This window comes from Coffea arabica, chromosome 1c (genome assembly GCF_036785885.1).
Source record: "Coffea arabica cultivar ET-39 chromosome 1c, Coffea Arabica ET-39 HiFi, whole genome shotgun sequence".
In the NCBI taxonomy this organism is placed as follows: domain Eukaryota; kingdom Viridiplantae; phylum Streptophyta; class Magnoliopsida; order Gentianales; family Rubiaceae; genus Coffea; species Coffea arabica.
Window position 1 is genome coordinate 57,155,223 of NC_092310.1, and position 124,572 is coordinate 57,279,794.

A 124,572-nucleotide genomic window follows, 5' to 3' on the forward strand; every position below is an offset into this window, starting at 1 on the left:
CTAAATCATTCTTTTTTTCCAAAGGCATTAATTACTTAATCCTAAATGAATTTATTTAACTTGTGTGAAGTTAAAATTATTATATTTGAATAAATAATATATTATGTTATTTTTTACTTTTATGCTGTTTTAATTTATTTTATATTTGGTTTGGGATAAAACACTTTTATGGTGTTTAATTTATTTTAGATTTGGTTTGAAATTATTTATTTAAATTTTTATTACTTGATGATGTAATTAATTTTGTGAAAAATTGATTTTATTAGAAATTACAGTGATAAATTAATAAATTAAAATTAAGTTTCGGGTCATTTCGGGTCGACTCGCCAACCCGAAATTTTCGGGTTCGTGTCCGGTACTCTTACCCGTTTCGAGTTGGTGGGTCGGGTTCGGATCAGCAGGTTCTTTGTTATACTTAAGCCTCAACCCGACCCGCCAACCCGAACCCGACCCGATTGCCACCCCTATTTCTGATCCACTAGCCAAGGGGTGATGTAATTAGTAATTACTATTGGAAGGGAAGGACTAGTAGAATTTTAAAACCCTATACCCGAATTCCTTTTCTTGGCCTTTCCAAATCTCATTTATTATGCGCTAGAAGTTTAATTTGTACGTAGATTTCTGGATTGATTTTATACTAGTACTTGAAGGGCCGGATAACTTTTTACGGTAAACAATTCGATATAGGAATTGGCATTTAAATGTCAAATGAGTCAAGTTAACTAAACATTGAAATTTAGATCACTCGATTTGTCAAAAATATACAGATGAAGGATATATATAATCCCAGGTACTGTCACGAGTCATATCCCACACTTCTTGAGAGTGCAGGTGGAATTTAATCCGAAACCTTGAAAAAGCTAGAGATCGAATTACACAACGCCAAGAAAGGTAAAGGGAAACGCCCCAAAATGCAAAGTTGCACTCGATAGATATAGCTTGGTGAAACGGGGAAGCTGCCCTGCATCTTTTATTGAGGTTACTTTTGCTGGGATCTGCCTTCAAGTGCAAGAGAAGGTCAGATTATCTACCTCTAATGCAATTGCGATCAAATAATTATACTAATATACATATCATCTCAAGGTACTTTGACTTGGAGATCTAGAAAAAGAATGGCAATTGGGAAGTGCTTCCGTTTTGGGGCTTACATATATCGGATCTGGTCATCAGGGGCGAACTATTCTGGCTGGACAGCCGAAATTTTTTTTTTTTTTTTTTTTTTTGTCCATACGATAGCTGCTTACATTATGGAAAGTGGGAGGACCTAAAGAGGTTTTAGGATAACTCGGAAGAGACTGAACTACCACCGAACCAAACAAGTGCACCATACACCCGCCTGAATTTTTTTAAACAATGTCACATTTAATTGTGGCAATTGGTGGGAGGAAAAGTTTGAACCCTTGTCACCCACCCCACCAAGTCTTAATGCATTGGTGGTGGTCATCAGCCCAAAGGCTGGTGGTTGGAAAGCCAAAATACAACCAGGCGGGCCCAAGAAATAACGATGTTCATTAGCCAACAACCATTTGGTCAGTTAGTCATCATCAAAACTTTAAGTTTTTATTGTCGATGGAAAATCAAGAGTTCAACTTTGTCTTCCACTAGCCACTATTTGTGGCTTCTTTCTCCCCTTTCTCTAGATTAAAATAGAGTAGTTTATACAAATGATATCGTTGCTAAAAAAAAATAACGATATTCGCTAGAGCAACTTTTACATGTATCCCGCTGGGTGTTTTCTTGTTCATTTGTGCAACTTTTACATATACTCCGGCCAGGTGATATGTGAGGCTCATTTGGATTGCAAATTTTTTAAGAGTTTTTATTCAAAAAAAAAAATGGTATACTGTGGTTATACAGTAAGAAGGTAATTGAGAGATATATGAAGGAAATTTTTTCACGAAAGCATGTGATCCAGACAAGGCCTAAGTCACTATTTCATCTTCAACCAACCACCAGTCGATGTTTTCTTGTATCATATGGCAATTGCGTAGCATAAAAAACAGGTACAATAGCTCATTGCAATGCGGAAAAAGAAGGAAAACAAAATGGAAACATAAAATTTCTTAACCAGCTGATATCACATTGTAATTTGAAAATAATACTAATTAGGGTAACAAAACCTGAAGAACGAAAAACTTCCTTACAGGGCATTTGAAGTTGATATTACAACTTACGGGGCTAAACTAAACACTACTATCATTGATGGGAATTTTTTGATAAGCATGGGCTGTTCGTCACTAGCTGCAATGCATGGCTTGAAGTTCTGTTGAAGATGAGTTTGATTTGGTTGCACGTAAAGTTTGGAGTGGTGGTGCTTATCGGAGCGAAGTTAGCTTGATATTATAATGATATCCTACGTTAGAAAATGTCACGTCATAATAATTAATGTTTCGTAAGTTTTAAAAAAAAAGGTAATTTTAAGTTTTGGAAAAACTTGAATTAAGGAAAATTTTTAGTTTCATTAAGTTTTCTTATATATGCACTTGTGAAAAGTTTTCTCATTAATTTTTCCCTTCACATCTATTCCTTCAATCCACTCTACTAATTTACATTCTTTTATCAATTTTAGTGGGCTTCATTGACAACTTCAATTTTATTTTGCTAAAACAAAAAAAAAAACTTCAATTATATTTTGTAAATTCTGGCATATTTAATGAAAATTAGCGAGTCCAACAATTGACAATATTATATGGAGTACTAACTTGCATGCATTATAATTTTTTTTTAGATAGTTTTTTCGTGTTTGCTTAAACAGACCATTTGAATCCCACGAGTTTTAAACACAATAACTCAACTGAATCAAATTAAATTCATATGTTAATGTATCACATGAGTCTTGAACACAATAACCCAACTGAATCAGAATCCATGTGATGTGTGCCCTGCTAGCGCGTCTTTGTTTTCCTGGCATAAGTTTTGTTTTAATGCAATTTAGACCCACAGGCACCTGGCCGGCGACAAAAAATACTAGGGTTAATGTCCCTGTCATCTTCTACTCCTATCAGTAGTACTGTTAATCGAGCCGAGTATCTGAACGTCGAGTTCGACTCGTGAGGAATTCGAGCTAGGCTCGAGCTCGCTCGATCGTGCGGACGAGCCATGATATACACTTGAACTCGACTTGAAAAATGAAAATGTAGCTCGAACTCGAACTTGAGCTCGACTCGTTTATTACAAATGAGCCAGGCTCGGACGAGTTTGAGCTCGAACTCGAAATATCTGTCCGAACTCGATGCTTGATTTTGAGGCTCAATTTCGCTATATTTGTCCAGCAACTAGTTATTTCGAAGTCCTGCTCCAGCATAGTTCCATTTAATAGATCCAAAAATTTGTCCAGAGTTAGGCTATCCAAAATCAACAAAAATTACTATGATTGGCAACTAATGCCATTCTCATTCAAGAATACATAAACTCTAACCACATTTCATCGGAGACAACATATAAGACCATAACATCCATACAACACAAACTCTAAGAATAAAAGTCAACAAATTCACAAACTACAACCTAATTCCATACGAGACAACATCCATAAGAGCCAATATATCATAACAGGTTTTGTCCAACCAAATAAACACACAAACTACAGCCAAATAACTATGTAAAACACTGCTACATAGCTAAAAAATTGTCCAACTTCAGAAATCACAAGAAAAAGTATAGCAACCCCTTCAGAAATCACAAGAAAAAGTACATTTCACAAGTCCAGCTTTACAAATGACAAGAAACAGCATCACATATTCTAGAAAACAGCTTCAAATGTTTGGAAGATCAATTTCTTTAATTGTAGATGATTCGGGAACATCGAGTGGTTCCTACAAAACGAAAACAAGAAAGTTACAACTCCTAACAAGATAAAATGAGCTGCCAAAATAAACAACTAGTAAAAGATATATTTTACTTACACGAGACTTGTTTTTTAACCCATGAAGATTGCGGATCCAATCATTCCCACAAAGTAGCATTTGCACCGTTTCAACAGACATAGAAGCACGCCTATCATCGATTATTCTACCACCAGCACTGAAAGTAGATTCGGACGCCACAGTTGTAACTAGAATAGCGAGTACATCACTTGCCAATCTTGACAATATAGGAAACCTCCACTTTTCTCCTTTCCACCAACTCAGGACAAATTGAAATTAACGAGTCGAGCTCGAGCCTTAACAAGTTTTCGAACTACTCGTTTGGCTTAACAGCTTTACTTATCAGGCTTTGATTTTTGGCACTACATTTTCCATGGCTTTGATTTTCTCCCTTATTGCCAATATGCTCCACAAATTATCCTGTGGAGGCTGTTAAGAATAAATATGGGGTAATTGAAGTTTCATTCAACCAACGTTTGCCCGATGTAAGAATTGCCACATCATTTTTCTACAAGGATGGGAAAGGAAACTGATCACCACATCATCTGATACGGGGTTGATACGTAACCAATATTCCATAGGCAATATGGTTTCAGATCCATTGACGAAAAAGTGAAATGAGGATTATGCCTCAATAATCGTCAAACTCAAACGATTACTGATGAACATTTCAAATTAACTTTCATTTACACCACCAATGTATAGATTTTTGAAATATTTTCCAAAGCGGAGGAATGGAAAGGACGCCACAAACTATCTTTAGATCGACGTGCACTTGATTTCATATCATGCATGAGATAATATTGAAGATACGACTATTAACTTGTACTTATTCACCCCTCTCTATTCTTGCACTAAAGAAAGCGTCGTCAATCGATGAGAATTTTGCAGCAGAAGTCATTTTATTTCCCTCACCAACTCGAGTTACGTCACCACAACCATCGTGTTGAGAATTGAATGAAGGTAGAAAATGAATAACTAGAAGTTGCACTTCCTCACTTCCTTCTTGAAGAAGCGTGAAATGATCCAATCCCCAGTGGGCATAATAGTTTGGGATAAAGGTGGCATCAGATGCAATTGCATGCGGAAACAGATGATGGTATAGGTGCTGAGACAGAATAAGGCCAATAGTTTGGGATAATGTAACACAGGTACTTTGCCGTGACAGTCTTTTAAACAATGGATCTGTGATGTTGTTTGACCTATTTTTCCTGCGAGGTTGTTGACGAAGAAAAAGGAAAATGAAAATTCAAAGGCACTAATGCAAATTCTCTCCCTCTCTCTCTCTCTCTCTCTGTTTTTTTTTTTTTTTTGGGCCGGGGGAGCAAGAGAGTGTACTGCAGCTGTATTGCAATTTGCAGCAGCATTCCACTGTCCCTTCGTCGATAAGGTGGATCTGTGATGGTGGAGCATGGATGTTTCCACCACAGCCAATTGGCAATTTTGAAGGAAAGCAGGACAGTACCAGCCGTTGGATTCATATCCAGAAGAGGACAAACCAAATTACAAGTGTAAGCGTCGTGGACCGTCAGATCCATCCCTATCCAAATTCGCCACCACTTCATTTAATTCCATATTGTTTTCCTTCCCCGCGCGTCACAATCGACCATCAATTCCCTCCGTAATCCAAATCCCAGTCAAATATAGTTTATTCTTTTCCACCACGTCCCCAATTCTCGCCCTCCGGACCAGCCACGTCACAAAATAAAACTCGGCAAGCAGCCCTCCAGCGAATTACAAAACTACCCTTCTTCAAGGGTACAAAAGCCCGGGGGGGGGGCGGTTCGCTTCCTAGTTGCGCCTTACTTCCACCGGTTCTTTTGCATTTTCGGACTCGTTTTTATTTTTGCCCTAGATAGAACCAAGCTGCGAGAATGTCTGCACCGGGAAGCGGCGCTGGCGGCGCTGGAGATGAAGATAAGAAGCCGACGGACCAAGTTGCTCACATTAATCTCAAGGTCAAGGGTCAGGTAACCGTATTAATTTGACTCTTACCTTTTTTTATGGTCGTATTCCTGATTTTCCCTCATAATTCCTGTATCCTTTTTATCTTTTTTATAGTGCATTTACCCTGATGTCATGCTTCTTCTTTTCCGCCTCTGTCCGTAGATATGTCTGTTTGTTCCTTTTCTTTTCTTTGAGAATGCGTTTTCCTGAATTTCAAGTCTCAGAATCTGTGCATGATCTGTCGGTGAACGAAATACAGTAATTTGTTCATTAGCTTTATTTTTGGTGCCTTTTGCTCTTAAAAGTATATCTTCATTGATCAGGAAACGTTTGGTTTGATCGCATGTAAAATCATTGGGCAATAATATTGGTTTTATTGCCTTTTTGTTCCCCTTCCTTTTGGGTGTTGGTAATCTTTGGGGTGTACATGAAATTGTTAGCGTCGGGAATGTGATCAACCTGCATGGGTTGTGAAAGGAATTTCCATTGTGAAGCCTTGTGTTGTCTGCATACTTTCTTCTCGGGTGTTGTGGTTGAAGAGGATGACCTTTTATTGACTCATATATTCTACTTATCAAAAAAAAAAAAGAGATCGAGTTCCAAATTGTTTCTTAAACTAGCAGGTGGATCCAATAAAAAGCTTTCTTTAAAAAGTTGGGTAAACTAACTGTAATTTGATTAATTTATCTAAGTATTTCAGTTCTTACCATCTTTGCCCTGGTATCTAAGTTGTATAAACTAACTGTAATTTGGTAAATTTATCTAAGTATTTCAGTTCTTACCATCTTTGGCCTGGTGTCTAATTTGCTGCTCTGATTAGGCTTGAATGAGTAATCTTGAAAATTAATTTGAGAGATTAGTTTGCCTCACTCAGGCTGGTGCTGAAAGGCCTTTATTGGAGGGTTGTAATTATTCTTCTCTGTAGCTATCCTTTTATTTTTAATTTTTTTAGTGCATTAGTTCCTACCAGTTTGTGTCTCTGACTTGTCGGTGAACTCTCTTTTCGATCTGTTTTATTGCTTGCTCATAGACATTGTTTCTTTGCTGGCATTGTTTGTTTGCTAGGATGGTAACGAAGTTTTCTTTCGGATCAAGCGCAGCACTCAGTTACGCAAGCTTATGACTGCTTACTGTGATAGACAGTCAGTTGATCTGAACTCGATTGCATTCTTATTTGATGGTCGCAGGCTTCGGGGAGAGCAAACCCCAGATGAGGTAAATTACTTGTGTGATTATCCAATACTTTTCTATGGTATTAATACTCTTCGTCTTATCTTTTAATCTGGAAATTTCTGCTTCTCTTTGCATTTTGGAATAGCTGGAAATGGAGGATGGTGATGAGATAGATGCCATGCTACATCAAACTGGAGGAGCATAAGCATGATTGTAATTAGTAATATATGGTTTCCTGGATATACTTGTACCTGCGGTGAAAGGAAACCTTTAGTTATTGCTGTTTGCTCTAGTTGGAAGTATCATAAAGTGAATTAGGAATTATGGCCTTAACTTTGCTATCATTAGCATCCTGTTATTTATTTTTTAGGTGACTCCTCTCTGTAATTCTAGTGGCATTGATCAGTATGAAGCCTTTTTCCTGCTGGTTAGTATGAAACCTTGTTTGATCAGACTCCCGGCTTTTGATTATTGTCTATAATTCCCATTTGACATGAAAGCACTGAGCCAAGAAAAAAAGGGCCAAGCATGAACTAGTGCTGTCTGCTGGTTTCTTCATCTATTTCCAACATACTCCCTCCGTTCCTTATTAGATGACCTGAATAACTAATTCTCTTAGATTAAGAAAGTTGGTTATTTTCTAAAAATCAACAAAAGTTTTACTTTACTTCTCAAAATTACCCTTTATCTCTCTTCATCTCTTCAACTACTTCTATTGTTAATACTACAAATACTACATTTAATTATTTAGAGTTCCAATCCAAGAAAGTTGAAAGGGTAAGCAAGGGTAAATTTGAAAAAAAGTTCATAAATGCTTTCTTGATAATCATAAAATGACTGATAAAAAGAAACAATGGATTAGGACATATAAGGAACGGAGGGAGTAGATTATTAGATTGGAACACGAGATGACTAGTTTGCATTGTGGTTTTGGTTACGGTCATTTTGGCTACTTTCATTTCAGTGAATCGTACATCGCCTCAATTGTTGTTTGGAATGGGCGCCTCCTTTCACGGGACTTCACTCATTGAGTGTTGTAAAGATGCCAGGCAAGAATTTGCAATCTTGTAGCGAGTGGCTAGAAGTTGAATGTCTTGTTAATCATCAGGCCGTGATTTCATTACGATTTAGGCAGTTGTGATGTTAGTCTGCGTCCTGTAGGATTGCTTTTGCAGTTTCAAACCTGCGTGGTTACTGTAGTACTTGGATTCGCACGGACGGTATGGAACGAATTGATAATGATGGTATTCAAACATATTTTTGAGCTCCTTGCAGACTTTCCGGGTGTTTTCCCGGATAAAAGCCAAATACAAGCGTTGGTGTATGATTATCGTTGTCCGTGTCCGAATATATATCTCAGGCAGCCGTGGGTGTAAGCGAATTTGCCAAAATAATTTCAGTTCTTAACATTTAAAATCAGCTAGACTAGTTCCTAGCATACAAACTATGTGTCAGTTTGCTCTTGCTTATTTTTGCAATTAAAAATTGCATTCCTCCCTGGGGGCATAATCTCAAGGGTCAGTTTGGTCTTGCTTATTTTTCCAACTAAAAATTGCATTTCTCTCCTTCAGGCGTAATTTTAAGGGCAAAATTAAAAATGCGTTTCATTTTTAATTGAGTTTTTTTCACATTTCTTAAATCAAATCTTAATTGCCTTATATCAAAATCAAAATCACAATCGAAGAAGAAAAAACTCAGTTGTGGCTACATGCGATTTTTAGTTAGAAAAATGAGCAAAGATGAGCATTTGAACCAAATTGACATATAATTTGTATGTTAGTGCCATTGCGGCTGATTTTATATGTTAGGAACTAAAAATATTTTTTTGAAAATGTGAGGGACTAATTTGGCAAATTTTCCTATATATTATCCGTATCGTCGATAATCAAATAAAGGGTCATTGTCTAATTGTGCAAGTTCTAATTCCCCTGTTTTCATGATAAAATGTATGTGCCTGAATGAACCGCAAGTCGATGAAGAACTTTTGCAAATTCAGTTAATCTCTAGACTTATTGGTTAAGTGATGGACAATAATGGGACTCAAGGATGCGAGCCCCATTTTTTTTTTATTTCTTTCTTGGAAAAAAAATATCATTAATCACCGCCAAAGTTGAGTATAATTGCAATTGGATTATATTTATAACTAGGTTAACGGGTGTCTATTCAGCAACTGAATATTACATTTGGATTATATTACACAAAACATTAAGGGTACGTTTGGTTCTCCATAAAATTGGAGTGTAGAATTGGAATTGGAGCTTCAATTTCAATTCTTGTATTTGGGTACGATCTTTCCTGTAGAATTAGAATCGAATTACAATTCCAAATCGATCGAATTCCATGGTTCCAATTCTTTGGCTGGACCAAAGAATTCCAATCCCAATTCCACAACTAAACGGGTCCACACGCGGATCTAGTATGGGTCAAAAATTAAAATCAGGTCAAAGGATATTAGCACCCCTTTCTTCCTGTCTAACTCACCATTTTCCTCAGCCGCTAGGGCTGTTCTCTCCACCATCACTTCCACCTGCAATCCTAATGTCTTACCTTTCCCACCACCGTCTCCCCCCTGCCTTCCATTTCTCTGGCCACTTCCTCCATCCTTCGCCACTCTTGCCACTCGTCCACCCCAAATATCAGACACATTTAGGGCTTGTGAGACACCCAGGAAGGATAATGCGAACGCAACACAGCAGAGGAACACCTTTTGGTCTTTGAGATTTTGCCGCTACTATTGTCCCGAATCGAAATGGCCTGTGCGGAACTTTGAGCCTAAAGATGTACTAACACATGGCAACCTCGAATAGGGTACCGGTGGTTCGCGCTAAACACCCATCATATTAGAGAAATTACAAGCCAAGTTGGTAAGAGTTGTTTCTTAATTTTTCCAACATCAAAATAATCTACTATCAGAATAATCTCTTAATCTTTCCAGCATCTTTCTAGCACATAATTATTTTTTGCTTCAAAAAAAAAAGAAAATTATGATTAATTTTTTCAATTAATCATTGGTTATGCACTTTATTACATAGCTTTTTTTTCATTGGATACATTGCAATGGTTTGTTTTGTTTTGTGAAGGTAAATTTGTCTAAATTTTTGCCAATCAAACAGCAAATTTTTTTTTTTTTTGTATTTTCTGATATTTTGCTCTAGTATTTTTGGCTTCTAGATTTATGCTGTTAATAAGGATTAAAAAAAAAGCACAAGTTGATCGTTTGTTTCCTTTTTCTTATTTTGGGTTTGAGTTCAATTAGTTAAATCGAGTCCAAGTTTTAGCTTGTTGGAATATATAATGTTAGTTTAAAATCATATTGGTGATGAAGATTAAAGGGGTAATCTCGTATGTCTTCCTTAAAATGGTTTTTTTGAGATCTATTAGAAGCTTTTGCATTGTGGAACCACAAATTGATACTGCATTTGGATTTTACACTGAAAGATGAGATATTTAGCTTTGTTGTGGTTCATGTCTGCTTCATATCCTGTATTTTGTGCAAGCAGTGTTCTAGTAAATTATCAATATTCTGCAATGTATATTATTTCTCCATTATCTAGATAAGATTAATGTCTCATATGATTTACGGAAACTTGTTCTTGTTTAATTCTTCTTGGTTTGAAGTACACTAAATTCTTGTGTTATGTAGAATTTCAGCTGATTATCCATCGATAATTTTAAGGATGCAACTCCATTAGAGCTTCCCTCTAAATGAGACTCTACTAAATCTTTCCTTTTGATGAGACTCATAGAAGGCTTTAGAAGGATTCTGATGTTTCTCGTAGCCAATTAGTCTTGTTTCTAGAAAGAAAGCTTTGTCGGGACTTTTCTGTTTCTTTCTTTTGTTGCAGTGTGCTGGAAAATCCTTACCAGTAGAAGCTTTAAGTCACCAGAATAAGTTTAGGACATCTCCAAACTATTTTGTGCACATAAGTGATGATCTTAGCAACATCTCCAAATTGCTCTTGCAAAAAGGTTCCGTCCAAATAAGTCATCATAAGTTCTTCATTTAACATATGTATGGATATTTCTGGTGCATATTTGCCTCTCACTTTTAGTTCTATAATGCAGTGGCTGTTGAATCTATTCTTAATAACATGACATTGTGATGTTTTTCTGGTGCATATTTGCCTTAGATATGGCATCTGAAGCAACATCTCAGTCAAAAGGGAAAGGCAAAGGGTATTTTACTTGGACTCCTGAAATGAATCGTGTAATAAACACCTGTTTTATTGACCAAATGAACCAATGAAACAAATTGGATGGTAAATGTGCATGAAAAACAGTAGCCTACGCCGCAGTAATGAATGCTTTATTCGATAAACTCAATATATCTGTGACAAAGGCTAATATTATATCTCGTTTCAAGACATGGGAGAAACACTATGACATCTTATACCCACTGCCCCAGTCCTGTAACTCTGGGTCTACGATAATATGGGACTACTCTAGAGGTAGAATTGATGTTCGTGATGAGGATGTATGGAATGCTTGAGTAAGTGAGAATCCAAAAATTCTTCCTTTAGAAAAAAAAAATTGTGATTGAAAATTGGGAGGATATTTGTACACTGTTTTTACAAGATCGTGCAAATGGAGAGGATGCCCAAACTGTTTTTGAGGCTAATGTTGAAACTGAAGTTGAAGAGTCTGCTAATGTAGAGGAATCATTTGAGACTGATTCGCGATCTTTAGAAGATGAAGTTATGAATGCACTGCTAGCTCGACAATGGTCAAAGTCAAAAGCTTCATCTTAAACAAATGATCGTGGCACAAAGAGAAAACTAACGAGCTCTCAAGTACTTTACAAAGTGTTGGGACAAATGGCAGATTCACTAGATAAGTACTTAAATTCAGAATGCTCAAAAGTTACAACAAAAATGGTGGAAGACGAGTTATCTAAAATTGAATTGGATAGATTTCAATTGTTGAAGGGTATTGACTTACTTATGAATGACAGGACAAAGTATGACACTTTTTCTGGTCTCGGAGATGACTTAAAAAAGGATTGGCTATTGATGCACATTGGTAATTGATATTTTTTTGGGTAATCTCCAGTTGAAGTTGTTTTTGTAGAAGAAGTTGAGTTGATTGCTGGAAGCCCAAGTAGAGCAAGTAGAAGTTGTTACTACTCCATCGTGTATCCATGACTTTTTAAATTCTGATCAGTTCTTTGTTTTTTATGTAATGGATCAAAACAAGATTATAGAAAGATTCGAGGGAGTATTTTAGCTATTTTCTATCTGTTTTTGAGATGATAAGAATGGAACATTGGATCTTTTGTCTAATGAAATAGCATTTTAGATATTGAGATTAACATAGCTGCCTGTGTTGATGCCCTGACTTGTCCTTTAGCTGCATGAACCTTTGCATTCTTTCTCAAATAGTACGTTTGTAAAACAATTGACAAAGTGGATGTTTGAACTTTGAATGAGTATATGTGGATGTGGCATGCCTCCAAATGCTGCACTGCCCTACATGAAGAGGAGGTGTAGTGCAATGCTGGACTGCAGAAATAGCAGCAGTAGCAAGTATGCATATGAGTATCAACACGTATTAAAAGGGTGATAAAATAAGCTTTGGCAGTGCTTCGTCTTTTTCATGCAGTCAGTGGCTCCTTTACTAGCCATTGGATCCTTATTTTTTTTGAATTACTGCTTGCAGTCCGCAATAAAAAAAATAGTGTCCAGTATAACTCAGGCATGTTGGATTTTTCTTTTCTTTTTGGTCCTTCCACCTTTCTCCACACCCTTTTCCACCATCAACTGTTAGATTCAGAATTCGAATAGTAAACTGAATTTATTTGTTGAGAATGTTAATTAAATTGTTTTACAAACGTACTATTTGAGTTAATTAATGACTAATTTACTGTCTAGTATTCTACCATGTTTTAAGAAATATGCTAGTGTCATTAGGGATTTACTTTTAAGGGGGTGAGGTTCAGTTTTGGTTGGATGCCAATATCTATATCATACTTGAACAAAAGAAGGCAGTCAATATGACACGTCTCGTTAATGCTATGCTTAGCACAACCTAAGTCTGGAAATGTTCACCAAAGAAATTGATATGAGAGTGGGAAAAAATAAATTATTAAAGGCACAAATTGGTTCTTTCTTTTAAATCTTTAGTAAAAATTAGCTAAATGTAAGAAAAAAAAGAAATTATTATATAGAAAAAAGAAACAAAGAAAAATTTTATGTAAGCATTTTCTTGAAAACAATTCTAATTCCTAATGAATTTTTCTCTCATACAAACAAAGAATTTGGAATTCCAAATAAATTCCGTATCAATTCTATGTATTTCCCAAACGAAAGAATTGAAATGACTTGGAATTCCAATTCATAGAATTCCAATTCTATAGAATTTCGATTCTAATTCTATAGAAGCAAACGCACCCTAAGGGTGCGTTTGGTTTAACAGAATTGGAATTGAATTGGAATTGAAATTCTATAGAATTAGAATTCTATGAATTGAAATTCCAAAACATTGGAATTCTTTTGTTTGGGAAATACATAGAATTGATAAAGAATTCATTTGGAATTCCAAATTCTTCGTTTGGATGGGAGAAGAATTCATTAAGAATTAGAATTGTTTCCAACTAACATTTCCTTACATAAAAAATTTCTTCTTTTTTACTATATAATAATTTTTTAACATTTAGCTAATTGCTACTAAAGCTTTAAGGAAAAAGCCAATTAGTGCCTTTAATAATTTATTTTTTTTCTTGCATTTAACTAATTGTTACTAATGCTTTAGAGAAAAAAAAAACAAATTAGTTCCTTTTCTACAAAAAAAAAAAAATTGATCAGAAAGCCAGCAAATCAGCAATAAACAGCCAATCTAGCACTAATCAATATTCAGAGTGCCAATTTCTTATCGCACAGGTACAAATATACCAATATGATTGTGCTGGTAGTAAGATTTCCATAATAACCAAAAAGGACTGGGCAAGTACATGATCCAAACAACAGGCATCATTTGGTTTAGGTAGCTTTATACCTTGTGAAAGTGAAAACCATAAACTGAGCCAATTCCAGTATGGAGAGTGAACGTCAATGAGCAATACAAAGAGACCTCCTAATTCCTTTCCCACCTAATATGCTTCCAAACCCAAACACAACCCCCCCCCAAACAACAACAACAAAAAAACCCACACCACTTCCCACCCAATGCACAGCATCCATCTGACCTTGTTTGGCCATGCTGAGATGCATAAAGAACAGTAGAATTTTAAAACTTCCACCCCCGTGCATGCTAATCAAAAGGCCCCTCTAATACCATCCAGGCTCTCTACTAAAGATACTCTGCCAAAAAAAGAAACAAACTTCTGATAAACAGCAGCAACATTGCTATGAATAGACAAAATATCCAATGTTCCATTCTTATAATCTCAAAAATCAGATAGAAAATAGCTGAAATACTCCCTAGAATCTTTCTATAATCTTGTTTTGATCCATTACATAAAAAACAAAGAACTCATCAGAATTTAAAAAGTCATGGATACACGATGGAGTAGTAACAACTTCTACTTTCTCTACTTGGGCGTCCAGCAATCAGCTCAACTTCTTCTACAAAAACAACTTCAACTGAAGATTACCAAAAAAAAAAAAATCAATTACCAATGTGGATCAGTAGCCAATCCTTTTTTAAGTCATCTCGGAGACCAGAAAAAGTGTCATACTTTGTCCTGTCATTCATAAGTAAATCAATACCCTTCAACAATTGAAATCTATCCAATTCAATTTTAGATAACTCGTATCCTCATTGAGAATGAGGATACAACACAAATCTCACAGGTTCTTAATATCTTCACAACTCATAGCACTTCTCCTATTCAGTTATGAAAATGCATATCATAGAATCACATGAAGGAATTCAGTGGTGGAGGCCATCGGAATGCAAGTTCATTTATGTTAGCCTCTACCGAGTTTAAGAAGTGGAAGGTTCATGGTGATGCCTTGACCAATGCGGCAATTTAGAATATTTTGTGCATGTCATGTAGATGGTGTAAGATGCTCTAATCATTGTTTGGTCTCCTTACACAAGTCCTAACTCTAACCCCAACTCTGTATGGAGGAGCTTTGACCAGCAACAGTAATGTTGAAAATCTACTACTAGTCTAACCTTGGATCAGTAAGAGCATAATCATTTATATCCATTTACAATGAAACCAATTGTAAAAAGCACTTATTGAATTAACTCTGCTAACTTGGTAGTGATTATAACCAATTACCAATCCAAAACTAGTAGCCGTAAAATACAAAATAATGTTATTAAACTAACAGGAACAGAGAGTGATTAAACTAGTAGTTCCAATAATGTTTGATTAGATAGAAACAGATGATTCTCTAATCATGCCAAAAATATGAAAAGCTATCTGACAGTTGAATTAAACGAGGAACAGAACCACAAGTACCTTACGTAGTTTGCAACTAAGACAGGATCAAGGTCACAGCGGGCATCCTTTACATCAGGTGACCATTTTTCCGTCAACACCCCAGTGACAATCACATCATCTGAAATCAAACTTACGCAGATCATTTACATAATCACACCACAAATGTGCACTTAATGTACATATGACAGCATAATCACAACACAGATGTGCACTTACGCAGATCATTTACATAACCACAACACAAATGTGCACATAGTGTACATATGACAGCATAACCAGGAAATAAAAAGATGTCAAATTCTCATATTCCTGTGACATATTTCTCTGGTATTAAAACTGCGTAGTCATCATATACTTGTAAGGAAAAAGCTCTAAGTGAAGATCAAAATATTTATGCTACTGATTTATTTTTCTTTCTTCCCTTTTGGCCTGACTTCTCTTATGAACCTTGTGGTCAACCAAATACTCGGTTGGAGAAGGCAATCATCATTACCACATGGAAAGAAGCACAAATTGATTTTTTACTCCTATTTAAAACTTCAGAAAGTTCCCAAGTGGTGGATATGATATTACTGGATTTGCCCATTAGCATGGATGGTTTATAGACTAATTGCATACCAATATGGTGACGTAGAAGACACCATTGAAGTCCCTGGGATGTCCTCTCACCCAATGATTAAAGACTACATCAAAAAGCATTTTGGATATGATTCAGAATTATGGCTTTGTAGCTATAGTAGTGGTGGCTTTTGCGGTCTTATTTGCTTTCATGTACTGCTACTGCACCAAGAGATTAAACTTCCAAACTAGGTAGAACAAAAATCCGAGATGCACATAGACAAGCATGAAGATTCCAAATACAGACCTATGTAACAAATGTGAATCTCTAAATGCATAGTCAAATCTAAATTACAGAACTTGAACTTACTTTTCTGGAAGTTTTGCCTTCATTTACTCCTATTTTTCTGGATTTTGAGATGGCACATTGAAACAGAACAAACCGTGGCAATGTGTCAAATGAAACAAAGTTTTGTAACAAAGCCCATAACCAATGATTAATTAAAAAATTTCAAAGATGAAGTTACCTTTCACAAGCCCTAAGTATTTCTGAAATTTGGGGAAAGCAAAAGAGCTGAAGGAGAGAACCCAGAAAGTAAGGATAAGAGGAATAAAGGTGACTGCAACAGAAATGGAGGAGCGGCAGAGGTAAGTGTGGAGACGGAGCGAAAAAAATTGGACAGGGTAGGTGTTGCGATTGGCGAGCTGATGGGTGAAAGGGTGGCGGGAGTGGAGAAGGATGGAGGGAGTGGCCGGAGGATTGGAAGGCGGAGAGGGAGACGGTGGTAGGAGACGTAAAATGTTATAGTGGAGGTGGAAGCGATGATGGAGGAGGGGCACCTGTGAGGCTGTGCAAGCGATCGGGACAAAGAGACGTCTTTGTTTCTTGCAACTTTATGTTTGACCCGGTTATAATTTTTACCCACATTTGATCCGCGTGTAAACCCGTTTCTTACGATTTTGTGTGGAATTGGAATTAGAATTCTTTTGATCCCATAAAGAATTCAAATCATGGAATTGGACCCTCATAGAATTCAGATTCAATTCTAATTCTTTGAGTGGAGCAGAATCCAAACAATAGAATTGGAATTGGGGCCTCAATTCCAATTCTAAACCCCAATTCCATGGGGAACCAAACATACCCTAAGAGAACTTAATGGGCGTAAGGAAGTATCAATGGTTAATTATGTATGATAACAAGTGCTCGTTGAGTATATGGTAGAAAAATTTTATATTTTACTTTTTTTAAAAAAAATTCCTTTCATATAATTGAAATGTATACAAAAGATTTTTTTTTTGACATTATTAATTGTATAAGAGTAAACGAGTTTAGTCTTTAATTTTAGAGGAGGAATGAGTTGGGTGATAATAGAGAAAGAGTGTAAATGAGAGGTTTCGAATATGAGATTTTTTTTTTACACAAAAAAAAAATTTTTTGATCTTAATTTTAACTAATTTTTCGCCCAAGAATGTGCTAAAACCACATTGATAGGTAAGTCATTGATGTGGCAATTAAGAAAAAAAGATGGGACTTCATCAATTTAAGAGCGTGTTTGATAGAATTGAAATTTAAGTCCGTTAAATTGCTGATTGATAAATATTAAATCTAACACAATTAAGGGTATTAAAACTAAATAGGCCGTCTCAAAGTAGACCCAATTAAAAAATACAAATAATAAAAAATGGGGAGTTGGAGAGAGAAACAACTATATACCACAAATGCCCTAATTATCTTACATTAGTGATTTTATCTATATGATTAATACTAATTTGCCTATAAACACCTTACACGGGGTGATCTATGAGGTACAATCACTTTACAAACATGTACGTTATATTAGATGTTAGTTAATTGCATGTTTCTATATTGGTTAAAGGATCCTAATTTATCGTCAATTACATTAATTGTGTTTATAACTAACTTCACCAAATTTGTCCTGATAATAATATTAGCTAACTTGTGAGGGTATTTAAGCCTTTTTGACCATGATGACGTAAGAAATGGGATCTAATATTATGATACGGGAGGTTTGTGATATTTTTGAAATCACATGGGAGAGGGAGGAGAGCGAGACTGTCAGAAACCTCAGTTGAGGTATCTGAAATTATCCCTTAAATCTATCATGGAAGGGATTTTGTATTGGGCCGACGCCCTGTCGTCTCTATACTAATCGGATAAAAACAAAACAACGGAAGAGTGGGGGTCGAACGGGGTCTCGTTTTCTCTGAACAGTTATTTGGATTAGCCGGCAAAATCTAATGACGCGCGAAACTAGCGAATGTGCGCGAAACTAGCGTGATACGTGACGAAATAATGATGATGATGTTTTGGTAGTATAAATCACATTTATCTGCACACTTTGCAACTAAATGATTCTACCTTTTCTGTTACTGCTCTTCTTCTTCACGTGTAATACGATTGAAAACCAACAAGTTTTTCTTTCCTTTTTTTTGTGTGTGTGGGAAAAGTAGGTTATGGCAATTAAGTGGTACGGGTTGACAGCCCGTTTTCCCAAATTAGTGAAAGATAATCGCACGAGTAACGGGAGTTGGAGTTGCAGTCTCAGCAGTCGTGGTTGCTTCGGTGCCCGGTCCGGTTTAAATATAACCCATATAAATACCTGTCTTTTTTAGTACAACAAATATCCACGGGGGAAAAAAAGGCCCATAGGCAAAAGAGAGTCGCCACTTCCCATCTTCCTCCGCCTCCGCCTCCGCACACATCTCAAGCATTCCCTTTCTAAGTTAGTGAGATTTTGATAGTTCAATGGATTATGATATTGAAAACAAGTGAGTCCCCAAATTCTTCAGTAGTCAATTGCAGCAACTTCTTTTTCCTCGGATTGCAATGCTGCGGTTGATTTTTTGTATGGGTTTGCTTCGGTTTTAGTAGCAAAGGAAGATTTAAGAATTTTGATGGCTTTTAATTTGCTTAAGTTTGATAGCTGGTCTTCTTCTTCTTCCTTTTTTTATTCCCTGGATTTTCGCGGAATGTTTCTGCAGATGCACTAAATACGTTTATCCATGGGGAGAGAGAACTAAATAAGAGCAGTTGATATTCATGCTCTATATGATTTCTGCGTTCCTTTGTTTCTAGGGCATTTAAACTGTTGGGGAACTTATTTGCTATACTTGCTATTTAGTCAGTTCACTATGATTACTACCTATTTGCTTGGGATTGGTTGCGGTTCTTTTGTGGATAATGTTTTTGTCTTGTCATTTGATTGGTCTTATTTGACAATGCATCCGAATTTTGATAATGCTTGTACTTGGAGCATTTGTCTTCTATCTTTTGGGCTGACTTATACTCTGAATGCTACGAAACTGATTTTCTTTCCATTTGAACTTGTGATCGAATGTACGTTTTTTTGTGGAATGATACAGTGAAATGTGGGACTGGCAAGGCACAAATATTTGCCTTCAAGAGACTATTGGTTAGTAATCTGTGGCTTCAATCTTGAATTAGCAATACAATTGTGCTAGAATCAACTTTCTTTCCCTGAAACATAAATCTGCGTACTACTTTTTTGAGCAAGTCCTACACTTGCCCTGTGTTAACAGAAACCATACGTATTATGCCTGCCATTCTCTATCATGGCGGGTGTGATTCGCTTGGTTTTTGGGCACATATGTAGCGTTATAATTTAGTATTACAAGATTATAAGGAAATTTCATGTTTCCTGGGATTAATTTGTGTTTTCGCTTGATAAATAAGGCACTGAATAGTCATAAACTTGATGCTTTGGATGTGCCTTTTAGAATCAGCAGGCATGTCTAAATGCCTGTGGAGTGATATGAAGCAGAATCAAGATGTTTCCTACATATTCGACAATGAAATTACTCCAGTTAAAGACTGTGGAGACTTGGTTTACTACGTCAACAACTATGGTAAACCCTCAATCACCTGAATTTGCAGTTTTGCTTACTGTAACCCTCAATCAGTGCTAATGGGGGGACACTCCTGTCTGATGTGAATCTCTGTGATTCAGAAGAGATGAGTGAGAAATTAGAGAAACTTGAGGAGCCTTCTTCGCAAGTAAAGAGGCGTCGAATGCTGCAGTTTGACTCTGAAGGTCTGAATACCCCATTTTGCAATGAAGATGCATCATCTTCATACCTAAGATCAAAGGTTCTAACAATTTTCTCTTGAACTTCTTGATAGAACAATTTGTTTACAATCAATCATTCTTTCATGCACCCAAGGTTTATTTGCTCTAGCTCTGGCAATAACTTATACCTGTGGCCTTTTCCATCCCTGGACTTATCATCTTATATTATTTGCTATTCATTTGAGTGGTATACTTATTTATGGAAGAGTTCCTCATCTTGATATGATGTGTCAGAGTTTATGCTTATCTCTCTGATGATCCCTTTTCATTTTCTGTAAAATGTCCTTAGCTCTCATTGCTAATTTGCTGTTCAGCATGTGGTTGGTTACTCTGGCACAGTTCAAGTTCAGTAATCTTTAATAGTCCATCTAGATTTCCATTTTCTAGACGTTGGTTAATTTATGTCAAATTAAAGGCTTGTATTTCCTACAATGAAAGTAAACTGATGCAGATGAGAGTCAATCTTTGCTTGAATCTATGCTCTAGATAATACAAGTACAATCATCTTTGGTTGCAGGATAAAGAGAATTCTGCTGAAGAGGCTGTGTCAGAAAAGTCACATTTGGTTTCTGGATATGCAGGTTTACCTTGTGTATAGCATTGTGCTTAATCAATGTATGGCATTTGACTTATCTTGCTCAATCATGACAATGATACTCAATATTCTCCAGATGATACATCTGAATCCGCTTTTGAGGCCTTAGATCAATCATCTGAAGGATGGCTAGCTAGTTGCTTTACTGATGCAGACAGCCCTGGTGATCTGTATGTTGCTGTAGACATTATTATTGTTGAATTTTTTTTTTAATGTAGTACTTTTGTAATTGCATAATCTGATTCTCGGTATTGTGCGCAGCATTTCTGATGTTCAAATTGATATAGAAGGTATATGAGTATGGCTTTGACAGTTTAAGCTTCAGTTTGTGTTTAGCTTCACCATTTCCTCCCTTCTTTTTGCACTCAATGTCAGTTTTCTATCACTTGTAGAACTTCTCAACAGCGAACCAGAACCTGCAGTAAGCACAAATCAATTTCGTCCTGTTCGGACTCAAAGAAATGTCTTCAGAGGTGCTAATCCTTGCTCTCTCTCTTTATAGTACTTTATTCTTACAAGTAAAGATTTTCAGCTTTTGTGAAATTTGGACCATGTCAACTGTTACTGTAAGCCTTCGACATTCCTATAGCACAACAAGCACTGTGTCCTAGTAAAAATGGACACTGTTCGCTAACTTGTCTCTAGTTTTACTTGGAATGAAACAAGAGTCACCACTGAACTTCTTGGTTTATACCTGAAGGAAAATCAAGTGACTTCCATTTGTCTACCCTCAGGTAGGAAATCTTACATCCAGACTCCTGCAAATTCGGCTTCAACTGTTGCCTACCCCTTTGCCTTCATCAAACCATGTGCTGTTCGTGGAGATGTCACTCTGAAGGACATTAACCAGAGAATACACGCTCCACCACCATCAAAATTAAAGCAGAGTTATGACGACCCTGCTGCTTATCCAACTTCGGCATTTTCTGGGAAACTGGTGATTGGCAGCACAAAAATCCACACCGAAGGAGGAAAAGGCAGCATTACAATTATGAGAACTAAAGGTTGATGCCGTGAGGCGCTGGGATCTCTCTGTTTTCGAGTGTTACATAAACTTAACAGGCCAACCATTGTAGAGTTAATTTGAGGTTGTGCTAAACAGTGAGCCAGTGGACCAATATTTGCGATTGGAATGGGAAAGAAATCGTATCCTCTATATTCATTACCATGTATACCGGATAGCACTATAAAATCACGTTAATTATGGTATACATCATTCTTGGTTTGCTTGTTCCATTCTCTTTTCCGGTTTTCCCTCCTCGCTTTTGTAGTTTGTCCTATCATACGAGCAGTAGTAGTACTTTTATCTGGGCCATCATTCCTTGTAACCGCGAGAGATTGGGACATTCATTCGGGCACATGGAATCTCCACTGGTGGAACGAATGGGCTTAGCGTACCATATTGATTGGCAAGCCGCATATGGAATGGCAAGTCCGCATAAAGGCCCAGTAGTCGGTTCTCCTCACATTTTAGCGAGACTGGAAAATGGAGGCGAAAATGCCGCGACACCACCATTATTAATCGTGGATTGTGGATGTAGTTGAAGCACTAATAGCTAGTTTGGGGGTTTAGAGTAGGAAAGAAAAGAAGGGAAAGGGTAAGTTAGAAAAGAAGAGAAAGGATGGGAAAGGATCCAAGTTTCTATCTAAGTTGTTTGGGAGTTTTAACAAAGAAAAGAAAGTAAGTAGTTTTCTTTTGTTTGGAAGTTGAATACAAATGAAAAGAAAAGATATCTAAAATATTACTTTACAAATATGCCCTTTTTATAAAGTGAAATGAGGTGTTTTGATGAGGGTTTTACAGTGGGGGAACTCATCGAAAATTAAAAATTTTTGTATTGAAATTTTAAGGGTAGTTTTTCCATATTTAAAAATTTACTTAAGACTTCCTCACTTTCCTTCCCTTTCTGACCCGCCAGTTTTCCTTTACATGGAGGGAGATGAAATCTTTCCAAATCTTTTCTATTCCTTCACGCTTTTGATCCCAAACAATAGAAAAACTTTATTATCCTTTCAAAACTTTTTTTTTCTTTTCATATCCTTCCTCCCAAACTAGCCATAAAACTGGACTTTTGACCCAAAAAAAAAAAACACTAAAACGGGACAATACTCATCATCACAATTTTGGAGTGATTATGGAGTGAATTGAATCAAGTGGTCGGCCACATCATGGCCTGGCTTTGATTATTGTCAACAAAACAGCTCTCACTAAAGCCACGGAAACATGCCAAACCAACAGAAATGGCGACCCCAACCCAAACAAGATGTGATTAGGACCGCTGTTAAAACTCAAACCACTCATCTGGTGTTACACTGGCCTGAGTTGATAGGATCCATCCTGGCCATTCCTTGGTTTGAGAAGGACCACGGTACATTACATTACGAATCCCACCCATTATTTCATTTCACTTTAAAATAAAACAGTAGCATACACTGGTATACTATTCCCTGTTTGAGCTTTTGAGTCCTTTGGCATCTGTCACCGACCGAAATTTTGTAATTGTACAAAGCCAGGCTATTAATATTAGGTTTTGCATTTAATTGCTTCATCAAATTATTAGTTGTAAGACTCCCTAGACGATCGCTCTGCGTCCCCTGTGCGTATATTATTTGACCAACAGACTAAAACAGAATGCAAAAATTAGGCGAATGCCAACTCATTAAACTTGATTGCGTCTAAACTCAAGCAATAATAGCTGGATTGAAGAAGTAGTCAACAATTGAATCGATGGAGTATGATTGATGAAAAGATGTTTTTGTATGCACATGGAACTCCAATTGAATTAATAGCCCCCCTCGGGGAATCAATAATATGTTTATAAATCCGGACCAGAAAGTGAACCGGAAGAGATTTTTGTTTGCGGTTCAATTGATTCAACTCTGATTCAAAGGTACTAATCTTCTTTTTTTTTTTTTTTTTAATATTAAGAATTTTGGATAAAGCTGAAACTCTTGTTGTAAAAAAATAAAAATTTAGTGGAACCTCTTGATTTTTATTAATTCTTAGCCAGATTTGATGAAATTTTAACCGAATTAAGGGTATGACCAATTTTGCAGTTCGATCGATTGAACCGACCGATTGATCCAGCTCAATTTTCAAAACATTGACAGCCATTACATATGATCCTGAAGGAGCTCTTACTCATATTATTGGAGATTAACCCACAAAAAAAAACTTTTGTTGAAGCATGAAGTTCAATTCACCAGCAAATTATACAAGGTTCAATTCCTCGAGATTTTGCATGGTAGCTCAGTGCACAAGTTGAAGCATGAACAGAGACGAAAATTTTGATTCGGAGTTTTAAAATGTTCTGCGTTGAGAAGAAAATGATAAAAAATAAAAGACAGAGAGACGTCGGAAATGTAAATGTTGCCTGGGCGAAGACATGCCAAATAATTTGTTTCTTCTTCACATACGCACAAAATTGAACGTGGACGAGGCTTTGGACCGAACGGTGTGTAACAATAATGATTGAAATTGAATTGATGGCAGTACAGACGTCCAAAATGCTACTATAATGTCTATACTAAGTACAACAATGTACAGAGCTGGCATTCAATTCAATGGCCTACCACCACCACCACCACCACCTAAGCGCCTACCACCACCACCACCACCACCACCACCTAATGGAGTAGAAGCAAAGCGTTTAATAAAAGCAATTAAGAAACATGATGAACACTTGAATTGAGTTATTTTCACCAACCCGCAGCACCCCGCTCTGAAAATTCAAAAAATAAAAATAAAAATAAAGGGATAAATAGAAACTTATAAAAGTGAAAAAGAAAAAGCACTGCAGTAGTAGTAGTAGCAGACTAGCAGCAATGGCAAGACATTCAATAGAGAGGGAGGGACATGCATCTGGTGGGTGGTAACACTTGGAATGCAGGAGGAGGAGCCGCCGGGATTGATTGGTGGAAAATGATCAGAAAATATCAAGAATTTCCAAGATGAAGTTGTTGCAGAGCGGGCAGTTCCCTCGTTGCACCCAAAGCTCCCTTGAACACAACCTGCAAAACGTGTGACCGCACGGGATAAACGCAGCGCCTTTATGCCTAACCATGCACACGCAGCAATTGTTATACCCCCCGCCACCCGCGCCGCCTTCCTCCTCCTCCTCCTCCTCCTCCTCATCCGCGTCCTCGTCGTCGTCCATCGTAAAACCCGATCCATCCAGCCCCATTTGCCTATCCGTCTCCGCCAACAACGCCATCAGCGACATCCTCACCGGCTGCTCCTCTCCACCTCCGGTTCCGCCACCTCCTCCCTCCTCCTCCTCCGTCGTCTCCCCCTCCGTCTCTTCTCCCTCCTCCGCCCCCATTTCATCGTCAATTCCGCGTGCATTATCATACCTTCCGCGGATAGCCCGGCTCTCGTTCCGCTGCAGCATCGACGATCTACTCCGGGGAACTCCCGAGCTCAAATCCGCGTCCGGCTGACTCGTCTGGTCGGGTGTGGGCGTGTTTAACCGGGTGGAGTCTCGCCGGGACATCATCATTCTCCGGCTGCTGCTGCTGCCGCCCATGGGGTGCTGAATGGGAACGTCGGAGGCCGGAACCGGAACAGAAGAAGTCCAGGAGGAGCCGGAACCTTGCCGGCGTAGGCGAAGCTTCTCTCTAAAGTGCCTCCAGCTCTTCCTGGTATCCTTACTGTAGCCGCCGCCGTTGGGGTCTTCCCTGATTATATCCATAAGGGTCCGGTTTGATGGGGTCCGCATTGGACCTCCGCTTCTGTCCTCAGTTTTTAACACAGCGCTTAACGTTAGATTGGACATGTTTGGTCGGAAATTATTGTTGTTATCGAGGTTTTCGTCTTGCCTAATTCTGAGGTAGTCTCGGAGATTCGGAGACTCGTGTTTTTCGTCCGAAATCAAATGCCGTCCGGGAATAGTAATCCCACCACCAGCTTCCATCCACCCCAAGAAAACGAGCGAGTTTACTCTATTTGCAGTGAACGTGGAAATACTACTACTCTGATATTTTTAGATACGAGAATGGGACAAAGAGGTAGGAGAAGAACGCGAGAATTTCTCAAGAACTTAAGGATCGGAAACTTGGTGTCTCGAAAAGCGAGATGAAGAAGGGTTGAGCATTCCGAAGCCAAATCGGATGACGAGCAGGATAAAAAAGAAACATGCGAAAATTAAAAGCTACACAGGAAAAATGGAAAAAGAGAATTGAGAAGGAACGAAGGAAGGAGGAGGTAAGATCTTCCGTGTGGGGAATATACTCGAAGCGGATATGAAATATTTTATTGATTAGCTCAAATTTGCAGAAATTCTGGTGGATAAAATGAGAGGTGGAATCCGTACAGTAAAAAGGGCATCGGATACCTTCCGTGTGAGACCCATTGAATGAGAGGAACAGATCTGAATCATCTGTCTATCTATCTGAGCAGTTGATACCAGTCTACTACAACTTTTGATGGATGAATCATGAATGTTTGTGGGATGTGGAAAAAGCGTTTGTTCTTGGTGGTGGTGTTGTTTGTCCAGGCCTCTCTCTCTCTCTCTCTCTATTGGCAAAAGTTGGAGAAGGGGAAATATGGCAAAGAAAGAAAGAGGGGATAATGAAGAAAACTGACTACTGTCTCCCGCGACCTTTTCTTTTTTGTGTGGTCTGAACTCTAATAATGTCTAAACAAAGCCACAACGAACAAAAGTACGTCGTTATGTTACGCTGCTACTACAACTTTGTCTCTCTCTCTCTCTCTCTCTCGCTCTATGCTTCCTTTTCTTCGGCTTTGATGATTTTGATGAAGTCTATTTTGCTTTTGCCGCTTTTTGTCTTGTTACTTTGGTTTGGTGGGTGATATCTGTAGCTAATCTCTCCTCCTGTGTCTCAGATGGTTCTGTTGAGACAGAGAGAAGCGTTGACAAGGAGAGGAGAGGAGAGGAGAGAGGGAGAAAAGGGTAGTTTGGGCAGTAGAACCGGAAAAGATGACCGAGTCTTGTGTGGAGCTCAATTTGTACGGTAGCCCTTGGCCTTGATTGGAGGAATCTCTGGACGGACCTCTGCCTTTCCTCAAATCCCCTCAATATTGTAGTATCCGGTCAAAACTAGTGATCGGGTAAAATTCGGTACTCTTTTTTTTTTTTTTCCCTCTCCCTCTCGAGACGGCAAAAACTCATGCACATAGTTAGATTAACACTCAGAGAGTCATCAAAAAATGGTTCAAAAAACAACGACAAGAACTCACGCACACAGTTAAATTAATACTCAGAGAGTCATCGATTAACACTCAGAAAGTTATCAAAAAACGGTCCAAAAGATAACAACAAGAACTCACGCACACAGTTAGATTAACACTCAGAGAGTCATCAAAAAACGGTCCGAAAGACAATCTAAGAGGGACCATAAAGCAATCATGTTCAGCCAATTCGGTACTTGCCCGCGAGAATTCATTCAATATGATGTTTGATTCGATAAAAATAAAAAAAAAAGAAGAAGAAGACGGACTAATGGATGGATTATGTGTTAGGATTTAGTGATAAAAGGAGACAAAAAATCTGATACAATTGGATCCTAAAAATCATCTTATACTCGATATATATAAAAGAAAAAATGCGGAAGCAAAAGTCTAAATCTTCTTTTAGATAGCCAAATTTAATTAAAATATCTCAAACAGAGACAATTATGATTAAAAATGAAAGAGTGTTGCGTGCCAATAATAAAAAATAAATAAATATTATACACTTAAACTGGACCCCAGCAACTTTGACATTTGACCAATGAAAATAAAAAAAAAAAACATTCGAATGATTTACACAACAATGAATAAATAATCCACATGTCGTTGTACAGACATGAAAGGCAATAAATATTTGCAATTATACTTTTCACTCTTTTTTTTTTCTTTCTTTCTTTTTTCGGATTTGGTTGAAGCCACGAGCTCTATGATTGGCATCAAACCATCAGTATTAAATGTTAACAATAATTCAATCAAAGACGACGCGGCTTTCTTTCCCTTGTTTTTTAAGCGGTAATTTTAGCGTAAATCCGATTTTGACTTGAGTAGGAGTATTAAATATTAATGACTCGGATTAAAAAAAATAAAACCCCCAAGCATGGTAACTTAATAATGGCTTGCATCTCCGTGTTATTACACTGTAAATATATACATATAAATTCATTTCAAGAAACGAGAAAAAGTTTATTTTGCAGTAATTGTTTTCGGTTAAATATGACAAATACATTTTTTAAAAAAAAGGAAAAAAAATTCAGCAACTGGAGTGCTTTATTTCATTTCGTCGTCTTGAAAAAGAACTGAACGCCAAACATATTAGGGGACAATATCCCGCGAAATGGGAAGGAAGTTTTACTGAAAAACAAAATTAAAAACGTAAGGATTAAAACAAAATCTTTTTATATGCTGCTGGCTGTCAGTGCATAAAAGATTTACATAAAATATAAAGAGGCAAATACAAGAGATGACCATTTAAATCCAAGGCATTAATTTGAGGTTCTTTTAATTAATGCTGATGCCTGATGGTTTGGATTGTGGTTTATTCGTCAAAATATATTTGCTTATATAATCATTACAATTTCCGACACCTTTTTATCTTTTCAATTATTTTTTTTATCTCACATGCATCACATCACAAAAAGTGCTACAGTAAAAATATCTCTAATAATTCACAGTCCAAACAAACAGGTCCAATACAGCATGTAATCATGAAATTTGGACATGTAGGTGAATAATTGTTAAAACCCGAGCAAGCCAGAAATAAAAAAGCAACAAACTGCAGAGCACGGGAAATGACAATGGCCAACTTTCCATGGCTTCTGTCCGTTTCTCTCCTCTTGTTCATAAGCTGTTCCGTGTCAATCCTTCAAGTTTCACTCGTAAGTTAAAACGAGTTTTGCATCTCCCAATTGAAACTCGGAATGAATGCAAGAGGGGATTTTTCTGGAGAAATGTTTATGATCAGTAATGCTTTTCCTGGTTTCAAACACCCAATAAAGAAACCCCACCGCCTTCCTCTCCTCTCTCTCCCACCCCCCCCCCCCCCAAAACACACACCAAAAAAAAAAAAAAGGATATCGTACCTAAGAATATCTAATTATTGAGAAGTTTGATTTAAAGTTTTGTTAAGTAGTTCAATAGTTTTTTTTTTTTTTTTTTGGTTTGATTAATTTCTTGCTCTTTTTCACGGTCGAGACAACACAGGCTGACGAACCAGGACCATCGCAACAAGGCCGTTTACGCCCCAACTTTGCCTTTCCTGCAGACACTCCCCCCGGGTCAACACTTGCCCTGTGTCTCGAGATAGTAAGTTGTACATATATATATATACATATATATATATATATCTACTTATTGGAATTTTACTGCATACGACTATTAATTAATGGATGGCTACAGGATGTGGAGGCGAATGCGATCGACGTTGCTCAGCAACGTCACACAGAAACGATTGCTTGTGGTTCTGCAACTCGTGCTGCAAAAAATGTCTCTGTGTTCCGCCGAGTACCTTCGGGAACAAGCAATGCTGTGCCTGCTACGGCAACCGGAAGACCAAGAAGGGCACCCCCAAGTGCCCTTAATTATGCATTACCCCTGCGTACCTTCAATTTCATACCATCATCTATGTTAACTACTTTATAGTACAATATCATATAAATCCTTCTCTGAAAGGTTTTCTTTCTTTCCGATCAAGTAACGATGTAAACCGCTAATAAGTTCGATAATAAAAAAAAAAAAAAGTAAACTTATATATACTGACGCTCTATACGCTATCACGGTTGGATACATGACACATATGTAAAACCTGAGTTTCAAATTCAAATTCAGATTATGTGTAATGCATCTAATAGTGAAAGTGTACACACTGTCGATATATAGAAGATTAATTCTAAAAAAAGGTTTTTACAATCAGGTAAAGTTATTTCAACTGTATCATGAATTCGTCCTTCAACCAATCATCTCCAATTCTGGCTTTATCTTTGATTGATCTGGAGGAATAGTAGTCTACCTGCTGCTGCATCCCAGTATCAAATTCAATTAGTATTATTTTGGCGGTTGTCCGTTTGGATGAGCAGCAGGCAGTTGAACCGACTTCATTCTTACGTTGGTTGCTCGTATAAAAATACTTGAAGTTGTTCACTATAACTCCATCCCTCCCCCAGCATTGTATTTCTTCTCTGAAACACCCAAAGTATTTTATTCAAGTCTAAGGAGTAGTACTCTATTAATCAAAGCAAAATCGATATTAGTGATCTATTTGCCCCAGCATTATTATTATTTTTTAATATAGAGAAACGTGGCAGTTGCTTTCTGGGGCCAGCTTCTCTATGGAAGTTCAGATTAGTTAGCCTAATCTCGACGTTATAGTTTAATCACTCTCTGAGTAATCTTTGTTGTTGGTGCTAAGTGGAGCGCACCTGACGCCACAGATGTGGCCCAAAATTAGTTCGACTTAATGTTCATGGGTCATGCCTTGCCAGGATGGACCAACCTATTGGTTAGGCATAGGCGTGCAATTATAAAATTCTACGATGTGTTTTTTACATGAATGATGTATTTCTTTCTATAAAAGTTAATAAATTTGTCAATATAACAATTAGATTTACATGAAGCAAAGTTACCATGTATGGATAAAAAACTGATTCGAATTTATTAAAAGAGATAGAAATTGTTAGAAGAGAGAAAAATTATAAGTAAATTGATTGGACGAGAATTGGTCGCACAAAATGGAATGGATTGATTCGCTAATTCTCTTTAATTAGATATATCACCTAGGTGAGAATTGAAATAAAATTTTTGGCCTTTCGAGGGTGGTCCCACTTAGGGCTTGACTCGAACTCGGTCAAATCGAGTTCGAGCAACTCGATAAGGCTATCGAGTAGAGTTCAAGCATCCAGAAGCGATACTCGAAAGCTCGACGAGCCTTATCGAGCATTTTAATTTTAATTATTTAATATATTATTATTATAAAATTACCCTTATACTCAAAAGAATTGTCGAATTTACGAAATGTTTCAAGTCATATAAAAATTTTAAAAGGGCAATAATGTCTTTTGGCTAAAAAATTATCAAGAAAATAAATTTTAATAAATCGAACTCGACAAGGCTCGCATGGACTCGAGTCCATGCGAGTCGAGCTCGAGTACTGCGAGCAAGTTTCGAGCTCGAGTTCCAATAATACTACTCGCTCGAACTCGAGCTCGAGCACCTTATCTGTATGTCGAGTCGAGCTCAAGTATGGCGATACTCGAACTCGACTCGACTCGATTACAACCCTAGTCCCGCTCCTCAAATGCCCTCTCAATCTCCAATCTGCCAGCCACGGCTCCAACTGTAAGGCCTGATGCAACCCAATGAGTACAAACAATATCACAATGATTCACAAAGATATATCAAATTTAAGCACAATAAAGAAAACTTAATTAAAGAGAAAAGATAAGAAATGCAAACCAAATATGAATCCAATAGTTTCTTCAATAGATGGCGATGCTAACCAAGATGTACAAGTGAAGGCTCACTCCTTCCTCACCCAAAACACACTTTGGTTGAGCCAAGGAGTTTTACAACAATTCTAGTTAACCCTCAACAACCTACACTTGAAAGATCACTCACCCAATTAAGAACTATTTTATACAAATGAGGCAACCTTCACCAAGGTTTTACCACTTCAAGTGATAGGTTCACCTTCACCAAGGTTTTACTCCTCCTAGAGAATAACCTTCACTTGAGCAACCTCACAACTCAACTTTCCCAACCCCTTATACAACCAACAAAGAATCTTTCTACTCAAAAATCTCACTTGTAAGCTTGTATTTTGTGTTGGCAAAAGTCTCTTGTCTTCTTGTGCTTTGGGGTCTTTATAGAAGGTGAGAAATGGCTCCAAAAGGCTCTCCAACGGTCAAATATTAAATGCTGTCAAAACTAGCCGTTGGCCTGTCGGACGTCCGAACCCTGCGTCCGAACGTCGTCAGAGAGTCATCAAATCTTTGCGAAATTTCTCGGACGTCCGATGCGATCGATGTGCGTCCGAGGCGTGCGTCCGATCCTTCCGGACGTCCGATGCTTCCTCACGAGCGTCCGACAGAGTTTCCTTCTTGATGTTCTTCATCCTTTAGGACGTCCGATAGCATCCTTTAGGACGTCCGATAGCATCCTTTCGGACGTCCCACATGAGTGCCCTGTTTTTGCTTCTTCTTTTGTGCCACAAGAATTTGTTCTAACAAATTGCTCACATAAAAACATTAGCCCAAATTTACATTTTGGTTTGTTAATCATCAAAATCAAGGATTGATCGACCAAGGTCAACACCAACCAATTGAAACGATAGTCCTGTTCCCTTTCCTTAATTGCCGCCCATATTTGAACCAAGGGTGGGAATACATATGATTTAATTTGGACCGGGCTGGAGCAGAAAAATGAGGGCTTGTGGTTGGGTTGAACTTGAGCTGGACTCAGGCAGGCAAGCCCAATTGACAAGCTAGACAACCAATCAAAGAAGCCCATGTTTGAAGTGCTCCAATATGTAGAAATTAAGCTGCGAACGTGGTTGAATTTCCAAAGGCCAAACTTATCTGTTACATAAAATTTGAAATGAAAAAATAGACCTCTTCCTTCAGTGAGGGGTTCCTCCAACCTGTTGTGGAGAGGCGTTTCACAGCCAATAATTTGATAAAAAAATTTGTTTATTTATTTATTTTTGTAACAAGATCAACATTGAATTACTGTCCAAACTTTTATTTGATAAGTGGGTTTTGGCTGAATAGTCTATATCTCGTCAAAATATCCAAAGTTTTAGATTATTTTCTAATATAAGTTAGTTAAGCATATTTAATACGTAATTAACAATATAAAAGATATTAATTATATGCTATTAATACGCCTTTAAGGTCACATATTTGTTTGTAAGCATAAATTATAGCTTATAACATTATTGACTAATACATTAATATGTAATATGATATATTAGTACGCATGAAATATATAAAATATTTTTATTAATCTATGAAATTCAGTAATTCGATCCATAATCGAGAATTCAAGAATTGAATTTCAATATTCATTTCCAAACCGTTATACGAAAATTTAAAATGGAATTTTATTCAATTTTCCCAAATTCCATTTTACCGATTTCCAATTCAATCTAAATTGTATTGGCTGGTTATTCGGTTTTCCCAAGTGTGAACACCCCTATTGCATGCCTACACTACATTCAATTTTAATATTTTATACTTCGAGAAAAAAGAAAAAATGGAAAATGGATAGCTTTTTATAACTTTTTTAGGGTAAAACCTTCTACTTTTTATATATATTTTTTGTTGATACGATAGTTTCCTATAGAGAGGAGGAGGGTCTGAAGAGATCCTGAAATAATTGGAAGAGTACTGAATCACCACTGGACCAGACAGGTGTACCACGCATCCGTCTGAATTTTTTAAGTAAGACCACATTTAATTATGACAAATTAACCTTCTACATTAACCCCACGGTCCTGGGGTAAAACCTTCTACGTTAACCGCCAAAACGGTCTTTTTATAACTTTTTTATGGTAAAACCTTCTACATTAACCGCAACCTGAGGCCCTGTTTGGAACCTTGGTTTTTAGCCAAGTTTGTTTCCTATTAGTTTTTTAACAATTTTTGCTACAGGAATTTCAAAAACTTCCAAAAACTCACGGCTCCCTTGTTACACTTAAAGAGGACGACGTCGTTTTTCACTTTCCCTTTCAGTACCAAACCCACACTTGCACTTCGGTAAAACAGACTCTTCACTGTGCATTTTGAAATCACAGAAACCTTGCCCTGTACAATAAATTGCACCCCAAACTCAGCTGAGCAATTTGACGAAATGTGGAGCCGATCGGAGCAATTGGACGAGGCGGCAAACAACTGGAGCTGGTGTTAACCCATTCATTGTTCTGTGTGTGGTCCAAGCTGAAGGTACCGACGGACTTGGAAGGAGCAACCAGCTGAGGAAAGTGCGACTTGCTGTGTCTGTCTCTCCACCACGCTCGGCCTCTAACATCATGGCTGGAACGAAGAGTGTTTAAGGAAGCCTGCTGTGCTTCCATTTAGGTTGATTTCCTAAATCCTGTAGCTTTGAATGGAGGTTGACTTGTGATTGAATTTTTTTTTTCGCCCGTAAATTCCAGTCAACACAGCATTTTATATTGGTTGATTACCTCCTACAATATGGCGTACTAGTCTCTTGGATTAATTTGAATTTTGGTATTAAATATGTTAATTTCTTGAGGGGGGAGAGGCAGAGGGGGGCGGGGGGAGGGGGAAGGCAGGGCAGAGGGGGGCGGCGGGAGGTGGAGTTGCTGCTGGGGGTGGCGGAGGTAACGGGGAAGAAGAAGAAGAAGAAAAAAAAAAGAGAGGAAAGAAAAGAAAAAGGAAAGAAAGAAAAAGAAAAAGAAAGGGAAAGAGAAAAAAAAAGGAAAAAAAAAAAATTTCACCTTACAAAAGCTTCTACAAAATTTTTTACCTTACAAAACTTCTACAAAATTTTTTCAAAAACTTCTACAATATACTACAGTAAAATTTTAGATAAATTCTCAAAAAACTCAGGTTTCAAACAGGCTCCCTAGGATGGGCAACGTTCGCAGCTTCTGGAAGCTTCCATGACACAACTGCTTCTTATAAACTCCACATCCTAAGTTGGTTGCTTGGTGGGATACATCTATAGTTGTCCCGTCTCTGCATTGAACGTCAGCCCTTTTTCTGTGATTCTTCCTTCCTTCCTTTCTGTCTATCTTTCCTGGGTGGCTTCTTCTTCAACTCAATCTTCTCTCTCAGGTACTTAATTGTCCCTTTGTTCTTCTTTGGTGGCAATCTTTTTCAATTTTCTACGCTCGGATGGACGGTGAACGCTCACTAATTAATTGGTTGCTTTTTCGGAAATTTGTTTTTGCCAATTGTGGATTTCAAGCCAATTGCATAGAGCTAATTTCTTGTTAGATATTTGCGGTTCAGCAAAGAATCGAGAATGGCTCATATCCTTCCGATATGTTTCTCTTCTATGATTTTAATCTTTTCTTCAAATAGAACTTTTTTTTTTGATATTTCTTGAGTAAATTTAGGTAATATTTTTCTAACATTGGGTCAATCCCTTCTATTATGTTACAAGTTAAAGGATTGGGCAAGTTCCTGTTTGATGTGCTCCTTGACATTTGTAGCTAACGCGGTAACCAGAGAGAGCGAGATCCCGAAAGAGCTCAAGCCAGGGCTGCCCACAAGGCTAAGCAGCCCAAAAATGATGGCCTGACCCCCGAACAAAGACGAGAGAGGTGGGTTCAATTCAATCACCAATGCCTTTGTTTCCCGACTTTCTTTCGAAAAGGATTCAATTCAGATGCCGTCGTTATATTAGCCTTGAACTTTCCGGTGCATTGGCATTTTTTTGGGCAGGGATGCGAAAGCACTTCAGGAAAAGTTAGCTAGGAAAACAGCTGGGAACCACGATAACTCTGTTGGTAACAAAGCCGGTATCAAGAAGAAATAGCAGCAGATTAGTGTTTAAATGTAGGTGATGAATGTTGTAATAGATGATGGATCAGATTTGGGTTCCGGGGGCTTTATTCAAGTCGCATGTTTCATGTCATTTTGATGGTTGAAGATTGTCCTCCAATAGGAGTAGGATCAAATCTGACACAGCCATTTGAAGTATTCCCGAACTATCAAAAAAAGTATTCATATTTACTTCAGATGATCCTCCTCTGAGTACTCGTCGGCAATTCTGTAATCCGTGCGTGCAATCATGTCTCTCCATTAAGGTCACATATAGGACCATGATCAAAGCTTATTCACTTGGTGGAATGTCTAGCCATGCCAAAGAAATCCAGAATGTTCTTGCATCATTAGAGAAGATTTCATAGATATGAAGAAGCCGGAACTTCTAGACTACTTGGGAATGTGCTGTTTTGAGCAGCATGAATTTTTTTCTTTCTGATTGAGCATGGCAATTGTATAGATTTGGTTTATGTGATCCATGCTGCTCTCTGACTATCGTGCTCGGCAGTCCTTGTGTAAAGTATGTTTCTTGACTACCTAATGTAAACTTGTTTATTTAGCAATTATAGCTAGTTGGAGTGTATAAACTAGTGGTCAATTGATATCGTGCTATTAGTTTGCTTCATTTCCTTCTCATTGTCTGGTCTTTTTTGAACAACTACTTACCAGCTCGGACAGCCCCACTAACGGGGGAAAAAAAGTGGTTTTTTTCTTGTTACAATTACGTGGAGAGGATAATTCCCTAAAAGGACTATAGACGACTCTTGTATGGCATAAATCAAGAACTAAGTCAATGCACAGATGACAAATAAACCATTTCTTGATCATAGAAAAATTATGAAAATAGGTTTCAGAAACATTTCAATGTTCTTCCAACTTGTAAATTTAGTTGAATCAGTTACTAACTTCACATGATTCTTATAAGTTGATTGCTGAATTTTATGCTAACCCTAGTAATGCAAGGATAATCAGTTGTGTGCCAACAATTTTTTTTTTTGTTTGAAAGTATATTCTAACATACTTTAAATCAAAACTACTAAGATACGGTGAAAGAAATGAAAACTAGTAACCTTAAAATATGGGAAAAAAAAGGTAAGATAGTAATCTAAGAAATTGTTTTTGAAAAAAGGGAACTACATGAACTTGTGGGGAATTATATATATATATATATATATATATATATATATATATATAATTCTTTTTTACTTCATAGTACAAATTTTCAATTCCTTGGTGTTATACCATCTTTTATTTTTAAATTTTTTGTGTCATGTGATTTCGTTTTTTTTCTAATAAGATGTTTCATATTCCGATCAAAAGTATAACATTATTTTAGAATCATTATGTATGGGAATTAATGTTATTTTGTCAAAATTTTGGATGAAAAAACCATCATAATGTTTGACTAGTCAATGCAGGGGGTAAAGTATATATATTTAAAGTTTAGGGAGCAAAGTGTTACAAAGGTCAAGTTCAGGGGGGTAAGTGTAATTAACCCAAAAAAAACAAGGGTAAGAAAGAAAATGACAGACGTATAAGGATTGGGCAAAAGGCCCAAATGGACTAAAATAGCAGAAGGCCTCCCTTCCCTTCGTCGTCTGCATGTCCAGCCCACTACTCCGCAGAGGACGAATAGTTTACAATCTTAGAGAGAGAAACTATTTACATTTTAGAGAGAGAAACTTAGGCAACGAAGGAGCACGAAGACGAACGTACAATTTTTTTTTTTTTTAAAAATGTCTGGAAAATCACACACACTCACGCACTGACATATACATGTTTATGTTTGCATAAGCTTCTCTATTTCTGTATCGATATATAATCATATACACACTCTTGGGAATGGAATTTTATTGCTTCCATTTCTAGGGCAAAATTGAGGTACCTACAAAACCCTAGAATCCGGAGGGAGTGTCCAGGAGGATCAATTTTCTACCCTACCTTGCAATTCTCGGGACCTATACACAATCCAGGTATTGTTTATCTATTCTTAGCTTCTGAAAGCCTAGAATTTGGACTCTGTTTGTCTTTCGAGGAAACCCTAGAATGGTTATATGTGTTTCGGAATCAATTTTTAGGGCTTTTTGGGGGGGGGGGAATGAATGTGGAATTGTGAATTTGGGAGTTCTGTTGCTGCATTTTGGTTGAATTGTTCATTCTTTTAGCATTTTGAGGGTAATCATTGATGAAGCTTGTATAATTAGCTGTTGGCTATTTTTTTTTTTGGTATGTTAATGTGTATCTATTCTTTTGCTTCAAGCTTAGTAGTTTGGGATATTGACGATCCTTTTAGTTGATCTGTTGAAGTTGCTCTGGGTTGAGATGGGAATGCTTATTGCTGCTAATATGCAGGGTGCTGGTTTATCTCAGCAAAGTGTTGTAGGGTCTGGATATTTGGATACTTAGTCCTGCCATGCACCTATGGATGTTAAGCATTGGTTCAAGGCTGGAAAAAGTTTAGCACGGATACCATTTTGACTCAGATCAATTTTAGTCAATGGATGTAGAATGTAGTTCGTGTTTAACAAAATTCATGACTCCGTATTAGCAAATACTATCAATGCAACCGCGCATGTGAACCAATTAAGTAAATCACTTATTGTGACTTCTTCTAATATTCATATTTATCTTCCTTTTGGCACGTTCATCTTTTTCCCTTGTGGCTGAAACTCTGTTAAAGCTTTCACATATTGAGTTCTTGGGTTGGTGCATGCATGTCTCTCCCCCTGCCTTCCGTCTTAGCAGCATGAGAATGATGTTGTGGTTTTATTCCTTTATATGTCATATTAATGATTCTACTTATTCCTTTTCTTCTGTTTTATTGTTTTTCCTTTTGGAGGGTTAAGTCATTTGACATTCCCAACCTTTGACAGTATCGGGAATTTTTGCCTTAATAGATGTTGATCACTCATCTTTCTATCGATGTGGTTAATGTTCTGGATCATTATTATGCTGGCCATGTAATAACACTAATTGCTTGTTCAAAATGTAGTTTTTACGTCTATTGACATGTAACAAGCACTTTTGTGTCAACTAGACATTTGTAATAGCTGAAATACCAAGCTTAAATGAGCGTATTAGCATATAGACTGCATTTGGGGTTTGAACAGTGGGCAGGGATACTTGCTTGTGCCTTTTCTACTCAGAACAGCTATATCAGCTATATTTATTTTTCTGTTTTCTAACAACTGTTTTCTTTGTAAAAGGGGAAACAAGTTGCTTATTATATGAATTGAGTTCTTTAAGTTGTTAGAGGAATAGCAGCAATCATCTGAAAGGGTTTTGGAATGGTTTTAGTCTTGTTTTTTGGCCTAGGGAAGTGGAGGATGGAGGGTCTGTCATTACTATCAGGAATTTATTGATGTTTTCATGATTTTTCCTTCGTAGCATGCTAATAACGTTGGTCTAAAATGTTATGCGATTCTAATGTATACGCTTCTGATATTCTTTATGTGAAAAATATTTATCCTTTTCATATCATTTTTATGTGCCCTGTTCTTGTCTAAATAACGGTGTTACCTTTGCTGTGTATAACGTCCTACATTCTCTGTTTATGTTCAGTTTATGCACCTCAGATTTCCTTTAATTTTTTTGCTTTTAGGGGGTGTTATTCATGTGTTGAATATATGGAAGAGGGATACCTGTAGCTATTTAGATAGGAATGCATGGATGCAGTTCGGCATCTGCTTTAATAGTCCATGCTGAGGTTGATTCGATGGGAGGCGTTGTTGAAGGCGGAGTTGATGTTGGTGTTGGGACCAAGACTTCTCCGCGACGTATAGCCATTGAGAAGGTTCAAGCGGAGCTCAGGTAACATCAGTGGCCGCTTGCTAATGATGATATATAGGCCTGACCAATAATGATTGTTGCATTTCCACAATTATTGTATCCTTTCATGATCAATTGATTGTTAATAACAGGCAGGAGTATGATGTTCGAGAGGAAAGGAGGAGGGAGTTGGAATTTCTTGAGAAAGTATGGCAACTGGATTTTTCTTCTTTGCTTCTATGAGTTTTCAGTATGGTTATTTTAAATGATTATTGACCATTATATGCAGGGCGGCAATCCTTTAGATTTCAACTGTGGTAAAGCAGCTTCAGTTAGTGTCCAGTCCACTTCTCAGACCGATCAACAGCCTGAACTCTTTGTGACCAGGTATCTTTGCTGGTTGTTTACTGTGTATGAATTGGCCTAACTGTTGTAGTTTAATAGTGATTAATTCGTTGTGGTTTTCAGCGAAGCCAAAGGCAGTTTTGCATTTACTGCTTCGCCTCATGGAGATTCAGTTGAAAGCAGTGGGAGGCCCAGAGCTCATTCCACTTGTGAACCCAATAGTGCTGATAATCTCATGTTATTTGACGGTGAAAATGATTTTATTGAAGGTGATAGGGTCGCTGCACAGCCCAATAGGACTAATGTTGTCTCAACGGAGCATTTGTCCCAGCGAGATGGAAATTCAAATGCAAAAGAATTAGGGGATTCTGCTGCTTTTAGTCTCCCAAGGAAAGCATATAAACGTCGAACTCGGCCAAGCCGTGATGGTGCTCGATCAAGTTCTACTGATGCAGTTCTTGCTCGTGGCTCTCATGGATCTTCTCTGCCTTTACGCCATGGTTTGAGAGAGACCAAAGTATTGGTATCTGATTCAGAAAACCAGAAGGAAGAAAAGGTTTCTGCAAACAGTGATTCAAAGCCTACTAGTTCAAATGGTGTTAAGGTTTGCAAGAGTGCACCCTCTGAAGGTCAGGTGGATATGGAGTTGGACTGTGTAAAGGCAGTAGAATCAGTTACCAACCTGATTAAGGGTGACGCACTGGATGCTGTTGTCAGTTCTAATGCTTCGGAAAACATTCAGAATGACCAAGTTAATCAACAATCAGTCTTGGATGCTCAAAAATCAGTTTCAAAAGTTGCTTTTGAGGAAACTGGATCTTTCAAGGGAAAAGAAGAGGCAGTTGATATGGGGCTTGAATGTCAGCCTCATGTGCCGGTAATGCAACCTGAGAATCAATCTAGTTCTGGTCAAGTGAATGGATTCAGCAGCATCAAGGGAGATGACAAAAGAAATGATGATCACAACAACAGTGCTTCATTGGGTACAAAAGTTTTAGATTCAGAGTCATCTTGCACCCAAACTAGCCTTAGTTTAGATGGGAATAATGATACTGAAATGTGTACTAATGTAACGATTATTGATTCTAATGGCATTGTTAAAGAGCAAACATCTGTGGTGGAAGGGAAACCAATAATAGACGGCGGTCAACTGGTAGAAGAAAAGACAGAGATTAAAGCAGATGATAGTTTTACTTTCGTAAATGATGAATGTAATTCTGCTCAGCAATGCCACAAGGAGAATGGATATATAGAGAAAGCACAGGAAGAAATAACTGAAGGTATATCTGATTTACAAAATGAGGAGAAAAATCGAAGTGGAAATGAAGTTAGGGATCATATAGTTGAGAGCACAGAAGCAGATGGCTGTACTGGTTTGGGTTCAGGAACAGAGAAGAGAATAATTGTTCTGTTTGGTGTTAACTCAGATCCCAAGAATGAAAATGGTTGCTCTGTAATACCTCAGGGTTCTGCTGATTCCTCCATACCAAAAGTACCTGAGGCTGCTTCACCAGGTAGGGTTTCAATTGCTGCTTCAGAGGGACATACATCTTCTGATGTCAATTTCACGGCAACCAAGGCTGATGAAGACTCAATCTTGGAAGAGGCTAGGATTATAGAGGTTATTTTGGTTATTTATACTCTTACTTATGCCAGCATTGTGTTCAGCTGCAATAATACTCTTGTACTTCTGACTGCATTACTTGGCCATAAAAAGCTAACAAAATCTTGTAAACAGGCTAAGCGTAATAGGATTTCTGAGTTATCTATGACAAACTTGCCAATGGAGAATCGTAGAAAAACTCAGTGGGATTTTGTATTGGAGGAAATGTCATGGTTGGCCAATGATTTTGCTCAGGTTTGATTTGCTTTTATTGTTGCCTTTCTTCCCCCCAGCACCATGTTCTTTAGGAGAATAATATAGAATATGCATGGGAGTCAGTTTCCTTGTGTACTTAATTGCCCTGTCATTTTCAGCTGGTGGATCAATATGTATTGACATATATACCTTTTCAATATAGGAGCGCATTTGGAAGAAAGCTGCTGCTGCGCAATTATGTCACCAAGTTGCGTATATGTCCCGGTTAAGATTTCATGAACAGAATAATAGTTGGGAGCTTAAGAAAGTAGCCCACATCTTAGCAAGAGCTGTCACAGAGTTCTGGCAATCTGTACAGGTAGATCAGATTTTCTTTTTGATGTTTGGGGGTTGGGCATTGTCTGGAAGTAATCGCTGTGGTAGAAATAAGATTTTGGAGATGAGTTGACTATAAACAGTATCAGAGATTTTGGGCTTATCTAAATACCTTGTTAGTAATTATCTGATTGAGCTTTTCAGATATACTTTAACTTTTAATGTTGGTTAAATTATGTGTGGCATATTTTTGATGCATGTTTATTTCATCAATTAATGAGTTTGTGGCTATGATCCCTGCCTTTCTCTTATTTTCTTACTAAACCACTGTGATTATATTGTGGTCTTCCTGTTTAGCGATTTAGTTATTCATTAGCTTTTCAATAGTCTTTATCTGGATTGTGATTTGTGACTTAGTTGAGGACTAGGTTGTGAACATTTTTAAGTGTACTAGTAGTCAGATAAGGTGCACAGTGTAGTCATGGTGCTTATGTAGTAGCTTTTATTTTATCGTCCAGAGCAGTAGCTCTCTGAGAGTTTGATTGTTTTACTCTTCATCTTCTGAAAAGAAAGGAAAAGAAAAGCTACCCAAGGAATAGGAGAAATAGGAGTAGATTGCTGGGGAAATGTTGATTAGAGACAGGCTCACAGGGCTCATATACTACTTTCTTGACTCTCACTAGATTAATTCTGGTGTTACCGGATTCATGTTTGTTAATATTTCTCATTGGAAGGAAGTTGGCTGACTCAGACTTGCATGTAAATTTTGGGTCTATTATTTGGTTTAGATATCCAAACATGTTTCCTGCTCAATCATTTTCCTTTACCTCGTTTATGCACAAATGAACTTGGCCAATAGAGGTATTACTATCAGTTGGAATACTATGTTGGAGAGTTCCTCTATCTCATAATTTTATTTAAGTGGATAGAGCAAGTTAAGGTATGAGAGGTAAAAGATAAAATTGTAACAATACTTTAGGCAATTTGCTGTTACTTTGCAATTTCAAATAAACTAAGGGCATTGGAAAGGCTATACATTCTTATGTGGCTATGTTGATAAAAACTGACATCTGTTGTGTTGACGTCGAAGCTGTCTGCAATTTTTTGTCTAAATAGATGCATGTTGGGGTGCTTGAGTGTATTGACATGCCCAGTATCAGTATACCTCCTTTACTGGTTAACCAAATTCCTCTTTCTTTCCTGGATCATAAATGCGATGAAACAGGAAAATCTGGATTTTCTTGGGTGCTTATTTTGCTTTTTGGGTGCTTATTTTGCTTTGTGTGTGGTGGTGGTTCAGGAGGAAAAGAAAGTGCAGGAGCTGCAATGTTCAAGAAAAGATTGTTCACTTGCTCTACAGGAATATGCAGTGAGATTTCTGAAATATACCAGTTCTGATGTTCCTCATAGTCAAGCTGAAGCTCCCATGACTCCAGATAGGATTTCGGATGTAGGAATCACAGACATTTCGTGGGAGGACCATTTGACAGAAGTAAGGAATGACAATTTAACTTGAATAATCTGTATTCTGTTTCTTGTTAATTTTTGGATTTTACTGTCTTTATAAACTTACGTTTGTGCTGAATGGAATATATTCATATTTTCGTGATTGGCATCATGATGTAGTTGCATAGCATCTAAGATGTTGTGAACTGACCTATCTAGCGATGAGGTTACTTTGAAATGAATAGGCCATGTTGCCTTCTTTTTGGTAGTAAGCATGAAATATATTATCATTTTTTTGCTTTTAGTTGTGGATTTGCTGCCACGTTTGAATTTTTACGGCTTTGCTCTCCACTGCAGGAGAATTTATTCTATACAGTTCTACCTGGGGCTACAGAAACATATATAAGATCCATTGCATCCCATGTAGTAAAATATGAGGTAAACCTTGTTCTCACAGTATAATACTCAATGATTGACTAGCTTATTCTATTTGGCTTCGTTAAAGTGTTGACTTTTAAGGTGAACTGCTTCTCTTGTCATGCTTCAACTTTAGTGAGCTTTTGTATCTCCATCTAGTTTTCATAGTTTCATTTTTTGAGTGTATGTAATTTTTAGAATATAGTAATCTTGATGTTGTCACCTCTGTTATATTTGATCTGTTGACTTATTAGTAGTTAATAATTTGGAACTGAAAAAGATCTCAAATAGGGATGGCAAAAGGGTGGGATTGGCCCCGCCCCCAACTTCAAACAACTCACCCCACACCTTCCCCCACCTCGTCTTCATTTGCACACATTGGGCTAAAATTTTGATGAGTAGAAATTAGTGATGTCTTTGATGGTTGGGGGGAACAATCATCACCCTGACTAATCAGCGGAATGTGACTTTTGGGCCATAAGCCCCTTTGGGAGAACATCACTTACTTCTTTTGGGAGATTCGTCATGTTAGCAGCTACATGTGGTGATTGTAGGAAATGAATTCTGAGTAATTAACAAGTGTTTTGGTTCCTTAAAGATTTCTTGATTAATAATACAAGCTTCTGTGGTTGGATAGATGATATGGATCTTCTTGCTATTTGTTCTGGAATCTCTGATTTTAGGGTTAGAATATAATAATGTATTTGAAAGGTAAGGGAGACGAGAGATCATATTTTCTTGATGTGATTGTGTTAAGAGTTTGTCTGTCCTTTGAACAATTTAGTGAGGTTGTGAGTAGCAGCAGAATGAGGGAGTGATTGGGATGGGGATGGAAGAGGTGCTGATGGTGGAAAGGGGGGATGGTGGTGGTAGTAATTGGAGAAACGGGGGCTAGACAGTCCTTTTTTATTTTTGGGGGAAGAAAATTATGTCAAGTTGTAATATTCAGAGCAGTAAAATTTGACTGGGCAGACCTGGAAAATATGTTAAATTGAAAGAAAAGATGATAGATTTTTCTAAAGCCAGAGATAGAAGTAGAGGGAAAGTCAGATATTTTCCTTTTCTATCATAGTCCACTAATTATATATCAATTAACAGAATGCATGACATTCTTTAGTTTAATTTTCAGTAAGTGACAGGCTGACTGTATTGCCTACAATTTGCAGAAAACTGGCAGTAGCATACAAGAAGAAGTGGAGACATCAGCATATGATGCCATGGCAGGTACAATGAGGATGCCTCAAATTTCCTGCTTGCCTTCTGATGGATCACAATTTTTTTACAAGGTTTGTTTCCAGATGCAGACTTTGGATCTCAGGATAATGCATATGAAGAGGATGAAGGAGAAACAAGCACATATGATACATCAGCAGCCTTTGAAGGTAGCAAAGCATTAAGATTTGCTCAGAAGAAGTGGAAAAGCTCGAACAAGGCATACAATTCAAGAGCATTTGAAGTTGTAGCAGATTCACCATTTATGCAGTGCATGGAAAATAAAGCTGTGAATCAACAACCCGTGCTAATGGGAAAACGTCCTGCTGGCAGCCTTAATGTGTCATTCCCGACAAAACGTGTGCGGACTAATAACAGGCAGAGAGTTTTGAGTCCCTTTAGTGCTGGAACATCAGGATGTGTTCAGATGACAACTAAGACGGATGGATCAAGTGGTGATACCAACTCATTCCAGGATGATCAGAGTACTCTGCATGGTGGATCCCATTTGCAGAATAATATGGAGGTTGAGTCAGTGGGGGACTTTGAAAAGCAATTACCATTTGACTCCACAGAAATATCCACTAAAAATAAAAAGAAGAAGAAACCAAAGCATCTGGTAACATATTTACATTTTGTAGTGATAAAAATTAGACTGAATTTCTAGTTGGACAGATGCCTGACTTTTGTTTTAGCATTCATTATGCATTCTTAAATTAGCCCTACTCTTCCAGGGATCTGCATATGAACATAGATGGCCTCTTGACTCCAATTTTCAGAATGAGCAGGTAATTTCCTTCGGTGAATTTCTAGTCTCCCTAATGCTTTAGCTGTTGCACCAGAAATTCTCTGATGCACATTTTACCTAATGTCCATCAAAGTTAAAAACATGCTGTACAAATGTAGTTCTGCATGTTTGCTTATCAAACTTGATTAATGATGGTCATTCCTGAAGAAGTCATCAGCTAATCTAGTTTGTGCAATTCATGGTTTTTGATATATCCTGTACTATTTCAGAGAGAGCATTCCAAGAAGAGATCAGAGAGTCTTCAGCTTGAATCAAATGGTAGCAGTGGTAAATCTTGCTTTTAATCTTTTTGCTTCAGATTTAATCTTTTTTTTGGGGGGGCTTCATGTTGCTGTCTTTTTGGAAGGTTTGTTTGGACAACACATAGTGAAGAAACCAAAGATGATGAGGCCATCACTTGATAATTCTTTTGACAGTGGTGCCCCAATTGGTGGGTCTGCTCCTTCTCCAGTTGCCTCTCAAATCAGTAACCAAAATAAGTTGATGAAGATGTTTAGTAACCGGGATCGGGGTAGGAAAAACAAATGTTTGAAGGTCTGTATATCACTTAGTCTACATTGTGCTTTAAGCTTGTTATCTTGTGCTAGTTCTGGTTGAGGACAGCTATAAAGTGAATTTGTGAATTTTATGTATCATACAGACGCCTGCTAGCCAGTCTGGGTCTGGAAGTCAGTGGAGTCTATTTGAAGAACAGGTATTTCTAGATGGGCTCATGCTACACCTATATTTATTGCTTTTACTTATTAGTACTGCTTATAGGTCAATGACACGATAACAACACTATTAATTTGTTTTTAGGCCCTTGTTGTCCTCGTACATGATTTGGGTCCTAATTGGGAGCTTGTAAGTGATGCCATAAACAGTACTTTGCAATTTAAGGTATGTACTTTCTGTTTATTCATCTTGCTCGATGGAAGTCTTTAAAAAGTTACAAGCTGTTGGATGTTTAAAAACATCTCACGTTTCGATTACTTTCTTGGTTCTTCTCTTGTTGCTGTAAATTGATACTTTTTCCCTTAAATAAACACAGTGCATATTCCGCAATCCTAAAGAATGCAAGGAGCGTCATAAGATGTTAATGGACAGGACTGGGGATGGGGCTGACAGCGCAGAGGATTCAGGGTCTTCTCAACCTTATAATTCCACACTGCCTGGCATTCCTAAAGTAAAGGGCAATTATTTGCTTATTTTATTTTTTATTTTTTGAAGAAGTTGTTCTTTCTACACTCTAAGACTGTTTATTGATTGTATGTGGTACATTCTACCAACTTATCAATTGGGTTACTGCAGAATTTTGTTGACCATTGTAATCTCATTTCATTCAGGGAAGTGCCAGACAATTATTTCAGCGTTTGCAGGGGCCAATGGAAGAGGATACCCTCAGATGTCATTTTGAAAAGATCATAATGATTGGGCAGAAGCTCCATCCTCGGAGGAAGCAGGTATACTTCATGCAGGCTTTGAACTGATTGTTTCTTTGTATCCTGGATTTTTGGTTGCTGAATATGATTAATTATGGCTCACTAGACCACCTCTTTATACATTTTGCTCTGTTTTGACTTCCAGTGGCTTCCTCAGATGGATTACACTATGGTCTTGGTTTTTGTTTTTGTTTTTATTTTTCAGAGAATTTTCATATAAAGGTCTTTTTCCCATCTAATTGACTGAAAAACATTTTCAAGTTCCTCAGCTACAAATTATCAGTTTCTTCAATTCTTGTTGCCATATTTTTTTAGTTTGCAAGGCAAATTTTGTTTTATCAATGTTTTCTGATCCAGTCATTTGCTCCATGAATCTTGGAGCATTTATGTTGTGATTCTATATAATTATTGCAGGGTGGATTAGTGATGTATTAAAGTCCTTTCTGCATGCTTGCATATCCATACGATGTTCTGGTTTTCTTCCAGATGATTTTTATGGTAGAGGTCTTTTACTTGCTTTGTTGCAATTTATTTTGATATTCTGAAACCAGAGGATGGAAAGTTTTACTTCATAAGCATAGTATTGTACTGTGTTTATTGATATTATGAAGAATCTCTGCAATACATAAATTTCTGTAATCTCTGTTTGCTTTACTCTGTTTGATTCCATTATTTCTGTGATATATTCTTTAACTTGGTTTTTTTACCTTTACTTGATCTTCAATTGAAAGAATGATATCCAGGATCCGAAGCAACTGCAGCCACCTCACGGCTCTCATATACTTGCTCTTTCCCAGTTTTGTCCAAATTATCCGAGTGGAGAATCTATTCCCACGTAAGAATTTTATTTTAATTTGTAAAATTTCCTTTGGTTTATTAACCGTTTGGCGCCAATACTTCTATATTTACCCCTTGAATTCTTCTGTTTTGTTACTGTTCCTGCAACTCCTGTTTTTGTGGTGAAGACCTCTCGATCTTTGTGATGCAACAACACCAAACTCTGATATTGTTCCTCTTGGGTACCAAGGCCCACACACCACCGGATTAGCTATGGCAAATCAGGGCTCCATGGCCCCAATGCTTAACACTTGTGCTGCTAATTCATCGGGGCCAGGGTCCTCCAATATGATTATTGGCAATAACTTTTCGTCCTCGCCAGGTCCAATCAATGCTTCTGTTAGGTATCATCCTGTCTTTTGCTTGAATGGTCTTTTCCCACTATGGTTATCCTATATAATTGGGTGCTCAATGGTAGGGATGCAAGATATGCTGTTCCTAGGTCAGCATCTTTGTCAGCTGAGGAACAGCAGAGAATGCAACAGTATAATCAGATGTTTTCTGGTAGAAACATTCCGCAGCCAAATTTGTCATCTCCCGGAGCTCTTCCTGGAAATGATCGTGGAGTTCGCATGCTACCTGGTGGCAATGCTGTAGGCATTAATGCTGGTATTAACCGAGGCATGCCAATTGCGAGGCCTGGATTTCAAGGAATTGCATCATCATCTATGCTTAACTCTGGTAATATGATCCCCTCTGGCATGGTGGCGATGCCCTGTCCTGTTAACATGCACACTGGAGTTGGTTCTGCGCAAGGGAGCTCAACAAGACCTCGCGATGCTGTACATATGATGAGGGTGAGTCATCTAAGGATTTTTCTATTTCTGCTCAGTGATCTCCTTGTCTTGGAATTTTTGGTTTGTTGGTAGTCATAATTGGGCACTGAAAATTTTGTTCTAAGAATTGTTGCAATGAATCTGCTGAACCATTTGACGGGGTCTGTCTTTTAGCATCTCATGATTATGTAGTTCTCTTGTGACCTTTTCCATTTAAGTTGCTGTCTGAACTTCTATATGATGAAAACCCTTTGAACAGTTTTTAGAGATTTCTTAAGAGTTTTTGAAAAGCTAAAGCAGAAAGAGATCAGGTCAGTTATGAGGTTCTCTTGGTCACCACAGAGTATCTATAGGACTAGATGCTATGCATTGCGTTGTAGTCATCACAGAGATGATGCCTTTGGAAGTTGTGATTATGTATTAGGTGGAAGAAGGAAAATCTAGGGAAACAGACTTGTTTACAATGTTTTTCTAAAAGTCTGGTTCAAAGTGAAATGCTCTGACAGGGAGGATATGTAGTGGCTTCCCAAGGTTGAAAATTCTGATGTTTCGGCCATTTGTCTTTGATGGTTGGTTGAAGTGAGCTTTTACTTGTTCCGGATGGCACAACGTGGTCAATCTACTATGTGGTTTTAGAATGCTTTTGGACATAGTAGCTCATGCATCTTGAATTTCTGTTCAAGTCAGATAATGCGTGGTTCTTTGCTTTATAGCCTAACCAGAATCAGGACTCTCAACGGCAAATGATGGGGCCCGAGTTTCAGATGCAAGTGTCACAAGGAAATAACCAGGGAATTCCAACGTTTGGTGCATTGAGTCCCTCTTTTCCAAACCAGACAGCCTCTCCACCTGTCTCATCGTACACAGTCCATCATCAGCAGCCACATGGGATGTCTCCTCAACAGCCACATGTTATTAATCCTCATCATCCCCATCTTCCAGGAACCAATCATGCCAGCAGTCCGCAGCAACAAGCCTATGCCATGCGCTTGGCTAAAGAAAGACATCTACAGCAGCAGCGTATTATGCAGCAGCAGCAGCAACAGTTTGCATCATCTAACTCTATGATGCCTCATGTACAGCCACAGACCCAACTTCCCATCTCATCTCCACCACCAAATAATTCCCAAATTCAATCACAGACACCTTCTCCACCAGTATCACTCTCTCCCGTGACACCAGCCTCTCCCATGACGTCCTTGCCACAGCACCAGCAGAAGCATCAGCTGCTGCCTCATGCTTCAGCCCGGAATGCTCAAGCTGCAGGCAGTGGTCATACAAATCAGGTCAGCAAGCAAAGGCAGCGCCAGCCGCAGCAGCAACAGTTTCAGCAAACTGGCAGGCATCATCCTCAGCAGCGACAACAAACTCAGTCTCAACAGCAAGCCAAAGTTTCAAAAGGAGGGAGAGGGAACATGATGATGCATCAGAATATTGCGATTGAGCCACCACTACTAAATGGCATTTCTACAAATCCTGCAAACCAATCTGTTGAGAAAGGGGAACAGGCGATGCATTTATCACAAGGTCAGGCATTATATTCTGCGTCTGCAATAAACCCTGTTCAATCAAGCAAACCGTTAAATCTTTCCTCAAACCAGTCCCACCCTCAACAAAAGTTGTATCCTGGCCAATCATCTACTCTGGCAAAGCATCTCCAGCAGATACCATGTCATTCTGATACTATTAATCAAGGTCATGTTTCCCCTGTTGCTTCTGGTCCTTTGTCCACAGGTCATCAGTCAGTTCCACCACATGTCATGTCTTCTTCCAATCACCAACGATCACAGGTACAGACAAATCAAAAGTTGGTGAATCAGAATCAACCATCTGCTCAGAGAGTATTGCAACAGAATCGCCATGTAAATTCTGACCCGTCAACTAAGCTGCAGGGAAGGGAAGCTCAACCTGACCAGCTCTCTACAGCCAACTCATCTCATATGGGTGTTGCCACAAAAATGCCTCTGACATCCACTGATGCAGCTAATATAACTCAGGTTTTCTCTCCTCCCAGTACTCCTCAGTGGAGAGCTTCAGAGCCACTGTATGATACTGGTACATCAAGTCCAGCAATAAATTTGGGTTCCATTGGGACCCCACCAACGAATTCTGCTGGTAATGAGACTTCATCTCAAGTTGGTCAACCAGGATTAGGCCTGAGGCAATCTTCCGGTAACATGCCTCTGATCGGACAGGATGTTAGTTCACAGTGGCAGCAGCAGGGATCGCAGCTGCAAGAACCTCCCTCACCTATATCCAAGCAACAGCAACATCAACATCAACTGCAATCCCAACAGCAGCTGCCACACCTGCATCACTCTCAGCAACAGACACAGCTTGTGGGGAATAGCAATAGCTTATATGTTAGGCCCACCGACTCCAGACTGGAATGAATCAAATTGTGGTAAGCAATTTTCGTGGTGGGCTGGTCCTGTCCATGTTTGGTCGGCATGCCCCAAACAATTTAGTGTACAGGTAATTTGTGTTTCCTTTTCCTTCAAGTACCTGGAGTGGTTAATTGATTAGCATGTACTGTAAATCTCTACATTTGATGATCCCATTGACTATCCTCTCCATAACCTCAGATTTAAATAACTGAAAATTACGTGAGAAACTTGAACCTAATTGTCCTTATGGGAGTTTGGTACTCGATATGCTTCTTCATGAGACGTCTCTTTATGGTTTTAGCTTTTAGGTGTAGGACTCTTGATGGGCATCAAAGTCAAGTTTGACTTTTTCATGGGCTGCAAATGACTAATTATTGCTTGTTTTTATGTTCAGCTGAAGCTCAAGGTTCTGTACGGCATCACAAGATGACATGCGCTGGAGACTATTATTTTGGTGTCTGAAGGGTACTGGCAGGGGCTAATTTTGGGTGTTTTGTATATTACTATTTACCCAAAGAGCATTGGGAACATAGAGACAGAGAGGTATATGTACAGGGATCTCATCTCTCCTTTTGCTGCCTTTATTTTTTGTCCATTTCTTTTTCCCCTTTAATTGGTTCCCCTGCTCAAGATTGGAGGGGCTTATTTGTTTCTGCTCCCATAGGTCAGCCCTTGTATTTTTGCCCTTTCGTATTAGGGGGTAGGTATCATTGTTATGGCCAAAGGCTGTGGGAAATTTTTGTGAATACTGGTCCTTTATATTTTCTTCAAACGGTCATCATGTATCACACTGCCTTAGGAGCCTGTGCTATTCTGTAAATTGTTAGCTTGCATTTAACACTACGAAAAAGATACTTAATGTGATGTTTACCTGTATACTGTCTCGTTTATATCGTTTTGGAGAAATCTAACCTTAGGCAGTAGTTAGTCGACGTGTTGGGCCAGATAGCTGATTTGCAGGTTGAAAAAAAAAAAGACATTTTTTTTTTTATCAACTCGTCTGTAAAAGAATTGAAAAACATGGGGGAGCCCCCAGCCCAAAAAAAAAAAAAGGAGGACAACAATGTGTGGAATGGAAAATGGAAAGTTGGAACATCCGGGGATGCAGTCCACGGTCGAGAGTTGAAGAAACCCTTTGAATTTTGACTTAGTTAGATTTGGACCAAATACGCAGAGTCGGTTGTCGATCAGGGCAACTGCACCATAAATGGTATGCATTGTAGTTCTTAATGGCAATTGCACAATGAAGTACATATCCCTGAACAATAAATATAGACACTCAAATAGTAATAAATATGGACACTAAAATAATAATGGTACAAAATCATACCTCTAAGCGCAAGACACTCATATAGTAATTGCATGTTGATATAGTAAATTGTCACATTTGCGCGTGATAATTATGGTTATGGTTATAGAGAATCCTAAATCGCGGAAAATCTGAATGATTAGAAACCAGTCCCCCATGATTTGCACGTGAAAGACGATTCTCTAATCATCGAAAACCAAAATGCTCTTTTTTTTTTTTTTCCTTCGTTTTCTTGCCAACGTCTTATATATTCGTTCTTCCTTCTGCAACTGCGATCAGACGAAGATATGGTGGGCGTTGTTGCGTCTTTTAGTCTCAACAAATTCTACAGGACGTTAGACCCTCTGAGGTACCATGCTCCTTCCACATTGCACGTATTACGTCTTATTTACCTGAGTATCCCTTCCCTTTTAAGGTTTTACCATCGATCCAAAAATGGTCGAAGGCTGGACCTAAAAGATGTAACTTTTTGCACGTCCGTCCAAACAGCTTGGTCAGGTACAACGCTTGGTAACTCATTGAGGGAGCTTTGTTACCAATCATGATGATAGTACTAGTGTGTTTTAATAGCAGAGAAACTCTTTTCCAGACTTGGGATGTCAAAATTGTCTAATCCCAGGAGTCAAAAAGCAACCAGCTTTTATGCTATGAATTTACAACATAAAAATCCAAAGGGCAAGACAAATAAGTCTGTTTAGACAAGGAGGAATGAGGATTTGTAGCAAGCTATCGCGCCACATACTTGTATGCATTCAAGATTGAGTACTGGACAAGCCCCTATTTCACTGCCATTTCTGTGATGAGAATCAGCTCAAATTCTCTTGGCTTTAAGGCCAGTCACTCTTAACCTTTAAAATCTGTAATTGGTGATCTGTCATCATTTATTATTCATTTTATAACAAGCTTTTGCAAACTGATCCTTACGCGACCGGGAGAATCTGAAAGAGCAGCAACCTTGCAACAGGAGATGATCAATATTCTGCAACAAAATGATCCTAACATACCTATGCAATCAGTTACTTGCCCAAAAAATCATAACATGCCAACCTGCGCATGCCTATAAAGAGTGTACAAACCATGATTTTTAAGGCTGATTCCTGCAAATAACAACAAATTACGACGTAGTGCACCAAGTTTACAGATTGCAAGAATTCTTCATGCTTTTATGGACTGCACCAAGTTTAGTTCGGCATGCGTTCTCATTACCTGTACAACCAGACGTGCTAGTGGTGAATATGTCATGTCTGATGGTTCATTATGATGCTATATGCGGCTGCTGGTGATTGTTCAATAGAATGCGTGCAAGACCATCTAGTACACGAGAGAATTGACATACTACAAAGATACAAGAAAACAATGATGTCAACAACGTTTAATTCTCCGTATGATCCAACAGTGTCAAATCCTTTAGGTACGAGGAAGCAAAGAAAAACACGGGAAGACAGGAAGCTAATCTTAGCCTTGGTTATACAAGAAATGCAACTGTTGTAAATTAAACCTTCTGGAATCACTTTCTGCACCTAGGGAACAGAAACCATAGAAAACCAAACTATCATGCGAACATTCCAAAACAATCCCGCGGCTAATTGGAAAAATGCTTGGACGAGTATCCACCTAATCCAATCTCAAAATCTCTCATCAAATGCAAAGAATGAGCACAGATATGTCAACTATTCCAATAGAATGGAGACAAAAAACCAAAAGAGTGGGCTGTTCTTTTTTTAAAACTATGAAATTGTTATTTCTGGGTAATTAAATCCTGGACTCAAACTCAACTGTTTTCAATTCAAAATAAACCTGCACTTGCCCTTACAGCTATAAGCAGAAGCAAAAGCTCATCTGCAAGTGAACTAATCCATTCATCTATAATAACGTATCATCGTTTTTTTACAGATGATCTGCATTTGAAATGCTTTTTTTTTTTTTCAAAATTTTCATTTGACAGCAAACATTTTGCAGAGGTATAAAATTGTTTCGATTGGCATTCTTGAACCTACTAAATTATGATTCAGAACTATTACTTCCAACCTAGTCTGTACACAAACTGATAAGATTCTAAGGCACATCATCAGGATGAAAAGAAGGGGAATAAAAAAACAATACTATTTAATACCACAGAGAATTTAAAAAAAAAAAAGAGAAAAAGATAAAAAAAAAATTCAGGTCTAAGGAAGGAAACCCCAGTAGTCAGCACATGCCCTTCAATTTTCATGAGCCATCTTCACTTTCTTATCAGCTCCAAAAGCCCTCCCAATTGTGTCCACAACCTTCCTCTGAGCTTCAAGAATCATATCCATTCTCTTCTTCTCCATCTCCATCCTATATCTCTCAGTCTCTCTCATCATCTCAATCTTCTTATTCTCCATTCTCATAAACCTCTCAGCAAAACCCCTTATTTCTGATGCCAGTTCCCTCCCCACAACCACTTCTTTGTCCTCTTCCAGCCCTTCCTCCTCATCCCTCTCCTCCTCATCTTCCTCATCGCTTTCGTCATTCTGAAAGTACCCTTTCCGCTTCTGATTCATGGGAGTTCTCAGTCCTCTTAAAACTCTCGCACTCTCACCAACACCACCGAAATTCCTATTCATTCCCATTCTATTCACATTTCTATTGCTACTACTACTACCACTCACACCAATTTCGCCTCCTCTAACTATGTTATTTATGCTCTTCAACTTATTTTTCTTAACCTCAAGGCCACCATAATGACCTCCGCCCTCCTCACTATCACTCTCGTCATAATTACCACCACCGCCAACAGAATTCGCGTTCTTTTTATACTTAACAGCGGCAACGGGGCGCGCGGCTGAAATGGGCAAAGGCCCACGCTCCATACGGTCCATGAGCTCAAAATACTGCCAAGAATTGGGGTAAGGCTTAAGACGCTCGGCCCGGTATCTTTTTCGGAGTTTTTCAATCTTATGACGGCATTGGGTGGCGGATTTGGAGGGGACATCATAGCCGCAGCGGGCGGCAACGGTGATGGAAACTTCCTCCCACTGGCTGGCTTTGAGCTGGCCTTTTTTGAGAGAGTACCATTTTTCTTGGTAGGCTTGGATAAGGCAGATGGTTTCCTGGTGGGTCCAGGGGAGAGGTTGGGTTTTCTTGGGGGGTGATGTTGGGGTGTGACTGTTGGAATTGGAATTAGGATTAGGGTTAAATGCGTGGATTAATTCGAGCTTGGGTTTGATATCCGGGGAAGGAAGGTTTGAGGTGGTAATGGCGGTGGCGGTGGCGGTGGGCTGGGTTAGATTTGATGGGGGAAGGAGTAGTGGTGAGGATGGGTTGTCCATGGATTTGCTGTTGATGGAGGGGTGGTTCTGGGGAAGGGGGAAGTGGTTTTGTTGATGGGGTAGGTGGTGGATTGGTGGCGGTGGAGGTGGTTGGCAGTTGGTGAGGGGTGGGATAAGGCTGAGGGAGTCCTTGGTGCGCTGGTGGGCGCGGGCGCAATTGCATCCTGGTGGACCCGGCACGGTCTTCTCCAAGTTCCGGTTCGGGTTCTGGGTCTACCCGAAACCATATGTAATAGTATATTATAGGGAAAATTTAAGTGTTGAAAAATTTATAAATGGACGTGGCTCACCGTTACAAATTAAAATAATTAGAAAACTTTATCACTAAATGACTAAATTATTCTCACAACTTCCTGTATCTATTGAATAGAAATATAAGTCTCAACAAATAAGAATGCGTATCTTGATGAATATATATACGTATGCTTGAATCAATACATGTATACGTGTATATATATATATATATATATATTTGAATATGCGCATATAATGTATGTGCATATACAAGTGCTAGTATATGCAAAAAAAAAATTATACATTCGTAGTTTTACTTGCAACAAAAAATTTTTTTATAAGACGCCAATATATCCCATTTACAAACTTTATAAAGCTGACACTCTACTTATAACTTTTTAAATTTCATGTTCTCTTTTTTCAATTATAAATCTTTTTTTTTTTAACTTTCACATTTCATATTACTTATTTTATTGGTTAAAATTCGATGCTACCCCTGTTTACACTATATTACCATTTGTTCTTGTTTGCAAACATTTGAGGCTTGGAGGCAATACTTTGGGAGAACGGTCGTTCTACTTCCTACTTGCCAAGTAGCAATGCATGATTTCATGAGTCCAACAGCAATCAATTTCACAATGTTCTGCCCAAACAATCTCTCCACATTTGCAAGATGGGATTTGGACTCCCACTTACATTTAAAAAAAAAAACTACCCACGTTCCTAACCCCTAATCCAATTCAAGTCTACAGAAAGGTGTGTACCTTTTGTTATCCAGCGCCGTAAACTGATTGAAAAACACTTCATTTCTTTTTTTTTTTTTTTGCGCTTCATTTCTTGCTTAAGCATCCACTAGTTTCTTGTCAATTTGTGGAAAGCCATAGGCGTTGGCTTGTCAATTGATGTGGGCAACGTGACCATTCTTGTTTTATTATTTGGTTGGAAGGGAGAGAGAGGGTTGTAAATGGTCTGACGATGCTTGCGCAGGTGAGAAGATAATGAAAATTCAGCAGAATCCTTCACATAGAGCATTCAGCATTCGTGTACGGAATCAGCAGCGCATTTGAAGTTCAGACGGCGTGAAAGAATTCTACCGTCCCAAGGAAACAACATATAACACAACCTAACACTAACAGGGATAACCAAGTCACTCTCATTTCATTAGCTGCAAAATTGTCCCAACAAAATACATTATTCACAAAAATCTGTAAAGATGCAACCAGCATTTCTCTATTGGATTTTATTATCCGCTTCCTGTACTGCAAGTGTGTTATTAACTCAAAATGTATAACGCATGTATTATACTGTATACAAGATTAGAGGAATATTTAGCTGTCACATTAGACTCACACCTCCAAAGAAAAACGAGGCAGAGTTCAGTACCAGTTGGCGAGGTCCTCCAACTATTTATCCAACAACCTAAAGAAAGAAGAAAGAAATGATCTGTGGGATAGGAGGAGGAGGAGGAGGAGGAGGAGGGGGGGGGCGGTTTGGTTCAAGAAACCATGCCTTGCAACATGCAAGTCGTAATCTTTGTTTTTGGCTGGAAAAAATGGCCATGATCTTTGTACTACTAACAGAACAGAATAGGTACCTTAAGAGTGCCATCCGCTGAGTTTCTGCACCACAAAGGATATTGTTCAATGTACTTGCAGCAAAAAATTTTGTGCGTCTCAACTGATAGAGGCACAATTGAAGAAACTTTAAACTCAAAAAAGTTTTTTCTAAGTCAGCGGTGTAGTGGTTCCCCGAGATAAAGACTTGCTGCTCCGAAGCCAACAACTGCTTGTTGCCTGTTATGAGCAAATAGGCCATATCATCGACATGGGCGTAAACGGGTCAAAAATACAAAGTTGATCTACACAACATTGTGAAGTAAATAAAATAGTTATCTTTTTTAGCTTATTACTAAAAGCCAGACAACTGACCAAGAAGATACGTGTTACCGTCAATGCTTAAGAATGTGGAAAACTGATTTCCTTCAAAAATTTTGGTAGCCTGGGTGTTTCTGGACATTCCTTAATTCTAGAGGGAATGAGAACTTACTCTTATGCTGCTCTCTCTCAACGATTCAAGGGATTCAGCAAGCTCGACTTGTTTTGATGCTGTTGCCAGCAATGCCTGCAATGCAAGAATTTCCCTGATCAACAATCAGTTCTAATACAAGAGTCAGTTCTATCAAACTACAAGTTTCATAGTTGGAACAGCTCATGTTTCCAGTACTGAGACTAAAGCTGCAATCTTACTTTCTTCGTCTTTTGCAAGTCATACTCTATGGACTTGATGCGATTCATGGACTCAAGTAGTATATCTTCCTTGTCTGGAGGAATTTTTGTAGGTTTATTCAACAGCTCATTCACCACAGATTCTAGATGCTGCAACCTCTGCCAGCATGGATCAAGGTCATCATTTTTCACCTGCAAAAGTCGTTCTCCTTGAGACATTTGAATTCCCAGCTCCGGTCTGTGCTGGTTCTCCAATGAGTTCTCCCCATTATTCATCTTGAATAATCTACTCAAAGCAGGAATTAACATATATATCCATGCAAGTAACTTGAACATGATATCCATCACCACATCTACAAAAGATTTCTGATGCAGTCTTCTTTCCACAGTAACATTAGTTGAATTTCCTGAAAGAGCCAGAAAGAACAACAAAAAAGGAACAATCAACTAAAAAGACACAACTTGTCCCTGAGAGTAAAGAAAATAACTGAAGAAGTAGCAATTCCTGAAAAAGCCCAGTTAATCTAATGAAGTTCCCATGACCAAAAGTTTGTGCAGGTCCTTGATTTGAAGGCAGCATACAGGTCTTGCGTTCAAACTTCTTGTATAGTGTTACACTCCAAGCACCCACCCAAAGACAAGTTGAAAGACCCACGAAACTTCCATATCATAGAAAACTAAACCAACTGAATGTTAAGCAAGGCCAATTCATATCCAATTATGAGAAAAAGATAACTCTACTCATATGGTGAAAGACAAGAGAAAATCATCAATGGGGGAGTAGCATTACGGCTACTTACGTGAATGAATATAATTTTCAGCTCTAGAGTCACAGCCATCTTGTTCAACCATGCTGCAGACAGGAGCAAGTCTCTTTGTTGTCTTCTGTAATCAATACACCCAACAAGCATGAAATCAAAGATCAGAGAGACACTAGTCACTGTTTGAACACAAGAATAAACCACATGGAAGTACATTAACCATTCAGTTGGCAATAAGAAAGCACTCCTATCAAGTAACTTCATATGAATATTCAAACATGTGGGAATTCAATTTGAAGATTAGTTATACTAAATAGTAGGTTTTATTTAGGACTTATGTTCACCCCCCCCCCCTAAAAAAATGAGAGAGAGAGAGAAGTCACGCTTGTAAAAGTTAGTTGTATTAGTGGCATATGAGCTCTAGTAAACAAAGCACAAATAAAAGCCAACTGTAGGCTTGCCACGTTAACTATCACAGTAAGTTGAATTTTTAATTAGTCCATTCAGCATTAGTTAAAACCATATTGGTGCTTCAGACTTCGTGCGACTAATAACTAAATGCATATAGGCTACAAAAAAATTGTTTCTTCCTTGTACATGTGTAGATATATAACAGGACTTAAAAAAATCTAAAGCAGCAGTAGAAAAAGCCTACTTTATTAGAGGGTGGCACTGATTGTATGATGCGAGAAGAAGAAGATCCAACATTTAATCCAGTCTTGGCAGAGTCAATTTCGCTGCTTAGAACCTGCAAAAAGATGCAAAATTTTACCCAAAAACATGAAATGTAGCTGGACAAGATTGGCGATACACTACATGAATGTACAAACTCTTACCTTACTAGGAATCGGCTTGATTTCAATATCATCACAATCAGAAAGGCCAGTAGATTTCCATAGATAAGTAGCTTCATTTGCATGTAAAGCACGTACCAGCTGCAAGAAAGAGATGGCTCACAGTTTGTGACAGAGGCATACTGGTATTTCAAAGAAGAATACCACAAGAAGTATCTAAACAGTAAGGAAAGAACAAGCCAACCTTCATTAGTTCTGGATCATTCCAGGGTCCCTTGTCAGATCTAAGGCAACCGCCTTCATTCACACAGGAGCAGGCTCCCCCCAGAAAATCTGGCAATTGACTGTCCAAGAAATGAGTTCAGTATGAAAATCATCCACGTGCTGCTATTTAGAAGTTGCGCTATCATTATCACTAAATCACCTGGCATCTATAACTTCCAACAACCTACTCTGGAATTTGTTGCCTAATACCTGTGTCATCAGAAAAACTTAATTAATAAGCAATCACTAAACCTCCAAATCTTGAAATGAACACTGAAAGCACCTTACATGTATTTTTGAAGTTGTCCTTGGATCAAGAAAGCTTTTCACCGTGTTCCACAGCAATTTAAATCCACTACCAGCATTAACAATGAACATTTGGTGTAATGTCTGCACATGATAATGTACACATAATAAAATGATCGGTCATTGACATGAACAGGGAAATAAGTTATTTCTTTTTACTTTTTAAGAAAGAAAATCTCTTAAAACCATTATAGGAATTTGGGCACCTCAGGGTAGTTGTCACCATCTATTTTCTGTATGCGCATCACTAAATCATGTGCAATCTTGCCAAAACTCATCCAGTTCTACAATATTTGAATAAGAAAAAGAGATAAGTCTACACAACTACAATTAATAGCCCACGTAATGAACTTTAGCGTATGAGGAACCACATGCATTGAAGTGGTAGGCCAAGCACAAACCAGTCCATGCACATCCAGTATTGTTGTTGTAGAATCAATATGTCTCCTGGCTGCAATTGAACATGCTGGAAACTTCTCAGCGAAGATTCTTTCAAACCCTTGGATGTGATACTTTAAGAATCTGTCAGTTGTGGTGACACCCATAAGTTTACTGGGCTCAACTTTACCTAGTCTTTCAATATAGACAGGTCGTCCTTGTTTGTCTACACCATGGTAACCATGAGGATAATATCGCTGAACATCTTCATATTCATTATATACAAAGTCCTATATATGAAAATTTTTGTCAAAGCACAGTGAGAATGGGAAAGACACATAACTTAAAACATACAAATAATATTCAGAAAGACAAATTAATGATGATGAAAAGAACTTAACTAGGAAGGTTGAAACACGAGAACTTTATAAATTTTGCAACACGAGTGCACAAAATAATCCATTTAATGAACAATGTCGCAAAAACAGCTATATGCTGCAGATAACCACCCCCCGAGAAAACTTGAAAAAGGAAAAAAGGGGAAAAAAGGAATCCAACAATAAGGATAATCCTTTCAACTTCAGAAATTAAGGATCAGTGATAGGAAGCAGAGGTAGTGATTCAACCAGAAACTTGAGCAAGCGAAATGGTTGGACACTTGAAGAAGCAGGAAGATCTGGAATCTTAGGCAGTCCAAGGAAGAATTTAATCATGCTTTACAAATTTCAAAAGATAGATTTTGGCAAACTCGCATCAAGATTGCATGCGTCAATTAGCTTCTGGACTCACTCAAAGGATATTTTTATTACATGCCAATTCTGTTCCTAGCAGAATAAAAAATAGATCAAAACACAAAAAACAGGATTCTACCTTGATAATTGTGTCTACTCCATTCTCTTTCCTCCAATTAAGCATATCTAACCACATATGGACTGTCTTATCAACGTCAAACTTCCTTGCTCTTAAGAATCTGGAAAAAACAAACAAAAAAGACATTGTATTTCATCAAGCCATATGAAAAGAAAAGAGCATGATTACCAGACTTACCAGAAAGATACACAAGACTAAAGTTTATAGTGCTCTAGGTACTAATTCTTCTTCAAAGAATTATGCTAGTTAATCCTTTTTCTTTATGATAAATTTGGGGCATATACCACAGGGGATGCAGTATTTTGGGAAACACACATCAGGTTAAAAAACCGTAAACAGGAAACACGGGTAAAATGATCAACAATCCCATTCATAGATAAGCTGACGGCAAGTATACAATCTGTCTCATCACTGTAAAGAACCAAAAATACAAATTAAGAAGATTTTTATTTTTATTTTTTAAAAGGCAACTTTATGGAAATTTCCCACCCCCCCCCCCAAGGCATCAAACAAGGGGAAGAAAAGATTGAAAGTTTAGTAACAGCAGATCAGAAGGGATCCATTCGACTGACATTACGGTAAAGAGAGGTTTACAAAGCAGTGCTGAATGAGAATGCTATGCACTCTCTTTACATCATTTTCTACCTTAATATTTCACTTATCTGGGGCAATAAGTAAGGACAGTTTAAGTATTATATTGTCTTCTACCAATTAGGAAAGAAAAAAAAGTATACGCGGAGAAGAACTTGAGCAGCTCGAAGCAATTCTTAATTAAGCCACGCATAGGTTTCATTAGAGTCCAAGTTCTCACTTAATGAAAAGACAGAGGGCCCCAAATGACAGAATCTGTCAGTGATGCAACAAAGGTGGGGAAAGGCTTTAGTGAACTTGTGTTGTATAAACATAACCCTCAATTCTCAATCAGGAACGAGACGTGCTCTAACTACAAACATTCAACCCTACAACCCTTGCATAGCTCGTTCTGCTGCTTACTAAACACTGTAGTGAGGGGCTCTAAGCTCCTAGTATGTCAAAGAGTAGTAAACTTTGCCACCATTCTGCTGCAGTTTCACATGCACTAAAACTTGGCAACGGCACAAGGGCATTGCTTCAGCTCAGCTACATTGGCAATGAAAGAAAAATGACATCCCGATTTTCTTTTCCATCAGAATCCCTAAGTATTTTTTCGTGATTTATGCATCTACCAATCAACGAACCAAAATCCAGTTACTGCATAGTTCTCCCAGTTACAGATTGTTCATAAATGTTTCAACCGAGGGATCAAACAGCAAAAACTTTGTCAAGATTTTCTTACACTGGAGAATCCAGATATGTCAGATATAACTCTACATTGATACTGGTATAACATTCTAACTAGTTGCGATATTTACAATGGAAAATCACAAAAGGTAACAAAAGAACTAACATCCCACCCTCACCCCCACCCAAAAACAAAAAGGGATCCACTGTGGTAGAACGCGATCATCTACCTCAACATGGTATGGTAATCATCATGACAAGCTGGAAGCAGATCCCTGTCAACCAAGGTTTGTCGAAATATATTGACAGCCTCCTCTTCCTTCTCATCTCGAAAATCTTCTGTTGTGATAGACGCAAATCGGCAATGAGCAACCCGCTTAGTACGTTTCCTGAGAGTGTGAGTGATTTTTGAAGCCTTCTTTTTCAAAGATCTGATCCTAGTCATTCTCTTTTCATCTTCAGAGGTATCAAAATCAAATCGCTTTGCTCTATCATCTTCCCGAGCTAAAACTATTTCTAAAAATCAAACAACAATTAAAGAAGAAGAAGAAGAAGAAAGTCAGATTGCGCGGTTGCATGCTCCAAGCTTTCTCCAACTATCCAAAACTTTTACTGATAGAAGTACCTGGCATTATGGTCGGAATTCATAAGAAAAACTCTCAACTCTGCAAAATCTGCTGTGTAATCAATGGAGGCTGTGTAATCCATGGAGGCATAAAACGTCAATACAGATAAGCTACTTAAAGATAGATTGAACGAGAAACGACAAACTTGGGCACATTCATTCACAATATCAGAAACTAGTTGAAAAGAAGAATAAGAAGAAGAAAATTATATAACAATACTAATGTTATTAAAAGAAAAGAAGAAAGAGATTAAACAGAAGAAAGTAGATGAAGAAGCGGTTGGAAAAATCAACAAAAGTAGGGATGAATTGGATTTCAAATTTCAAATAGAATAGTACTACGAGTGGATCCATGACCAGTTAAACTACCTTGATGGGAAAATCAGCCGCATTTACAGATTCAAAGGCAATGAACGGAGAAAGTGATCGCTCATGTCATCAGCAATATTTTAAGCCTCTCTCTCTCTCTGTCTCTCTTCAAATTCCTGGTAGGTTAGTAATCTATACATACAAATCCGTATATATGTATATGCAAGAAAACACGGCGGATGGAGAGAAGAGTGAACAAGAGCTGCTGCGGAGTGTTAGGTAATACTACTGCTTAATATCTTTGCTTCGTCTTTACTACTCTCTCTCTCTCACGCACAAGAAGAGTCCCAACCTCCTCCTTCCCAAGCAACCATACCACTAATTACTAACACGCTCTCTCTCTCTCTCTCTCCCTCTCTCCCTCTCTACTGAAAGTAAAAAGAAAACAATGCGTTCCTCGTGAGAGCGTCCAATGCGTAACGTTCTCTGTATTTACGAGGCGAGGTGAACTGACTTTCTCTCTCTAGAAGGGAGGAGGTGGAGGAGAGAGACGGGAAGAAGAGAACAAAACGACAATGAGCCAGAACTCGGACTCTCAGGAGGAGGTCAGGGACAGGGGATTTGTCCTTGTCAAAGGGAAAAAAAAAAAAAAAAAAAAAAGAAAGAGCGAGTAGCGTACAACGGCCGCTTTTGGGCGGGTGGGTGCATGGTGACGTGGGGAGCTGAGACGACGGTGGGCTTCTGTTCCGTCGGTCCACTTCAGATGCTCTTTTAGACGCCGTCGTTTTGTGTTCCATGCTCTGACTTTCCGTTGCGAGTACGACTGCTACTACTGCTTCTAGATTCACACGGGACGGGTGGCAATTGGGAAAGTTGGCGTTGGCGACGTCACCGTCATGACCGGCCGGTTGAACCGCGAACCGGTTATACCTTCGATCCGATTCAATTACAAAGCCAAAGAATTAATTGAATCGATCAAGAACCGGTTGAACCGATAAAATCCAGTAAAAACGAGGAGGTTCAACCGATTTTTATTAAGTATTTATTTTCTAAAATAAATATTTTAATTTTATTCAAAAGTTTCACTACTAAAATAAATAAAAAATTAGTAAACTTTTGAATCGGGATTGAACCGATCGAACCGTGAATCGAAAGATTTTTCGATTCACTTTCCGATCCGGGTTTAAAAACATTGGTCATTAGTCGTTGATAGTCAAGTACTGAATTTAGCCTTTCTCGTGGTTTCTATTTTTTAGGGCAAATTATCTAGATGACCACTAAATTTTTAGAATTTTTGAATTTTGATCATTGAACTTTTCAAATTTTAATTTTGACTACTGAACTATCTAAAGTTTAAGTTTCAAGTTATTCCGTTTGATTTGATCATTAACTATGTCAGATCTGAGTGTCTGTACGATTCACAAGACAAAAGAAAAAGGCATGGTTGACGATTAAATCTAACGAAATGATCCGAAATCTAAATTTTAGATAATTCAGTGGCTAAAATTAAATTTTTAATAATTCAATGGTAAAAACTCGATAATTCCAAAAGTTTAGGGACCATCCATATAATTTGCTCTATTCATTACTTCATCTCATTTTCGATTGTTTACTTTGAATAATAAAGAATATTTCTATATTGTCGTTTTTTTTTGGGGTATTTAAAATTTAGATTTTCTTTTAGATATGCAAAAGAAATACTAAAAACTTATACTAATTACATTTTCACAATAATATTACGACAAACCAGAACAGACCTAATCAATTAGTACTAGTTAGTTAGGGGAATTAGGATTAGGCGCCTGGACTGCCCGGTACCCACCGCTAGGCAGCGCACCTTTTTTTTAATAACTTAATTAATACTAATGTGATTAGGTACAATGTGGATCATGGAAAGCACATAGCCAACCAAATATTGAAAGATTGTTCAGTGATTATGAATGCCTTTCAATAATAAAAAAAAAAAGAATAATCATATGTGGATCAGAATAATACTACTAAGTACTAGTAGTATATTTTAATGATTAGATTTACATTTGAGAGTTGAAGCAAATGAAAAACGAAAACATCTTTTGTAATGGTATGTATGACTTTCTTTTTCGCTTTTAGCCTCTGTTCGGTTGATAGTTTGACTTTCACGCAAGCCATTTCTAAATTTGCTTAAAGTCATATTTCCTGCAGATAAGTTGCTCCCGGTGAATTTCCGCCGTCGAGTAATTTATATAATACATAATATTTGTATAAATATATTATAGAAATATAAAAATATATTTTATATATAATAAAATAAAAATTAATATAATATATATATATATCCTATACATAATTGAAATATACAAATTGAAATAAACATATTAAATATGTATTTGGAGTTGTTTTTGATATATTGTTTGGATATAGTGTTTTTGGAGTTGTTTTTGAAATACACATTATTATAGCATTTGAAATGTGAAAAACAGTTTTTCAAAAACAGACCCAAAAACAAACCCGGTAATCTTTGCATTCCTTGTCTTGGTTGCTTCCTTCTAGCGTTGGTCGACCAAAAGAAGTATAAAACCAACACGATGCGACATGATGTGTTTGACCATTGAATACTGTCAAGCTTGTGATTTTATTAAGGCGATAACCACTCCACTTTTTACCTGAGCTTGTATCACTCTCTCGTTTTATATTCTAAATTTTAATTTTAAGTATTTTACATTCTAAACTCTCAATTTTAATATTTTGCACCCTAAACTTTAAGTTTATCCCATTTAAATTAATCAATGACAACGTATCGTTTTTGTTCTAACTGTGATCTTTTGGCTCTTTTTTTTTTTTTTTTTTACTATTTTCATCACATTATCATTTATTTGTTTGGTCTTGGTCATTATTTGAAATAACGACTGTAGCATTTTTTTTTTTGTTATATAATGTATGTCAAATAAAAAAGTAAATGACAAGATAAAAAAGTGTATTAAAAAATGTGTTTGTGATGCAAGCAAATAAATTTTTAATAAATAATTCCTACCCAACACACACACATTGTTAGCAAAATTAATGAGATAAAAAATAGTGCAAATTAATTATAATATATCCTTTTTATTCCAACTGCAATACCTTAGCTCCTTTTGACAATTTTGAACATATTATTACTGATTTGTAGGGTTTTCTATGCCGTTAATTTTGTTGACATTATCATTAATTGGATTTAAGTAGAATAAACTTGAGAGTTTAGGCTGCACGGTTTTTGAAATTGAGAACTTAAGGTGTGAAGTGTTCAAAATTGAAATTTAAGTGACAAAGTGAAAATGTTGCAAAAAGTGAATATAGTCTAGGTGATAACTATGATGATTTTTCAAATGCATGCATAAAAATTTGTGTAAAATTAGAAAAAAAAAATGTAGCAATTATGCAAAACGTGTGCCTCAAATGAAGGTGCGGCAGTTGGCAACTTGGCATGTCAAATGCCTGCTAGGCAATAGGTTCTAGAGGTGTAAACAAGTTTAATTTCGTACTAATCGAATCAAGTTTTAATATAATTTTATGAAACTTGAACTCGAACTCGAGTTCGACGAGTTCAAAATGTCAAAATTGAGTTTAAGCTTAAAAAATTTTTAAAAAATTATTTATTTTTTGAAAAATGAATAAAATAATAAATTTTATTAACAAATAATAAAATGTTAGGGATATATATGTGTAATTTTACTATTAAAATAATAAATAATATATATAATCGAACTCAAGTAAGCTTTCGAATTAACGAATTTAGTATTTTTAAACTCTCGTTCGAACTCGAGCCATTTGCGATCGGCTTGATTTGTTTACAATCCCACTAGGTACTTTACTTTTTTTTTTCCCCACCTAGCAGAGGAGGAATAGAATTTAAGAATCAGTGAAAGAATATAAGAATATTGGAACCTAGGACCTTTAAATTATGAAACCTATACTTTAACTACTAAATCAAGATGTTCTCGACTCTGCTTGCTAACCGCAATCTGCCTTCTTTCCAATGCCATTTTGTTCTCATTTTGGTTTTCTTGAAATTAGAAAGGAGGGTTATATACTTGTTAGTTTGACTGAGAGAAATGAAGATAATGGAAACAAATATTTTAAGGTGTTATCTTGCTTTGGAGTTTTTAGTGGGAAGAAAAACAAAGGAAATGGGAAGAAATTGAATGAAAAAAAAAAAAAGATGGAAAGCGGATTAGTTGCACTATACTTTAGTTGTTGATGGTAAATGAATAAAGTACATCATTAACAATCGTGGGGGGAATTTGTCATTTTTTCTCTTCTATTCTTTTCTTTTCTCTTGTAAAGTCCCAAAACTGGGCCTAATTGATTATGAATCAACCCAAAAAGTGTGACGGGTTACTGCCAACATACTCCATATCAATGGGAGCGATGAGCAATTTCGGAACCAGTCCAAAAGAAGCTTCCTAGTGTCAATCGTCAGGTTTGTCTTAAAAAAAAAGAGCGGGACCCAAGAAAAATTGGCATCCCAGAACTCTGGGAGAATCTTTCGGTAATCAAAAACATTAAAAAAAGTAATCCTCCCGTCCTGCTTTAATAGTCTTGATTTTTTTTTTTCACATAATTTTAAAAAAATAATTAATTTTGTTAGAACAATCAAATCAATTTAGGTAGCTATTTTCCTAAAATACACTCACGTTAATTAGAGTATAATTTTATGAGAACTTGAATTAATGGTAAAAAAAAAGAATCAACTCTCGTTAAATGAGATAGGTTTATAGTAACAACAACTTACATTGAATAATGATATTTTAAAAAATTAAAATATAATTATATTCTTCAATTGAAAAATATGACTATCAAAGTGAGATTGAGAGAATATATCCTGCGAGTCCCCGAGATAAATAATTGGCATCCCAGAACTCTGGGAGAATCTTTTGGTAATCAAAAACACTAAAAAAGGCATATCCCCAAGTCCCCAACCCAATTCCTCCAAGCGCCGAGGCTGCCAACCACAGACATAATAAATAATCCGTGCATAATGCAGACCAGAGGGCAGTATCAGCTCATCCAAATCCCAATTTCGTCGTCTTCACAGTTCACATAGCACCAATTCACCAGTCACCACACGCTCCCCACCCTTTGCTTCCACCAACGCCAAGAATAGTAGCACAAGCAACAGCAGCAGCTGTTCCTAAAGACCGAAGGGTCTAAACGACCCGGTCCAGTTGCAGCAGGACAAGGTCCCCCAGTTTGAAACATCCTAGTAGTACCAGTACCAGTACAAGTACAATATATAGTACTACTGTACTACTACTCCATTATTCTTCTTGCTCCAATGGCGGTTGTAGTAGCAAATGGGCGTCCATTAATTACGGCTCTCATCTCTTGCAATTTGCCACATATCAAGTTCTTGCTCGGTGGTGGTGCTCCCACCAGTTGTCGTACACCTTCCTTCTCCTCCTCGCTACCGAACACTACACTCAAAAGTGCAACTGCACCGCACCATCTTTGGAATTTTAAGCCCTCGGCATCTCGGTATCTCCCTCCTGTCCTTGTTTTTAAGGTGGTAATCTTCTACTAGTAAATTTCTTGATATTTTACAATGTAAACATTTTGCCAGGCTGCTGAATTGTGATACATACTAGCGTAGCATGTCAAAAAGAGGGGAAAAAAAGAAAGAAAGAAAGAAATGAAGAAGACGTCTCTAATGTTAGTACTGATAATACCTGATTCTTTGAATAATTAACTCCATTTTTGCTTCCTGATTTTCCATTTAGCCTAAAGTTATCATGGATAGAGTTTTGATTTGTGATGCATCCCTTGAATATGATGGTAGCCCTGAATACAGCGGGAGTACAAGTGGTCCGGGAAGTTCTTTTAGCTTATCCAGACAACTTGAGATGAGGCTCCAGATTAGTTTGTGATTATGATCAGTAAAATGGTTTTGGAGGAATTACGTATGGTGCTTTCCATGAACATAGTGTGGGATTAGGCCCTTGATTGTTTAATTGGTATGGTCAGCAGAATTTGTGTATATATCTTAGGAGCTTTTGTTCATCTCAGAACATAATGTAAGCATGACCACCGTCAATGTGATACCATGTCGTTTAATTTTCATCCATTAATAAGGGAGATATATTGCCGTTGCTAAAATTTGAATGGGGAATATTGCAAGATGAGAATGATAATTCAGGAGCAGAGGCATTGCATTGGAAGAAACTGCAACGAATCATTGCCCCCCAAGGGCCTTTCATTTCTCTGAGAACCGATACTTGTCTGTGATGCAGCTGTAGCATGCTATTATTATTTTTTTCCTTTTATTACTGTTCTTTTATGATACAAGAGACTGCCGCCGGTTTTTAATTTAGTCTTGCATATGTAGCAGATTAATTATGCATTTATTCCATCTCATGCTATTGAAGTGTAGGTTCAAATGCTTTCAGCATCAGGGTCCTGAAAGTGATGAGTCTTCCACATCTAAGGACAAACCAGAGGGACAACATAAGGCTGCTGATGATGTAATGCAAAGTTTGAAAGGCAAAGCAGCTAGTGGAGAAATCTCATTTCTGTCAAAACTAGTGGTACTCCTGGCTGTGGCTCTGGCAATTACAGTGCTATCCATTGGCTTTAGACAGCCTCATCAAAGATCTCTGCTTGGCATTCAACATTTAGTTGATAGTTCATCTGCTCCCGCTTTAAGTACACATGCTGTTGGTTTTTCTTTTAGAGCTTTTGGATACAGAATTATACTTCCAGAATATGCTCCAGGGTACTTGACTATTTTGCTCACAAATTGTGTCCTTGTTTGTTTCTGATTATCTGGCCTTGCTATGCTTTCAGATGTCATATTACGTTGAAATAACTTAATTTGCCATATCTTGGGTACCTTAATATTCTTTTTTTCCAAATCTTAACAATATAGCAGAAGCATTCTCCTTTTCTCTTACATTTTGCTTCTTGGTTACAGAGAACAGTATGTTTAATTATCTTTAGGTCCCTGGTTTCAGGTGGATCTACTTCTGGCTTCTGATGGCTGCAGGATGCGGTCTTTTCATAAGTGAAGAGGCTTTAAATATATGGGTCTGTCCTTCCTGCTGGTACTTTTTTTGGGCAGACTCTTATGCTCTTTGACATCTGGACTTTGAGTGGGTCTTCTTGTCCTTTTTTGGAGTGCTTCTCTTTTTCTGAGCTTAACTTTGTCATCTATCCTGTAGGTTGGCATCACTTTAGCGCGGATGCTTTCACTGGATGGCACATGGCATTCTTTTCTTGATTCATTCTCTAGGAACGCTCACTACATTGTATCCACGGTTTTATGGGTTTACTGGTTAGTTGGGCTTGATTCAATTTGAGCTAATGAATTATGCTATGGACCTCCTCCAGTAATGCATGTAAAGCTGCAAATTTTTTTTCCTTTTAATCTTCATGCTAGTCACAAATATTAATCGACTAAAGGATCAATAATATTTGTCCTCAATATATTAATTCACATGGTGAATATTGTCAGGGGAGTTTGCATTAGTGATATGATACCATTTTACCTTGGCAAGCTTTTCAGACAATCTGGGGCATCCGATGATGTTTCTTCAAAGGTCTGTTTGATCTATAGACTTTTGATATGCAGTAAATGTAACTAGGTATTTATATGACCTTGAAATAGTAAAGTGATATGAATAATTTCTGTTTGGTATAGTTAGGAATTGGCAGAGAGAAAGCATTGAAAATCACGCGCGTTGTCCAAAAATATGGAAATCTAGTTGGTGTTGGTGAGTCTAAATAGCTTCAGAGCTCCTTTTTGCATGTTTTCATACTTGCAATCGTACAAATGCTGCTTGAAATGACTTGTAATATGAGCTTCTACAGTCTAATCGAACCAGTTCTGTTAGATTCCACTATTTATGTGTTATAGTTCATAAACATTTAAAAGGATAGTTAATGTTACCACTTTATAAGGGGATGGCACGGGCAGCTGATAATTGAAGTGTTGATAGTGGTAGCTGAAGTAGAACATCAAACCTTCCCCAAACCAGTGGAATATTTAATGACATTCTCTGACTTGCTTGTTTTAATTAGCATTCACAGGTACCCAATGAAAGCCTATCAAGCTATAATTATGCTGACTCTTACTCAAGAAATTTAATACTGATACTAAAGTTTGCCTCCAAAAAGCTGTTTCTTTTAGAAACGTATATTAAGAAATTTTGCGATAATATATTTTACTGGTTTTAGCAATCTTTAAAATAGTGTAAAAAGTTCAAGAGAAATGGTTTCGGTTATCTGGTATTGCTTTAAAGTACCCATAATAAAAGCTTTTGCGTAATTAAGAGTTCCAAATGATTGGCTTTCCACCAGTAGTGCTGCCACCTTATTCTCAAAACCATTGTAGAGTCCCTTGGTGTTGTTTCCATTCCAGAATCAGCATTGCCTGCATTGGGGTCTGCTTCTTGAGTACTTACTAATAGTTGCTTATCAACATAACAATATCTCCTTCCTCTCTTGGGGCACCGTAGCACATTTTATTTGACATTTCTTGAATTTCTTGAGCATTTGTTGGTAAGTCTATGTTTTCTTATATGCAGTTGAACGGTTCTCGTTAGGTGTGAGGAATCCTACAGCATTTTTAGCAGGTGCAATGGTTAGTATTATTTCTTCTCCCGAGCAAGATATTACTTTACTAGTACGAACTTTGACACAACAACTTATGTAATTGACATCTATTCTATCCAAATTCCTGTAAGCTATTATTTTGTGAACCTGGTTGATTTCATTATCATTTGTGATGTATGATTTTCTTCATCTTAAGGTGCTGACTAGGAAAAGGTTGTTACCGCATGCTATGCATACTAAGCTTTGGTGTCGGAGCAGAATGAGTTAACAGTTTGAAACAAAGCATTCCTTCTATCTTGATGCGTCATGGCAATTACCGATTTCTTGCATCTTGCTGTCAAAGTAATCAAGCTGGGAAGCTTCAGTCTATCTTGCATTTGCATTTGCACTGTAAAATTTTCTGTTTTGATGTCTCTGTCTTCTCTGGATGTTGGGAACCATTAGTTTATGCAGCAAAGGCAATATGATCACCAGTGTGGTACCTCGAATTGAGAGTGCAACCACTTCATGGTTCTTCTTTTTATGTTTTTATGTAGTTAGTTTTTTTAAAGTTCCTAACTAGTTTTTAAATGTCGTAAACTTACTTGTTGCTGGAACTCAACTATTATGCGGATTTTTATGTCATCACTGCAAACTATGTGGATTTTTATGCCATAACTGCAGTGTGTTTTTCCTGAAGTACGACTTTTTTGCAGGGTATATCACCTGAGTTTTTCTTTGCCGGTGTCTGTTGTGGTGGTCTTATAACACTTCCACTTCAGGTATTATTCTATCAGATAAAAGGACACCAATTACCAGCAAACTAGATTGTAGACTAGTCATGCAGGGAAAGAGTAAAATAGCTGTTCCTACTTGATTGCCCAAAAAAAAGAGACCTCATCTTTTATAGTAAAGTTGCCAGCTTGAAAAGGAAGGAATATAGATAATGCTGCTGTTAAGTGCAACTCAAGTTTAATGGTGAGGCTAATTGCTTCTTTCGCAAACAAGTGAATATATCACACATCCTAGAGATTCATATGGTCTTGCAAAAATAGTAACTGCATTTTACATTTATCAAAGCTATGAAAACACTTTGTCACGATATTTTTCTTCCATAAGCTTATGCCTTTTATTTTTTTAAATGACAGTTGGGGATTGGATTCTTATTCAGAGACCGTCCAGTGTTTGCCCTTGCCACTGTTGCAACTGTAGTGGTAAACTTTTATTTTCCCCGGATTAGCATATGGTTGCCTAAACAAGGGAATGCATTGCAAGGGGTTTTAGTGCTTCTACTAATTGTAAGTACTGCGCTGTTTTGCAGGGAATCTGGACTATCATCCCATATGCTGCAGCTGCTTTGACAGCATTGTTCCTTTATCTGCGACGTAAGAACTTCAGTTAGTTGTGGTTTCTGTTTCTAAGTTCACCATTTCCTGGGGTACACAGCCTGGAAACTATCAATACGTGCTTGTAAAGGGACTAACTACTGCAGAGAAAAATCAGGGTATGGATGGTTTTGCAACAGCTTGTTGAATAACCACCGCCAGACACCCTTTTAAGTGAAGGCTTTACAGATTTGGTTAGGGAACTTGCAATCATGCACTCACCGTATAATTGCTTGAAAGCTGGCATCTGTCCCTGTAACTTCCGTAAAATAGGGTACCTTATATATTCAAGGGCCAAGTTGGGCATGAAAGATCTTTTTGGCATATTGTTTTTGGTCATACCTGTTGCTCTCTCAGATTGAGTCAATCAAGGCAAAATACTTATTTACGGATAATAACTTAACAAGCACTATATCATACACATACTGCACAATTCCATTTAACATAAATTATGGTCTCTCAACTAAGCTATGGACCAAGTCTATGAAAGAAGCCCAGAAGAGGCATAACCATTCCATAATAATAATAACAACAATCTAAACTAAACGATTGCTGCGAGATGGGAAAGCTGGATGCCGTAGGCTTCTTTCAGCTCAGCCAGTACTTCTGCTATGCTTGGCCTCCGCAATGCATCTCTCTCAACAGACCTTGAAGCAATCAAAGCTGCCCTCCTCATGCTCTCAGCATCAAATGTTCCTTTTATGCTTTCATCCACTATCTCGAACGCGCCCGCTTGCAAGTATGGCTTGGCCTGCAATTGATGGTCAAAAACAACATGCTATGTCCGTCAGGAGCACTCATATGCACATAGAGATTGTAACGAATCAGCAGACACAGATCAGTGTAGAAGCACGTTATGATGGGATTTTGTAAACATGACATGCTAAGAAGTATCTTGAAGTGCCTACTGGTAACTGTTTAGCAGCATGCAAACGTTAAATTCTAATCAGGGATACCAATCTTAAATTCCAACAGTGTCGATACTCCTAACTTGCACAATCAAGGTTAAAAAATTAAGCATCAGATCATCGTGCACTCCCAAAAGAAATTTTGGTCTAACCAGAGGTACAACTATAGAAAATGGAAGGGATTCAGTCATGCAACAAAATGGATGGTGGTAGTTGAAAACCAATTATAAGGTTTCTGTAATTTTGCACTTTGCATTCTTATAAGATGCAAATCATTTAGAGAAAGAACTAAAGAAAGAGATCTAGTTACCCATAAGACTAAATTGTAGGAATCTGGAGAGCCAGAGTGAGTCAGTGGTTCTCTGCCACATATGAGCTCCAGAAGTACAACCCCAAAACTATAGACGTCACTTTTTTCTGTTAATTGTCTAGAGGAATAATATCTGTAGACAGAACTCGGTAAGATTGAAGAAGAGTGCCAGAATGAATATACTAAAAACAAAGCTCAAAAAAAAAAAGCCTCGAGAGCTTACTCTGGATCAAGATAGCCAGCAGTGCCTTTGACAGCAGTGGTTACATGGGTTGCATCGCCCTGAGTCATTTGCTTAGAAAGGCCAAAATCAGAGACCTTAGCATTCATCTCTGAATCCAAAAGAATATTGCTGCTCTTTACATCACGGTGAATGATCCGTGGATCACTTCCATTATGTAAGTAGTCCAACCCTACATTGAAACGACTTCATTTCAGATAATGGCTTATATAAAAGGAACTTTGTTGATTGCCATTGGCGAATTTACTCGGACTAGCTAGAATGGTTTTATAATTGATGGGATGATTGCTTCATTCCCTATGAAAAGGATCAGGTTTCCAACTTAGAAAATAGACGAATGATGGCATGATAGTGGGACACAACTGCGAAGTATAATTCTACTTTTGCACATGTACAGAATAGAAACCTGAGTTTCTCCAGTAATTAACAAGGAAATCTACGTGCACCTGTTAATATCTATACCTTTTGCAGCATCAACCGCGATTTTCAACCTGCGAACCCAGCTTAATGTTATTCTTTTACTGTTTACACCTGAAATAGTTATTTGTTCATTAATCAAAGGAAACCAAGAAATACAGAGACGGATTCCTGAGTAGAAGAAGCTTATATTACCATGAAGGTTATCAGACAGTGATCCACCAGGTAAATACTCGTACACTAGTATTTGCTGCTTTGACTCGTGACAGAATCCTTCCAAAGTTACAAGACTCTGGTGACGAATTTGTGACAGAAGAGAAACCTGGAAAATAATTTACAACATAAAATCAGGGATCACTAAAAGGAAAAAAGAGATCTTGTAAAAAACTTTTCCTTCACAAAAGATTCATCCGCAAATGGCAGACCTCATTGATGAATGACTCAGCCCCAAGCTGAGTTCTGTCAAATCGCACTTTCACGGCAACTAATTTTCCATCAGGAAGCTTTCCAAGGTAAACCATTCCGAAACTACCACGGCCTATGACCTCCTTGAAGTTGTTTGTGGCTGCTTTGATTTCTTTGTAGGAAAAGACTCTTGCAGCATTCCAGTTTCGTATATCCACTCCAGCATCTAATAATTCAGGAAACATTTCCGTTATGACATCTCATGGGTATTCTACCGCAGATACATTTTAGGCAATTTCTTACTTGGTTTTGAAGTGCTTTCAGGTTTCTTTCTCCTCGTGAAGAGGAGCACTGAAATTGCCATGACTGAAAAAGCTAGTGCTACGCCTCCCACTGAACCAAGTATAACTGCTATATGTTTGTGGCCCTTGCTCTTGCTTGGTGTAAGGACAGTTACTTGTGGTGTCTCAATAGTGCCTGAAATGTCAGTGCAGGATGATGTGGAGAAGGACAGGCACAGATTCCCTGATGCTCTGTCGAATTGAAAAAGAATCCAAGAGATGATGCATCAAGAGGCTCAGTTATGAACCAAAAATAAAAAAACGATGTAATTCACTCCATAGTCCATACCTGACTTCCAAACTTTCCCTGTTTAATGATTGGGGGAGCGGACCTTGTAGCTCATTATTCTCCAGATTCCTGAATGTTTCAAAATAGCAAATCACGTACAGATACAGCTATATGAGCCTCTTACCAGGTAGAACTGCTTCTACAAATGTTTCCAAAAGTAAATGAAACTATGCGTAAGTAACCGATAATGCTCACTCACAGTAAGTGAAGCTCCTTTAATTCTCCCAAGCTGTCTGGTACTGCTCCAAGCAAACTGTTGTTTTGCAAATCCCTTCACAGAGAATGTACGTCATCTTTCTATGACCAACTTCAATTTTATTAATGCTCAATGAAAAGGGAGGAAAATTCTCTGCGTTTTAATCATCAGAAAATTTGTCATAAGAGAAGTTCCATCGAATTTGTAAAAGACTTACAAAACTTGAAGGTTCATCAAATCCTCCAATTCAGACCCAAAAGATGATAGTTGATTGAAACTCAGGTTCCTGCAGCATTCAATTGCCAGTTTGTTTTAGGTTCATCGTCAGAAGCAACATAAGTGAAATACAGTTCTTCAAGTAGTAATTATACAGTTTCTCAAGATTCTGCAGGCTCCCAAGGTATTGTATTTCTCCAGGCAGCGATGTATTACTCAAATCCCTGTTTAACATAATGCCAGAGGATAAAAACAAAGTGCTGCAGATTAATATCTGGGATTGGGATGAGGGTTAGGATGAGATTGGAGCTGACGACATAAATGCTCATGGGTGGCCCATTACCGCTAGGGTGACTCTTCATATCATGGCAACAGATTGTGAGTGTGTGAAAAAGCTTGAGCCAGTGCTCAGTTTTTAAGAAGGCAAGAATCTTACAATACTTTAAGGTCCAACAGATCGCCAAAAGTGGGGCTAATTGATCTCATTTTCATGCTGGAAAGTTCCCTTCATAATGAGCAAAAGATTGATAACTATGGAACTTGACAGCAAGGAATTAGATTTAAGAAAAAAGATTCAAAAAATTCCAATGCAATACGGTCATACAAAGAAGTAACAAGATTTCCTTCACATTCTATATGTTCCCATGACTTTGGAGAACACGGATCTTCTTGCCATCCCAGATCCAAACCAGTCGACTGCTGAATAACCTGGAGGGCAGAAACTGCAAAAAGAATCAATATTTTAAAGTTTGCACCTTCAGTTCTACGAAGGGACCAAAAGAGTATGTGAGACAATGAAAACCATCCAACCTGTGGTGGAAGAAGTTTCTAAAGGAATATCTAGGATTTCATACACTTCGAGTGCATTAATGAGAGGGTAGTAGCTGATACTCTTCAATGTGATATTCAACCCATTGATTCCCCTCATTGTAAAGAAAAGAGCATTAGCATCCCATCTTTTCACAGTATAATTTGACTGAACAACTTCCCCATTGATCAGTACATCAAATGCTGGGGATACTGGCAAAATCCCAGCAAAGTAGAGGACAACATAGTAATCTCCCAGCCCATCGATAGGCAAATTATATGTCAAGTCAGCCCACCTTGCCAAGACTCTTGCAGATTGCAGAACAGCTATTGGAGGAGTTTCTTTGAGATTGGACAGATTGAAGTTGTTTTGAATATCAAAAGCTGTTGACACATGATGCGGACTGAAGTCCTCATCAGCATCCCAAATACGATCGTACTCGTCAAGAGGGTACCTTGCATTACAAAAAGAAGTCTGACATTTAGCAAAACCTCAAGTAAGCAACCAGAGAGAGAAGGAGATGACAATGGTCCTGCTTACCTCAGTGATCCATCAATATAACCAGTGTTGATCCTGTAAGACTTCCTAAGTAATTTACTAGTGAAATCTGCCAAGCCACTATTGTAAGCTCCTTGAGGAAGTGGGCGAAGTTCAAGGGAAGAGATTATAGGGAATCCTCCCTCAGGGATAGAGTAAAAACACAAAGGGAGAGTGTCTTTATCAACTGGCCATATGAACTCTTCTACCCATGGATCGGTTTTAGCAAGATTCACTGTCGTAGTCATAGCTCTCCCAAGAGAAACAGAAAATGCAGGGGGTTTATTGAGTCCATCATAGTTCTTGTACACAAATTGAGTTCTTACAAGTACCAATGACGATACATTCTTTATAGGAAGCCTGTAACACTTGGTACCAAGAGAATCCGGAAAAAACCGGACTGGAATTTGAGATGCGGAGCTACCATCAAGATAAACCACAGAGCTCATGTTGCCAGCATTTGTGTAAGCGCTATCAGGTATCCACGAAATATTAGAGGAATCGACATAGCTCACAGTCCCACCACATGATAAGCTTAAGAATCCTGTTACATCAAAATGCCATGACCATATTCAGGTCTTCTCTACTACCATATCCAGCAGATAAACAAATATAAATGCACATTGGTTACAGAAACAATACAGGCAGTAAAAAGAAAAGAAAAAAAAAAAGAAGATCAAACTTTGTACTTCCATTTTCCTCTCTTCCTGCCGAATGAAGTGGTTAAAGCTGTGATCTTGTAGAAGTGAAGAACATCAATCAAATGAGGCATATATAGTGAGGCATTTTAAAACCAAATCGAAAAGCTATCTGAACTTAGTAGTTAGCGCTCCATCAGTCTTCTTACAAAACATCTGACATTTTTTCTCGTAGTTGTTATAGAAGCTTAAGATATACAATGCAACAAAGAGAGTTCTGGGGGGTTTTCCGGGGGGTGGGGGTAAATATGAGTAAAACACCAAGGAGTGCGCACCATCTTGATCACAGAAAGCAATTTCCACAATCCCAGAAAGGAGTAAGAACCAGAGCCAGCAGCAACTTAGCAGCTCCATGAAAAGGGCGCCAGATGTAGAAACAGAATCCAAGTTTTTCCTTTTATATTTTCCAGGTTCCAGCTCATAGAGAAGTAGCAAATAATGAGCTCCAGGGTAGAATTCTCGGGCAAAAAAAGAATGCAGTGATGATCAGTGACAAGAGGAAGAAAAAAGGAGGGAGTGTTTAGTGGGTGGCAATGTAACGAAGCAGCAATTGAGTAGAGTATAAGGTGTGACAGTGACAATATTGCATAAAGTGAAAGTGGGAGGGAGGTTATTGGTGACTCCAGGAGATGAGTACAGTACTAGCGTGATTAAGGAAGGGCACAGAGGTAATGATGTTTGATGTCTGATGACGGTGATGATCATTGTTACCGTTAGTTGACAAGCATTACTTTTCAGGCAAAAATCAAAAGGCGAAAGACAACCCACGAAACAGTGATAGACGGACCACATCATCAAACCATGCAGATAAAGAGAAATTTCCAAAGCTACATCTTGACCACCTCCTCCTTTCCCACTGGGGCATTCCATTCCATGCCCTGATAAGTTATTTTTTGTTTCGACACGGCCAATTCAGGTACATCAACAGGCCAAACTGATTTGAAGCACAATTAAATTGCAAGAATTTATCAATTCTAGTCCACTTCTCCAAGTCTATTTCCAAATTGGCATGGTAAGAGTGCAATTATGGATGGACAGTTGGTTTTGAATGAATAAAATACTGTGGCGGATGATACATAGGATGCTTGTGACCCCAGCATCCAGGGCATGATTGTTTCGACTCTCCCTGGTAGCCCAGCATCCAAAGACTGCTTCTAATCATGATCAATCAGGTTATCTTCAAGATCAAGGAATTGAAATTTTCATTAGCCAAATTGAGGCAGTCAAAAAGCTAAGAGTCACAAAGCTGATTATGCTGTTTCATCATTTGATTATGCATGAGAATGCATTACATTTATTAATGATGTGATAGATTACAGTTTTTCCACTCTCAGTGGCTAGTGCCCGCTCAATTGAAAACAGTGAAAGAGAGTAATGAATTCAGCAAGAATAAGAAAAAGTGAAAGGTGTAGTGAGAAAGACGCAGGGGTGTATTAGGATGGCCTGTTTTGGGGAAAAAAAAATTTGCTTAAAATACTATATACATAAACACTCTATTATACTCACAAGTTTTTTTTTTTTTTCAAATACATTAAATAAGGTACTGGCAGTGAAGGCAGGTATGGGTGACTTGTGGTGGGCAGTAGGGTACGGGCATTTTGGAAAAATATATTTGTTTGGATAGAGTATTATTTGAAATAATTACTGTAGTACTTTTTGTGATTTGATATATGTGAGATAAAAATATGATTAAAAACTAGGGAGGGACAGCCCGCGCGACACGCGAGAATTTGGTGCTTGTGATTCAAGATAATTAATAATTATTGTTTAATATTTTGTATTATAGGAATTGAAGTATGATGATTTTATCATGTAATTTTAATAGAAAAATCATAAGTTACATAGTGAGTCAATAAAAATAATGTGCAATGAGACATCCTTATGGTTATACTATATAAGAATCCGTTATGATCAAAGGTTATGTTTGAATTTCAACTGCAAAGATAAAGGTAGTTTGAAAATGTAAGAATGTTTGAAGTGCAATTGAAAAATATCCAAAGGTCTCTTCTAAAACTTATCCAAGATGATAAAACATTTTAAAGTATTAATTGGACCCTTCATCTCTCGAATCTATATATGTTCGTGAAAGATCCCTCAAGCAATGCTTCTAATTTCTCCCTCAACTTAAACTCAACCTGAATTATCAAGTCAAGTTTATCCATCAATCACTTTGCGTCCAATCTAATCTAAAATAATTTTATTTTTGACTAACTATTTATATAATTTGGTGGGTATAATACGACTTAATCACATGTTTCTTACAGAGATAATAATGCCTTCAAAGTTTTGTAGAAACTATTCAGATTTGGTATTTTTTGCTAGGGGCATTTTTTTATAATCTCATAAATAAGTTCAAATCTGCATAATTGTTAAAGATCTGAATTGAAACTATCTTGATTATAAAAAATTGGTACAAATAATATTTTCTAAATTTGAAATTGTAGAAAATGGTAACTAAAATCAGAAGAAATTCCTCATATGAATTCGAATTGCAAACTATAGGTAGAAACTGCTTAATGATATTTTCCAATGTTTACTTGTATAAGTATCCAATATAACATCTCTACTTAATTGACTCGTTTGAACTATGGATAATAGTTGTTTCAATCAAATCAAGAAACATTATTTATCATTGTACAACATACAATTATGAGTAAATGAATTAATACAGTGCAATCAAAATGGTGCTGCAGTTAAAGCATTTAAACTCATCAAGTTCCACTACAAATTTTTTTAGATAGCATAAAAAAGCAAATTTTTTATATTTGAAACTATATAAACAGTATAATACAAGAACGAGATCATAACATGGAAAGCAAATAGAGTGCAAATGGCATCTTAGTACTATGTAGCATAATTAATTTTCTTTTTTAGTTTCAATGAAGTACAAAATTTTAAATTAATAAATTTTACAATTATAGAATTTCCAATTAAAAGAAACACAAGCTGAATTCCAAATTATATTACATGAAAAAATAACTATTTGAACCATAACTACTGGAATGTAGTCAACAGATCCTTGGAGTCAAGAATAATAGGGGAAAGTTCATAAGAAATAAATTTGACTTAAATAAAGAGATAATACCTTGGCTGAGGAGGAGAAGATGATAAAATTGCTTTTCTGATTATTTTAAAAAGTGACAACGTTATCTCAAATTGTACATTGACCAGAGACAGAATCTCTGGGATGTACTAAGGAAAAAAATACAATTAGTCAGTTTTTTGAATTAGAAGTATTAAAAGGCAAACTATATGGAGTTCTTGAATAAACCAATCATCAGAAAAAAAAAACTACAATCGAAGAAAACAAACCCAAAGAACTCACCTCAATTTAAAGGAAAAACTATGCATTCCACCAAATATTTAATAGCCATAATAAAATCAAAGAGGTGAAACCGAAAAAGAAGAAAGGATATCGGCTAAACATGGGGACATAAATATGATAATGATTGTTCAAATAATAATTAAGTTAATTAATTGCAATTAAAATCTAATTATGTAAACATCCAATTAATTCCTTAACAGATGAGAAAGGTTTCAGGAAATTGGAAGGTTTGGATGTTAGTATAATAAATGATTAAAAGGACTTTTATGTAATTCTATCAAAATACAAGCTTTATTCAGTTGTACTTGATACTCAATTTGATTTCAAACATTGTAACATACCAAACCTGCCCCTAACCTTAAATGTCTGAAAGGTTATATAAGTAATTATAGTGAAATTAAAGTTATAATGACTTGTACTCAGTGTTCCAATTACTTTTCAAACACTCTCACATTCCCAAAATAGTCATTTCAAACACTCTCACATTCCCAAAATAGTCACACTCCTGCGGTTGAAATCTAGTTTTAAACTCATTCTTATATAGTATAAGAATATAAAAAGATAGATTAAAAAATGTGTTTATGATGCAAGCGAAATATTATTTGCAAAAACCTGCTATCCAAAACACTGTGCACCCTTTTGTGTATTTTGGATAAATACCAATTTGTGTTTGTGTGTGTGTGTGTGTGTGTGTGTTTTTATTTTTTTTTATTGTTTAAACAAATGCGCCAAGTTTTTGGAGAATTAATAAGCTAAGTTGCAGTAACTCAGTGTGACTGTAGAAGGGCTTCCATGCTGCGAGACTGTTTCCAGAGCAGGACTCTGTGTTACCGGAAGCAACTTAGTAAGGACGCCTTTTCCTTTGTTTTTGAAGTACACGGGCAGAGGCCATGCCACGACACCTCGCGCCACACGGCCGGACGATCATTCCTATTCCCATGTGGCACGGGGCTTTCCCCTTCGTCTATATGGTTGATGAAACGTAGGGCGGCCATCCCAATTATACCAATCCTGGAATTTCTTCAAGAGCTATCTTTTGTTCATCCAAAAAACCATGTTCGAACTTGTTCTGCACTTGGCCGCCACACTTTTCACGTAATTTCCTCCCCTTCTCAGAAATAAGAACGGAGTCTATATCACCCACTTGACAAACTGATAGCAAGGCAAAAATCAACACGCCTACGCCACCTCCCATTCTGATTAAATACCCAACAACGACTATAGCTTTTACATAAAAATAAACATCAGTTGCCTTCTCATTCTAACAGAAATGCATCAACGAGAGTGAACTTGTAGATGAAGAAGCCTAGATCAGTTCTCGCACAGCCACACGTAACAGGAGGCCATGGCATCAGGTTAATCATCCACACCAAGAAGACGACCGATTCTCTCAGTCTGCACTAACCGATAGATACATAATAAAGCATCTCATGCTGCAGATTCCCCAAATCTGGGATTAGATCCACAATTCTGTGACATAACAGGCCATAGATTTATCTCATTCTTTTTTGAACAACAAACTCAAATTGTCAAATCAGACAAAAATGAGGTCATAGCCTCACAAGGCTTAATTGATCATCTCATCATCCTCAGCAAGTGTTCCATCTGGTATAGGAAAGAAGTGCGACAAGCATGAAAAACTCCTTAAGCAACAGAGATGTCTAATGTATGATGTATAAATATTGCGCCACAGAGCTGCAAAACACGGTGTCCTCTCACAAGTCATGACATAAAAATGGAATGGCATCAGAACAAAAATGAAATTTGCAACAGCTACCCAATAACAACAAAATCTACTAAGCTGTTGTTACAAATTTAGCCTTCATCATCTACTCTGCCTTGACACAATTCTTAGCAACTACCTACGTTCAAGACTCAGTACTTGACAGAGCTGAGAATGTCTAGTTGGGAACCAAGTTTCTCTTCAGCAGCTTTCTCAGCCTTGATTCTGAGTCTTGTCAGCTGCTTCCTCCTCTCATACGTTGCCTGGGCCCTCTCCTTTCTCTTAGCCTCTAGCTCCTGTTAGTGAAAGATAAATCAGTAAAACTTTGCTTGAATAACCAGTTCATGTGGCAAAATTACAGTAGCACGAAATATTTATAGGCTCTATTAGCAGTCTGGCACAAATTTAATATTAGAATTGCCAAATCAAGAGGCAGATTACTCTAATAAGATTAATCTAATATTCATATACTACACAACAGCACTGTCAATGTCCCCAAACCCATAGAAGACTATCACTCAAGTTTAGGTATTAATCACATTGAAATATACATTATCACCAGAAGAAATCAATTGAGATGATGGCTTATACAACAGCAAGCACTAGTCCAACCATAAAAATAAAATTCATAAATCGGACCAATGGATTACTATGCAAAATCAAACAATACGTATTTTTTTATCTTTTGGCGACAGATGAAACTGAACACGAAAATTTGACGCAACCCACCAAACAATAACATCGGTTAACAGCTTTATTCACAATTGGACTATCACATACGTTACTTCAGACAAGGCAAAACCATAGCTGACAATTATTGGACCAAGCAGAATTACTAATGAACTCAATATACAAGAATGAGCATGGAAACCCATAGAGTCATCTGCCCTACTCAACATTGACAGCCCATTTTGAGTTCCATAGGGGACAAGTCTAAGTAGTGAGAAAAAAATTATAATTGAAGCCCACGCTGGATTTGTACATATAGCAGGTAAACCTTTGATTAAAAAACATTTGAAAGAAGCTTACCCTGATTGTATCAGCGTGGTTCCACCCAACTTCAGATGATAGCCGGCCCAGCAAGCAGTACTTATGACCAGCCTGGAGCCTCAAAACCCTAAAGACCATCCCATCCAAAAGGAACCCCAAACACCAATTAGTTAACCAACCCACCAATAAGGTTAGGAAAGAATTACTAATCACAAGCACAAAAAACGATATTGGCATTTCTATTTCGATTATCACCAACATGATTTCACAAACAAAGTTCAACTTGATTATCTCTCTGTGTTCTTAACTAAAATAACAAAGCGCAGGAGGTAGAAATACTAACTTGAGAGCGTCAGGAATAACCATCCTCTTGGTTTTATCGTAAGGCGGAGGTACTCCCTCGTACACCTTCAACCTCGCCAGGGCAGCTGCTCCTCTCTTGGTTTTATGCGGAATCATCCTAATTAACAGATAATACGTCATAATCAATAACTCGTAGACTAAAAATCTGGAGATAAAACCGCCAAAAAAAGATAGAAGGAAAAAACGAAAAAGAAATGCATAAGAATAAACATTAGACAACAGACTGACCCTCGGATGGTGCGCCAGAGGATTTTAGAAGGGGCGCGGAAATGGATAGGGCCATGGGAAGGTTTGGTGTTCATGCGCTTGCGGAGGAATCGGAGGTACTTCATTTTCTGACGAACGAGACCGCCGGAGAGGCAGATCTCCTCACATCGGACCACCACCACTTTCTGCCCATTAAGCAGCTCCTTAGCTATAATGGACGCCAATCGCCCCAGCATGTGGTGGCGCGCGTCCACCACCACTCGCTTCGCACAAATTCCTGATCCCGACACCATTTTTTGCTCCTTCCTTCCACACTACAGAAGACTCTCTCTCCGCTCTGCTCGCTGCGGAAGAAAGTGTGCGTCGGTTTTATGTATGGGAATGGGTGTTAGGAGGAGCTAGGGTTTACTGGTACTAGTTTTATGAATGGGCTCTTGGGCCTCAGTTAGACGCTCTATTGTGGTTGAGTTGGGCCCTAAAAAAAGCCTAAAGAATGGAGTTTTGGTTGGGTTTCTTAGTAAAAAAAAAAAAGGAATTCGGCTTTGGTCTTTAGTTGATTGCTACGTCCGTACGCACTCTATGTTGACACGTGAAATCCACAGAAGATATCAGCCCGCTGTGAGTTGGAGACGAAAAGCCTGGGCCTTAACCAACTTCTGATCTACTTCTTGTGATGGCAGGAGAAATACATATTATTCCAAGTTAGGAACTACCATCGAAATTTGCCAGCGCAAGTTGGATAAGTCCGGTCAACACTTAAATTTAATAGATTCAGTTATTAATATATTTAAATGTATTTAATAATCAAAATTAGAACATCCAAATTTATTAAATGGTACTGAATTTTTTAAACAAAATTTGCTCGAAAAAATAATTCACTAATGTATCAAATGTGATATATACTCAAATGTATCAAATTTGATACTTAATAATTCACTAATTTAATGGATTCAAATTTTAAATTTCAATTTTCGAACTTCAGTTTTATCAAATAAACCCTTAATAAGATCGAATTATTTCCTCAATGGAGGATGCATTGACCTGACCTGTGATGGTAATCAGAATTGATCCCATTCAAACTTTTTTTAATTTAAAAAGGAAAAGAAAAGAAAATCAAATTTATATTTTATTTTTGTTTGCCAAGAAAATGGACAGAGAGACGGTTTTATGTAACTCTTGAAGCAAAATTTTTTTAAACAGAAATAAATAAAACACTGGAAAGTTTCCGGCACAATTATCTGTTGTTGCTCTGCCTAACCCGTAATTCCAGGTCTGAGACCCTCTAGTTCTCTTTCAATGTGAATTAATTACCCACCAAATTTGAGAGAATGAACAGAAGACCGTTTAATGTCTCCGGCTGCGGCCGGCGGCAGACCAAATTCTGAGGGTAATAAACATTTGCCTTTAGTGCCGCAGACGCAGGTTTCCTCGCAGCATTCATTCATAGCGCTGAGCAATCAAATCGCTCACGACCACTATATATATATATATTTTATCGCAACGATAAGATTTCTATAATCTAATCTAGTCTAATCTAGGAGGAGAGGGACTCAATGCTCATGCGAGCAGAGACTCCATGAAAAAAATTCAATTAAAACCGTCACATATAGTGATAAATTGATGAGAGCCACCAAAACTTAAGTCTTTGGTGATGACCACTAGATCAAAGGCCCCGTAGCTCCCTCTCGGCTGCCATGCCTTGATTGAATCTGAATGCTCCACGTCTTGCTCCTATGTAGTTATTCAAAATATAGATGGTCGTGTTAATGGCGCTTGGTTGGTTTTGTCCAACTACACCATGACTATATGCATCTTTAATTATCTCACTAGTTTGAGCGAAATGTGTTGCATTGCAATCTTAACAGCCCAGGCCTTGCAAGCAAAAGGAGTCTTGATTATTCATTAGATTGGGTAGTTCATCCAACTGTCCTTGCCTGTAGCTTCAATACCATAAGAATGTAGTAAAATTTTTCCCGCGGCCTAATGCTCGAGTGTCGTTTAATCTTCCGACGAACAATCCGCCGGGATCATGTGAAAAAGCGTACAACCAAGAAGAGATGATCAAAATGATTATGCAATGCAAAAAACATTTTGGTCATTTTGAATAGGAACATTTGGATCCATGAACGTATGAATCGCGATGCGAGGAATTTGGACACGGAAAGTAACCCGATCCCCGGCGAATGCGAGGAAATCGTGGATTCCGGAAATGCGTCCGCGAGGAAATCGTGGAATCTTATACTAGTATTAATCTTTTTCGCCGCAGGGCGTTGGCCGTCGTTGGTATCGACGAGATTTGACCATTGACCATGAGGTGCTTTTGTTAGTTGCCCTCTGGTGTGCATTTGCACCCCCAAAGAAAAGCTGTATTTGGAATTAGGTCCCCCCACTAGTGAATTGGATGGATGCTTTTACTACAGGAATTTACACCCGCCGCTTTCCAATTTATTGATATACTACTACTAGGTTTCTATGCACAGGTAACAACGTGTTCATAAAATAAAATGAATGTAAGATGATCCACTCTTTAAATTTAAATTTTATTTCAGAGTCAAATACTAAAACTTCGGTCAACGAATAAAACTCACACGTGATAGAATTTTATGCAAGTTTTTCCTTTGTTTGAGCTACATTTCTTTATATTTTCCTATCCCATCCTCTTTTCTACCTCCTTCAACTCTGCAAAAAAAGAAAAGCTCAACAAAAACTGAGGGGGAAAAAAGAGAAGGGAGGATTTTGTTTGACAAACAACTAAACATGCATTCAACATATGATCACAAGAAGAGGACCAAAGCTCAACTAGATAACACTAAAGGGACCCAAAGTTGAATACATGGAAACATTAAAAGCACCTTTAGCCAAAACTTGGATAAATCCGTCTTCAAAATTTTAATGGTTCGCATTGTTGCATATCTTTTAGTGAAATATTGAATCTTCAAAAAGCGAATCTATTCAAATGTGAGCCATTTTGGTGGTTTTATAGGGCCGTCTTCTACTAAAATATTAGCTCGTTTGGATTTGCTATTTTGATGTTTTGGGTTGGTAAATATATTCACAAAAATTTGCTATTTTTTTTTTTTGGAGAAAATGGCTTTTGGCCCACCAAGATTACCAAATACTACATCCCTAGAAATTGTTTTGTTGGTTGACGATAGACGCCTTGACAGGAACAGCCCATCCCTCCCGTCCGTCTTCCTTTACCAACCCCGCATCCACTTACATCTAACCTTTCTAATTACTGCTCTACTAATTTGACTCACCATTCACCAACCCTCATCTTCTCACTTCTCTGAATTCTCCTCTCGACGCCACACTCCTTCCTCCTCCTCCTCCTCATTTTGCTCCCAAATCGCTCTCTCCTTTCTGATTCTTGGAGCCCCTTCAGAGGCCTGCAAGAGCCCAAAAAAAAAAGGTCTTCTGGAGCAGCAAAATATTATCAGATGGGTAGCGAAACAAAGGCCTTCACCCTGTCTCAAGTTTCTGAGCACAACCATTCCAAGGACTGTTGGCTCGTCATTGGTGGCAAGGTGATATTACTCAAAACCCATCTTCATAATTAATGGAATTATGTTAGTCAGTCTAAATTGATACTGATTTGTGTATAGATCTGTCAAAGATGTAATCTTTACTGTTTTTTTTTTGGGTCATGTTTGACATTTTAAGTATATGAACTGGGTTGTTATAATTAATTTGATCTTTAGATTGGCATGTAGATTATCTCTCTGTTCTCTGTTTGCCTTGGCCCTTCTTGTGCGTTTATTTTACGAACGTTGCCGTGACCAGTCTGGTTTCATGCAACATGAGCTTGTATAGATTAAAATTCCCATTGCGTCATCCTTGCGTGTTGATGCATGTAAGATTGCCTTTAAGGTAACTAATGACGCATGACTGAAATACGTTACCAGATCTTTGTGTTTTCTTTGTCTCTTTGCTGTTGCCCCAGGAGGGATCATAGTTCATGATTGTGTCAAGAGGATTGATACTTAATCTTTATCTTTAATAGTTTTGGAATAATAATCATATTGTATTATCTTGACTGTGTCAAGACTGGAGAGGATTGATCTCTCAATGCTTGTGGAGAAATATTCTCCTTTGCAACTCACGGACTTTCAGGACGAAATTCTACCGGATTCCTCGATTTTACTAGCATGAGATTGTGCATTATATGTTTATCAGAAAAAGTTATTTTGTTTTATAGTTGACGACGTTATGAAAATGAATAAAACATCCTCTCAATCCGAGAAAATAAGTGGTCAAGAATATGGAAACAGACTTGGAAGATGGTGCTGGATAAGCAAGTTTGTAAGCTCCCCTTACATGTTGCAAGATTGACATCAAACTGATGGGATTTTTGATCTTCATCTCCTACAATTTTACCTCTTAGTACTTTCATTTAAATGGCAGCTTGATTGAGCATCTGCCGGTTACTATTTGTGGATAGGCTTTTGTTTAATTGTTGATTACGTTCCAAAAAGATCAATGGAGACTAACAAAATGGTTGTGAACTGCAGTATATGACGTGTAGTCCAGAATAAGAGCCGACTATAGAACACACTATTGACTCAGTGGAAAAGATTCAATGTATAAGTAAATTCTATGTATGTGATTAATATATTGGAACTATCACCATCATTCAAAAAAATGCCCAATTTCTGTCGTGCACCCCCCCCTTTCCCCGGCCCAATTATAGGTGGATAAACACTAGTGTTAAAGTTCTTTGTAGGACTGAATAGATAGAATCCATTGAGGTTAAGGGCAATAAGGTGAAACACTTTCCTCAGACTGTTGCTCTGTATGTTATCATCTTTGCTCCAATTGAGTCGTTATTTATACTTGCTTTTACAATGTTTCAACAGGTATATGATGTGACAAAATTCTTGGAAGACCATCCTGGAGGTGATGAGGTTTTGTTATCTGCAACAGGTGCGACTTTGTTTAGCACAATGCTCGCATTACTTGTGTTGATTAAGTTACAGGCATCCAAAGTCATAAAATAGCATGCCTGTTTGTTTCATTTTTCTTACCTTCATTGATAATCTGTTTGACTTTTGAATGTGGATTGGTTGTGTGCTAATCCGTGGTTTGCTGTACCAATTTGACTGACCTTTCTCATTCCGGAAGGCACACGTTGTTAGTTTAGGTATTTGTTCATCTCTGTGATGCTTTGCTCGTCTGCAGGGAAGGATGCAACGGATGATTTTGAGGATGTGGGCCACAGCACCAGTGCAAGAGCAATGATGGATGAGATGTGTGTAGGTGAGATTGATACATCAACCATCCCTTCCAGAACCAAGTACACCCCGCCCATCCAGCCTCACTACAACCAGGACAAGACATCGGAGTTCGTCATCAAGCTCCTCCAGTTCTTGGTTCCTTTGATCATATTGGGGGTGGCTGTTGGCATCCGTTTCTATACCAAATCATCAGCTTGAAAGCTAATGTTGCATTAGAACATCATCCATAATAAGATTCTGATCGTGAGAGGATTCCACAGCCCCCTTCGTCTTCATCTTGGTAATCTAAACCTATTCAATCTGTTAAATTTAAGGGGAGGAAGTGCAGTGTTTCACCTTCCTTGCCATCGAACACATCGGTTTTGGTGTTAGTTTCTTTGATATGTATTGCATCTGAGTTGATTGAGCTTGTTCTGATCTCCGTAACTTAGCCTTCAGAAACAGTTCATTTTCTGTTAACTAACGTGCATGTTCCGTAGTTTTCTGGTCATCACAAACCAATTTTGTTTGTTAGCCTTGGTCTGAATTCTGTCTCGTCCATTTCTTACCTTGGGCCATGGGGTCAGCTTACTTGTCTAGCACGCGTTAAATCCAGTCATAAAGAGATTTATGTTTGCTTCAGCCGGCAGGCCTTGATCAACACTGGAGAATTGAATCTAATAAAAAGGCCGGTTTGTAGTTGAAGAACAAATTACCAGTAACATAAAAATTTGGCCATTAGGATTAAATTCTAACCAAAATTGAGATGCACGAAAGCTTCATCGGAAAAAGTATTCATCCTCAAGTCTTGTGGTTGCAGTGGAACCCCGAAATTTTGCAGAAGTTCATGTGCTCCTGTCTCGTAGGAGACTAGAGTCATGCAAACTATGTGATTGGTTGCCAATTTCTAATAAATTTCTGTTTTGTGAAAATTCTCTTTTAAGAAGCGAGCAACAGGTGTTATTGTTCTCCGACCGAATCTCCAGTAGACTACAAGGAATCGATGGGAACTGAACCGGCATTGTTGGACCCGGCGAGTCTTCCTTAGACATAAAAGATTTGTCACCTTCAAAATTCAGCTCTGACCAGTAGCGGTCGCTCCATCTTTTTCCCTTTCTCCTTTGTCAAACAAATTTAAGTACAAAGTTGTGCAACAGCTTCTCTGGCAGCATTCATGAACCAGAGAACCGCTGCATTACACGAGCTTCAAGCCAAACTTTGCCAATTTACGGTTGAGTGACGAAGCTGTGATCTATTCTAGTAAAGGAGATGCACAGACATTGGTGAAAACATTTCTTGAGATTGACGATGTCTTCCAAGGCCATCATGCTAACTACTGCTTGAGGCACACTTTAACGTGTGAGCAATTAACAAAAAAAAATATATATATATATATATATATATGTCAAAATAATCCCTTTAAAAAGTCTGTTTTTTTTTTAAGAGCTTTATGGATCGAATTTCATTATAATGTGAATCCATATAAAAAGATGATAAAATTGAGGGAAAATACGAGGGAGTTGGGGGTTGTGCGAGGAAATGTTTTGTACCACAGGCATTAAGACTTGTGCTTAAGGCATGGCAGTCACAAACTTCAAACCTGCATTACTTTTGGGTAAGGAAAAATATACCATAAAATATGATGATTAGAATTGAGTGATAAAGATGAAGAGGAAGATGCCCCATTTTTCCTCTCTTCCGCGGACAGAATTAATCCCAGGGCCCAAACTACTCGCTTTGAAATTTGGTGTTGATGTTTCGTTTAGTATAACAATAATGCTATTTGGGTAAATAGTCGTGCAGAAAATTAAATAAATAAATGAAAGAGAGAATTTGAACTGAAGAGACAATGTTCAACCTACGCGGTAAATTTGATGCTACACACAATTCAGTAGAACAGAGAAGTCTTGAGTTAAGGATCCAACTTCAACCGACACGACACTGCTACAATCGAAAGGCTCAATTCATGACAAAAAATTCCCAATTCGACGTCAGCTAAAGTACTGAAATTTGGGTTTAATTTCAGCCATTGTGCTTGTTGATCATTTCTTCCTCGACCTGACCTAATCAGGGTTCATTTTTTTGACTAAATTCTCACGGGCTACTGAAGAGGGCAGCCATTGCAAACCCTTTGGGCTTCTGATCATGGACATAGATGTGTGTGTGCGGTTCATGTTTATGAATATGCAGTTCCAAATTAAGGTTTTTTGGCGGCAATATTGAGCAGAAAAGAAAACATTATTTAGTCTCTTCTAACTTACAAACTTGTCCTCTACTACACCATATGTTGCGTTGCTTCATTTTATTTGGTTCGGTATAGTTTGTGTGGACTCATTTACTACCATTTTCCGCGTTTAACCTTAAAGAACCTAGTAGAGTCAAGTTGAAAGCAGTCAGAGAGGGATTGAAATCAACAAATCATATAGATGATATCTAGCAAGCTAGCCAGTTGCCAGCTTTTGAATCCATCTAAATCTAAGAACAAGTGTCTAGAAGGAGCTAAGAACAAGGAGCTTAGGCCACTTCCATTTTGTTGTTTGGCTGTAGATATTACTTGGAATGTGACAAATTCCATCTAATACTAATCCTATCTATTCACACTTTGGTACTTAAAATACGTCAACCGAACAATGAGATCCGCGTCCTCCAAAGATGCCATCTTGGTTTCCCCGTCATAATCTTGGCCTCCAGTGCTAAGGGAAAGAGATTATGAGAAGACTAACGGCAGCTACATGTTCCCTTCCCCCTGGTAAATAAATATCTAGACAGGCCAGGGAGAACTGAAAATGGGAGTTTCAACAAAAGAGAGAGGTGTGCTAAAGTTGGTTCATCCAGGTAGGCATGTCGAGATTCACAGGGAACCTATAACTGCAGCTGAGATATTGAGCAAGTACCCCAGGCACTGCATTGCGCGGCCTGACGTTTTCAAGTTTCCCTATATTGTTGTTCGACCTGAATCACTTTTACTTCCAGGAAAAGTGTTCTATCTCGTGCCCAATCGCACACTTTATAATCTGCTCAAGGCTAGAGCACAACAAAGCCAACAACCTTCTTTACGAGAAAACCAGTATAAAGAGAATCATCATCATGTTAGTCATGGTAGCCGTATTACACCACCCAAGTGCTGGGGAGGAATAACTGCTACACACCAACAACATGACCGAGGCCTTCATAGAAGATTACCAACCATGCTTCACTACAGGAAAAAGAGTCACGACCAAGATTCTGAAGGCTACCGCAGGGACAGGCCCTATGCCAAAGCATGGACTGAAATTTCTGATAAGATCAGAAAAGTGCCCTACAGATCCTCTAAGGTAAAGCATGACCAAGGCTATTGTAGAAGATTACCGACTGTGTTTAATGACAGGACAAAGAGTCATGACCAGGATTCTGAAGACTACCACAGTGACACATCCTACATCGATGCAAGGACTGAAATTACTGATAATATCAGAAAAGCGTCCAACAGATCCTACAAGGCATCTCCACCTAATTCATCAGTTGATAGTTGTAGACCTTTTCATTCTAAAGGATGTGATTACCATGGCCATGACAATGTCGCTCCAACACTGTCTATAGTGAGGAGATATAATGTCACTTCAACAGTGCCTACAGTTAGGAATGGTGTTATGCAGACCAGGAGTTTGGAAGATCATGCTAAACTGGAATCCTGTTTCAAGAAGCAGGACAGTGAGCGCAAGTTTCTCAATCTTAAGGTGACTTTTGCATCACCGATTGTTATTCCAGGGAGTCCAAGTGGGTCGACCAGTCCTAAACAAACTCTGTGGCCATGCAATCAGTACAACTAAAGGCTTTAAACTTCAAAGCCGTGTTCCAATTTAAACAATTAAGAAAGATGCCATTTTTGCTAATAAGACCCCCTTCTGATATTGTAAGACATCAAAGTCTCTTATTAACTTCATAGCTAGATTTCTGGTCACGATTTTGGGCCAGTGCTGAACATTGTGTCTGGTTTACTCCTGTATGCCTCAGTAGTTACAAAGTGCAGGAATTTCACATTTTCATGTATTTCCAAATGCTTCATTGTTTAAATTGAGGGACAATAAATGTGGCATATTGGAGTCTCTTTTTCCTTTTTTTGCCTATTGAAAGGCTGTTCAACATGAAAAGATTTTTGGCCATGGAATTCCTAGACCCTCTTCTCTAGAAAATACAAAAACATGTTGCATGAAAGATGCAAATAACCTTTTCTAATAAGCAATATGTGCAAACTAAAACTCTCAATTTTTAATTTTACATGTCTGCACCCCAAAACTTCTGAGACTTGAAGTTGTTCATTAAATTTACAATTAACATCTCTTTCTGAAATGACAATCACAATTTATATTTTCTATCAGTTACAATTAACTTCTGCTAACAGACAGAACAACTTGTAACTATAGCAATCATTTGTACTTTCTCACTGGAGGGCGTTTGTTGGGAAAAGAATGACAAAGATATTGGATTGAAGTCTTGGAATACCAATATTTAATTTGACATTTCAAGAGAACATATTTGAATGCCAGATCAAAACCTGGATATGTCAGTTTAACAAAAAAAGAACACAACAATCCAGGAATCCAAGCATATGAAGACAGCACAGTTTCAGAAGGAAATGCCTTAACAGAAAATTGAAGTAAATAAACAGAGTAGTCTAATCAGTGCAGCATTTTAGGATGAGCATCTTGAACAAGCGTAATCAAGGACCCAGTTCAATTCAAACTAATTGCATTAGTGCCAAAGGCTCAGAAGAATAATTGAGTGCCCAGTTAAATCCAAAGGAGAAGAAGAACGACCTGAGAAGCAACCTATTCATATTAACTGAGTTACAAGCAAAACTTTTCCATGAAAAAGGTTTAAAAGGATATACCAAAATAACATCAAGAGAGCAGAGTTCACGCATTTACATTAGTAAGTTTCATAAAGATCATATGGAAGTCAAAATTCCTTGGAACTCAAACCTCAAGACTTTGGAACAAACTGTTTTGTCTTGTTAAACTGTATCCCATAGCTCATATACAAGGTGGGAGAAGAAAAACAATAGGAAAAATGGTAAAAAGAGGATAACTCACAATTAAAGAACATGCTTGACCTACTAAGAAAATAAGTGAAAGGAAAATAGAAAATCAAATATAAACAAAACAAGGGACCGTATGATTTACCTAAAACATGGCATTTCATGTTCTCTCTGTTAGCTTGGAGTCAGTTCTTTGTGACTGTTTTGATGGAGAACTTGACTCCTTTGAAGAACTATGGCCAAAGAAGTTCAATTTCCCCATCTTCTTCGAAAAAGAACTCATGAACTTGCGAGAATTAGACCTTTCCATACTTTTCTTCATACAAACATGTTCTTTCTCCAAATCATTCAATCTCATCCGCAACCGAGCCAGTTCAAGTTTAAGTTCCCTGTTCTCTCGCCTGAGTGATGCATAATTATCTCGAGGAGACATTGCAGCACTTAGAGCACCACTGCTAATCCTCCATGATTGGTGCAATGGCTTGTGGTCATCATCAGGATAGGAGCAAAATAAGGCATTTCGGAGCCTTAACTGTTCGAAATAAAGCACTTGGACGATTGATTGGAGGGGAAGGCGTTCATTTTGTGCAGCATGGGCACCAGCTTCTTGTGAGAGTTTTTGAAAATCTATCAGTTTGCAGAGCTTCCTCCTGTCTGGATCTGATAAACTTTGGTGAGCCTGAAATATCCAAAAGTGATCAGCTAGATGTCTATGCTCACTACTGAAGCAATTAAAACCCAGTCAATTTTATGTACTCTGATCAAGAATGATAAATTTTATTGCTTCTTGTGAGAAATTGACATTTTCTTTTGTTTATAAAAAGAAAAGAAAGAAAGAAAACCTTGGCCTCTTCGGAGCTTCCAAGTTAAAACATTCAAACTACATTACAGGAGAAAGTACCTAACAAAGAGTTATAGAAGAATTTATTCATTTGTATTTCGTTTAGTGATCAGAACATTGAGTAAAATGGGAAACGTGAAAAAGACAAAATCATATTTAGAAAAAGAAGGCATCATAGAGTAGTTATTCTCTTCTATCTGTTTGGTTCGCATTCATGAATTACCTTCAATGTATTATCTACATTTCAGATTTGACCATGAAAGGGAGAGTAAATAACCATGAAAGGGAGGCACAGCTTACTTTGAGGTAGACATCAGTTGCTCGATACAAACCATCATGAATAGTGCGTGCATGAGCTGGTAAAGAATCTGCAACTGCTATGAATTTATTGAGTTTGAGATTTGCGTCGGGTGCAATTTCAGCCAGGTAATTGTCCACTAACTTTGAGACCTTGAACATTGCACTTTGGGAAGGGGAAGGAGGACTATCAGAATCAAATACAGATCCATCTTCCATATCTTCCTCACTGTCATCTTGCTGAGAAAAATTCACCAAGATTCTATGCACTGTATCAACATCAAATAATGTGTCATTGGCATGGCGAAAAGATGGAATTAAAAGATCATCTAGAGTAGCTATGTCTAATTGAGATCCTATTCGCCTCTCAAGATCTAGCCGGCAAGCTACAGTACAATCAAGCATCACAGCAGTTCGCAACAACCCAAAAAGGAAAGTTATAGGAACTGCAAATTTCTCAATAGGAAGAAGGCTAACTATTGCCTCAACCACAAGCCTTTCATGCCCATTCAAACCAGAAACCAAGTCAACTTTTTGCTGGTTAGATGGATTCCATAAGCTACATTTCTTCGTCAACTCCTTCTGAGCATAATTTACAAGTGACGCTCCAATGCTTTCAGGTCTGACACCACGACATTTCATTGCTGTTATGACTCTTTGATACAAATCAATCCGGAGAATGGAAAGATCTTCTATCCACCAGTCTCCTTCACACTTGGCCTGCCGGCTCATATGAAGTCTTCCTGAGCTACTATACTCTAAGCGTGAGAAACTTGAAGCTATTTGTTCCACACAAGCTTTTGAGGCTATTGCATCAATGCACCGACTTACAATTTTCAATTCATCAGCCAACGGAAGCAAGTTTTCACATTGCTGCAGGACTTCAACACACATTTCAAGGTTCTTGCAGACAACACTCTCAAGATATTCTCCAGCTCGTGTACCAAGATTATTCTTCGAAAATTCCTCAGTCATTTCAAGGTAGTCAGAGATGCAACATAACTGGGCAACATTTGCTGCAGTAATCTCAAAGTTGACGCCGTAGCAGAACTTGGCAGCCAGCTCAAAGGACTCTGAACCGCCTGGCAGGCTAAGAAGCTCCACTCTCGATATATCAGAATCCCGGTGTTCTGCAACTAATTTACGGATTCGCCCACTTCGTGACACCAGAGGAAACTGCACCAAGTTATTAGGCATAAGTAACTTCTACTGAATCATAGTTGGCAATTCTGTAAAAAATTCACAAGTATATCATGAAAGTACAGGGCGAAAATTGATTTTTGACATTTAATACATTAGCAAATTTTAAAGTAGCAAAACCAGCCCCTGTCAAATGATTAATTCATATTGGGCTTTATAAAAGTTTTCTGTGGCTACTATTGCTGCTAATTTTGTCTTGGTTTCAAGTTAATTACTTTCTTTACCATGATCAAGGATGCCGTAAATTTGGATTCATTATCTGAGAATAAGATAAAGCTCAGTCTACAGCAGAATTCACGCTGCATTTGGTCTTGGAGAACTGAAGAAGGCAATTTTACGCTCTAAATATTGAATCTAGTCACCTAATTTACACAATTTTCTTGATGTAGAATAAGCATACATGGAATCTAGTTTAATATGAACTAATAAAAAGTTTCCAAAAGAATGACATCCTCCCACACGGAGAGGAGAGTAATTACCGATTTTTTGTTACCTGCTTGGCATATGTGGGCCATTCATCTTGTTTCTCAAGTTAAGGAGCAACATCAAATGAAATTTAAACAGGAGTTACTTTAAGGTGAGGAAAACTCTTAATTTTGCAAAGCAGTTGAAGAATCTAATTAGTGAGCGACTACTATCAAGTATTAGAAACAGAACAAGATGTAGAATCTTGCCTTGTGCAGTGAGAATGTTCCACCATCTACTTCTATTGTTATGTCACTTGGAACATCTCGAAATACCCTGCAAGAGATATAAGATAGCTGATCACCATATACAAGGTTCAAAATTGTGACGAGCACTCAACATGCAAATCAGAACTAGAGCAACTTATTTCTTGTTTCTTAGCTATAAATTGGAACATCAAAGTGAAAAGAAATGACACTTAGTTAAATAAAAACATGAAAACTTTTTTGAAAAACAATAACGGGGCATCAATATGTTAAGTTTAAAACTCAACTCCTAGGCCTTGGGTACATCACATATTTTGGAACAGTTTAATTGTTTCGGAGTGCTGTCACGGCACTACTTGTATAAATAAAGCTAACGCCTGGAGAAGGACGACTCTGCTATTTATGGCCTAATACAAGGTTGCAAAATTGCATAAGGCCTAATGTACTATACATCCATACGCCTATTTCATGAAAACGTCACATATGCCTAACTATTTTACTTTTTAATCTGTTCCATTCTTTCATCAGCTAAAAGAAATAAATAACAGTAGGTGATATCTTGGGGTCCTGGCATCAAAGAAGATGCAACCTCCAGCCTCCAGCTGCAAAAGGAACCATCTCTGGAGCATACCTCTAGCTGGGAGAGCCCGGGGTGATGGAAGACTTGAATAACTGACTGACATAGGATCAGAAACATAAAACATAAATCATATCCTATATCGGCAATGGGCCTCCAGCCATATTCTTTATAACATAAAGTAGCATAACAAATGCATACGTCAATGGAACCGAGACTGATATAGGATATGTGAGGTTCATCAACAAGATTTATCAGCTGCCATAGGTGATATCATGTAAGGTCACCAGAGCAAGAAGAAGTTCAGGGTAATTACATTCAGGGTTAAAACAGTTTAAAGTTGTTGTCTACAAGAAGAAAGAAGAGTAACTGTCAAGTTTCATGTTGACTTCATGGAACTCTAAACATCCCACTTAAAAGAATTGCACAGCTTCAGATATCCCAGCACTACTTAAAAAAGCAAACTCCCATCCCTTCAGCCTGGTTGCGGCAAAGGAAACATTGAAATAGAAACTGAAAGCCATAAATGTTGAAGTTAGGATTTTTAGCTCAAAGAACAAAGACCCAACTGTTGAATCAAGGAGGCACTTGGTGAAGAAAAGTCCGGCTACATAAACGAAAAAACAGGGGACCAAAGACTAACCATTCGCTGCATCGCTGCTGCCGCGAGCATTTGGCCAGTGGCAGCTGCTGATGGTGTTTGTCCATTGCCAGGGAGTGGCCAACCCAGAGCAGAAAGAAAAATGAGAAAATTTGAGAAGCAATAAACTAAGTTTAAGACTCGAAAAAAGTGGGGTTAAAGAAGCTAAGTGAGACGGAGAGAGAGCGAGACAGAAACCCAGGTGGAGATGTTGCTGTTGATAGTGTCTTTTGGCCATTTTGTCAAACAGCTAGCGTTCAAAGGTCATACAAGATTGCAATCCTCCAAAGAAATGGGCCCACACTCATGTCCATGAAAAATAATGCTTAAACAAACAAATCAACAAAATCTTAAAAAGGAATGGACCGTTTCTACAGTCAATAAGTAGTATGAAGATAGTGGGTTTGTTTTATAGTAGAGTGTATTATTCTTTTATCCATGCAGATAAAAAGGCGAAAAGGAAGCAAGGGCCCGGGGAGGGGTGTTTCATTCATGAAAGAAAGTCAAGAACAATATGCCCTTTGCCTGAAGAAAGGAGGAGGCAAAGCAAAGGAAAGCAGAAAAGAAGCGGGAAGAAAGGCCGTTATTCTGTTTTCTGACATATTTTACTCCCTGTCCGGTTGTCCCCCTCAACTAAGCCTACTCAGTCTTCTTATCCCACCAACAATCAATGAAAACTCCTTTCTCCCCCTTTTTTCTAGCTCTGTTCGGAGTAAAATATTCGGATGCCTTTTATGGTTTTTTTTTTTTGTTTTGTTTTGTTTGTGTTTGTGTTTTTGTTTGGGGTGGTGGGGGGCGGGGGATGGCGGGTGTCTATTCTTGACAGGCACCTTTACGGATTTCGCAATCCTCCATTTATTTTCATGTCTTGAGCTTATTCGTTCTTTTTCCAAGCACTTTTGCGTTCAAGTTTACTGGTTATTATGTGTGATCATTTGAACAAGTCGTCTTGATTATCCTTTTCAAAAGCAAATTACAAGATTCGACTTTCACTTTCTTCCTTTTTCCCGTCAGCCCAGTTCCAGGGGTGTCACCGGAGTTGATCATGCAAGATTTTCTGTCGACTTTTTCGTACTTTAATTAATATACTTTTATACATCCAAATAATCTTTTAAATTGTCATCCAAAAATTGGATGCAGCCCCTCGAGCCTCATGAGTTTGGATCAAGGGGGGCATCTCTAGTTGGAATTTTTTTCAATTCTACCTACTTAATTTTAATAAAAACAACTTAATTTCTTTCTTAATATCCATCCAGGCCTGGAAATTTTTCATTAGTTACAAGAATTACAACAACTGACCGAACAAACAGAATCAAACGAAGGGGCACCTGGCTCACGGCAGGCTAGTCCCCTGCGATGCTCCAAAAATGAATCATACGGTAGGTAACTGGGTGGGAATCAAAATAACAGCCTCCAGATAGATAAAGATTCAGAGAACCAACCAGCGAACTATCTACCACGCCATCTGGGGGCACCTGATCCCACGAGTTCCCTTTCTACTCTTTTTTGAGTCCTGAGGTTGCCTAAGCTTATGAGTTGTTGTGACCCCAGGCATGTGTACACACTCATCACTCATTCGGGAGAGAAGGAAAGATTAAATTTTGGCATCATGCATGCAGTCGCTCAAAAAATATGAGAGAGAGAATCGGTGGCGTCAACGTTGATCCAAAACAATCCCGGAAAGGCGCTATCTCCTTTGATTCCGGATTGTTTTGATTATAGAAAGTAGACTCTTTGTTTATAACGTACAGTTAAAAACAATAATAAGTACGTTCGATGTGTTGTTTGCAGAAGAAGAAACCATTTGCAGTTTTATTGATACTACTTCTGCTCCGACATTAGTATATTTATTACACAACCGCAAACACCAGATGGCATGGCGATTGGCGAGGAATGAATTCACAATATATTTCCTGCATCTAGTTGTAGTTAATTTTTGCTAAGGATCTAGCCTGTTGGTGGGTGGGTTGGAAGGGTGAAACCAGAAGCTTTCCATGCCGGAAGCAAGTAATTACTATATTGTAAAATAAAGCTTAGAAAGCAAACCAAGCTGCTACAGGTATAGACTTAGATGGCAGTGCTTGTAAAATGTCCAGAAAAAAGGAAGAAAAAGCACGCATTAGCAGACTGTTTAATGAAAGTAGGGAACTTTTTACTACAAGACATGAAACTTTGATACGACAAGTTTCAGCTGGGATGGGAATGCTATCAATCCGATCTCCATCAGACGAATGAAGAAGTGTAGATGGTTTTGACAAAAAAAAAAAGGAATGAAGTGTAGATGGTGACATGATGCTTTTCCGGTGGCCTTCGTAAATTCCATTCACTTTTCATGATGCAGGAATAAAAAGACGGAAAATTTGAAAAGGAACAAAGCATGGACGGAAAGGGCAGTGACGGTGGTCAATTTGATTTTGGGCTGAGCAGTTTTAAGAGTCATACATAGTAAGGGCACATGATTATCCATCCATCCACCCACCACCCATGGCGGGTCAGGGTTGGATCACAGTCTTAATGGGGTCCATGTGTTCCAATCTGGTAATTATGAGGGTGGGGGTTTTGATGTTAGTGCGAGATAACTATTGGTATGATAATGATTTTGTTTGGCTACCGCCACCGCCACTGCTCCGTTCTTGCGAGTGAGAACAAAAAGATTTCATGCATGCTTGCTCTCTCAAAGTTCCAGTCCCTCTATTTCAAGGGCAGTCACTTTGTTTGCCTACATGCACGCTGCGATGCAGAAATTTTGGAGCATAGGCTAGGACCCTTCTCTAAATTCACACATCGCCAAACAATCCCTTCATTCATTCCTTTATTTCTCTTCAAATTATCTTTGTTCTTGGACGAGCTAGGTTTACGTTTGTTGTAAATTGTAAGTATTCCATCACTCCTTCTAGCTGAGCACGATGATGATCAATGATGATTTTTCACTGTCTCTTGATGATTCGAACACGTGACCTCTCGATTACAGATGAAAATGAAACGTTTTTATTAACTGAACTCCATTTTGCTTTTCAAATAATATAATCTTCCGTTCTTAAAAAGCCTCTCGAGAATGGTTTGATTGTTAGGTTTTCATCAAATATGAGCTCCGGAGTTGTCATTTTTAGCTGATGAATGTTACTTATATGCATTTTCTTGACGTGGTTCATGATTTTGCCTTTCAATAGTTATTGACATTAGAACCGTCGCAATAATTGAATGAGAGATGATCCAAAATGCACGTCTTGACCATTGGCCAAATTATATGGGGTGTAGGCCAGTCAATGATTTGCGCATGGAAAGATCCACTTTAGTTTCAACAAGCAGGAATGGAAGGGAACGGTGTATTATATTATTCAAAGGGCATGTAGGCATGTACCGCCTTTTTGGTTTCACTGGCACTGGTGCTTTTCACCTAGGAACTCTGGAACATGAATTTTTCCAATACATGTATGTCAACCAAGATGCATTGGGAGTTGGAAATCTATATGTGGACAGTGTATTATTCACTGGCACCAGTGCATTGGAAGTACGACCAATACATACCCCATGAAGGCATGCCATACCTATATTCCAACTGTTTAATTTCCTAGTTAACACTACTAATTACCTTCACTCTTATCCTGATAATAATCAAGTGCAAAAACCTTTTCTTTCAAGTGCACATACTCAAAACTTTTGCTTGCACATCAACCATTTTGCCCGGGGGGGTCTCCCGAAGAATGTAAAAGAGGTCGAAAGGCTATTTTTCAACTGTTTACTTTAGGAGAGGAACTGGAACGATCAATGGCATTTTGAACTCTGAGAATTTGGCTAGCTAGAATCTACTTAAACAAAAAACATGTTATCAATCAGAATGTGCCCAGAAGTGATTTCTGATGATCTTGTTTGCAACTACACACAAACTAGCATCAAATTAGTAACTGACTCTCAGGAGAGAATACCAAATTTTCTTTCCAGCAGTACTATGTTAATCAGTGGAGCAGGATATATATATATATATTATGGACATTGATATGATGTTGGATGATGCAGACTACCTAGCAAGTAACGTTTTATGTAAATGGCTGAAAACAATATTCCAACTGCTCAATGCTAGTACAAGCTAGGCAAGCATACATAGTCGACATCTTGCATTCTACACCAATTATGAGAATACAATCGATGATCAATATTGGCACGCGCCGCGGACGAGTGATTTGGAGACTAGGAATGGGAAGGTATCCTATGAAATGTTGGACTAGTGGCAGTGATTACTACACTAATTACCCGTGTTTGAGGGGCTTTGAGTTTGCTTGCGACCCTTTTTTCTTTTTCACTCGAAACTCTCTCCTTTTCTCTTTCTATTCATGACTTTGTCACTAGACATGATTGCATTGTTTGTGGAGCCAGCATCATTATTTTCTTGTACCAATTCAGCACTCTGATATGTTAGGCATTCCTTTTTTTTGTTTTTTTTTTTTTTTGCCCTTTTGAGACAAGTTTTTACTAGCAAAGTTATTAGCTACAAAGAGTCAAATAATTAGTAAGATTAATCTTTCCTACACTAACTAACAGTATATACACTATTAGCGTTGAATTAATGATAATTATATAAAATTTGAATTTAAAATTCAACTTTTGCACACATGTCATGAATCAAACGGTGATAGTGTATACACTGTCAGTATATATAAGATTTACTCTAATTAGTAATCATAATTCTTCCTGGTATTAATTGATTGCCGTTTGTTTTATCTGTTGATTCATTTCTTGTTTTTAGGTATACTTCTTGTACTCCAAAAACACCAGAAAATATTAGGCCTATTCTATCATTCTCTCTCATATTTCTTACAAGGAAAATTTGTCAAATTGGTCCCTAACATTTATCAAAAACACTTTTTTAGTCCCTAACATATAAAATCAGCCAAAATTATTCCTCACATTTAAATTGTGATCCAATTTGGTCCTAATGCTCGCTTTTGCTCATTTCTCCAGCTGAAAATAGCACGTCTCTCTCACGTGATCATATTTTTAGGGGCGGAACCGGAAAACATATTTCACTACCGGTTGAAAGTAAAAGAATAGGGGACCACTTGACTTTGTCAGCAGGCAAAGCATCTCCGGCTGCAACACCACCTTCCCGAACACCCACCTCCTCCTCCTTGACTAGTTGTTGTTGTTGTTGTTCCAACTCAGTAGCAGCGGAAGACGGAGGAGGAGGAGCAGCAGCAATATGTGATCCTATTAACTTGGTCAGTACAACAAAATACATCCCCCAAAGGACATTGTTTAATCACCTCAAAACGATGAGGGAGCTTTTGAAGAGAAAAGAAGGAAAGCCCTTGGCAAGCAGAAACTCGATGTCGTTGAGGGCTTGGTGTCTGAAGTTGCTGCTGACACCCATGTGGACGGCCCAGGTGAGAGCATTCAAAGGCGTCAGAGGAGGCTTGTTGGGGGTCTGGAAATTGGGATCCATCTTCTTCCTCATCATGATCAGGGCATTGGAGATGGCAATTCCCACGAGTCCGACCGCGAAGCCCAAAGCTGCAAAGATGGTGCCTTTGTACATAAAAGTCCCCATCTAACTGAACACGCCGTAAGCCTCAGGCTCGAACATGTGGGAGGACATGCGGCGAAGATGTAGGGGAAGCAGCCAGAAGAAAGAGCGCCCCTAACCCCCGCGGTGGGTGCCAAGAGATACTTGAGTGGGAAATTGAGAATGTAGCTGACGACGAGGGTGGAGAAAACGAAATCCAGTTCATTAAGGCTGAAATTAGGACAAGATGCCATGTCCCCAAGCACGCAGGCCGTCACACTCTACAGCTTTGTCATCGTCATCATCATCACTAACATTTTCAAGTTATGCTTGTTAATTAAGGGATACAATTTAGGGTTTTTTGAAACTGTAATTTGAGGGGGAAATGTGAAAAGAAGTGGTGGTCCTCTATCCTTTTACTTTCAACTGGTAATGAAATGTGTTTTTCGATTTTGCCCCTAAAAATATGATCACGTGAGAGAGACGTGCTATTTTTAACCGGAGAAATGAATAAAAATAAGCATTATGACCAAATTGGATCACAATTTAAATGTGAGGGATAATTTTGACTGATTTTATATGTTAGGGACTAAAAAAGTGTTTTTAGTAAATGTTAGGGACCAATTTGACAAATTTCCCTTCTTACAAAATTGGAATTGGACCTAGGTCCCACACAAGCTGGCGGTTCTAATGGGCCTCTCAGGCTCAAATGACCTGTGTGCAATTCTGATTTAGCCGTCACAAAAACCCAGCTCATGGAGAGAAAGTGGGCTTCTTCATATAACCCAATCACCTTTGCCAGCCCAGTAACTAAAGTAATCGAATTGTGCAGCGGCAGCAGCCAATTATTGGGAGGAGACGGTGGCGGGGTGATCAGGGAGGAGAATACACTACAGCCCTTGGTCACCGGTAACCATGGAAGTATACTCGTGGTTGAAGCGCAGTCTATCGAGAAGGCAAAAGTCTTCGCTGCCAACTTCGACCTCCACCGCTGATAACAACAAAAATAGTGCTCAAAAAACCGAGGAACGATTCTACGGCATCACCGACCAATTAATCGAATTCGTCAAATCATTCTCTATTGATACTTTCAAGAACTTCTCTCTCCCAGGTATCTATCTCCGTCGTACTCTAAATTTTATTGATTGGCACTCTATTGAATAGATGGTAGTGTATATGAGGGTGAAATCCGAAGTTAAAATTGTTGGGTGGGTTGGGCGGGCGCGGGGCTTTTGGCAGATGTTGAAGAGGGACTAATCCGGGCGGCGGGCGATGGTGGGGGCTCTGGAAATGTCAGGGATGATCTTTCAGATTGGCAAGAACGACATGCTGTGCTTATCCTTTCCAATGTCAAGGTCTTTGCTCTACTCCCACTCCCTCTCTGCTTCTACTTTTGTTCGGGATGAGCTTTTTCAAGAAGTTTTCTTTTCTTTTCTCTTTTTGTGCTTAAACCAAATAAACAGGATATTTTACTATTCTGCTGGGAACAAACTTCGTAGAAATTTTACGTGTAATAAACAGCTTGGCTGACGAAAAAAAAGCTCTCTTTAGTAGGTAGCAGTGTAGCAGTACTAACTTTAATTTTTCATGCCTTCTTCCGAACTCTGGTGTTAATTAACTTAAATTTATGATCTTGTTCTAGCTTATATTAAACTCCCACTAGTTCTCCGATTAGATTTTACCAGTACTAACAATTATCATCTGCACTTATCCCTGCTTCTCAACAGTGTCATTCTTCGTCCACTCCTCCAGGAACTGTCACAGCTCAGGTTTAGGTTATGCCCCGGTATCTTGAAGGAGCAAGAATTTTGGAGAATCTACTTTAAGCTAGTTTGGAGTTACGTTGCTGAGTAAGTTCTCTACATTCAGAGAAGATACTTTGCAAGCTTTGTTTTTTATGCGATGCTCCTGCGTTTCAATCCAAAGTACCCATCTGGCTGCCTAAAAGGGAGCTAGAATGAACAGCTCATATTTGAAACACCTTTATGCCCCATTATCTAATAAGCATGTGAATCCGACCTCAGCTTTTTAAGAAACAAGGAATTTATTTCTCAATTATCTTTTTCTTTCTTTTTTTATTTTTATTTTCTTGCTTCAGCATCATTGGATCTTCTCTTGGGTTCTAAAAATTCATTCTGCAAATGGCTTTTCTTGGTCCTGTCTCAGCAGTAATCTACTTTTCATGTCAAATACCCATACCAGTCTCTAGATCATTGGCGGAATTTTGCAGGTGGACTGATAGACCTAGTGAACAGTTTGCTTGCTGTGCTTCTTAGGATCTGCCTGAACAGTCTTGGTATAAATTCAAGCTAGAAAAATAACTAGTTTAAGACACCAAGATTCTTGGACAATCCATATAAGCAAGAGGTCAATTTGATCAAGAAGGCTGCTTAATTTGAAAATTGCCACCCTCATTATCCATTTTAACTTCATCATAGCTGAGTTCTGTTTGTATAGGATCATATTTAGTTTTAGAGTGATTAGACCTAACGCTGCTCAAACTTTTACTGCATTAATCACTTTCTGTAGTTGTGTAGCCCGTATTCTTTACTGTTGTTTTGCCCTTCTGTTTCCATTTATATATGACTGTAGGAGCTAGACCTCCCCTATCTGTTTTCGTCAAAATCTATGTGTATGATCTTTTTCTTTGCTTTCCTTCCCCTCGCCCACCCCTGGGGAAAAAAATAACCCCACCAGAAGAAAGTAGCCATTTGAGGTTAAAATACTCGACCCCTCGCCACTCATATTTCTCACTGTGACGCCGATACTTTCCCCTTTTCCTCTCTTTTGAGAAAAAATGTTGTAAGTTTTATCATGTTAATTATCAGGTATGAACTGCACGCTATACGACTAGCAAAACTTGAGCAAATGAGATTGGAGAATGAAGCTGAAGTGAAGTTTAGTTCGTATGAAGTCGAAATGTCCGAGGCAAAGCCACCGTTACCTCTGGGGTCTGGTGCTTCTTTGAAAAGTGATTCTTACCTAACAGAAAGTAGCAACTCTGAAACAGGTAATACTTTATGTCTTATTGAAGTTTCGGTGTGGCACAAACTGTTCTTTTCTCCTACCCCACTGGGATTGGGGATGTGGCTGTCTGCTCCATCTTTTGATACTTGTGTGATTGGTTGGGCATCATTTGATTCACTCCCGTTTTGCGATTTATGTACTTTCTGACAAAAGAGATGACAAGGTTAAGGTCTTCACTGTGATGAATATTGAATCAAATGGCATAATCGAACTTAAGCTTGTGTATAAGGTATGACATCACTGATGAGTTTTGTATAAAACAATGAACATACTAACGGGGACCAGTCTCAGTTTCTAGCAAATTGTAATTAATTGGGACTGAAGCTGAAAGGAAATCTTTCTTGGGTATAAATTCCGGCATGCCCTCTGTTTTTTATTTTTTCTGTCCTGCTTGAATGGTTTGCTGTAAGATGTGTATGTAACAGAATACTGAACCACACAGGGAGGATGCAATGCATCAATAGTATATCTGGATGGGTAAGGCATCCAGAAGGTCTCCTGTGTCTCTCGGAGACATTATGTGACTAATGCCCTATGTTACAACAAGGAACTATCAAAAACATATTTTACTACAGAACTTTCTGTTACAACTCCATGGTCAAGACTCTTTAACATTTGTTAGATGCTTTAATTTGCAGACAAGGTTTTCAACAACTGACCATTACTCCTGCTGGAGCCGTGTTAGCTTTTTACTGATGACAAGTTCTGTAGATGATGCTGCCAATCCACCTCCTTTTCCTTGTTTTGTATCTAAAAATGGAACAAATCTTCAGTTTGATAGATTAGGGTCATCGGCAGAAGATGGGAGAGCTTCCTAAAAGTGTACTTTCCCTCGCTATTACTATTACAGTTGTAATCACTGCAGCTTTAATTTTGTGGCCATTGATATTTACCTTTACCTTTCATGAAAAATTGTTTCACAAGAATCCAAATAACGAATGGAACCGCAAAAGCAAAAGAAAGAGGGCATGACCGTCGAGATCTGGATCCCCCCCCCCCCCGGGTCTTTGTCCGTTTTCCTTCCCCTCATTATTTTGACTGACATGGAAAGCCCTGAATGAGCAGTCAGCGGTCATATATCACATGGGTAGACTGGCGAGCCTTGTGCTTTTATTTCTGAGAGGCCTTTCAATTACGGTTGGCTTGATTTTGGCCAGTTGGTTTGTTTGGTCTCAGTGCACGGAGCTCAGGTGCGTACTGTGTTGTTTAGCATCAATGAATGGCCGGGACTTGGGAGTAACTCGAATAATGGCAGCAAGTCGTAACCCTGAATTGCTCTTTAGGAGTTGGGGACAAAGAGACGTGACTGTAACCCTAGTCGTATGAGCGTCCAACCAAAGTCAAGAATGGGGTCTCCTTGAAATCATTACGGCTGGTGTTGCGCCGGAAGAATACTGACTCCCACACACAAGAAAGAAGAATACTTACTCCCACTGGATGGCTTCGTACGGTATGTATAATGGGCGCTTTTATTGACTGCAGTGCTCACGTCTCCTCGCAGACCAACAATTCATTGCTTGCCTCTCTATCCGGGCACCGCCAAGTTTCAGATGATCCACAATTCAATGAACGGACAAGTTACCGGGCAGACCAATTCTCATGTGTTGTGGAGAAAATTGGTTTGGACTCACCATGTAGAAATTTGACATGTACTCTAGCTACCACTTTAATTCGCTCGTTCGCTCATCCGTTCGTCCAGAAAATATGTACTCCATCAGGCATCATGTGGTACTTGGGATTTAGGGAGTCCGTACAAGTTATATTTCTATCCAAGAAGGTGTAATCGGCCGGCAGTTCACGTACAAACCAGCGGAAACAAGCCAGTTAACTAGAAGAAGACTTTTGTATAGCTGAGCAGTAGTGCCAACTGACATCTTGGCGGTGGAAGCAAAACCCTCCAACCATTTTTGGGGAAGCAGTTAACTATTAACTTCTCGAAAATCAGCTTCCGTAGAACCCGACATCACAAAGGTTAGGGACGCATTACATGAAATGAAGGTTGCCCAGAGCAGCATAAAATTGGGATTTTTTTTTTATTTTTTTTTTTTTTGGGATTCACGGTGGAGCATGTAAAACCCGAACGGCCTGGGCATTAAAACCACACGTTCCATTGCTTGCGCTGCGTGATGCCAAAATACTCCGTGGGAGCAGTGCAGTACAATAATGTCACGTGTACGTACAGCATCATGCACAAACACTAACAGGGGGAAAAAGTTTTGGATTAGCTTTTGGGTGTTATCCCACAAGAGGCAACAACTTTTTGGCCCCCAAACCACCTTGCGCGTTCATTCAATGCAAACCGATTACTCAGCAGCTTTATTACCGCGAGTTCAGGACTCCTCAGGACTCTGGAGTCAGCAGCAGCAGCAGCAGAAGTATAAAGACAAACCAATTAGTACAATTCAAGAATCCACATACTACTCCATGGCTCCACACTGACATTGAAAGTTCTGACACAAGTCAGTGCCTGAAAGCCCCTGTGATTTTTTCCTTTTTTCTCGATTCATGCGTACATAGATCCGCCCTTTGCATCTTTCATCATGCCAGTCCAAAGAAGCAACTTGTCATCTTCACTGATTTAAAGGAGCACCAGCCTTCATTGCTCTCTTCCCCTGTACACGTACGGCTCTGCTTCAGACCCAAATTTGACACTATTCATTTAGCATACACCGCACAATGCCGGCCCACCACCCCTACTCTGGCCGTGCCACTGGCCCACCCAACCGGCAGATGGCTGGAGGGACAAAGGAATAGTGGGGATACTAGCACGTCTTACACCCTATAGTATTTTCGTAGGACGATATACATTTGCTTTGGCAGGGTCGCTACCCCTTTCACCCGACGAATCAAGGTTGAGTTTAGCTTCTTCGTTTATTGCCGCTGCTGCTTTCATGCAGATGTCAACGTTCATGCAGACGTTCAAATGGCCCAGGAGAAGTGAGAGAAATGAAACGTTATGAAACCATTTGCTTCCCAGGGCACACCAAAGTCTGATTATGGCCTAGTTAACATAACATGTTACCGTAAGACCATCCTTCTATATTTCACAGGACCTTCTCCATCCCCACCCCCCGGGGTATTTCTCTTCATTTAGAGGGACTGCTGAAGCAAACATGATGAAAGATGGAAAGGATGTCCATGACCAAAACGTGTTTGTTGCTTCATATGCTGTTTACAGTTTAATCGGATAAACTGCTCAGAATATGCAGGGTGTAAACTAAATGGAAAAAGGTTGATCACAGAGACTGACCTATCCTTATCCTTCAGAAGGTATCAACACAAGGCTATTAAACATTAAGACATAAAGAAAATAACTTAAAACCAGCCAGACAACAAACCCTCTAAAATTTTGCATTTTGAAGTGAACTAACTTTGAAAGGCTAACGGTTACATTTTCTGCCAATTTTACTAACCAACGGTTAGTCATAATTCATTAGCTATTTTATCTTACACTTAACTAAATTGTACATCTAAGCTGCTCTATTTCCTCTGAAAATTATAGATGCTTCACATAGAGTACCATCAGGTTCTTCTGAATTTGTCACCAATCAAGAAGTTGCCAGAGAAAGAGAACTAACAGGCATGCATCCTGCTTAACGGCTCACTTTCACCCATTCATACCGTCCCGGAAGGGGGAAATCATTCACAACATCAAAGTTATACCTGCAAGTACGGCTTGATCATAAGTAAACTGACGGTATACGCTCGAGTGTATGCTCTGTGCGTGTGATTTTGTGCCTGTTTATGCAGACATGCGCATGCGCACACACGACTGGACAGTTGATGCATTGACGTATAATATACAATGAAAGAATTTGAGAGAAATACTTCTCGACGCACTGATGTATGGTAGGTTATAAAAGAAACCGAGAACGTACTTCTCAATAAACTGTCGCCGCTGGCACTGATCAGCACTGGCAAAAAATTCCTCTATCTCAGACGCTGAAGGGACATTGTCGAGAATAGCACTTCTTCGATTCACTGCATTTGCAGTCTTCTGCCTTGTCGAAGATCCAGGGGTGGCCACATCCACACCCCTTATCAAGCTACAAGGTGTACTTTCCCGGGTGCTCCTGCTAAAAAGAGTAAGATAGATCAACATGCCACTGCTTAACAGCAAATCTCGATCATGATAAAATGTAAAATGAATCTATCAAACCAGACAAACTTATAGCATGAGTGAAAATTCTTGATTCAGGTGGACACCCAAACATGTATAAAGATTCATCCAATAACCACCTGACACTGACGATAGTACAGGATTGACAAGCAATTTTCCCCATAATGATCAAAGCAAGCAATAGAAGGACATCCTGAAAGACAAATGCTAAGAGAAAGTACTAATTCGAGAGGTGATCTTATACATGCCGATTCTGAGTAAACCATCTGTTTGATAAGTTCTTACATCCAAAGATGGAAGCAAATACTCCTTCAACTTCCAAATTTATTGGCCAAAATTATGCTTCTAAAACATCATAATTTGCACCATGGTCCCATAAACATCCTTGCAATAACCTACAAAGAGATCATTTTTTACTTGTACTTGCTAGTCACAAGGCATAAGCCTAGTTGGTTACTTTCATCGTTTATGCTTCTGATTAGAGTGGTTTGGTGCACTCATGGTTCAAACAGCAGCACAAAATATTCCCATCTCCATACATTGAGAAAAGAAATCCTCCACAAAATTGCTCCATATGAAATTGTGCATCTTTAATTTCAATCGTCCCAGAGTTCTAAGACAAAGAGGACAGCACTTAACATGGCAGTCCCAGAGAAGGAAAAGATGCAGGGAACTAATCCTACTAATAAAACAGTGGCAATAGTATAGTTGCACAAACTGTATTTTTAAAATCACGAGAACAACTTCTTTTTCTGCTTATTTCTCAAAAGACGGAAGATCAGCTCCCTAGAAGCAAACATGAGCAATTAAAACTAATCCCCATGGCGCAGATACAACCTTAGCAGATGCCATGAGAAATTGTGACAAGAAGGCACCTAAAGAAAGGAATGTTTTCCTATTTACCGAATATCTCTTCAGATATTGCTAAGAAGACTGCGGGTTTTGGAGGCTGTCTTCAGATATTGCTAAGAAAACTACAAGTTTTTGGAGATTCTCACCTTAATGACAGGAAGAACTTCCAAACAGAAAGGTGGAAAAATTTGTAAGTTCTCTGTTAAATTCAGCAAACTAATTAATGGGAAGATTTTCAAACCAGAAATAGGTCAACCATAAGATAGTTTCACTTCACCTATGAAAACAGAGCTTGTAAGCATCCTCCCCTGAACAAAAGTAGTAAAGAAAATTATACCAGATAATTGAGTAACAAGAATAGTTTTCGCTACATGGAAAAAGCAAACAGAAAAGGAAAACCAAAAGAAACCCTTTTTTTCGTGAATTGAAAGCTCATGCCTCCTCAGAACTGCTTTAAATTCCTTGATTGTATCCCTCAAAGAGAACGAATGTATCCCCCAAGGTCTCTTTCAATGTCTCAAAAGACGAATCTTAGAACCTCAACTATTGTTTTTTGTTTTTTTAACCTTTTTTCCCAATAAAGTACAAAAGTAAAAGCAATTGCCTGGTAAGACAAAACCCTCTGTTTACTGTTCTCTTGTCATTGTCCCACTGGGAAAAATAAAATTTCACCAGCCCTTCTCTTCCTCGCCATAAAAAAATACAAATATTTTGGGTTACTATTGCTTCGTCAGACAGAAAAAAGGGAAAAATTTTGTATTTTGCAAGAGATATCAGCACGCCAGATTTAAAAAAAGAAAAAGGCTAATGAGTTATTGCCGTAAAACATTACTACCTTTCTCTGGGTTCAAAATCCAAATTGTTTTCTCCAAATGAAGCCTCTACACCCAAATCAAAGTCCAGCCCTACTTGCTCAGCTACTGTGCTTACGAAGAAGCAACCCTCTTGCAGGTTTTTGGTTCGGGTAACGGGGTCCGACCCGAGGGAGCCCGAATGGGCAGAATTGGTGACTCTGAGCCTGGAATTGGAGGTAGAGCCAGGTCGGGGTTGGGATTGTGTTGGGGAAGCGTCCTTTGGAGGAGAAATGAGTTGTCTGTGGGGTTGGGGCCTTAAAAGCGAGGGTTTTTCGAGTCGGCGAGAACGGAGCTGAAGGTAACAGGAGGAGTCAGGGAAGTTAGAGGAGGGTGAGGGTGGAGTGGCGGAGGAGGAGGATTGAAGGCGTTGGAGAGCTAAGGTTTTGGCACGGGTGCGGACGCCAAGGGTGGACTGGGAGACCTCCATGACCGCCACGTCGGCTGTGATTTTAGCTTTTCTCATATACTTGCCCATTTCTTCTTTTTTTGCCTTCTTCTGGTATGGAGAAGGAGGAGGAGCTACTGAGGTTGCATACGGGAATGGAACTTGAACTTGCTAGAGGAAAGGGACGAGAAGAAGAAGAAGAGGCGGAGGCGGATTTTTGTTTTTGAGGAAAAGGGAGGAGGGTACGGAGCAAAAGGAGTGAGTAGCGAGTGAGGGACCCGAGTGCGAGAGAGGAGGGAAATCCAAAAGAGTGGGTTTGATTTGTAAAATGGAGGTCGGGGTAGCCGGTAGCCGGTATGTTTGATTGAGGCAGAATTTAGGGTTGGCCGTTCACTGGGAGGAACAAAATAGCCAACACTCTTCTATCTCTAGCTTCCCCGGGTCCCGTTACCGCTAAAAACTCCAAAATTTGTCTTCATTTCTACCTTTTCTTCTAAAAAAAAATTAAAATAATAAAATCCAAAGAGAAAGGCTAGCATGTTTGTTTGGATTGCTTCATATTTTCCCAATTTTATTTGCTTACATCATCTTTACAATTTTCAATACACTTTTTTACCTTCCCAATATCTTTTTATCTCACGTACATCACATCACAAAAAGTGTTACAGTAAAAATATCTCAAATAATCCCAAATAACTTACAATCCAAACGGACCTGATTTTGAATTTTTGCATAGGGCTTTTTCATTCCTCAAAAAGAAAAATAAAAAAATTAATTTACTAACAGGTAACAAACTTCAACGTATGATTGGTGGGGTGATGCTTTTGTATGACCAAAAGTGATGTATATAGTGTAATGGTATACTACTCTACTTTTTATATTATATAAAATGCATGGTCGAGGTCCAGCTGAAGAAATGCCAACCAGTTTCAGTGAAGATGATGAGACAGCAGACAAAATCTAGACAGCAACTTATTCTGTGGAATCTTTTTTCCATTTTTCATACAATTGCTGCAACTTGGGTGGACAAGCGCACAGAAAAAGGATAGGAGCAACACCAAAACAGGCAACTCTTCCGGAAGGAAAGAAAGAAAGAAAGAAATAGTAGTACTACTACTACTACTATCATCAGGAGCTAACAGTAGTTACATTCATCTGCCAATTCTGCTACCCAACTGTCAGTCATGATTCATTAGCTACTTTATGTTACACATCTCTAAATTATACATCTACGCTGCTCTTTTATATCTTATCTGAAACTACGGTTGATCTAACTGCAGTAAATCAGCTTGTTCATATCTATGGATCATTATATCATGGGATCTATTGAGAAACTGCGAGCGAAGACAGGCATCCTGCTTAGCGGTTCACTCTCACCCATTCGTAGCGTCCAGGGAGAGGCACATCGTTGATGACATCAAAATTATACCTGCAAAGAGGCAACATGAGTAAAACTGTGGTGTGCGACGATTAAAGCGTACAAACACCTGATCGCATCTAACTAATTGTATAGCAGTAGAGCGCAGAATAATACTTCTCAATGAACCAACGCTGCTGTTGCTGCTCAGCTCGGGTAAAAAATTCTTCCATCTCCGACGCCGAAGGAATATTTTCAAGAAATGCACTTCGACTTATTTGATTTACAGTCCTCCGCCTTGTAGAAGATCCAGGGGTTGCAGCATCCACATCCCTTATCAAGCTACACGGTGTACTTTCCCTAGTGCTCCTGCTAAAACAAATTGTATCAATTAAAGACTACCCGGCGCAGACATCAAAGGTACAATACCAAAAGACACCAAAGAAGAAAAAAAGGAAGGAAAAACATTATACGCCATTATAGTCGTTGTACTAATACCAAAAGCATTCCAGTACATTCTGCAACCACAGGCCAGAGGTACTAGTGTAAATAAATCTTTTTTATTATAGCTTCTTCCACTAAAAGATGAAAGCAAATTGTTGCAAGAACCCTTGATAATCATTGTGAATGAAAGTTCTGTATATACACAAGTTATTCTAACCAAAACAAAACCTTAATTTGGTTACAGAGAGATTGCAATCACTTCAATTAGCGAATCACAAAATTACCATTTTACCTGCACTTGCTACTGATATCCGTATTTCATATGTTCTATTTTATTTCCTTCGGAATCTTTGACTGGTTGATAAGTAGTAATCATTTTACCAGAAAACCACCTTGCTAGAAACAATTGACCACTGGCCAATCTAAAAAGTAAAAACCACCATCTAAAACTAATCCCCAATATCCAGAAGCCACATCAATGGACGGTATAATACTCTATCCGTGAAGGAGGGCACGAAAAAAGGAATGGACTTGTTCCTCTTAAATTGTTACTCTAAAGCAAAGCTGGTAGTCTGGGAGTTGAATTTCTGGTGCAGTAATTGTTAAGAGAGAACAAAGATTCTAGAATCATGTTCAATTATGTTTCTCCTTTCACACCCAAAAACCAAAATACTGTATGGATTCAAGTTGAAATTTTGTAAATAAATGCTGCCAAATATCCTCCAAGGGTAACAAACACCCCAGCACATTATGTTTTGGGCATGCAAAATAGGGACACTATACAACAAGAAGAACAGAAAGTTAAAAAGAAACACACATAGGCCCCCAAAAAAATTTTCTCTGCGTTTTCTTTGTCCCTTTTATTTCTTTTGCAAAAAGAAAAGGCAAATGAAAGAACAAGTGCCAAAAAAAGAAAACCGAAAGAAGCCCTTTTATCCGAGGTGAAAGCGAAAGTCTGCTCAAAGGCCTCTTTTAATAGAGCAAAACAGACAAATCTTTAAGCCCATAAATTTCCCCTTTTTTGCCCAATAAATTACAGATGATAAAAAAGTAAATGTATGCTGGACCATCTCCTTTCTTCACTATTCCCGTTTCCTTGTCCCACCCCTATGTCTGCAAGGCGCAAGCAAAAACAATTCATCACCTTTTTTCCTCACCACCCCCCTGGGGGGAAAAAACCCCAAAAAAATCTTTTTCCACTAATTATTCAACAAAATGGAAAACAAAACCTACATTCATGCCATATATCAACATGCAAAACGAAAAGGAAAAGGGAAAAAAAAAAAAAAAAAGCTAACGAATTTTTTTTGTTTTAAAAAAGGGCAAAAAAATACCTTTCCCTGGGCTCAGAGTCCAAATTATTTTCTCCAAAAGAGACCTCAACACCCAAATCAAATTCCTGCGCTATTTGCTCGGCGACTCGGTTTTCAAGACAGGGCTCTTCTTTCTTGGGCGGAGTAACTGAGCCAGAATTGACAGAATCGTTCAACTTGGACCTAGCGTTTGGTTTTGCTTGCGATTCTGGGTGGCAAGTCTCTTTTCTAGAAGGGGGTTTTTGTTGAAATTGTGGCTTTAAAGGAGAGGGCTTTTCGAGCCGCCGTGACCGGAGTTGAAGGTAGCAAGACGAGTCGGAGACGCCGGACAGAGTCGGAGCGGTAGCGGTGGAGGAGGGGGAGGATTGCAGGCGTTGAAGGGCTAAGGTTTTGGCACGAGTACGGACACCAAGAGTGGACTGAGAGAATTCCATTACCGCAACGTCCGCTGAGATTTTAGCCTTCCTCATATACTTCCCCATCTTTCTTGCTCCTTTTTCTTTGGCAGCCTGTTTATACGAAATTACTCAAATTTCATGCGAGAATTTCGAAAAAAAAAAAAAAAAAGGGGAAAAAAACCCAGAAGATGTTCGGAAGAGGAAGAAAAGGAGGGAGGTGGGGTGGGCTGCAGTGCGGGTGGGGCTGGGGTGGAGAGTGATGGCCAGAGGGCAGAGACCAGAGAGAGAGGGAAACCAGAAAGGGGGACAAACTGGTGGGGTGTTTACTCCTACTACCCCTGACTTTGTAGTTTGTGTACAATGGGACACAATGAACGGTGTTCACGCTGCCCCGTCCCGTTATTTGTTTTCTTTTCTTTTTCTTTTTATTTTTGGTACAATGAAATAAATGGACGGTGATAGCTAACTTCTATATATATATATATATATTTTATTAATTCCTCTAATTTCTTCGATGTTTGTTTCTAAAGCCAATAAGGGAAGGAAATAAAAAGTAAAAAATCCATTTCATCCTTTTGCTCAAAGTTTTGGTTTGTAATGTGACAATTCAACTGCATCTTCGGGAAAATAATCGTGCAGAAAGGGTAAATGTTCAATTTCATTTTAATTTTTTTTTTAAAAAAAACCTCAAATGGCTCGTTCAGCGGTATAAATTTGTTGTGTTTATGTGATAGATGTACACAAAATCACAAATACTAATAACATGGCACCTATTGCCAAATTGGTTTGACTTCAATCTAAGGATGAGTTTAATAAAATTAAAATTTGAAATATGAAATTAATCTGAATTCGCTAAGTGACTAAATTGGTAAGTATTAAATCAGATACATAAGTAATAAGTGAATAGTTTATTTTTTTTTTTTTTTTAAAACAAGTTTTGCTTAGGAAGTGCCATTTAATTTATTTAACTATACTAATATTTTTTTATCATCAAATATGTCTGAATATTTTAAATCTGAACCCATTAAAAAGAAGTGTTGGATTGAGTATAACGAAGCAAAATCTGGTTTGTAATCTTTTACCTCCTAGCTTGAGTATACTATGTCAATATTTCAAACCATGTTTTTTTAGATGTAAAATCTCTGGTTTTGTAAAATTGGTAGTTTTTATTGTAACATACAACTTACGCACTAGTACAATAAAATGTATATAATAACATAACAAATAAATATTAATGCAATGATATATAAAAACACGATAATATATTCTGTCACTCTGTAAATATGGCGTCTCACAACCAATCGCATTCATCAAAATTTTGACAAAATGCAGTTGTACTATGAATTGCATCGTGCAGTTATTCTGACAAATGCATAAGTACTCTATAATCAAAAATAATTGCTGCGGCAATAGTTTGTAAGAAAAAATATACTAAAAAGCTGTCAGAACTGGAAAATCCCTCTAATGCTATACAAAAGTTATGAGAATAATCTCTCATTAATTCGAATGCTCTCTAGGATCCTCTACATATGGAGGGGAAATTTTCGTGCAGGATTGTATTTTAAAAAAAATAATAATTTTTAGAGTCGAATTATAGCTAGGGTAACTTGGTAATTGCCTAATTGGGACTTTGATTGGATTTGTGATTTACATTATTGTAACGATCGAAGAATATGTGAAAGATTTGTGCTTTATTCATTTACAGAGACTCTTAATAAAAATAGAGAAAATTTAATAGTGTGTTTGGATAGTAAATTATTCGAGATAATTTTGTGAAAAAATACTACTATAGTACTTTTTTGATGTTATGTATATAAAATAAAAAAAATAATTAAAAATATATATTAATGATATAAGCAAGTCAGAATATGTAAATAAAATGAAAATAGACGCGTAATCCAAATAAGATCGTATGATGAAAGGTGGTTGGCGCTTTAATCTAATATAATAAAATAATAATAACACAAACACAAATTCAATCAGCGCCAAATCGTGTGGGGGCCTCCACTAGATGCTTGTATCTTAATCAAGTTCTCATTAATTGTAAATAAGTATACTTAGATTTAATGATTTACTGTGGGATGATAACTCAATCACCTCAATGAGGAGAATCCAATGCAGCAGCCTACTTCACTTGATAAATTAATGCAGCAGCTTATTACTCCGCAAGCAGTGAAAATGTCCCTGACAAAAGTGGTCAGACAAAAGTCAAACGCACGGGCAATTGTCCACGTTTCTGTCGGTTTGACAAAGACAAAATGGCAACAAAAAAAGGTACCAATTCTGGATTGTAAGAAATTTCTTTTAAAAAAATTTCCTTGACACTTATTTAATTAGTTTTAAAAAACACCCTATAACTCTTAAAAAATACGATCTGAACGGGAAATATTAATTGAGAGTGTTTGGATATTCCAATTATCCCAAATAATATTTCGCTTGTATCATAAACACATTTTCTAACCTACTTTTTTATATTCCCAATCACCTTTTTATCTCACATACATCACATCACAAAAAGTGCTACAGTAATTATTCCAAATAATATTTCAAATAATACACTATCCAAACAAACCAAATTATTATTGTCTTATTTGTATTCTCTGATTAAATTAAAAAATAGATTCACTCGAGCATAATTATATTTTGGATAATTGTACAATTACGAATAATCAGTTTATGTTTGAATTGTGTGTAACTTACTTTTAAATTTGGAATTTGTATAAACTTACTAATAAAATTTGGAAAAAGACTTTTTAGTATTTGAGAGTTAGGAGAAATTTCTTTTATTTTGTTGTTTTTTTCTTTTCTTTCATCTCTTCTTCATCCTTACCACACCATTCTAGTTCTTTTACCTTCCCCTTCCTCCCTACCATCGGCTGTCACCGCCGACCCTTCATCGTTCTCTCTTTCTCTCTCTCTCCCTCTCCACCTCCTCTCTCCCTTTTGTCCTTCTCCCCCCTTTCACTGCCATCCCTTCTCTCTCCTTTGTGATATTTTAAAGTGTTCTTTAGAGAATTTTTGTAGATATAGTTGTAAAATTTTTTTTTTGGTCTATTAAAAACAAGCCTAAAAATAAGGCTATCAAACAGAGCCTAAAGCATAATTACAATTTTTTATGCCTTATCGATTATTTCAAATTTTAAAAATTAGTAATAGCATGGAACATGCATTAATAAATTGGACACCTCTTTCAAGAATGGAGCCAAAAAAAAAAAGTTTCCTATTTATCTGGTAAATGTTTCCGAGCAATTGAACTAGTCTTGAGGACTAGTACAGGTGTACAACTTAACTTCGTGGGTAATAATGCAATTTGAAAGGTTTTGCGATGGCAAAATCCCATTATTATGACATTGGCCCAAAATTGAAGTAAAACTCTAACGAGCGAGCCTTGTGAATAGCAAGCTAGACGCAACAAGCGCGTGGCGTGGGCAGCCGCAACTGAACTGAACAGCTTGCTCCATCTATCTGTTCATTGGATTCCTTCCTTCCCTTGGTGCAGGAATCATTCCTCCAGTTACTTGAACTACTTTTTCAAGGCAGTAGCGTGTCTTTATTAGTCTTTTAGTTGGTCTTTACTTTGATTGATTTCCCACAATCATCAATGTGGACTATTTGAGCTTTGAGGTGTACCCTTTCGAAGCGAAATCTACACACCAGCGTCAAATTTACAAGGCGTATGTATATCCCCGCATATATATATATATATATATATATACACACACTAGTAAAAGCTTAAAGATTCCGACTTTCATCTGAGAATTGGTTGACTAATTATTTATTTCTTTTCACCCAAACCTCTATCATGTCATGGCTGACTGTATCTCTCTATTTTCAACCTTAATGTTCGAGTCCAATTGAAGACTTTTTTCCTTGGTTTTCATTGATGGTGTTGGAATTCTTGAACTAATGGAAATCATACTTGAGGACTTTTTCCTCAAGTATTGAGGGTAACTATTTTTCCTTGTGAAAATTGATGATTTCCATTCCATTCCACGTTTCTCTAATCTCTTCACGCGTCCAACATATACACTGCTATGTTGTTGGTGTGTTTGCATATTTCGTCATTTCAAATAATATTTTATTTGTATCATAAATACATTTTTCAACTCGTATTTTTATGTTTTAATTTCCTCTTTATATCGTATACATCACATCACAAAAAAGTGTTACAATAATTATTCTAAATAATATTTCAAACTTGCGTTGGAGTTGTAGTTCTCACTCTCCAAGAGACGAGTTTTACTTAGAATTATTCAAGCATTTTATGGAAAATTTTTTTTTTTTGGTTTCTAGGAAAAATAGCTAGCAAACTTTGATAAAAAAAATGGGTTGCACTTCAATTGTAAAAAAAATACATGTACAATTTCTCGTACGCTTTTGCATGATATTCTTCTTAGCTGCCTTTTGGTGAAGGATTCGTAGGTTTTAACACAACCAAAATTGCATGGGAGCATCTTCGACTTCGAAATAGTTCGAATGCTCAAAAACTAGATGACACTTGGGTCCAAATCCAGAGAATTAATACTAATAACCATACGCATTCTTTTCCTTTGGTTGCCTTTGTTGTTGGTTCCCTAAGCCTATCATCATCCCCTTTCCTTAAATTCTGGCTTTGCCGTACGCTCGGAGTTTACGCAGCAAAGCACAAAATCAGCTCGAGTTAATCACTTCATCAACCCTTTCAAATTCAATTAGTGATCCTTCTCGTCACCTGCAGTGCAGACCATCCGCCCGCTAAAAGTATAGAATGCTTTAGTAGTACTATAATTAATCCTTTTATGCATGGCTGCAAAGCCCAATGTATGTAAGAGAATCTTTCTCATCTTCCCCTCGCAATAGATTCCCGCCAAAAATCTAGCCATGTCTTGGCGTAAAAATAACTGGAACAAGCCAGCCATCGCTGCAGAACCTAAGCTGAATTCTATCACAGCCGAACCTCGCACTTGACCTTAATTAATACTAATCCTCTAGTCTACTACTAGCACCGCTACACATTCTGTGGCTTGAGGTTTTCAATCCTGCGTATGGAGGAGTGAAACGGATTGGATGATTCAGAGAACAGAGTATAAGAGAGAAATTCTCTTAGTTAGCAATGGATTGGCCACTTAAGCTTGGCTATTGATGACAGGTCACGCACCTCCGTAAATATAAAACAAGTACCAGTAAAAGGGCGACCGGTGAGTGGGATGGTGACGCGATTTACCGACTAGATTTTCACACTTTTACCTCGCAAGTGACATTTATTAGGCTTTTGGGATACGAAAAAAAGGTAAAACAGCCGCCGTACAGATGCCAACTTGAGAGAGATTTCTATACTCAGCCAATCATGACTCTGCTCAGATATCCACGGGCGGCCAGTCCACACGCCGGACTCTCCCCACCACATTTAACCAATTCCCTTATAATATTTTCACGTCCTCCCGCCGCTCGGCTCAGCTCCTTTCCACATACTACCAGCCTACCAAGTCCTTAAAAAAGGTAAATCAGCGGCGACTTGCAAAACATATAGACAACCTACTCCTACTAGCATGTGGAATCCGAAGCCCTAACCGAAACAAAAGCACAAGAAAACACCAAAACATATATATGTATGTATATATACACATTGAGAAAAAAAAAAAATCAACTCAAACTTGAGAATAGGGACGAACAAAAAAAAAAAAAAAATCTTCATCCACTGCTGCGTGGAGCAGAAGCAGCAGAAAACGTTGACAATCGGGGCATATAGGCCAAAGGGAGCCAAAAAAAAACGCTTGCTCGAGAATATGAGGTATAAAGCTGAGATAGTAACCAGCTCATTAACAAGAAAATCTATTAAGAGAGCTCAATGAGTTACTATTTTGGGGTTGCTTCTATGGTGGAAAGTAGGTTGACCTGCCCACCGTAGGCAGAAAGAGTGCTAGAAGGACAGCTCAGCACAAGCACATCTATCCATGTTTTTGGGGCCCAGTTGAGAGTAGGTGACCGGCAAAACCTTTTTATCATCTGAAGGAGCTAAGAGCAAATACTAATATAAATTGTGTTGGGTGATTAAATAAATTAGTGAAACAATAGATGCTATACTGGAATAACAATAAGAGCCAAGTTTGTCCTTTTTGAATTTGTTATCATCAAAGGCGGAGGAAACAGAAGGTGGGATAAAAAATTTTCACATTAAATTAAATTGTTATTTTAAATTAAGCAACTAATTTTTATTTACATTGTAATTGTTTTTTAACATAATTGGGTTTAACCTTTTTACTTTATCATCAATTGCATTTTTTGCTTGCTTGTTTCAATGGATTTGCTATCATTAGATAATCCTATCACAACAAAATCTTTTAATTTAGCACTTACTTTTAAGTGTAAATTTTGATTTTTACTATGATTTGATTATCCGTATCACTAGATCATTTTAATGTTTAAAAATTCTCAAATTTTGACACTAATTTATTGGTCAAATTTGTGATTTATAGTTTGTCATATCCAGTACAACTAGTTGCAGAGTTAGAATTTAAATTCATAACCATCTAGTTATTTCAATAGTTCAAACGTTCAATCTTTGAAACTTTTGTATTATGTGATTTATGTTTATGATTATTTTATCTACAATCTCAATTTTAGTTTCTTGGTGTATTATGTTAATTATATTTATGATTACTTCTATACAAATTTGATATCAATTTGAAAGTCACT

The 124,572-nt window shown here is 38.0% G+C and overlaps 14 protein-coding genes, 3 long non-coding RNA genes and 1 pseudogene across 42 annotated transcripts; 7 read left to right on the forward strand and 11 right to left on the reverse strand.

The window, feature by feature from the left end:
- Positions 1–5,649: 5,649 nt before the first annotated feature.
- On the forward strand, positions 5,650–7,438 carry LOC113713768 (small ubiquitin-related modifier 1). The gene is made up of 3 exons (XM_027237559.2): positions 5,650–5,836; positions 6,879–7,028; positions 7,132–7,438. Exons 1-3 carry the CDS (start codon positions 5,741–5,743, stop codon positions 7,189–7,191), a joined length of 306 nt encoding a protein of 101 aa, XP_027093360.1. The 5' UTR covers positions 5,650–5,740; the 3' UTR covers positions 7,192–7,438.
- A 6,904-nt stretch (positions 7,439–14,342) lies between these two features.
- On the reverse strand, positions 14,343–17,014 carry LOC113737873 (uncharacterized). The gene is made up of 3 exons (XR_011841104.1): positions 16,461–17,014; positions 15,394–15,493; positions 14,343–14,563 (listed from the first exon to the last, which is right to left on the reverse strand). It is a non-coding gene; the product is annotated as an uncharacterized lncRNA (long non-coding RNA).
- Positions 17,015–17,991: 977 nt separating this feature from the next.
- On the forward strand, positions 17,992–21,873 carry LOC140037180 (protein XRI1-like). 6 transcript variants are annotated; one of them, XM_072081374.1, is made up of 9 exons: positions 17,992–18,723; positions 19,318–19,367; positions 19,702–19,821; positions 19,926–20,062; positions 20,560–20,623; positions 20,714–20,807; positions 20,899–20,927; positions 21,030–21,110; positions 21,372–21,873. In XM_072081374.1, the coding sequence occupies exons 1-9, from the start codon at positions 18,701–18,703 to the stop codon at positions 21,644–21,646; spliced, it is 873 nt and encodes a 290-aa protein (XP_071937475.1). In that variant the 5' UTR covers positions 17,992–18,700; the 3' UTR covers positions 21,647–21,873. The 6 variants fall into 6 exon arrangements, with proteins under 6 accessions (XP_071937475.1, XP_071937471.1, XP_071937472.1 ...); XM_072081370.1 differs by having other exon boundaries at positions 17,993–18,723; positions 19,693–19,821; XM_072081371.1 differs by having other exon boundaries at positions 17,997–18,723; positions 19,923–20,062.
- Positions 21,874–24,079: 2,206 nt separating this feature from the next.
- On the reverse strand, positions 24,080–26,490 carry LOC113713778 (uncharacterized). The gene has a single exon (XM_027237570.2). It carries the CDS (start codon positions 25,548–25,550, stop codon positions 24,564–24,566), a length of 987 nt encoding a protein of 328 aa, XP_027093371.2. The 5' UTR covers positions 25,551–26,490; the 3' UTR covers positions 24,080–24,563.
- Positions 26,491–33,370: 6,880 nt separating this feature from the next.
- LOC113713809 (uncharacterized) lies at positions 33,371–35,737 on the forward strand. 4 transcript variants are annotated; one of them, XR_003453658.2, is made up of 4 exons: positions 33,371–33,675; positions 34,182–34,398; positions 34,730–34,889; positions 35,011–35,737. It is a non-coding gene; the product is annotated as an uncharacterized lncRNA (long non-coding RNA). The 4 variants fall into 4 exon arrangements; XR_003453659.2 differs by having other exon boundaries at positions 34,779–34,889; XR_011841122.1 differs by having other exon boundaries at positions 34,730–35,737.
- Positions 35,738–36,680: 943 nt separating this feature from the next.
- LOC140004211 (chromatin modification-related protein EAF1 B-like) lies at positions 36,681–51,539 on the forward strand. Of its 9 annotated transcripts, none has more exons than XM_072081392.1 (24): positions 36,688–36,824; positions 36,982–37,085; positions 38,714–38,922; positions 39,033–39,087; positions 39,170–39,267; positions 39,349–40,846; positions 40,964–41,083; positions 41,247–41,402; positions 42,660–42,851; positions 43,163–43,243; positions 44,389–44,446; positions 44,521–45,053; positions 45,169–45,222; positions 45,452–45,509; positions 45,589–45,776; positions 45,883–45,936; positions 46,041–46,121; positions 46,273–46,407; positions 46,568–46,684; positions 47,395–47,498; positions 47,629–47,844; positions 47,919–48,297; positions 48,990–50,751; positions 51,058–51,539. In XM_072081392.1, exons 3-23 carry the CDS (start codon positions 38,774–38,776, stop codon positions 50,667–50,669), a joined length of 6,006 nt encoding a protein of 2,001 aa, XP_071937493.1. In that variant the 5' UTR covers positions 36,688–36,824; positions 36,982–37,085; positions 38,714–38,773; the 3' UTR covers positions 50,670–50,751; positions 51,058–51,539. The 9 variants fall into 9 exon arrangements, with proteins under 9 accessions (XP_071937491.1, XP_071937493.1, XP_071937511.1 ...); XM_072081410.1 differs by having other exon boundaries at positions 36,734–37,085; positions 48,990–49,803; positions 50,011–50,751; XM_027237659.2 differs by having other exon boundaries at positions 36,734–37,085; positions 44,527–45,053; positions 48,990–49,803; positions 50,011–50,751.
- Positions 51,540–53,923: 2,384 nt separating this feature from the next.
- On the reverse strand, positions 53,924–55,561 carry LOC140037227 (uncharacterized). The gene has a single exon (XM_072081415.1). The coding sequence runs from the start codon at positions 55,263–55,265 to the stop codon at positions 54,174–54,176; it is 1,092 nt and encodes a 363-aa protein (XP_071937516.1). The 5' UTR covers positions 55,266–55,561; the 3' UTR covers positions 53,924–54,173.
- A 1,077-nt stretch (positions 55,562–56,638) lies between these two features.
- Positions 56,639–63,880, reverse strand: LOC140037234 (phosphatidylinositol/phosphatidylcholine transfer protein SFH9-like). 3 transcript variants are annotated; one of them, XM_072081420.1, is made up of 15 exons: positions 63,352–63,880; positions 62,983–63,052; positions 62,588–62,873; positions 61,098–61,197; positions 60,251–60,517; positions 60,056–60,133; positions 59,832–59,933; positions 59,704–59,753; positions 59,524–59,623; positions 59,322–59,420; positions 59,141–59,233; positions 58,525–58,609; positions 57,746–58,131; positions 57,546–57,620; positions 56,639–57,292 (listed from the first exon to the last, which is right to left on the reverse strand). In XM_072081420.1, the coding sequence occupies exons 2-15, from the start codon at positions 62,987–62,989 to the stop codon at positions 57,224–57,226; spliced, it is 1,797 nt and encodes a 598-aa protein (XP_071937521.1). In that variant the 5' UTR covers positions 62,990–63,052; positions 63,352–63,880; the 3' UTR covers positions 56,639–57,223. The 3 variants fall into 3 exon arrangements, with proteins under 3 accessions (XP_071937521.1, XP_071937526.1, XP_071937529.1); XM_072081425.1 differs by having other exon boundaries at positions 62,983–63,031; positions 63,352–63,443; XM_072081428.1 differs by having other exon boundaries at positions 57,006–57,292; positions 58,525–58,606; positions 63,352–63,491.
- A 4,387-nt stretch (positions 63,881–68,267) lies between these two features.
- Positions 68,268–73,541, forward strand: LOC113713863 (uncharacterized). Of its 7 annotated transcripts, XM_072081447.1 has the most exons (11): positions 68,641–68,781; positions 68,867–68,955; positions 69,674–70,015; positions 70,254–70,326; positions 70,461–70,573; positions 70,754–70,838; positions 70,940–71,012; positions 71,826–71,881; positions 72,549–72,614; positions 72,981–73,046; positions 73,154–73,541. In XM_072081447.1, exons 2-11 carry the CDS (start codon positions 68,936–68,938, stop codon positions 73,232–73,234), a joined length of 975 nt encoding a protein of 324 aa, XP_071937548.1. In that variant the 5' UTR covers positions 68,641–68,781; positions 68,867–68,935; the 3' UTR covers positions 73,235–73,541. The 7 variants fall into 7 exon arrangements, 6 of the variants coding, with proteins under 6 accessions (XP_071937545.1, XP_071937536.1, XP_071937538.1 ...); XR_011841178.1 differs by lacking the exons at positions 68,867–68,955; positions 73,154–73,541 and adding an exon at positions 72,050–72,195 and having other exon boundaries at positions 68,268–68,809; positions 69,669–70,015; positions 72,981–73,047; XM_072081435.1 differs by lacking the exon at positions 68,867–68,955 and having other exon boundaries at positions 68,280–68,809; positions 69,669–70,015.
- Positions 73,542–73,575: 34 nt separating this feature from the next.
- On the reverse strand, positions 73,576–79,226 carry LOC113713873 (probable LRR receptor-like serine/threonine-protein kinase At5g48740). The gene is made up of 16 exons (XM_072081432.1): positions 78,859–79,226; positions 77,889–78,429; positions 77,351–77,802; positions 77,145–77,262; positions 76,977–77,045; positions 76,696–76,764; positions 76,542–76,610; positions 76,328–76,399; positions 76,129–76,197; positions 75,802–76,031; positions 75,519–75,724; positions 75,289–75,415; positions 75,139–75,207; positions 74,659–74,848; positions 74,436–74,568; positions 73,576–73,968 (listed from the first exon to the last, which is right to left on the reverse strand). Exons 1-16 carry the CDS (start codon positions 78,935–78,937, stop codon positions 73,759–73,761), a joined length of 2,703 nt encoding a protein of 900 aa, XP_071937533.1. The 5' UTR covers positions 78,938–79,226; the 3' UTR covers positions 73,576–73,758.
- A 4,340-nt stretch (positions 79,227–83,566) lies between these two features.
- Positions 83,567–85,595, reverse strand: LOC113713924 (large ribosomal subunit protein uL13y). Its single transcript, XM_027237734.2, has 4 exons — positions 85,213–85,595; positions 84,965–85,081; positions 84,661–84,748; positions 83,567–83,927 (listed from the first exon to the last, which is right to left on the reverse strand). Exons 1-4 carry the CDS (start codon positions 85,482–85,484, stop codon positions 83,784–83,786), a joined length of 621 nt encoding a protein of 206 aa, XP_027093535.1. The 5' UTR covers positions 85,485–85,595; the 3' UTR covers positions 83,567–83,783.
- Positions 85,596–88,449: 2,854 nt separating this feature from the next.
- Positions 88,450–90,884, forward strand: LOC140037273 (cytochrome b5-like). Its single transcript, XM_072081454.1, has 3 exons — positions 88,450–88,718; positions 90,048–90,114; positions 90,370–90,884. The coding sequence occupies exons 1-3, from the start codon at positions 88,632–88,634 to the stop codon at positions 90,621–90,623; spliced, it is 408 nt and encodes a 135-aa protein (XP_071937555.1). The 5' UTR covers positions 88,450–88,631; the 3' UTR covers positions 90,624–90,884.
- Positions 90,885–95,298: 4,414 nt separating this feature from the next.
- On the reverse strand, positions 95,299–100,444 carry LOC140004213 (BTB/POZ domain-containing protein At5g48800-like). The gene is made up of 4 exons (XM_072081455.1): positions 99,651–100,444; positions 98,434–98,500; positions 96,563–97,735; positions 95,299–96,100 (listed from the first exon to the last, which is right to left on the reverse strand). The coding sequence occupies exons 1-4, from the start codon at positions 99,713–99,715 to the stop codon at positions 95,582–95,584; spliced, it is 1,824 nt and encodes a 607-aa protein (XP_071937556.1). The 5' UTR covers positions 99,716–100,444; the 3' UTR covers positions 95,299–95,581.
- Positions 100,445–104,634: 4,190 nt separating this feature from the next.
- LOC113696109 (protein RETICULATA-RELATED 3, chloroplastic-like) lies at positions 104,635–105,904 on the reverse strand (annotated as a pseudogene).
- A 36-nt stretch (positions 105,905–105,940) lies between these two features.
- LOC113713950 (uncharacterized) lies at positions 105,941–109,072 on the forward strand. Its single transcript, XM_027237754.2, has 5 exons — positions 105,941–106,258; positions 106,387–106,502; positions 106,900–106,997; positions 107,976–108,157; positions 108,813–109,072. Exons 1-5 carry the CDS (start codon positions 106,063–106,065, stop codon positions 108,830–108,832), a joined length of 612 nt encoding a protein of 203 aa, XP_027093555.1. The 5' UTR covers positions 105,941–106,062; the 3' UTR covers positions 108,833–109,072.
- Positions 109,073–111,502: 2,430 nt separating this feature from the next.
- LOC140004215 (cyclin-dependent kinase inhibitor 3-like) lies at positions 111,503–114,785 on the reverse strand. Of its 2 annotated transcripts, none has more exons than XM_072081459.1 (3): positions 113,982–114,785; positions 112,053–112,247; positions 111,503–111,837 (listed from the first exon to the last, which is right to left on the reverse strand). In XM_072081459.1, the coding sequence occupies exons 1-3, from the start codon at positions 114,473–114,475 to the stop codon at positions 111,768–111,770; spliced, it is 759 nt and encodes a 252-aa protein (XP_071937560.1). In that variant the 5' UTR covers positions 114,476–114,785; the 3' UTR covers positions 111,503–111,767. The 2 variants fall into 2 exon arrangements, with proteins under 2 accessions (XP_071937560.1, XP_071937558.1); XM_072081457.1 differs by having other exon boundaries at positions 112,053–112,250.
- LOC140037315 (uncharacterized) lies at positions 112,448–113,704 on the reverse strand. Its single transcript, XR_011841241.1, has 2 exons — positions 113,424–113,704; positions 112,448–113,345 (listed from the first exon to the last, which is right to left on the reverse strand). It is a non-coding gene; the product is annotated as an uncharacterized lncRNA (long non-coding RNA).
- Positions 114,786–115,431: 646 nt separating the features above from the next.
- On the reverse strand, positions 115,432–118,266 carry LOC113713971 (cyclin-dependent kinase inhibitor 3). Its single transcript, XM_027237772.2, has 3 exons — positions 117,521–118,266; positions 115,920–116,111; positions 115,432–115,814 (listed from the first exon to the last, which is right to left on the reverse strand). Exons 1-3 carry the CDS (start codon positions 117,979–117,981, stop codon positions 115,745–115,747), a joined length of 723 nt encoding a protein of 240 aa, XP_027093573.1. The 5' UTR covers positions 117,982–118,266; the 3' UTR covers positions 115,432–115,744.
- Between the last annotated feature and the right edge of the window lie 6,306 nt (positions 118,267–124,572).

What these genes read in the sequence shown, in the direction of transcription:
- LOC140004215 (XM_072081457.1), bottom strand. Translation starts at nt 114,475, where the DNA reads ATGGGCAAGTATATGAGAAAAGCTAAAATCACAGCCGACGTGGCGGTC. An exon ending in GATTTTGAACCCAGAGAAAG is followed by an intron (nt 112,251 to 113,981) that starts GTAGTAATGTTT and finishes TACTCTTTTTAG; the next exon opens with CAGGAGCACCCGGGAAAGTA. An exon ending in CGGCGACAGTTTATTGAGAA is followed by an intron (nt 111,838 to 112,052) that starts GTACGTTCTCGG and finishes CCGTACTTGCAG; the next exon opens with GTATAACTTTGATGTTGTGA.
- LOC113713950 (XM_027237754.2), top strand. Translation starts at nt 106,063, where the DNA reads ATGGAAGTATACTCGTGGTTGAAGCGCAGTCTATCGAGAAGGCAAAAG. An exon ending in TTATCCTTTCCAATGTCAAG is followed by an intron (nt 106,503 to 106,899) that starts GTCTTTGCTCTA and finishes CCACTCCTCCAG; the next exon opens with GAACTGTCACAGCTCAGGTT. An exon ending in AAGTAGCAACTCTGAAACAG is followed by an intron (nt 108,158 to 108,812) that starts GTAATACTTTAT and finishes TTTAATTTGCAG; the next exon opens with ACAAGGTTTTCAACAACTGA.
- LOC140037273 (XM_072081454.1), top strand. Translation starts at nt 88,632, where the DNA reads ATGGGTAGCGAAACAAAGGCCTTCACCCTGTCTCAAGTTTCTGAGCAC. An exon ending in GGCTCGTCATTGGTGGCAAG is followed by an intron (nt 88,719 to 90,047) that starts GTGATATTACTC and finishes ATGTTTCAACAG; the next exon opens with GTATATGATGTGACAAAATT. An exon ending in GGTTTTGTTATCTGCAACAG is followed by an intron (nt 90,115 to 90,369) that starts GTGCGACTTTGT and finishes GCTCGTCTGCAG; the next exon opens with GGAAGGATGCAACGGATGAT.
- LOC113713863 (XM_072081435.1), top strand. Translation starts at nt 68,582, where the DNA reads ATGGCGGTTGTAGTAGCAAATGGGCGTCCATTAATTACGGCTCTCATC. An exon ending in ACGGTTTTATGGGTTTACTG is followed by an intron (nt 70,574 to 70,753) that starts GTTAGTTGGGCT and finishes GAATATTGTCAG; the next exon opens with GGGAGTTTGCATTAGTGATA. An exon ending in CATTTTTAGCAGGTGCAATG is followed by an intron (nt 71,882 to 72,548) that starts GTTAGTATTATT and finishes ACTTTTTTGCAG; the next exon opens with GGTATATCACCTGAGTTTTT.
- LOC140004213 (XM_072081455.1), bottom strand. Translation starts at nt 99,715, where the DNA reads ATGGACAAACACCATCAGCAGCTGCCACTGGCCAAATGCTCGCGGCAG. An exon ending in GAACATTCTCACTGCACAAG is followed by an intron (nt 97,736 to 98,433) that starts GCAAGATTCTAC and finishes AACTTGGTGCAG; the next exon opens with TTTCCTCTGGTGTCACGAAG. An exon ending in CAACTGATGTCTACCTCAAA is followed by an intron (nt 96,101 to 96,562) that starts GTAAGCTGTGCC and finishes TGGATATTTCAG; the next exon opens with GCTCACCAAAGTTTATCAGA.
- LOC140037234 (XM_072081420.1), bottom strand. An exon ending in TGAAAATTATATTCATTCAC is followed by an intron (nt 58,132 to 58,524) that starts GTAAGTAGCCGT and finishes TGGCTCTTTCAG; the next exon opens with GAAATTCAACTAATGTTACT. An exon ending in TGAGAGAGAGCAGCATAAGA is followed by an intron (nt 57,293 to 57,545) that starts GTAAGTTCTCAT and finishes TGCTCATAACAG; the next exon opens with GCAACAAGCAGTTGTTGGCT.
- LOC140037180 (XM_072081369.1), top strand. Translation starts at nt 18,701, where the DNA reads ATGGATTATGATATTGAAAACAA. An exon ending in TTTGGTTTCTGGATATGCAG is followed by an intron (nt 20,624 to 20,713) that starts GTTTACCTTGTG and finishes AATATTCTCCAG; the next exon opens with ATGATACATCTGAATCCGCT. An exon ending in GCAGACAGCCCTGGTGATCT is followed by an intron (nt 20,808 to 20,898) that starts GTATGTTGCTGT and finishes TATTGTGCGCAG; the next exon opens with CATTTCTGATGTTCAAATTG.
- LOC113713924 (XM_027237734.2), bottom strand. Translation starts at nt 85,484, where the DNA reads ATGGTGTCGGGATCAGGAATTTGTGCGAAGCGAGTGGTGGTGGACGCG. An exon ending in CTCTGGCGCACCATCCGAGG is followed by an intron (nt 85,082 to 85,212) that starts GTCAGTCTGTTG and finishes TCTGTTAATTAG; the next exon opens with GATGATTCCGCATAAAACCA. An exon ending in GTTATTCCTGACGCTCTCAA is followed by an intron (nt 84,749 to 84,964) that starts GTTAGTATTTCT and finishes GATGGTCTTTAG; the next exon opens with GGTTTTGAGGCTCCAGGCTG.
- LOC113713971 (XM_027237772.2), bottom strand. Translation starts at nt 117,981, where the DNA reads ATGGGGAAGTATATGAGGAAGGCTAAAATCTCAGCGGACGTTGCGGTA. An exon ending in GACTCTGAGCCCAGGGAAAG is followed by an intron (nt 116,112 to 117,520) that starts GTATTTTTTTGC and finishes TTGTTTTAGCAG; the next exon opens with GAGCACTAGGGAAAGTACAC. An exon ending in CAGCGTTGGTTCATTGAGAA is followed by an intron (nt 115,815 to 115,919) that starts GTATTATTCTGC and finishes GCCTCTTTGCAG; the next exon opens with GTATAATTTTGATGTCATCA.
- LOC140037227 (XM_072081415.1), bottom strand. Translation starts at nt 55,265, where the DNA reads ATGGACAACCCATCCTCACCACTACTCCTTCCCCCATCAAATCTAACC.
- LOC113713768 (XM_027237559.2), top strand. Translation starts at nt 5,741, where the DNA reads ATGTCTGCACCGGGAAGCGGCGCTGGCGGCGCTGGAGATGAAGATAAG. An exon ending in ATCTCAAGGTCAAGGGTCAG is followed by an intron (nt 5,837 to 6,878) that starts GTAACCGTATTA and finishes TTTGTTTGCTAG; the next exon opens with GATGGTAACGAAGTTTTCTT. An exon ending in GAGAGCAAACCCCAGATGAG is followed by an intron (nt 7,029 to 7,131) that starts GTAAATTACTTG and finishes ATTTTGGAATAG; the next exon opens with CTGGAAATGGAGGATGGTGA.
- LOC113713873 (XM_072081432.1), bottom strand. Translation starts at nt 78,937, where the DNA reads ATGGAGCTGCTAAGTTGCTGCTGGCTCTGGTTCTTACTCCTTTCTGGG. An exon ending in TGCTTTCTGTGATCAAGATG is followed by an intron (nt 78,430 to 78,858) that starts GTGCGCACTCCT and finishes TTGATGTAACAG; the next exon opens with GATTCTTAAGCTTATCATGT. An exon ending in CTGCAGAATCTTGAGAAACT is followed by an intron (nt 76,611 to 76,695) that starts GTATAATTACTA and finishes TGAATGCTGCAG; the next exon opens with GAACCTGAGTTTCAATCAAC.
- LOC140004211 (XM_072081390.1), top strand. Translation starts at nt 38,774, where the DNA reads ATGCATGGATGCAGTTCGGCATCTGCTTTAATAGTCCATGCTGAGGTT. An exon ending in CCTGAACTCTTTGTGACCAG is followed by an intron (nt 39,268 to 39,348) that starts GTATCTTTGCTG and finishes TGTGGTTTTCAG; the next exon opens with CGAAGCCAAAGGCAGTTTTG. An exon ending in AGTTCTGGCAATCTGTACAG is followed by an intron (nt 41,403 to 42,659) that starts GTAGATCAGATT and finishes GTGGTGGTTCAG; the next exon opens with GAGGAAAAGAAAGTGCAGGA.
- LOC113713778 (XM_027237570.2), bottom strand. Translation starts at nt 25,550, where the DNA reads ATGGAAGCTGGTGGTGGGATTACTATTCCCGGACGGCATTTGATTTCG.